The sequence below is a fragment of the Pelobates fuscus genome, chromosome 5 (assembly GCF_036172605.1).
Source record: "Pelobates fuscus isolate aPelFus1 chromosome 5, aPelFus1.pri, whole genome shotgun sequence".
Taxonomy (NCBI): Eukaryota; Metazoa; Chordata; class Amphibia; order Anura; family Pelobatidae; genus Pelobates; species Pelobates fuscus.
The window spans coordinates 136,371,559-136,515,737 of NC_086321.1; the positions used below are offsets into that span (position 1 = coordinate 136,371,559).

General features: G+C 40.6%; 1 protein-coding gene across 2 annotated transcripts; it reads left to right on the forward strand.

Annotated features, from left to right (window-relative positions):
* Window positions 1-3,279: 3,279 nt before the first annotated feature.
* On the forward strand, window positions 3,280-112,015 carry GLT1D1 (glycosyltransferase 1 domain containing 1). 2 transcript variants are annotated; one of them, XM_063454341.1, is made up of 12 exons: window positions 3,280-3,689; window positions 8,095-8,243; window positions 9,829-9,934; window positions 15,862-15,913; window positions 19,324-19,360; window positions 24,353-24,409; window positions 26,023-26,118; window positions 36,215-36,264; window positions 42,582-42,625; window positions 53,290-53,410; window positions 66,580-66,678; window positions 111,798-112,015. In XM_063454341.1, exons 2-12 carry the CDS (start codon window positions 8,189-8,191, stop codon window positions 111,951-111,953), a joined length of 873 nt encoding a protein of 290 aa, XP_063310411.1. In that variant the 5' UTR covers window positions 3,280-3,689; window positions 8,095-8,188; the 3' UTR covers window positions 111,954-112,015. The 2 variants fall into 2 exon arrangements, with proteins under 2 accessions (XP_063310411.1, XP_063310410.1); XM_063454340.1 differs by having other exon boundaries at window positions 3,280-3,553.
* The last annotated feature ends 32,164 nt before the right edge of the window (window positions 112,016-144,179 follow it).

Here is a 144,179-nt window from a genome sequence, read left to right on the forward strand (position 1 = left end):
CATCTGAGGCTCTCTGCAGTACAAGGCTAAATAGGGACCTGAGATGAGGCACACATACATATATATATATATATATATATATATATATATATATATACACATATATTAATTCTACACATATATTTATGTAATATTTTCAAATAATTAGGTATCTTAATTAATTACAATTAGCGGGACCTGCCTGACAACCCATGCCGAAAGTAAAGGGAATTTAATTTGCTAGCACTATATTTAACCCTAAAACTTTTCAAGACACCATAAAACCTGTACATGGGGGGTACTGTTATACTCGGGAGACTTCGCTGAACACAAATCTTAGTGTTTCAAAACAGTAAAATCTATTACAACGATGATATCGCCAGTAAAAGTGAAATTTTTTTGCATTTTTCACGCACAAACAGCACTTACACGGACGATATTATTGCTGCAATACTTTTTACTGTTTTGAAACACAAATATTTGTGTTCAGCTAAGTCTCCCGAGTACAACAGTACCCCTCATGTACAGGTTTTATGGTGTTTTCAAAAGTTACAGTGTCAAATATAAGGCTTGTGTTTCATTGTGTTTCATTTTTTTCACATTAAAATTCGCCTGATTGGTTACATTGCCTTTGAGACCCTATGGTAGCCCAAGGATGAAAATTACCCCTATGATGGCATACCATTTGCAATAGTAGACAACCCAAGGTATTGCAAACGGGGTATGTCCAGTCTTTTTTAGTAGCCACTTAGTCACAAGCACTGGCCAAAATTGGCGTTTTTTTGCATTTTTCACACACAAACAAATACTAACGCTAACTTTGGCCAGTGTTTGTGACCAAATGGCTAATAAAAAAAGACTGGGCATACCCCATTTGCAATACCTTGGGTTGTCTACTATTGCAAATGGTATGCCATTATGGGTGTAAATTTTATTCCTGGGCTACTATACAGTCCCAAAGGCAACGTAACCAATCTGGCGAATTTCAATTTCAAATGTAACGTGCTATATTTCACCCTGTAACTTCCCAAAACACCATAACACCTGTACATAGGGGGTACTGTTTTACACGTGAGACTTTGCTTAATACAAATATGTGTGGTTTATTGCAGTAAAAGCAAACAGTATTATGACATTGACAGTTAAAATGTCACGTAGAACTAAAAAAATAACAACATTTCTTATTTTCTCCCATTTTTGTCATATTAAATTATGCTACATAGCTAAATATTTGATATTAAATGAAAGCCCTGTTTCCCCTGAATAAAATGATATATAATAAGGGGGTGCATTTAATATGAAAGAGGTGAATTACGGTTGGACAGACATATAGCGCAAATGCCAGGTTTTGTTTAAGTTTTGTTTTGTTCACAACGTGTACATTTGGTTCAGTCCTTAAGGGGTTAAGGACCAGGGCTGTTTTAACACTTTTGTGGTGGTTGTGTTTAGCTGTAATTTCCCGCTCTCTCATTTACTGTTCCCATACAAGTTATATATTGGGGTTTTTCAGGACAAGAAGGGCTTTCTTTACATACCATTATTTGTATCATGTCATATCATTTACTTTAAAAAAAAATAAAATGTTAAAAATGTAAAAAAAACATTTTTTTTTTTTTTTTTTTTACTTTTACTTGAAAAATCTTTTACTTATCTACAAAAGCTAAAACACCTAGTGTTTACATGTTTTTTTGCTTTTCTTTTTTTGGAAAGTTATAGGGCTATAAGTACAAATAGGAAATTGCTGTTTCAAAATATATATTTTTAAAATGTATCAATAGCGACATTGTAACACTGTTATCTGTCATAAATCTCTGAATCACACCTCACATGTCCATATTTTTTTAATGAATATGGGGTATGTCCAGTATTTTTTAGTAGCCACTAACACTGGACAAAGTTAGCATTTATATTTGTTTGTGTGTTAAAAATGCAAAAAACAATTATGAACGCTAACTTTAACAAGTGGCTACTAAAAAAGACTGAACATACCCCATTTGCAATACCTTGGGTTGTCTACTTTTGCAAATGGTATGCCATCAAGGGGGTAATTCTCTTTCCTGGGCTACCATACAGTCTCAAAGGCAATGTAACCAATCTGGCGAATTTCAATGTGAAAAAACGGAAAAATGTAACGTGCTATATTTGACCATGTAACTTCCCACAACACCATAAAACCTGTACATAGGGGGTACTATTTTACACGTGAGACATCGCTGAATACAAATATGTGTATTTTATTGCAGTAAAAGCAAACAGTATTATGACATTCACAGTTAGAATGTCACGTAGAACTAAACATTTTTTATTTAAATTCTTATTTCCTTCCATTTTTCAATATTTTATTCATATTAAATTGTTTCATACCTAAATATTCGATGTTAAATGAAAGCTCTGTTTCCCCTGAATAAAATGATATATAATAAGTGTGCACATAACATGAAAGAGGCGAATTACGCCTGAACAGACAGCGCAAATTCGAAGTTTTTGTTTACGTTTTGTTTTGATCACAATGTGTACAATGTGTACATTTGGCTCAGTCGTTAAGGGGTTAAACAATTGTCAGTATTGTGACTAGTGATAGCAGTGTTTATTGCAGTCTACACTACATGCAATATTGCTGTCATGGGTAGAACTAAGAAAAAGGCAGAATTAGTTGGCACAGCCAATCTTAGCACTGTACTAAAGGGAAAAAAAAAATACTATGCATTCTTAGTATTGAAGACATGTTTGGAACAGTATGGTTATCAGACTATAACAGAATAGTGCATAGTATATTTGTTAGATGTAAAATAGTAATTTTAAAACCATGACAGCAGAGCCATACTAAACTGGATTAAAACTAAGGAATACACCTTGTAATCAGGCACTGTGGGAAGCTGTAACAGTACATAAATGCTGTAAACAAGCAGTGATCGCCCTCTATGCCCTAGCAGAGGAGCTAAAAGGAAGCTCTACAGCAGTTGAACTAGAATTCCTATGAATCACACCCAGCCCCTTTGGCTAGCTCTGCTCTATGTGGTCTATGAGGTTTTCTCGAAACAATTTCACCTTGAGCAAACTTAAAAATTGGACATATATATTTTAACGAAGTGTGTACATTTAACAGGAGTTACTAAAGCTGACAGACAGACATAATGATAATCAAATAAGCATGCGGTGATCAGATATGAGGGGAAAAAAACAACAACTTTGAAACTAGAGCTACCAGTAGCCCTACAGGCAGCAGAGAATAGCTGTTGCTAGGAACCAGATAAACAGGCTCTGGTTTCTGAGGGAGCATGTTCAGAGGGTGGGCAATAGTCCGTTCCTGGTAATGAAAGCGTGACAGTCGTGTATGTGGTGTTCACTATCACACAAATTGCATCTCCACCTTCCTGGGTGTGAGTTATGAATAGAATGTTGCGACTGGAGAACCGGATCTGAAGCAAAGAAATAACAACAAGGCAGACGTGGCAGCGATATGCATGCTAGTACTGTATAGAGAGCTTCCTCCTGTGCTGTCAGCTATGAGGATCCTCTTTCTGGCCTGTCTCAGAGCCCACACTGGCAATTCAACCACAGCAGAGAGAATCAAGTAAGCATCAGCCAGGCAGCCATCCCTCCTAATATGTTTGCCAAATGAATTACCGGTAGTGGAGGCAGCATGCCAAGCTACAGCTTGGTCATTGAACATTATATATATATTTAAATAATGTGCAGCCTTTTCCCAGGTTGGTCCAGTATGCTTGTTATTTGCACAATCCTTTTTGTCATGATCTGTGTGAGAATGCATTGCCTGCAACAGTGGTGTGTGTGTGTGTATGTATGTATGTATAAGTGTATTTTGCAATGTGTGACTATTTTATTGTAAAGTTGTCTTCCTGTGCTCCATGTATGTCATCACAAATTCTATGAAATAAATAAAGTTACATTGATTATATTGCCAATCTACACCTGTTTATTGTTGCTTGGCATTGTTCCTCATTTGGATACACATGTTGTAAATACAATTCGTAAATATCATTCATAAAATAATTTTTCCTAAAGAATAAAAGAGTGCTTATGTTGGTAACTGGCGTGTACTAAAGAGTCTCTTTAAGGCAGCAGTGATAGGCAGAGCGTGTCAGCTGTGAATGTCATCCAAATTTAGACGGAAATGAGTTCGCTAACGTGGAAGTGTAACTTCTGCAATAACTAACTTGTTTAATATATTAGAAAAGAGGTGACAGGCCACAGGCACCCAGTGGACCATTGGTTTGTGTCAGACTACTCAAACATGCACATAGTACCCAAATTTTCTACCAGTATTATATACATGTTGTTTTCCCCAACAAGGACATTGCTGACAGACTGACCTATTTTAGTTTGTTTGCATTGCCATACCTTGTTAGTATAAGAGTTAAAGTGTAACTTTACTACCTCATAGGCATGCTGACTGTAAAGTGTTCATTATAAGTGCCCCCCATGTTTGAATAATTTTTAATTTCTAGTAATCTATTTAGCTTGATACATAAGTATTAAAAAAAAGTAAAAAAATACTTGTGGTGGAGCCAAGCTACTGAACTGAACGGTCGCATGCCTGCTGTGCTCTGTGACCAAAGAACTATTTGCCACATTTTTATTGAATCCAGCCCCAAACAAACCAACCCCACCTGGACCCCCAGGCAGCCTGTATTGACATGGGTCGAAAAATTAAAAAACAAAGGAGGGACAAGCCGAAATCAGGCACGAGCATCAGCGATTTATGGTGGCAGGCACATGGTGCATCACTGCTCGAGATGGCCACCAAATGACCAAACCATGGAGCATGGGGACCTCCACTTACCTGCCCAGCGGGAGCCGAACCCGAACCCGGTATCGGCAACCTCCAAACTGTACTCAACACCTGTAACTAAGGCTGACATGCAAGAGCTGCTGGCAGGCCTATGGAGGGATCTCCAAATGGATATGGCAACGTTCCGCAAAGACCTGCAAGGCTTGACTGGCCTTATGGGTACCCTGGGAAGTGACTCCCAGAATGCAAAGGCACAACTCACTCACTTACAAAAAGAGATTCACACAATCCAACGGCAACATACCGCCACTAAACAGCGGTTTGCAGCACTGGAGGACTCCAGGCGTAGCAAAAACCTCAAAATCAGAGGGATAGCAGTAGCGGTCTGCGAAGCAGAACTACAACACTTCATGAGACGGCTACTAACTGCAATGCTATCCTCCAAACAGGCGAAAGCGGTGATGATCGAGGAAATGTTTCAGATCCTGAGACCAACAAAGGCACCTGTCACAGCCCCACGAGACCTGATTCTGCGCTTCCAAACCGGGCAAGATAAGGCAGCAGTACTGGGAGCGCTCAGGGGGAAAACTCCCTACAACTTTGAGAACTCACTTCTCACCTTTTTTGCTGACTTATCAGGGAGCACTCTGGCATGGCGCAAAACTATACAGCCCTTCACATCGCTACTTCATGAACAAGATATTTCCTACAGATGGAAGGGATCCCATACCCTAGTGGTCCTTCAAGGCAGCATCTTCCACACAGTCCAGGATCTTGAAGGGGCAGCGGCCATCTTAAAGACTCTGGGCCTCCTGCAAGACGCTCTCACCAACAGAGGGACAAGGACTACGGCCAGGACGCATACCTGGGACCCGGCTGGCAAAGCCCCATTTGTGCCGTGGAGGCCCTATGCGGATGCCTACAAAGCTGTCACTACTTGAACTCCAGCCATTGGTCTCTTTAGAGAGCCCCATACCAACATTTACACCCTGACCGCATGAGGTTATACCAGTTTCTGTTTTACTTTTTGCTCTATTTTCTGTTCCAATTTTAGGTCTCACTAATACCAGGCCATACTTAAATAATGCGTTACCACTACACCCTCAGTGTAATTCTCAGAATGCAGCTCAGCACTCCTTATTTTTTACTGTTCACCCACAGTTCGCAAATGATATCTTGACTTGCCAGCACCCTAACACAGCTTACACTTGTGTGGGCTATAAGCTATTATTCACCGCACTGATGTGCGGCCATAGCACAATAGTTTAATACCTATATCGGTAGTTGACGTTTCTAAGCCAGTGGTACGACCGCTTGAAAGTAACGATCTACATTTTCTCTCTCGGTCCTTCGGACAGAATTGTGCTACTGAAGCGTTTAATTAGTTTTTTCCATTTAGTCTACACTAATAAGTGCAGCGAAAACTATCTACATTATACAGAATATTGCGCACGTCTACCTTTTTTAACTGTTTCCACATTGCCAAAGTTGATATAGACGTGTTACTCTAGCTTGTTTAAACATAATAATAACATAAAAATGTGCAGTCAGTATATGCTCAGTCGAAATCTATGCTGTTAACCTCTGTGTGCTGCCGTGGCACTTCACTTAAGTCTGTAATCTACCTGCACAGCCAGAAATCTTCATACTATACTGCCTCACGAGTTCCAACATGGCCTATATTTGCCGTTTCTCGTTATCTCTTCACTATTGGCATATCGGGCCTATCTCTTAGGGAGTATTCTTCCTACTTGTTATCAATACATGTGTTCCCACTTCATGCCTCAACCTAAACAATTGCACTAATTTAAAAGTGCCCATGCCGATGTTAGTCTTACCAGTCAGTACAGTGATTATCTTCTTTATGCTTAAAATATTAGATGTATTATCTTGATTCTTACTCCTATTTTAACAAAAATTGTGCTGACCATTGTACGCCATGCTGATGTTCTATATTGTTATTACTCGGCTTTTTATAGTTGTCGTGGCTTTACAATCGTGTTGTTATTACTCGCACATAAAAAAAAAAACACAAGACGTATTCACCAACATTTGAACTCATAAAAACAATACACTATAAAGTATAACCGGTAAAGTGAGTGTGCAAACCTGCTATAGTAGAGCTTGATTGGAAAACACCAATTGCGCATGCTTGAAATGCTAGTGGTGTGCCAACAGGCTTGTTTCTTAGCAGAACACACCGGGACAGAGCTCTACTTGTATTGTGATGCTGTTCTCCATTGTTCTGCTACCATGCTAGAGCAATCCTTAATTTGAAACCATGATCTAACTATATCTACTAAATTCTCCTCTGGTAAAATCATAGATCCTTCTCCGACTCTCCAGCGCTTCTCTAAGCATACTTTTCTTGCGGACATAAGGTGCTAAATAGATTCAATAGTGGCTGTCTAACTGACAACTACTAGTAAACACGGGTTTTGCAAAGTATAAACAGTGCAGTTTTTGCACAAACAGTGCTTTTTATTCATTTGCAAGGTGGCAGGGAAGCATGTCTGCTCCAATGCTGCTTCATTAAGTTGAAGTGATTTTGATGCTCTCTTTAAAGGAAACTATAGGTACTCAGACCACTTAATTTGAATAAAGTGGTCAGGGTGCCATGTGCCTCCCCCATTTTAATCCTGGAGCTGCACAAGGCCAAGTTTTCATTGCAGGGCTAGCTTGATTCTAGTGGTTGTCAATATCACAGCCTCTAGAGGCACTTTCATGAACCTGAGTGTAAAACTCTATTTCAATCAGATGGTCTGACTGATGCAGTGAAGTGTTTTGCCATGGCTGCACAATGGATTCCCAATGCTTTCCTTTTGATGATTTTAACCAAAGACACTGGCACAGCGAGGTAAAAGGTAATTAAAATACTTTTTTTTTTTTTTTTTTTAAATAACCCTGGTAGCGCTGGCCCAGTACCCTAAACAGTGACTAGGGCAGTATAGTGTTCGGAATACATATTTGTATTCCTAGCATTATAGTGTTCCTTTAAGAGAGAGCACATTCACAACACTCTTGCCCTCCCATGTCTAGATTATTATTTCATATTCTTCAGTAGGATGATATTTTATCTTTAAGAGACCCTCTGATGTTATTGTTAGGGTGCAAGGACTTTATGCGTGCAGTCCCTCCCATTTTTTTGTCCAACAGTTTTCAAATAGCTTGACAAAAATGCATTACTCTCCGTGGATGTATATGCTTATTATTTACTTTGCAATATTGGAAAGATATCAGAAACAGCCATACCCTGTCTAGTGAGATTAGTCAAAACCTGATTTAAGTAGAATTTTGCTATGTGGGTTCCACATGTCCGTGCATAAACCCTTTATTGTGTTTTATTTTATATTCTCCTCCAGGGATCATCTTGAAGCAGCTGGACATCAATGTGTGCTGAAAGATGCTACATCAATAGAGAATCCATTTGAAGTAGCAAAGCTAATCTCTAAAGATATGTTTGATGCAGGACTGGTCATTCATCTGTATAAAGCAGGCAGATTTATGCTGGGTAACTTTTTTTTAGTTCAATATGCATGCATATGTTATTGCCTCTCTTACATGCATTGTGAATAATGTCCAAAGTACTATAGTGACTGAACAGAAGGATGTATACAACATGTTAGGGTCAAATCAAACATTTTCTAGCATAAACAGGAAGCAAAAATAAATTATGAACATGTGCACCAAAATGAAGGCAAAGTTTTCTCACTTAAGACAAGAAAAAAAGTGTCCACCACACTCTGGTACTCAGTCATTTGTACGTAGATTCTTTTATCCAAAACACAAGTTCATTTGAGTCCTGTGAATTGAGACAAATCCACAGATCTCAATAACATCACTTGAATTAAGTCTCCCTGTGCCCCCCCCCCCCTTTAAAAAAAAAAAAAAATAATGGTCATTTTAAAAGTTATATGGAAAAGTTGGAACTACTTTTCCATATGTATAGCCTGCAGTTTGCCAAAGGGTGGCGCTTTAGTCAAGCTCCCTGTCCTTTGTCTATTTTGTCATTGGCTTGTACTCCTCTCTTTCCAATGTCGTGACACTTGCATGACTATTGTGTCATCACTTTACTGTGTTGGCACTTGTTGGATACCGAGACTCAACACAGTTCCGCAGATGGCGCTGGAGATTCTTATCCTGGGAAGGGTATAGGCAGAAGCCATCATAGGCACGCTAACATGGTAGTGCAGTGAACAAAGAAATATTGATATAAAGTTAGTAGCACCAGTCCTGGGCCGCTATCTGTCGTTGGGTCGGTGGAGCTGGCGGGAGGCAAAAACAAGCTGTTAAATGAATGCATGCAGCTGTTTTGTGGATAACCAAGTATGCATTCACAGAGCGTATTCTAAGTATGGTTTATTGAAAGTTGGAATGTGGGATTGTGGCACTGTAGATAAACAAATAAAACCTGACTTAGCTGCTACTCCGCTTCTTGTTTTTACAGTAATACAAATATAATGGTAACATTAAAGGAACACTATAGTGTCAGGAATAAAAACATGTATTCCTAACAATACATGATTAGGCCTTCAGTTTCTTTCTCTGTGGAGTTAATAGGTTATTTTACTTGCCTTTTCTCCACCGCTGCAACACTTTCCATGTCTGAGATCCTCAATCTTGAGGATTTCAGCAAATCCAATGCTTTCCTACAGGAAATCATTGGGAGGCCATTGTGCAGCAGAGAGGAGGAGAACTTTGCAGCACTGGACTAGTAGTTAGCACCTCTATTGGCCATCTGAGTGATTGCCACTAGAGGTGTTCCTAGTTAGCAATGGAAACACTGCCTTTTACAGTACGAAGACTGCAGGGACCAGAACCACTATGCCAAGCTGTAGTGATTTTGGTGACTATAGTGTCTCTTTAATAACTTAAAACATGTCAGGTGGAAAAATCCATATAAATAGTTTTCTTTTTCTTACATTTTTTTTATAATTTTTGTTTCACCCTAGTCTAGTGGCATTAGTAAGGGTTGATATACATTGTTGCAGAAACCTTTTATTAAATGGAACATATATGTGGTATGGGGAAGAACCTAGATCATGTTGTGACAAGAATGGAAATGTTTATTAATAATTCTTTAAATTTATTTCCAGGCACCAGAATCCCATTTGGGGCTATATTTGGGGGAACAGATATCAATGAAGATGTTAAAAATGAAGAGAAATTTCGTGTGATGGGAGCTGTGCTTGATGAAGCCAGGTAATAATGTCCTAATCAGCTATTGTGTCTGCATTGCCACATTTCACACACATTTTTCCTTTAACACATGAAGTTGGCGTGATTGGATGGTGACTTGTTAAATGCATATTACTGTGGTAATGCCTTTTTCACAAATAATGTGACACTGACTGCACAGCTTCCTCAAATTCAATGAATCACCTACTGAAGTCAATCAATAATTCTTACTTCCTCTTTTAAACATTTCAAAAAGAAATGAAAACGTGTTTTCTTGTTCAGGATTAGAAGAACAATGTACGTGTATCAGTGTTTGTCTGAAAATATTGTATCGGTATGTCTATTTAAAAAACAAGCTTAAGTATTGATACGGTCATTGTGCTGCATTTAATAGTAATTGTGAAAGAATGGTGGCTTTTATGTTAACAAAAGCATGTAAACCTAGAAGTGAATAGCAAGATATCTCACTGGCTAGGTTGGTTTTGCATTGTTTTTGAACTGTTTGACTTCTTACCTGGGGTCCCAGTACGCCACGTCCTTTTCTAATGCAAGAGAACTGGAATCTTCTAAGCAGGTACTATTGTTGGCTCTCCTGCAATGCATTGCTTAGCTCATTGGCTGAGAGCAATCAGTAGATATTGCTCTCAGCCAGTAAGCTAAACCCTGCATTTCAGGGCTTAGCTCAGTTGAGCTTACAGATGTTGCTGCTTAAGAATGTATGGCTAGCCTGTATTAATAGTGGAGTGGAGGCAGGAAATGGTGGGCTCCAGTCATTCCATGCATACACACTTCTGTAACCCTTTGGTCACATGCTACCATTAATGGTGCTGGCCATTATAACTGCTGAGCAGACTGGCATGCATGGGCATGGGGAGTGTTACTGCTTTTCTGGGTAGGATGTACCCTTTGGTGTCATTGACAAGCCTCCAAAAGAGCAGACCATTTTATTTATTGATGCCATGCATCCTTGCGGAAACATTTCTCCCACTTTTCTTCCTAAAGCACTTTAACTTGCTGAAAAGCATCATGCGTGAAGAGTGTTCCCTCTTTTTTCATTTTAAAACAAAATTGACAATTTTAAATTTAGAAATTTACACTTTTACAAATTAACCTGGTAACTCCCCCTGGCTTCAAGAAGACAACAGGTCCTGTCATTTCCTGGTTTGGTTAGCTCAGTGGAGCTAGACTCTTAGAAGCAGCAACTGCAAACATCACCTACCATATTGAGCTGAATTGCGAAGTCTGTGATGGGACAGTCGCAATAAGTCTGGGCGCGGCTACAAGGTGAGGGCTTGCAAAAGCTGCAGACAATAGAAATGCAGCTTTTGAAAAGGTATTAGATATACAAAATAAAACATTACATAATTAAGAGCATGCGTGTTGTTATTTGTGGTATATCTACAAAACCGTAACTTATTTATTTTGTATTTGCTGGAGTGCTATAGTCACCAGAACAACTGCAGCCTATTGAATTTGTTCTGGTGTGTAGAATCATTCATTACCTTCATGCTTTTTGTTGTAAACACTGTCTTTTCAGAGAAAAGACAGTGTTTACATTACAGTCTAGTGATAACTTCCCTGGCCACTCCTCAGATGTCTGTTAGAGATCCTTCCTGGGTCATGGCTGCCTAAAATGCATCCAAACATTCAGTATCTCCTCCCTCTGCATGCAGACACTGAACTTTCCTCATAGAGATTCATTGATTCAATTAATCTCTGTGAAGAGATGCTGATTGACCAGGGCTGTGTTTGAATCATGCTGGTTCTGCCCCTGATCTACCTCCTTCTCAGTCTCAACAGATCCTATGGGGAAGCATTGTGATTGGATCAGGCTACCAATTCTGATGATGTCAGCAGACTGCCTGTTTTTTTTTTTAGGCAAACCTCATGCAGAGTTACAGCTTCTGGCTTGAATACAGTAAGATGTTGCTATATTTATGGAAGCATGAGGGGACCAGGGGGGCTAGATGGTGGTTTTAACACTATAGGGTCAGGAATACATGTTTGTATTCCTGACCCTATAGGGATCCTTTAAGATCATGGACAGAAGGGATAAATCGAACTTGCTGGAAACCTGTTGTTGAATTACGAGACCGTTTATGCAGCTCTACTCAACTCTGTGCTTAAAATAATAAGTTGTTTTTAATTTCTTTTGTATGTAGAATATGTTTGTGCTGGTGTATTATAATTTTAGGTTTTTCTATTAACACAGAGGTAGCCATTAACAGGACTTGAAAGTGATTGAGGAAACTGTGTATCTTTAAGTTCCTATATATAACAAGCCTGTGTGCTTTGGAAGAGGAATTGAAAGTTCTTTAGTCACATTGAGGGTACCTGCCATTGGGTATTGTGTAAATTTGGATCTTGCATCAGACTTGAGAAAATACATCGGGAAGGTTTCACTAGTAGGCAGTCACTGTTCAAGTGAATATGAAGATTTTTTTTTTTTTTGGAGAGTCCCTATCCAATGCAGTTGTTATACAGATATACAAAATGCTATGTTTTCTAGAGTTTCTGCTAGTCACAGGCAGAGGCGAATAGCAGAAGTTGTCATTGAGAAGGTCATGCCATCTACATTTTTAGTGTCAAGTACTAGCCTTAAATTTATTAAAGGAGCACACCACTACCCAAATACCAAAAAAAAATCACTGTTCAGTAGATATAATAAAAACATGCGTGTATTTAATTTTTTGACATATATCTAAAAACAACTTGCAAAAGCTGCAGTTCTCTTGTCTGCAGCATTTGCAAGCCCTCCCCTTCTAACCCAGCCCAGACTTTCAAAGTAGGTGTTCTGGACAATTGCCTGCCTCTTGAGTTTAGCTAAACAAGCAGTAAATAACAGGATTTGTTGTCTGATTGAAACTGATAACAAAGTCAATTTATAAATGTGCAAAATTCTATTGAAATCTGAAATTTTTGTAAAATAAAGAACTTCAGCAAGCTTGGTTTATGTGTTCGGAGTGTTCCTTTAAGCATTTGGCTTACACTGGAAGGGATAAAGGATAAAGGCGTGTCCACAATTCGCAAATATTTATATATAAACTGGAATACAAATGGTTTACTGATTAGTTGTTAAAGGTTTATTAAATATTTATTTTCCTGAACCATTCTTATCTCAAACTCTACTCACAAACTATACATTATGTGAACTATCAGCTTTAGAAAGTTGATTTTTCACTTACTATCACAGAGATTTCTTTGCTTTAGATCTGAAGTTTGCACACTTTATTTTTTAAATAACAAACCTTGGTTATGTTATACACCTTTTTTTATATATATATGTGCATTTTGTTTATTGAAACTCGTTTACATCATGGGTGTCTAACCAACGGCCCACGGGCCACATGCGGCCCGGGACTTCTAGCAGTGCGGCCCGGTTGCCGTCCGTGCTGCCAGGCAGAGAGTGAGGCAGGGAGCCCATTCAGTGGCGTAGGGGGCTCCAGGAGGAGGAATATGGAGGCTCGCAATGCTGTGCTGTCCACATGCTCCGCCCTCACGGTGTTCTTAGCAGATGCACTCTGACACTCTGTGCGGGTGGTGCTGCGGCGGGAGAGTCTGGAGTCCGGATCAGCAGGGAGCAGCAAGCAGGTGGAGGAGCAGGGTGGTAAGTGCTTGCTAATATTGTTGTGGGTTTTTTTTTTTTGTTTGTTTAAAAGTGTTTGTTTGTTTTGTTTTTTTGTGCAGGGGTCTTGAGAGGGAGCAGATTTTTTTTTGTGAATGGGTTTGTAGGGGGACAGGGGTCGTTGTAGAGGTAAGGGGCAGAGGTCTTTGTAGAAGGCGGGGCAGGAGTTTTTGTGAATTGGGGTGGAGGGGGTTTGTAGCGGGTGGGCGATTTTTGTAGAGGGGGGACTGGGCAGTGGTTTTTGTAGAGGGGGGACTGGGCAGTGTTTTTTGTAGAGGGGGGACTGGGCAGTGGTTTTTGTAGAGGGGGGACTGGGCAGTGGTTTTTGTAGAGGGGGGACTGGGCAGTGTTTTTTGTAGAGGGGGGACTGGGCAGTGTTTTTTGTAGAGGGGGGACTGGGCAGTGGTTTTTGTAGAGGGGGGACTGGGCAGTGGTTTTTGTAGAGGGGGGACTGGGCAGTGGTTTTTGTAGAGGGGGGACTGGGCAGTGGTTTTTGTAGAGGGGGGACTGGGCAGTGGTTTTTGTAGAGGGGGGACTGGGCAGTGGTTTTTGTAGAGGGGGGACTGGGCAGTGGTTTTTGTAGAGGGGGGACTGGGCAGTGGTTTTTGTAAAATGGGGACTGGGCAGTGTTTTTTGTAGAGGGAGGGGGGCAGGGGATTTGTAGAGGGAGGGGGGACTGGTCAGGGTTTTTTTTTTTAGAAGGTGGAGGGGAGGTTGTATAAGTGGGACTAGGCAGTTTTTTTTAGAAGGGGGAATGGGCAGTGGTTTTTGTAGAGGGGCAGGTGTTTTGTGTGTGTGTGTGTGTGTGTGTGTGAAGGGGGGGGGGAGGGGAGTTAAAAGGTGGTTTTTTATTTTTTTATTTTTTATTGCCTGCTGTTGTAGTAGGCAATAAACAAGAAAAATTAGAAAACATTTAAAAAATATATATATTTTAAAATAGTGGGTGTTTTTATTTACAATTGAATTTGGGCAGGGGTGCCAAATGCTCCAGGTACGTCCCTGAGTCCATTACATTCTGTGCTGCTCCTGCACAGCTTCCTCACCGCTCCTGGCAGTGAGCTGTCCGCCTGGGTATGACGTCATCCTGGCATCATTGCTGGGTGCGCAAGGGATCTGTGCATGAAGAGCACAGAGGTCCCAGGCTCCAGCCCAGCAGCAACCACTGGCCACCAAGAAGAGGATCCACTCCAGCGCTCCCAGAGCAAGGTAGGGAGGCTGGGTGGACCTCTTTAGTATTAAATGTGTGTGCATGTGATTTTTGTGTATGTTTTGTCAGTGATTGGCTGTGTGTGGGGGAGTTGGCAGGAATCTGTGGACATGTCTGTGATTGGGTGTGTAAGTTTGTGATTATGTGTGTGTTTTTGTGTTTGTATGTATGTGATTTGTGTGTATACGTGTGGGATTTATGTATATGATTGTGTGTATAGGTCTATGATTGTGTATGGGTATATCTGGGTATGTTTGTGTGGGGGGTTTTCGATTGTGTGTGGGATTTGTGACTGTGTGTACGTATGTGACTGTGTGTATAGGTATGTGATTGTGTGTGTATCTGTGGTTATGTGTGCATACGTATATGCATGTGTATGTGTTTAGTAGATAGCTCCCTAATTTGATATCCTTAAATATGCCAATCCCACACAAGGATAACAAATAAGGGAGTTATCTACTAAACAATTGAAATAACAAAATTAAGAAAAGGACTTTTAAAGATATTACTTATATACATTATCTATAATCTATAATATTTGATTGATGTGTGGCCCAAGACAATTCCTCTGCATTCAATGCGGCCCAAGGAAGTCAAAAGGGTGGACACCCATGGTTTACATCTTCTGGTTGTGCTGTAGGTTTAATGTATTTGCTTGGTTTTAACATTTGCAATTGCTCTTTTTCTTTTTATTATCATGGTTTCATGTTAATTTCTTCATTACTGAAATACCATTTTTTTTATTAACGTGACAGTCACTCAGGCAGCCACTAGAGGCTTTAGACTAACAGATTCAGTTATTGAAACTAAATGACATACAATGTGCTTCTAGAGAAGCACTGGATGTATGTGGACAACGAATGTTAGTTTGAATTTCATAACATGATGTCATTGCAGTACAACTCATTGCTAACTGAGTAGACTCATGTTTGCAAAAAAAAAAATCAACAAGGGCTAGAATGCTAATCCACTTTTTGTTTTTGGTTGTTGGAAAATGTTGTCTAAGACCTTGCCCACACATATAGCTGTTAAGTAAAATGTTTAAAAATATGCTTGGCTTTTGTTAAAATGCTGCCCACAGATTTCTTGTTAAACATTTCAATTAACATTTTCTTACAGGTTTGCTGTGGCATTTACTTACAAGATCAAAGAAATTGCTGCAACGCACTGGGTATGACACTGACAAATTAGCCCTTGTACTAATATACTTGTACTGTATTAACCCTTTCAAAAGTAAGCGATTGTAACATATTGCTTTGGGGAAGCCTTTTGGTAGGCTATTGACCTGGGACATTAAGACACTCTGGAAGTGAGGGGAAACATACGATTGCTTCATTTGGATATTTATAAATGGGAATACATAGAGGTGCATAAATAGTACATGTTATTTTGATATAAATCGCTACACATGACACATTTTCTTGGAATCTTAAAAGCCAGAGCTAATTGTTAGGAAGCAGATAAAATGTTAATATTCTCGACTTTTTTCTTTTTCCTTGCCTGCAATAAAACAAAACTTGTTTATCTTTTTATTTATATGTTTTTCGCAGACCGACCATATATAAATCTGCCTATCTATCTGTTTGTCTCTATGTCTATCTATATATCTTAAACTATTAACTATGATTTTTAAAAACATATCTGTTCAACAGTACTAACCACTTTAAATAGCAGTTTATAATTATAATGTTATAATAAAGCTTTCTGGTAAGTTGACATGATATTTAGGTTAGGGTTAATATTGGATTTTGTGTGAAGCCTAAAACTGTAACAGTCCTAACATCTCCTTCTACCAATTCTATTAATCTCCTTAACCCCTCCCCTCATTTTACATGAAAATATCGATCTACCCTTTAATTTGTTTTTTTTTCCTGCTGGAGGTGAGCAGTTTCTCTTGGTATTTACCACGGCTGTCTCTGAGCGCTGTGATAGCACTCTGTCCTTGGTCCCTCTCTATTTTCTCTTTATACTGCCTCCCTTGGGTCGGTCTTCCTCCACTGGCATCACTCTCCATAGCTGAGGATTCAGGGAGAGCGAACTGAGGGGATGACATGGACATCACGTACAGTGCTCTGTGCAGGTGTCAGACTCCACTATAGCACAAAATTAATATTAGCCAGCCCATAACTCTTTTTTGAGTTAGCAGCAGAGGGATTAATCTCTCTATGTACAGTGTTTCATGGTGAAATTCTACACATACAGACTCCAGACATCATGCACATAGTAGTAGTTATGATGCTTTATGAGTTTCTTTAAGGAACTGTGGTCCACAGATTCCATTGATCTCTATTTTGTAACGTTGACCTTTATTATCGATATCATCTAGATTATTCTCACACTGACAAGAATGCTACTTTGCATTGGCTAAATCAGCTACATGGTGTTGCTGACAAAACTTGTACCCTTTCATTAAGACCTTTCATGTCTAGTCTTATCTGCTAATTTCACTCTGTTGTCATATTTAATTTCCACAATTGTTTTTCTGCAGTCAGACTTTGTGAGTATCAAAGTGTTCATATTGTGGATGCCTGTCTTTATTGTGGTGTTTTGGGTTTTCTATCCATTGAATCCTTTTAAATGTGGCAATGTTAGTGACGTGTAAGTCCACCAGTGTGCCCAAATATTCATCAATCAGACCAAGAGGCAACTTATGTGACTGCCCAGAACCATTAGCTGGTGTATGGGTCATTGGTTCCATCCAATCATGTAGTGGAACTCCAGCCTCTCACATCCTATGTGGTTGACTGTTGGGTCATGCCACACAGATTCAATCTTTCAACAAACTAGCTCAAGGGAGTGACTCCACCTCAGTAATAAGGGGGCTTTTGAGAACCATGGGAGAATGGGTAGAGGGTTGGAGAAATGTTAAAACTTAAACGTGGGGAGGTTAAATACATAGATAAAAACGTGGATTTTGTGACCTGGAAGTCAGGTTTTGATTTAGAAACTATCAGAGGAAAGGACGAGTTAGTGAATATGATAAGGAGTTGGCCAAATTAATACTAAACAGTGTATGAAAAGATAAACATTATTAGCATCATAACATGTCGGCTTGCAAATGCCAGAAGTTTAGAGCAATACAACTGCTAGCATTATTGTCATGAATATTATCACTGAAACTGTGGTGTGATCTTCCTCATGACTTCATAGGTAACAAAACAACAAATGGGAAGAGGTTTATAAGCCAGCACAGAATTAATTAGTTTTTAGGAAGTGATATTTGAAGATTCTGGTTATTATGTTGAATTACATTCATTGTAGGAATATGCAAACCAATGAATGGTAGTAATATTCTCCTTTCAATAATTTACACGTCAGATGGAACACTTAGTTAGGTAGCAGGACACTATAGCGTAAGGAATAAATTCCCAACGCTATAGTGTTCCTTTAATACTAGATAATGGCCCCTGACCACAAACAGCCCAACTCCTAGTGGAGGTATGGCTAAGGCAGAGATTACTCACCCACCTCTAGCCGTACCAAGTTAAATCCATTTAAAATACCATCAAGAAGCACTGTAATATGCAAAGCCCCTGTCTATTCAATCTTGCAATGTAAAACATTGCTGTTCTGTTGGAAGTGCAATGTTTAAATTGCAGGTTTAACAGGCCTCTAGTGACTGTCTTCCTGACAACCACTAGAGGTGCTTCCTCTGCTATAAATTAGGCAAAACTCAGTTTATATATCAAATTGATGCAATATGGTGCTTTGTTACATATTCACACTAGCCTCCTAGTGCTTCCCTATGGGGAATCCGTGGCATGGCTGAGATCATCAACACTGATGATCAGCATGGGCAGAAAGGAAGTAATACTCTTCACACGGCAGATGGAACACCTCGCTATGTAGCAGGACACTATTATGTAAGGAATACATTCCTAACGCTATGGTTTTCCCTTAATACTAGATAAGGGTCCTGACCACAAACAGCCCAACTCCTAGTGGAGGTATGGCTAAGGCAGAGATTATCCACCTACCTCTAGCCATACTAAGTTAAATCCATTTAAAATATCAGCAATAAACACTTAATAGGCTGAATGTGGTGACACTCTTAGCCATTTACAACTGCCCATTACTGCTCGGGCAAATGCTTCCACATTAGCCAAATCAGATTATAGATGGGCTGCTAAGGACTTTGGTTTAGCATACACATAAAAAAAAGACTTTAATGCTGAATGGAAGGATGGTGTCAGGGTTCTCCAGAAAAAATTACCACTTCAATGAGATGCAGCAGTTACAGTGGTTCTTCCAAAGAGTTTTATTTTGCTCTCTTTTAGGCATAAGAATTCCCCTTGCAGGCACTCTGAAATCGGTGCCTAAAACCCTGCTATATAAGGTGGTGTTTTGTTAGCCCAGTTATGACTGAAATGGTTGAGTACACGGATTTAAAAATTGCACCCACATACTTTTGGTGCTGTAATGTATATCCCTATAATACATGACTGTGTACAGTGTGGATAAACATATTTTCAAGTTCACTCTCTTTATACCTCAAAATTAATAAAACACGGAGATGAGGGTTAGATTATATTTTGCTCTTATTCATTATTTGTTTCTGTTCTTTTTCTTTTTTTGTTTTAGCCACATGCAATGCACAAAATACATATCACACCTCAAGGTAAGTTTTTTTTTTTTTTTTTTTTTGTGAATTTATAATGAAAATTTAGTTTGTGATAATATTAAATTATAGAACTGGGAAAGATAAATGTATATTGCGTTTTAATGAATGTTTTGCTGCCTATTTTAGCTGTACTTACTATTCATTAAGTGTTTTATTTTTAATTCAGAAATATTAATAAAATGGGTTTAAAGGGTTATTCCAACCACCATGGGTTATTCCAACCACCAAGGGTTATTCCAACCTTCATGGATTATGTATGTGCAATATTTCTCTTTAAAACAATGCATATACAGAGTCATTTCTAATTGTGTGCCGGGTGCTAGTTGTAACTTGTACCCCAGCACTCGGGACATTGGGAGAACTCTGTTCGTCCCTGGCATGGAGAGCACACATGTGCTCTGAGCTGTCAGTAGGTTCAATCACTCTATGAGAAGCCTACGATGGACAGAGCGAGGCCTCTGTGACATGAGGATGGGGTATAAAATGCAACAGCCGGAACTTTGCCTGGCAGGGAATTCCAGGTAACTAAAAATAACTAAAAACCTTTTCCAGGTTCAGTGTAAACCTTTAATTATGTAAATTGCATTACCTTTATTTTTCAAATACTTTCATTCGTTTTAAGAGCTGGATTTTTTTTCTGACAATCCTACAACCATGAGTCTTGCGCACGTTCTAGAGATACTGCACAAATTTAACCTCATCATATTAGTTTTAGTTATTAATAGTCTCAGTATTTTACAAGTTAGCTTGTAGAATTCTTAGCATGGCAATTCTTAACCCCCCCCGCTTTGAATGGGTTAAATATGTAATTGTTCATTTAACGTAACTGTGTCCTTTGTCCATGGTATCGTATAGTGAATGTTGTCCTTTCTTATTTGGTTCCTCAACTTCTATATGACTTTTCAAAATTTACATACTGTTTAAAGAGACTCCATAAGCACCATAGCCACTACAATTAATTTAATTCTATAAAAGATGTCCCTTGGTTTTCTGTTAAAGGGTTACTCCAAGGTAGGGGGGGAGGTGTCAATGGAACTAGTAGTTGAATACTCTGCCAGTGGGACAGTATACAGGCGGGGCCTGGCGGTGGCACATATGAAGTGTCACCCATTAAAGATAATAAAAATACTAAAATAACAGGTGTAGCCGTGGGATTTAACACTATATAATCAAGCTCAGGAGAGCGCAGGAGGAAATATGTATCTGCAAAAACAAACTATAAAAAAAAGTTGTAGGCAAAAGGTAATAGAGAGTCAAGTCACTGGAGCACTGGTGGAGGTAACCCGCTTTGGGCTTCCGGCACAAACATCGTAATCCTCTCCTGGTCCCAGGAGGTAGATGTCGCTGGCGTTGGGGTATTCTGCCCGGCAGCTTACTCCGTCAGGCCAAGTTGTTGGAGGACATCTGCGATCTCTGAAGTGTCCCCAATCTTCAGTGGACCTGTTTCCCTTGGTACAATCAAAATTCGTGGGGAAAACCCACTTGTACAGTACCTTGTTTGCGGCTAGTGCCAGTGTCAGAGGTCTTAGCGACTGTCTACATTCCAGCGTGGCCCTGGATAAGTCTGGGAAAAGGGTAAGACTTTGGTCCTCGAACCGGAGGGGTGACTCAGTGTGGACTGCCGCCATAAAGGCTGTGCGGTCCGTGCCCAGCTTAAAGCGAAGGATTACCTCTCTGCTTGTTCTCTGTTCTCCTGTGGGAGATCCGGCAACACGGTGCCCACCATCAAGGGTGATAGATTTTGCTTGTTTAGCCTGAAACAGCACGGTGAGCAGTCTCCGGAAAAAGCCGCGTAATTTAATATTTTTTCAGCGCCTCTTCTCTTTTAGAACAGCAATGTGGGCCTGGTTTTGCTTTTGTGACCGCTGTATGGCAGAGAGTTGCTGCTCCAGAGCGTCAATGTGAGTCTCGTGAGCTGCCGTGTGTAGCTCCGTGTCATGGAGTCAGGCTGAGACTCCCGTGATATCCTCACGGAACTGGCCAATGTTGGCGGCGATATTGCGGCGTAGTTCGTCCAACAGGTTCCGCAGACTGTCTTCAGTTACCTGGGGTTTGTTGACTGGTTTTGGAGGTGGGTGAGGGGTTCTACCCTCCAGTCTCTACACTTGGTCTGCTTCCCTTGGTAGGGATTCCTCGCTGGACGTGCGTGGTAGTCCGTTCCGACAGAGGCGCCATGACAGGTCTCTGCGAGGATTATGGCCTCCACAGCAGATCGCCTATGTCTGCTGTCATCTGTGGGCAATCAGGCTTATATTTCTTGCGGCAGCGTCCCATGTCACCAGGTAAGTGTCTGCGGTAGGAAGTGCCGATAAAGCTTGATTTTCCACGTTATTTTTGTGGAAGCCCTCTCGGAGCTCTGGCAACATGCGACCAGGCAGCTTGGATGATAGCTCCGCCCCCAACATCAGTTGTTTTAAGTGTTAAAGGAACAGTCAGGAACACAAACATGTATTCCTGACCCTATAGTGTTATAACCACCATCTGGCCCCCTCATGCCTCCCTAAATATAGTACAATCTTATTTGTATTCAAGTCTGCAGCTGTAGCTCTGCATGCTGTTTGCCTCAGAATAGCAACCTGTCTGCTGACATCATCAGAAGTGGTGGCCTGATCCAATCACAATGCTTCTCCATAGGATTGGCTCAGACTGACAAGGAGGCAAATCAGGGGAAGAGCCAGCACAATTCAAACACAGCCCTGGACAATCAGCATCTCCTCATAGAGATGAATTGAATCAATGAATCTCTATGAGGAAAGTTCAGTGTCTGCATGCAGAGGAAGGAGACACTGAATGTTTGGATGCATTTTAGGCAGCCATGACCCAGGAAGGATCTCTAACAGACATCTGAGGAGTGGCCAGGGAAGTTATCATTAGGCTGTAATGTAAACACTGCATTTTCTCTGAAAAAGACAGTGTTTACAGCAAAAAGCCTGCAGGTAATGATTCTACTCACCAGAACAAGTCACAGTAGAGAAAAGAACAACAACAGGGTAAACCATTTAGTAGATGAGCTCCTTTGAAAAGCGAGTAACCAAATTAAAACGGAGGAGATGCTGATTGGCCAGGGCTGTGTTTGAATCATGCTGGCTCTGCCCCTGACCTTCCTCCTTGTCAGTCTCAGCCAATCCTATGGGGAAGCACCGTGATTGGATCAGGCTACCACTTCTGATGATGTCAGCAGACTGCTTGTTTTTTTATGCAAACAGCATGCAGAGTTGCACCTTCTGGCTTGAATACAATACGATTTTGCTATATTTATGGAGGCATGGGGGGCCCAGGGGGGCTAGATGGTGGTTTTAACACTATAGGGTCAGGCATACATGTTTGTGTTCCTGACCCTATAGTGATCCTTTAAAGTGGAGAATGCAGACCTCTCTAAAACTGTCCAAGTGCCAATAAAAATGATCAATTATGGGCATATATAGACCCATAATTGCATTCACATATACACTAGATAAATCAGTTCTAATAAAACAGTTTGCATGTGATGTCTTTAGTGTTGTATTGCTACCCTAGCTCTTGCCAAGTTTATTCATCCTTCCTCCTATACACAGTAAGGTGTAGATTCAATATAATACTGCTTCTGTATGCCTGATACATAAAATATATATATGCTTAATGTATGTACATATAGGGGTGATTAATATGTATGTGTAATGTATTAAAGGGACACTCCAGGCACCCAGACCACTTCTGCCCATTGGAGTGTCCTGGGTGCCAACTCCCACTACCCTTAACCCTGCAACTGTAAGTATTGCAGTTTTCATAAACTGCAATAATTACCTTGCAGGGTTAACTCCTCCTCTAGTGGCTGTCTACTAGACCGCCACTAGAAGGCACTTCTGGGTTTATAGCACAGATTTTCTGTGCTATAGCATCGCTGGACGTCCTCACGCTATGTGAGGACCTCCAGCATCGCTGAAATCACCATTTGAAAGCATTTTTAATGCTTTCCTATGAGGAGGTCTAATGCGCGTGCACGGCATTGCCTTCAGCAACCTGGAATGGGGGGTGAGAGGGAGAGGGGACCTGCAGTGCCAGGAAAATGGTTTGTTTTCCTGTCACTGGCGAGTCCCTTTAACTGTATATGTCACTTTAATTTTCCCTTTTCATGTCATTTCCTTTGATGCTTTTTGTTTTCTGTTTTTTACTATCTTCCTTTTCATCAGTCTTTATTTCAGTTTATTTTACTCTGGTCTTTCCTTTTCACCAATCTCTCTAAAATTGTATTTTACAAACTCCCATACACATTGCACTTTACTAAGGGATATGCAAACTCCTAGTACACACTGCACATTACAGAGGGCTCTGTAATATCCCAGTATACACTGCACATTACTGGGAGCTATGTATCCCCTAGTACACATTGCACATCCCAGTGGGCACTGTAATATTCCAATATACACTGCAAATTACTAGGTGTTCTGTAATATCCCAATACACACACAAGTCATTTATGTGGGCTCTATAATGTCCCACTACAGTCTGCACCTTACTAATGGTTCTGTATATTCCAGTACACACTGCACATTACTGGAGGCTCTGTAATATTCCAAATACAGCCTGCACATTACTGGGGCTCTGTAATATTCCAAGGACAGTCTGCACATTACAAGGGGCTCTGTAATATTTCAAGGACAGTCTGCACATTACAAGGGGCTCTGCAATATTCCAAATACAGCCTGCCCTTTACTGCGGGCTCTGTAATATTCCATGTACAGCCTGCACATTAGTGGGGGTCCTTTAATATGCCTGCCAACACTGCACATTACTAAGGGCTTTGCAATATCCCAGTACACACCGCATATTAGTGGGGGTTCTGTCATATCCAAGTATGAGGGCACTGTAATGTATCGCTTGCACATAATAACACTGAGACAAATGTCCTCAACATATTAAAGTTAGTTTTGTAAGATAAGCTTGAAAACAAAGAAAGTAAAACTTAAACCCAGAGGACTAATGTTATTTTTGCTTCCTCTGTGTTTTTAGGGATTTTAACAATGCCAAATGTATATTTCAGCTGTGAAACATTTCTACATGATGCAGGTAAATTATTGTTGGATTTTAAAGGTTCGCTTCTATAATTGGTGCTTTTCATGTGAAATGGGTTTACGATTTACTGCAGCTAAGTGTCAGCCAAAGGGTTACTGTAATTTATGTCACTAACTGCTTCAAACTACTTATCACTAGCAAGAACAAAACCATTAACCAAAAGATCAGAAACAGCGGTTTTCCCAGCCTGTCGCACAGACACTCCAGCTGTGCGTAACAAATTGACAAATGCAAAAGAATAGCTTCATCACGTTTGTAAATACATGTCATTATTCTATACCTGTGTCCTAGTTTTAAACTGAGCCCTAGCAGGTTTTTTCATCCTCAATAAATCAGAGTAGATCAATCACACCTGAGCTTTATACATCTTTGAATTCAAATGAGCAACACTTTACTCCCCTAAGTAGTGATTTTATTCCTGGTTCATTTTAACCCTGTCAGCACTAAAACTACATTAAGCGAAAAAAAACATACATGTCACAGAAAGTGATTTGGCTGTCAAAAAATATTGAAGGAGAGGTCACATTATTGTATTTCCTGGTAGTGTTTCAAGAATTGTAATGTGGTATTTCCATATTGCCATGCCCTTGGCAGTAAAATTTCTTAAAATACTGTTCTGCTTGGATGATCCCAGAATAATTTTGACAACAGACAAGACCTACGTGACTCAAAGTTTTCATGTTTATGCAATGCCATTAAAACGTCACCGTATTTGAGCTTTGATTGTGCTGCAAATCCTGATTGCTTTAGAATTTTCATTCTGTTAGAGGTTCTACTACTTCCCCTTTCTCTATTTAATTTTATTAAAATGAAGTGAATAAAATGTGCGTAGAATTGTCTGAGGGTTCTTCACTAAACTGTGAACTTTTGTGAAATGACTATTGAATATCAAATTTTATGCGAAAATAGCCGAGCTAGAAACTATTTTTTTTTTTTTTTTTTTTACTTTTTACAGATAACCTAGATTGTCCTAAAATGTTAAATTAGCTGAACACTTCATGAGATTTTTGAACACCAAATAAATAGTATATCAAATACTAAACATATTGACAAAACAAATAACCAGGATTGATTTTGTTATTTTATTATTTAGGCTTTTTATAGTACAATTTTTTTTTTTATTCAATGCTTTGCATGTAGCAATTTTACTTTATACATCAATAAACTACTAAAAAGTAGATCAGATCAGAACCATATTCCATTTTTCCTCTAGTTCTAGAAATTTTCAATAAAAATACCCACCTGCACACGATAGCATTACCGTTACTTGATAAATAAAAGTACAGGATAGAGTACATGACGTCCGTCTGAAACCCATGCCTCTAATGTCAAGTATCACACTACCATCTGAATTCTTCCGGGCACTATTATAGTATTTATCTGTTCACTGATAAATTAATTCTATCACAAGATTGTATCACAGATGGAATTATCATAAAACAATATTGTAATAATAATAATATAAAAATATGTTCTATGTGGTTAACTACAAAATGATTTAACCCATGTTGGACTGTACACAGTACATCTCATTACAGAAGTTTGCTTAATGAAATTCATTTATATTTTAATTTACTTTTACATATTTCCCTTATTCTTAATGCCAGGAATTCAGCAAAATTTAGGGAATTTGAAAATCTTTGTCCTGATCTGTGGTCTTAGGAGAGTCAAAGATCCGCTTTATCTGGTAGAAGAATTTGCAGGTGAGCATATTTGTATAATTCTTCTGAGCTAAGAATGTCCTCTTTAGTTGTCCTACGTTTAATGTTTTCTTTGCAGAATTGTATAAATATTTAATAAACTCTTTAATATCAATATTCAAATATACCATATTTTTTGTTTTATTTCATTTTGTGGCAGTTGATGTGTAAGAGTCTCCTTATATTTGTACTGCGATTTACAGTATTCTTAAAGCATTTACCCAGATAAGTTTAACGCACAGGAATAGAGTATGTTAAGGTCCCTGCTTAACTGAGCTTACATGTTAGAGGTGACACAAAAGGTATGGTAGAGGCGATACAAAACAATGCTTAGCTGTTTTTTGTTTTTTTTTTGGATGACAGTTGCAGGAGAGGAAGCAAGGTGCGAGGAGGGAAAGCTATTAACCTTTTAATTGATATGCTTTCCTGAAAAAGTGAGTGTTTGATATTTTTTTTGGGAAGGAACAAAGACTGGGTAAAACTTTAATGGAGCAAGGAAGGGAGTTCAATAGGAATGGTATGGTACAGCCCTAGAGAAGTCTTGAAGTTGGGCGTCAGATGTGAGAGTATGAACAGAGGATAGACACAGAGCGATGGGGCATACTTGTGTGCTAGGGAGGGATTTGTAAGCAAGTACCAGAATTTTAAATTGAGCCCTATATCTTATGGGAAGCCAATGTAGGAACTAACAGAGGGGGGAGGCGTGGGAGGTGCAGGTGGACAGGAAGATGAGCCTTGCCACTTGAATGTAATGAAGCAAGTTGCAAACACGAAAGACCAGTGAAAAGCATATTGAAGTAATCAAGTCAAGAGAGGATAGTGGCATGGAACAGGATCTTAGCCGAGTTCGCCATTAAATAGAGGTAGATGCGCGCTTTGTTTTTGAGATGAGAGAGGCCAATTTGGCGTTTGACTGGCCTTGAGGGGTAAAGGAGAGGTTGAAGTTAAAGAGAACACCTAAGCAGCAAGCCTGCAAGGTGGAGTTGATTGTGGTGACATTGACTTGGAGGGAGTAGCAACACTTGAGGGAGGAAAGACAAGAAATTCTATTTTAGACAGGTTACGTTTAAGGAAATAATCAGCCATTTCATTAGAAATAGCAGTGAGGCAATCTGAGACATGAATAAAGAGGGATGACAAGAGATCAGGAGAGGACAGATAGATTTAAATGTCATCTGCATAGGAATTCTATTGGAAGCCAAAGCTGATCGGTTTACCAAGGAAGGCATTGTAGATTGAGAACAGTAGGGGACCATGGACCGAACCTTGAGGAGAACCACAGAGAGGGGTCGCAGAGAAGATGCAGACCCAGAGAAAGAAACATTGAAATAGCTCTGGTTAAGATAGGAGGAGAACCTGGAGAGAGCAGTGTGCAACCATGGAAGATATCTCTCTCTATTCTCTCTCCTTCTATTACCAATACTTCCCCCAACCCCACTCCCTCAGCTGTTTTATGCTCACTCACACCCACTATGCCAGAAAAAGTCTGCTCTGCAACTTCTCTTTGGTCTTCCCACCTCATCACTGGTTCCTTCTCATTTACACTCTGTCTCCTTCTCTTGCTCTGCCCCTCACGAACATCGTTCAATTCATTCACTCAATCTTGTCTTCTCCTTTGGCATATTTCCTTCATCCTTCAAGCATGCAACCGTACCCGATTCTTTAAAAAAAAAAAAAAAAAAAAAAAAGCTCAACCTTGACCCTAACTCTCCATCCAACTTTCACCCTCCTTACTACTACTGTTTGCCTCCAATATCCTTTAAAAAGTTGCGCGTGCACGAGATTGACTGACTTACTTTAATCCGACTCTCTGCTTGACCCACTTCAGTCTGGATTCTGCGCTCACCACTCTGTTGAAATGGGACAAGCATCACAGCCCCATGAGTTGTTAACTGAACATAATACAAAGCAGGAGAAAATCCTTGGGTTACTTCTTTGTATCATGCTTACCACAGTGGGAGTGTTGTGAGCAAATTTAAGCTTGGCATTGTCTCATAGGTGCACTTTTGATGAAAAATAACTCTAAAGAAGCTAATTAGAAGATGTTTACACAATGTTTTGTTAATGCACATTTTTAATCCTGGGATTTCCTAGGTGTGTTTTTTGAGATTTTATGCTATCATAAGTCAACTTATTATTTTGGGTGTTCTTTTACTTTTTAAATAATTTCTTTAACAATGTTTGTTTAATTTGTTTTAAGCAACTATTAATACAAACAGTTTAATCATTGGTGGTGGATTTATTGGTGATGGAAGTATAAAAGACATGATTCATATTTATACTAATAATCAAATCTGCCAAGGGTTCAGTTGGTTTTCAAGCTTTATAGACACTTGTATTTAACCACTGCCAAAAATAGCCAATTGTAAGTAACCATAAATGTTTTTGTTATTTTAGCTGATAAAATAATTTAACTTTCTTCCTTATGGCATCTTTCAGTATTTTATTTTAGATTAAAATGTGGTCGTATAATAAGTTACCTACCGGTATATCATATGCAGGTCATTCTGTATTAGTTATGACATTTAACATTTCGTTTCCATATTGCTGTATAACAACGTTTTACATATGTTCTTTACAAATCCTGCCTCTTTGAATTTCAGTAGAAGTTGTGTCCAGCTCTGTCCAGGTGAGAATTTGGTGACTTCCTGAATCATCAGATTCTGATTTACTAGATTATAAAAATTCTCCTAATTACAAAAGCTTTCAATAGTAAAATGAATCACATTCCATAAACTAATTTTTGTTCCTAGAGTATAGCTTAACTAACACCTACCATAAAAAATCCAAAATTTCCATCCTTTCTGGAAGACCACAATTTATTTCCTTAAGTAAACTTTTAACCAAATAAAAATAAAGACAACCAAAATATAAGAAAAAAATATATAATTCATCTCTTTAAAACCAATATTACATAAATTTTTTTTTGCATGTGTTTGGCTTATTGACTTGCTTACCAATAGCTTTGCTTTCTGACATCTTGCTATTTTCTTTTAATCCTGCAAAATTTCTGAAGGGGTGGGGGTTAAAATATGAGCCTAATATAACTAATCTAACAATACAAACCCACTCCTATCTGCATTCTTACTGTCTGTCACATGGATGATTGCAATTTAGGCATCCAAAAGACTATTATGTTGTCATTGTTTATTTCAATTTTGTTTTCAAATATAAAAGTGTATTTTTCTTAATGCCCTGTTTATGTGCTATATAAATCCACAAGTAGATAAAAACAAGGCTACTGAAAGCTAAGTTTGTTAGACCTCCATTTATCAATAATCTTATGATTTATATAACTTGCCAAAATTTGAATCCACACTTTACAAACTGTGTGTTTATTAAAAAAAATATTGCTATTTACAAATTCTACATTTGTTTTAAATAGAAGACAGAAAAAGGCAACCAGTAACTTAGGCTCTGTTTTATGTATAATTACTTCTCTTTCTTAAAATAAAAAAATAAAAAAGCATTTCATTATATATTGTAAGCAAGCTAAATTATAAATGTACAGTAAACAATTGTCAAAAATAAGTGTTTTTTTGTTTGTTTTTTGTATGTGCTTTTTAGTGAGCTTTAAGAGGACACTGGACTTTAGCTTGCTGAAATGCTTTATGTGTTTGCATTCTATGTTAGTAATAGATTGGATCGCTCTTTATTCCCAGCACGATGGGGTTAATTGGTGGGAGTCACCCCTTGGATGTTATCAACCAGGTGAATGTAATTAACCAGTACAAGGGTTTTAAAAGGTTAGCCTCTGAAGACAGCTGGGAGAGAGGAGGTAGTTAAGCCCGAGACTCTGAGAAAAAGGTACTGTCTGAAACCTGCTTAAAGTGCTGTATTTCATTTTGTTTAAAACTGGGAACCAGATTAGCTGCCCAGTTGGATAGTTAGTAATTGTTTACAGTTGTTTAGTAAGTCTCCAAGTTGGAGTAGGATTTATTTTCTTTTTGTTTTATTTTGTGGGAGCGCATGTCAGGGCCGGTGCAAGGATTTTTGGCTACACAGGCGAAGATGAATTTTGCCGCCCCCCCCCCCCCCCCCCCCCCCCCCCCGAATAAGATGTATCTTTAGCGGTGTCTCATATCCAGCCTTTTGAAATCCCCATGTAGTGTATTGTACCCCCCTTTAGTGTGTCTTACATACCCTTGTATCTAACAACCCCCATGTGTATCTCCTTTCCCCCCCAGCCCCTTTGTGTGTCTTTCTTTCCCACAGCCCTTTTCTGTGGGTCTCTCCCCTCAGCCTGTTTTTTGTGTGTCCCTCTTCCCTTCAGGCTCCTTTGTGTAACTTTTCCCTCCCAAGCCATATAGAGAAAGATATATAGCTACACACACAAACAGGCACATAGTCACAGAAATATGCAGGCACACAATCAAACAAACACAGCCATACAGGCACACAGTCATACAATCAACACATACAGGTACACAGACATACAGTCATACAGACACACACACACACACAGACATGCAGACACTGGCATATAGATAAATAAAGACACATTTATACAAACAGACATGAAGATGCAGGCATACAGAGACATACAGAACAAGGCATACAGATACATACAGGCATGCAGAGACATACTTACACAGGCATGCAGGGACATATATACACAGACAGTCACACAAAGATATACAGAACAAGGCATACAGAGACATATGGATAGGGTCATATAGAGAAATACAGACATACTATCACTTTCATACACAGACAGACATAGTCATACAGAGACATGCAGACAGGTATACAGAGCAGGGGCAGATCCAGAACCTAATCTTGGGGGGGGGGCGGGGGGGGGGGTAATAGGGGCTCTAATTGAGGAGTTAGGGGCTGTAGTAGGGGGACAGGGGCTGTAGTTGAGAGTTAGGGGCTGTAATTGGGGGCTTAGGAAATGTAGTGGGGAATTGGGGCTGTAGTAGGGGGTTAGGGACTGAAGTAGGTTGATGGCTGCAAGTGGGAACAGGGGCTGTAGTGTGGGGGATATGGGCAGCAATTGGGGGAGAGGGGCTGTAGTGGGGGTAAGGACTGTAGTAAGGGAATAGGGGCTGTACTGGAGTTATGGGGTGTAAAAGGGAGTATAGGGGCTGTGGTGGGAGTAAAGGAGCAAAGGGGCAATGTGGTTGGAAACGGGCAGTAGAGGGGGACACAGGGGCAGTATGGTGTGGGCACAGGCTGTAACGAGGGACATTGAGGCAATAAAGTGGTGTCACAGGGACAGTATGGTAGGGGGTAAATGGGAAGTAGAGGGGGGACAGGGGTTGTTGAGGCGGGTAGAGGAAGTAGAGGGGGGAGACAGGGGCAGTAGAGGCGTGTGAAAGGGGGGCAGAGGCAGGGGGCGTAGAGGGAAATAGAGGAGGCACACGGGATAAAGAGGGGGGCACAAAAGCAATAGAGGGGGGCATGGGCAGTATAGTGGGGACAGGAGCTGTAGAGGGGGACATGGGCTGTATAGGGGACGCATGGGCAGAGGCTTTAGAGGGAAAGAGGGGCTGTAGAGGGAAATAGAGGAGCTGTAGAGGGGCAGTATGGTGGGGCAGGGGTTATGGAGGGAAATAGAGGTGCTGTAGAGTGGCACATGGGGCAGTAGAGGAGGACAGGGTCAGTATGGTGGGGGCAGGGGCTATAGAGGTGCTGTAGAGGGGCACATGGGGCAGTATGGTGGGGCAGGGGCTATAGAGGGACGTAGAGGGGATATGGGCAGTATGGTGGGGCAGGGTCTATAGAGGGAAATAGAAGTGCTGGAGAGGGGCACATGGGGCAGTAGAGTGGGGACAGAGGCTATAGAGGGGCTGTTAAGGGGCAGGGGTAGTATGGTGGGGCAGGGGCTATAGAGGGGCTGTTAAGGGGCAGGGGTAGTATGGTGGGGCAGAGGCTGTAGAGGGGGCAGGGGTAGTATGGTGGGGCAGGGGCTATAGAGGGGGCAGGGGCAGTATAGTGGGGCAGGGGCATAGAGGGGCTGTAGAGGGGGCGGGGGCAGGGGCAGTATGGTGGGGCAGGGGCTATAGAGGGACATAGAGGGGCTGTAAAGGGGGCAGTATGGTGGGGGCAGGTGCTATAGAGGGAAATAGAAGTGCTGTAGAGGGGCAAATGGGGCAGTAGAGGGGGCAGGGGCACTATGGTGGGGCAGGGGCTATAGAGGGGCTGTAAAGGGGGCAGGGGTAGTATGGTGGGGCAGTTTGGAGGTGGCAGGGGTAGTATGGTGGGGGCAGGGGTAGTATGGTGGGGGCAGGGGCTATAGAGGTGGCAGGGGCCGTATAGTGGGGGCAGGGGGAGTATGGTGGGGGCAGGGGGAGTATGGTGGGGGCAGGGGGAGTATGGTGGGGGCAGGGGGAGTATGGTGGGGGCAGGGGGAGTATGGTGGGGGCAGGGGGAGTATGGTGGGGGCAAGGGGAGTATGGTGGGGGCAGGGGGAGTATGGTGGGGGCAGGGGGAGTATGGTGGGGGCAGGGGGACTATGGTGGGGGCAGGGGGACTATGGTGGGGGCAGGGGTAGTATAGTGGGGCTGTAAAGGGGGCAGTATGGTGGGGCAGGGGCTATAGAGGGAAATAGAAGTGCTGTAGAGGGGCAAATGGGGCAGTAGAGGGGGCAGGGGCACTATGGTGGGGGAGGGGCTGTAAAGGGGCAGGGGTAGTATGGTGGGGCAGTTTGGAGGGGGCAGGGGCCATAGAGGTGGCAGGGGTAGTATGGTGGGGGCAGGGGCTATAGAGGTGGCAGGGGCTATAGAGGTGGCAGGGGAGTATGGTGGGGGCAGGGGTAGTATGGTGGGGGCAGGGGCTATAGAGGTGGCAGGGGGAGTATAGTGGGGGCAGGGGGAGAATGGTGGGGGCAGGGGTAGTATAATGGGGCAGGGGGAGAATAGTGGGGGCAGGGGGAGAATGGTGGGGGCAGGGGGAGTATGGTGGGGACAGGGGCTATAGAGGTGGCAGGGGGAGTATAGTGGGGGCAGGGGGAGTATAGTGGGGGCAGGGGGAGTATAGTGGGGGCAGGGGGAGTATAGTGGGGGCAGGGGGAGTATGGTGGGGGCAGGGGGAGAATGGTGGGGGCAGGGGGAGAATGGTGGGGGCAGGGGGAGAATGGTGGGGGCAGGGGTAGTATAGTGGGGCAGGGGGAGAATGGTGGGGGCAGGGGTAGTATAGTGGGGCAGGGGGAGTATGGTGGGGGCAGGGGGAGTATAGTGGGGGCAGGGGCTGTAGAAAGGGGCTGAAAAAAAAAGTTTTGATTTAAAAAAAATAAAAATAAAAATGCTTAAAGTTCTTCCCCACCCCCTTCCCCTCCCCCTCCCAGAAGCTTACCTTGGGCCAGGGAGGGAGAACCTTACAACTGGTGGTCGGCTGGGAGGCTGGAGCTGCAGTCAGGACCGCTGGGGAGTCTGGGAGCAGTAGAAGTCCCGCCCCCTTCTGACATCATCAGAGGAGGACGGCTGACTTCACTGCCAGGCTCCTGCTGCGTGCTGGCTGCAGGGAGAGAGGTGAGATTACAAATCCGAGTCTCCAGCCAGAGGCAGGAGATTCGGATTTTTGCGCGCCCCCCCCTCCTCTGGCGCCCTAAGGCGACCGCCTGTGCCGCCTTATGGACGCGCCGGCCCTGTATATTGTGGAAAGTGACAATAAACTGCAGTACTATTTTATCCTGACTGTTGCATTTGAAGTTTATTGTGAAGAGCCTGGCCATCCTGCCACAGTGTGAAGAATGTGTTCTCCTTTTTTTCATTTTTCAAAAAATATAGAACTCAATAGCCACCCCCTGGCTTTCAAGTAGACACTCCCTTTCTTAGTAGGCTCAGTGGAGTTAAGAGCGTTGCTCAGAGCACCTGCCTCGCAAAGACTTCTCATTGAGCTGCATTGGGATTCCAGAAGGATATTGATACATTGGAGAGAGCTCAAAGAAGGGTAACAAACCCTGGTTCATGGACTGCAGGGTAAAACTTATCAGGAAAGTAGAAGAATTGATCATATTGGTAAATGGGTTTCTAAGGCTTCTGTAAGTTGAGATGCCGTCACTCACCCTGAGTACTTTACTGTGTTATTATTACAATGCTGCTTTCATCTGAGTGATTTGTTATATAATGTACATAACAGCACCCTTAATTGATCCAGGACCTGCGCGTCCTGGATCAATTAATATACATATTTACATAGTTACGTAGCTGAAATGAGACGTGTCCATCAAGTTCAGCAACTCTTACATTTGATATTTGCTGATGATCTCCCCCCCCCCCCCAAAAAAAAAGTCCAGTCTTAAGAGCTTCTAATTGTACAACAAATTAGAAAAAAAAAATATTTTTGACCCCAGAATAGCAGTCAGATATCTCCTTGGATGAAGAAGCTATTACCCCACTAATTAAAATGTATATCCTTGTATATTATGCTTTTGCGAGTATTTATCCAATTTTATATTTAAACATCTGTATGGACTCTGAGAAAACCAACTCTTCAGGCAGAGAGTTCCACATATTTATTGTTCTTACTGTAAAAAAACCCTGTCATTTGCCTTGGCTTAAAACTCCTTCCAGTCCAATTGCATCCCCTCTTGTCTTATGTATAGACTTATTTATGATTTAATATATAAAGAAAAACACATTCTGAAGTTGAACAGCTGCGCTATTTTTTAAAGGGTTAAATAGATACATTTTTGTAAATTGAAACTATGAGAGTATGGCGAAATATATATATATATATATATATACAGGTGAACATATTAAGAATACTGTACTTATAGACCAAATATCACCACATCAAGTGCTAGTAGTCTGCTTTCTAATATGTATGAGGGGCAGGTGTTACTACAAAACTATATATTTCAGACTAAAAAGGGAATGGCATCTGGTATGAGACCAAGATTGGATCACCCAGAGAAACATTGAGTAAGTTAATCAAGGATTACAATGTGTCCTGGTTATATTGCATAAAGTAGGACAAAAGTAATTGCATAACATGATGAAGGGACCACCACCAGACATCAGTATTGCACGGCAATTCAGTGGGAAAAATACAAGGTGTGTGCAAAACAAAACATCTGTAACCCTCATACAAAGTGCAAGTTCTGTAATATTTATTAAATTAAAAATACAACAGCGGCCTTCAGTAGTCCTCTCTTGGGTGCATCATCGAATAAGCCCATAGTAACAATCAATATACCAAATCTAAGCCAAAAAGTGAAGCAATAGCAGTAGTTAAAACACTACTCTTGATGTATCATCTATAAAAAAAAATATCAAGGCATAAAAAAAATCAAAAAAAATCCAGGCATAAAAAATGTGGCAGACTAGCAGTACAAAATTCACAAGTATACTGACATGGGGGGATTAAGAGAGAAAAAATGGCATTACTGCATGTCTAAATGAGGCAAATTTTGCGTCTAAACAGATTCTTTATCAACTGCTACGTAACTTGTGTTTTCATGTTGTTGATCTATAGTCTGTTGCACTTGCAAACCTTCTGTACTAAGAATGCTTACCTTCATTGTCATATGTGTGTGTCATCTTCCCCTCCTCTGAGCCTGTCTACAATTTCCATTCTAACAGCAGGCAATCAGAATATGATTTGCCATGGACCTTTGGGATTTAACTGTCAGGATGAGGAAAGGATTCTTAGACACAATGTGTCTAAAAAATGTGTGTAAAAAACAAATTGGTTGAAATTCTCAACTTTGGTATAAATACTACAAGCACTTATGAAAGTACTTAGTTTCTGATCGTTGTTACAAGTCTGCTAAATGGTGGAGGGGGTTAAATGGTGACACCAGTCAGTTTTATTGTAACATGCATTGGTAACACCAAGTTCCCAAAAGCCCTTAACATTTTATTTTGTAAAATGTCTGTGGATGCAGATGTAACTCCACATTTGTAAGTGTCACTGCTCATGTGAGGAAATATGCCTAGAGACTCCATAAAACCACTGCTCTGGGGATGTACAAATGCAAATATATGTGTTTAGTAAATCCCAGAGCTCCAATTAATTTAAGCATGATACATTTAGGCGCATTGTAGTATTAGCAGTAAATAGAGCAGGCACTCTGCCAGTCATTGTTTTTCTTCTGCCTACATATCATTTAGTCTCATTGTTTAAAATAAGTCTAATTTGCATTTCATTCCAGAATGGCATGAAAGGAATCCCAATGTTTGCTTGTTGATTATTGGACCAACGGTGAGTAAGATTTTATTGGAAAAAATATATTGTTCTTTAATATGTTTTCTTATACTGGATGGAGAGTATAAACAAATATGTTGGGAAGTACACCTGTAGTGATGGCTAAAGTATTTTTACTGCACAAATAAACAGATCTTTTCACCACTGCAGCTCAACCCATGACTTACTTGCAGGAGTAAATATTGACATTTTTTGGGAGACATTTGTTCTCAGGCAAAAATAGTGGAATGCATTTACTAAGCACATTAATGGTCAGTTAAAAAAAAAATCTTTTTTTGTTGTGCATAAGTGATACAATTCAGCCAGTACCACCACAACACCAGTAATTGTGACTACCAAATTTTCATAGCAAAAACTGTTGTATGGCATTTCTAGAAACTGCACAATTTTAGGTATTAAAATAACAAGCTAAACTCAAGTTAGGTGAGACAGGTAAAAAATTAAACTAGAGAATCAACATGTCATGGATGCTGCTAGTTTTGGAAGATAGATTTTAAAGTTACATGTTTAATATCAAGTAGGGTTGAAACTAGGACTTGTATGTATAATTACGTTGGGAATAGGCTATGCATTCAGAGCAGCCTTGACCGCTAAAAAATTAGGCCACTAGAGGACAAGTAAACAAGTTATATGGTTTAGTTTTTGAGACTTGTTGTGACCTGTGGACCTAGTGTATGCTTTAAGCAGATATGTCTCATAAAAAATAAGGAAAAAGTAGCATGGTCGTATGTTTGCTGAAACGTAAATTGCGATTCAAATCATAAGCAAATCTACCTGGGCTGGCGAGCGGGCATCTACAGTGCCCAATATCCTCTGAGCACGAGGGGATGGGGTTCTGACTATGCTGTGGAACTATGTTGGTTATACAAATATCAGTGGACATAATGGGACAGTAGTCTTAACAGTGAAAAGGTTCCTCTCAAGTAAGAGGTGTTTGGACAGTCTCTGCCGGTGTCCATTGCAGAACAGGGCACAAAGCAGACAAAATTTGTAACGTCCCACGAACATCCAGCGATGTGATCGGGACTAGTAGGCTGAGCGAGCCCCAGACTTTTCAGGAAGTAGCTGGAGTCTTCGGGCGTGGTAAGTTGGAGGGTGGTGTCTTGTCTCCCTTGGTGGCTAAGAGGATGTGGGAGGATGTGAGTGCCTCCAGTCCAGTGTGGCTTTACACAAGTCCTGCAGGATAGCTAATTGCATCTCCTCAAATTTGAAGGGGCTCTTATCCTTAAGTGCTTCCGCAACCAGCATTTTATAGGTTGTATGAGATGCAGGATAGTTGAGAGTAGGCGCTGGAGGAAGTGTGGGAGTGTGTGCTCTCTGTCTCAGTCATCTATTGATCCAGCTTTCAGGAGGTTTATTATGTCTCACTTAGTGGCTGGAGCCCCCAAGTCACCCAAAGACACAGTGGAGAACGGATTCCCGGCTTCAGGTATGTTGGGGCATCAAGAGGTTCCTCCTGCGAGGATTAGTTGTGGAAGTCTGGTATGGCCGCCATCTTAGCAGTAGATCCCCAATCCTCCTGTTACTGTCTCCCAGGTAGATTTTTAGTTTCTTTGACCTCTTCCCCGTAGGGTAACACGGGTCAAGCATGATCACGTGCAGATCCCTGCTGTGCAGAGGGTATAGTTTGTCGATTTCAACGCTAAGAACATGGAGCATCGCAGGCAAGCGACTGCTCACTGAGATGGTCCGACCACATTAGCAGTAAGGGTGCGAGCAGCGGACAGAAGAAGGTCACCGGCAGAGTTCTTTAAAACTTTATAGGTAAGGGTTAGTATTTTGAATTGACACCTATAGAATACAGGAAGCCGGTGTAAGGATCGACTGAAGGGCGAGGTATGGGGGGAGCGATGGGTAAGAAAGATGAGGTTGGTTGCAGCATTCATTAGATTGTAGCGGGGCAGTTTGGCTTCTGGAGGAGACCAACGAAGTGAGAATTACAGTTATCTAAGCTATAGATTACCAGAGCATGAACACGCTCCTCGGCAGCATCTTGTGTGAGAAAGGGGCGGGGGAAAGTGAAAAATAGAAGGGAGAACATTATTAAGAGAATAGGTGCTGTGCTATTTTGATATGGAGAGCTGCTAAAATGGCAGTGCTGGAAATGTTAGGAAGGAGGTGAGTATTTTGAAAACTGTAAGAAGCCTCATAGGTCAGTGAAAAACAAAAATTTTAGTAATTATAAAACAAAAGATGAGGTTACATTTACAAGTTTACATTTCAACAACTGGTTCATCTTAAATGGACACCCCAGACCCCTAAAACACTTTAGCTTGCTGAAAAGCTGTATGTGTGAAGAGTGTGTACTATTATGTTAATTGTTTTAAAAAGTTTTACTTTTATAAATTAACCTAGTTACACCCCCCCAGGCAGTCGATAAGACAACTGGTCCTTTTACTCCCTGGTCTGGTAAACTCAATGTAGCTAAATTTAAGAGGAAGCAACTGCCAAGAGCACTTGTCTTGCAAAGACTTCTCATTGAGCTGCACTGGGGAGTCTATGATGGACAGTCATAGAAAATCTGGGCGGGGTTAGAAGGGAAGGGCTTGTAAAGCTGCAGACAAGAGAACTGCAGGTTTTGCAAGCTCGTTTTTAGATATAGCTCCAATAAAGATGCATAATTACATTTGTGCAAGTTTTCATTTGGGGTATATCTACTAAACATAGATTTGTATTTATTTTGTATTTAAGCAGTAATGTGTCCCTTTAAAGAGTTACTCCAAGCACCATGACCACTTGATTTGAAGTGGTCATGGTGTGTGGAGTCTATATCTGCAGCATTTTGCTTTGAGATGCAGCGCAGGCAGAGGTGTAAATTCACCACCATCAGCCAGACCGGGACTAAAGTTTCAACCATGGCTAATGTCAATTCTGTGCAACTTTTTTGCATTCATTGACTGAGAGCGGTTAGCCAGTGAATGGCGACGGCCACTGCTTCCAATTTCTGCAGCTCTGTAGAAGGTGGAAGCATGTCACTGGATGACCAAGGATCATTGGAGCCTGCTAGGGACCCAGGTAAGGGGGCAAACCATTGCTGTGGTTGTTATGATGTTTGGAATAACCCTTTAAAGAGACACTATAGGCACCCAGACCACTTCAGCTTATTGAAGTAATCTGGGTACATTGTGTCAGTAACCCTTAGTCCTGCAATGTAAATTATTGCAGTTGTTCAGACAGCCACTAGATACACTTCCTGCTTGCTAGGTGACGCATGGTCGCCTAACTGGCTCTGGACGTCCTCATGCTTTGAATGAGGACAAACAGTGCCCGCTACATCCCCATAGGAAAGCATAACAGCAACGCTTCACTGCGGAGGGCCTAATGCGCTTTTGGCCCTCGCCACACGTGTATTAGCCCTCCACCCCGCCGTTTGATTTTGGAGGAGGTGGATTGCAGACTCTGCGCCACGTGAGATCGGCACTGGAATTGGGAGATATTAACCCTTTCAGATATGGGGGACGGGCTAGAGGGAACTATAGTGTATAGAATACCGTTTTTTATTCCTTACACTATAGAAACCCTTTAATGGCTGCATGTGTACAAGCAGGGCTGTATTTGCAGCGAGGCAAACAAGGCATTTGCCTAGGGCAGCACTTTATGGGGGACGGCAAAAAATGCCGCCCTAAGTGTTTAGGCAAATGCCTTGTTTGTCTCTTATCCTGGGGGGCCAAGAGGTGGCTAGCTAGCCACCTTAGGCCCCCCTAATGCATTCAGATACACATACAGAAGGCGGGCGGCGAGGGTCGCGCAGTCCTCTGCGCTCTTCCTGCTCCCTTGCGTGCCCTTCTTTCGTGCCGGGAGCCGGAATATGACATCACTCTGACCCTGGCGGATCACGAGGGAGCAGTGCTCACTTCCCTCAATCGAGCACCTGCCCGTCTGCCCCAGCAAGGAGCCTGCACAGCTGCAGTCAGGGACAGGATCCACTCCAGCTCTCCCAAAGGTAGGGAGGCTGGGTGGATTTAATTAATATTTTTTTTTTTTTTTTAAATGAGTGAGTGTGAGATAATGTGTGTGTGTGTGTGTAGCTCTCAGTGTCTGTATGTGTGTGTCAAATCAGTGAGGATCTTTGTGTCAGTGAGTGTATGTCAGTGTTTGTCTATCTGAGAGTGTGTGCCTGTCAGTTAGTGGGTGTGTCTGTCATTGAAAGTCTGAGTTGCTTAAACAGCGTGTGTGCCAATGACTGTGTATCTCTCGGTGAGTGTATGTCAGTGCATGTGTCAATGAGGGCATGCGTCTGTCAGTCAAAAAAGTGGCTTTGATACAAAGTGGTGGGGCAAATTTAGATTAGGGGGGTGCTTGAATTTAGTCAGGCCTAGGGCAGCAAAAATCCAGAATACACCACTGTATACAAGTAAATCATGCTCATTTCTATTTGAAGTCACTGCAAATACCAAATAGTAAGCACACATATACTATTACTGTTGACTCTGACTAAACAAAAGTTTTTTGTTTTTTTTGTGGAGAGATTTGAAGGAGATAAAACAAATTCTTTTCTTCCATGTTTAAATTTATAGAAGGATGTAAAACAGTCTTAAAACCCTCTTCATTGTGCTCTCTAGTAAATATAGAGCATGTTATATCACATAAGGATTATGATGTACTATTACAAGCCAACCTGCAATTTATTTTGTCTTTGTTTTGTTATGCTTCTCTGCTTTTGGTTACATTTTTCTTTAAACAAAGAATTTACAAGAAAGATTTAAATATGATTTTCCTGTCTGGTCATTTCACTATGCCGAGTCAAATTTCTCAACATATGTTTTCATTATGAAATATAGAATATCCAATTTTCTCTTTGCATTTCTTTCCACGCCACTACACAAAAAGATTTAAAAGTGAAGTGGCGTGGAAGATAAATGGAAGAAGGTACAGTAGTTTTACTGCTTTGGATCAGTATAATACGCTTACTGACTAAATAATCATTCTAGGCATCTGCTTTGTCTGTTGGGATGTTTTCTTGTATGTTTAAATAAAGTGTATTTCTACAAATGCTTGTTATATATGACACTTTTGTTCCAATGTACCTTATCTTGTTCTTTATCTAAAAAGAGACACTAAAAGTGAGATTTTGTAACCTTGGATAGTACCATCAATTTAAGCAAATATGCCATTTTGTTTATATAATGGTTTGAGGTATTCAGTGGTAGCCAAAAATAGATCCCTAACTGTTGAAATACTACAACTCATTCAATGTTTTGTTGGCATTAAGACTTACAGAGCATCATGACCGTTTTAATTCTACAACTGTTCTATTCGTGTAGTCTAGATCAATTATAGCTGACCTGCACTGCATCTTAACTACACTATCTGTTACGCAAAGACAGTCAATTAGAAGTCATTGATAGGTATACACTGATCAGCCTCAAAATGAAAACCACTTGCCTATTATCATGTCTTTCCCCCTCGTGCTGTCCAAAACAGCTGATGTGTCTTAGCATGGACTCCACAAGACCTCTGAACATGTCATGTGGTATTTGGCACCAAGACATGAGCAACAGATCAATTAAGTTCTGCATGTTGCAAGGTTCCATTATCTGATAACCAAGATTTTCCTTTTGGTTTCTGTGGTATTTGAGGATCTTCTTCCCAAAACATATCCCCATTGTTCCATAGCCACCAAGAGCATCACTCATATTTAATAAAATAGCAACATTTTCGCTCTTCAGAAAGCTAGTGGGTAACAACAGAGTTACCCCTTTGTCTCAGTATCGATACACTTAACTACTCAATTTTGTTCGCTCTCTCTCCACAGCAGTCTCACTATTATTGGAACCCTCAAGTACATTAGCTTGTTGGTGTATCTGATTGGCTGTTTCAACTTGAAGAGACTAAAAGTCTCTTCCGGGGAACAAGGGATTGGTTTGCATCATCATAAGAACTGCAGCATTTCAAAGGTCATTTAAGAAATACACCCAATGAATACGTGAGCCCATCTAATTAGAGCATCTGTTCATATCTCTCTATTTACTACACACAAGTCGCTTAATTCTAGATTCTCATTCACCACTGTCCATGTTCTCTGGTTTTCTTATACATATTTAGATTTTGCATGTATTCAATCCAGCATATTTCATGCTTGGTAATACCCCTATGTTTTTCAATAAAAAGATTTTACACAAGAACTGGGAAATGAAAACAATTAAATGGGTTTGCCATATGCTTTTGCTTTGGATGGATGCCAATATTTATTTTATTAGCTTTTTGTGGGCAGATAAATCTGTACTGGATTGTATCAAGTTAAGTGAATACTGATTTATATTATTATGATTCCTTATAATTCTTTTAAAACAACATATCCTGTATATTTTCAGGTTGATCCAGTGTTTACACAAGAGGTGAAAAAGAAAATAGAACAGTAAGTGATTGATAGCACCATTTTTCCTTCCAAATACAGATTTTCATTTGAAGAATACAGAAGGAATATAGGGGAAATGGAGGAGGAGAATGGGAGAGTTGGGCTTAGAAGAAAAGTTGTGAATTGGGCTAGATCTGGAGTCATTGTGAGATATGTGAGAGGGCCTCCTAAACAGCCCCATATTTTCTGAAAAGCATTGAATGATCAATATTTTTTTCTTTTTATACTTTTTTAAATCCTATGGTTTTGTAATTTTAAAGGAGCACTATAGGGTCAGGAACACAAACATGTATTCCTGACCCTATAGGGTTAAAACCACCATCTAGCCACCCTAGACCCCTCATGCCTCCCTAAAAATATTCACGTCTGGAGCTGCAGGCTTTGTCCCTGTTTCCTGTAGACCTGCCCACTGCCAAATGCTTCCCCATAGAATTGGCTGAGACTGACAAAGAGGCAGATCAGGGGCAGAGACAGCACAATTCAAACACAGCCCTGGCCAATCGGCATCTCCTCATAGAGATGAATTGAATTAATGACTGCATGCAGAGGGAGGAGACACTGAATGTTTGGATGCATTTTAGGCAGCCATGACCCAGGAAAGATCTCTAACAGCCATCTGAGGAGTGGCCAGTGAAGTTATCACTAGGCTGTAATGTAAACACTGCATTTTCTCTGAAAAGACAGTGTTTACAGCAAAAAGCCTGAAGGTAATGATTCGACTCACCAGAACAAATCCAATAAGCTGTAGTTGTTCTGGTGACTATAGTGTCCCTTTAAATTGTAATGAGTGTCATTTTTCTTTTTTTCCCCTTCCTTTTTCCTGTCTCATGCAATTTCCCTCATTACTGATAATCTAAAAATATTTGCACATTTATGTTACCACTGTCAGGGGAGACAGCCATTTTTACTATAACAATGCTTGTTCTATCAGACTTGCTTGGTAAAGTCATATATGAGCATGTGTCTCTTAAAGAGCCTCTGAACCTTTTTAACCTTTACTTCTTTAATAGAAGTCAATATTAAAAACAAAATGAACCCTGGATGAAGATACAGGATCTCAATTCCAGCTACTGCTGGCAGATGAACTTAAACTTTAATATGCTGTGTAGGTATGTCAATGAGTGTGTGAATAGGTGACTGTGAATGTGTGTCTATTTAAAAACAGTAACTATTAAGAAATATATGAATTTACCTTAAAGGAGCAATATAAGCTACATACACACTAGTTCATTGTAGTGTTTTTGGTGCTAGAAGACTGCAGTTGCCACCCCCTGTTTATGGGTCAGTCTTGGGGTTGGCAGGGCATCCACAGCACCAACAAGTCACATGTCTCTCCACATTGTCAGGGCCGTCTTTAATATTGACTGGACCCTGGGCAAAGCATTTGCTTGGGCCCCCTGGACCCTGTCCCCCTCCCCAGGCATGCAATAACGTCCTCCACCCCAACGCAGTGGCGGACCTAAAGTAGAGAGGTGCAAGAATTTGTTTTGGGTCTCCCTATCACACGGGTGATCAAAAGGTAGATCCCTATATGTCGTGCAACTCTTGAAATGCATTGGCAGCTGGGGCTCTACCATTTACCCATGGTTTGCAGGTTTGTATTTAGCACTAAGCAGTTTTTGTGTGTTTAAATGTAAACATGTTTTTGTATGGAATATGTTTGTATGTGGTGTTGGCCTGACTGCAAGCATGTATTTATGTGTAGTGTTGGTTTTTGAATGCAGGGGTGTATTTACATATAATTCAGGTGTGTAATACAGACGTGTGTTTTTACATAGTATTGAAGTTTGAATGCAGGGATGTATTTGTTTGTAGTGTTATTGTGTGAATGCTGAGATATATATACACACTAAAATACATGCAGACACACAGATATGCAGACACATATACACACTGACACACAGATACACAACCGGACACACATGCAAATACAGAGACACACACATAGATACACCAAAACACACAAAGACAACCTACATATATACACACATTAATCACACTAACACGATTAGATATACTGGCACATATAGAGACATACTGACACACAACATGCACACAGACATACTGACACACAATGACAGACATACAGACATACTGGGACATACACACAGACATATTGACAGACACACACACACACACAGTGTATACTGACCCATACACTGACACACACACTGACATACATACTGACACACTCGGATATACTGACTGTGAAGAAACTACCCTGTTTGGTTCGTTAAATTGGTTTTTATTTTAGTACGGTAGATAAAACTACCGAACACCGACCACCCCCCTGGCTCATTATCTACAAAGAAAACCGCAGGATTAAGTGCTCTCCGTGCTCGGATAGCTGAATGCCACGTGTTGGAGAAAACGGCGGCTATCTTGTTTGCATGAAAAGAGGAAGTGGGACTTTGTCGTCGAGTGTCTGGAACTAAAATCGGACATTCAATTTCACGAATGCCTGCTTCTTTTACCACAGCCAGGAGAGCGCTATTCGGTAGTTTTGTTCCCATGAATTAGGGGAACAAACTCTACATATGAGCCAGGGGAACAGTTCGATAATTTGTTTGGTTTTTAATTATTTTAATTAGTCAAATTATGACTTACAGGAAATTCCTGATTTTTAGATATGTTGGTGTGGATTTTGTGTGTTTTAAATGTATATTTGGGGTTTTGTAAAAATATGTTTTTTTGTACCTGGACTGATTGAGTTTAATACAGTGCTGACTCAATTATCTCCTAGACACAGGGGAGGGATTTACCTATTTTGTATGGGAGTGTCCTGGACCTGAGAGCCAATGTAATCGTGTGTATGTTTTTACTGTAGTCTACTCTCAGGTCCAGGGGGGAGTGCACCTTGCATGGGGACCTGCATATAAGGCCAGTTGGCCTGAATAAAATCATTCCTGTTGTACCCTTCATCTTGTTGAGGCTGATGTTTTGGGATGCGTATGCTTACTGTGAGAAATTACTGAATGCTGCATTGCCTTCTGGAGAACGTCTGAATAAACACCCGAACTGCGAGCTATAATCACTCAGCCTCTAGCAGTTCGGAAGAAGCCGGAAGCGAACGGGTATCTGACATACCAACGTTCAAAACACTGACAGACATACTGACACACACACAGACTTTCCTGCTGGTGGCTGAAGGTGTTGGGAGTTGGGGTCTGGCTCTCTCGACCAGCCTCCTCCACTTACTTCCTCCCAGCCAGTTGCCGAAAAGCAAGGGGCCTGGTCGCACTTTTAAAGCGCCTCAGCGTGCGACCAAGCCTCTGCTGAAAAAATACAAATACAGAGTCTGAGCGTGTCACCCAAAAGGAATACCAAGTAACTCAAAAACACCCGTGTGGCAGCCTCTCTTATCCACACTAAAATTAAACAGAAATGTATACATACATAGTGGGTGGAGTATCTTGGTTCAGGGTAAAAGATGATGGTATAAATACAGATGGAATAACTGTAAAGATAAAATGGTAGACAGGCACCTAGTGCAATATCATACAGTATGAAAATAATTTAATATAAAACCTGTATTTCGGTTTCGGAGAGAGCCGGGGAATTATGGCTCAATCTGGACGCCTGTGGGATAATCAAAAGGGATCCCACTCCCTTTAAATGTGCAGACGGTCCTTTGCTGGTTCCAAAGAGAAATGTCCACACCAAATGATAATTGGGGACTAAATTTCTTTTAATAAACAAATACAAAATAAAATCACAAAGTGCATAAGTAAAAGCAAGACTCTAGCCTGCTAGAAACCACTATATAGTGGAAAAGTAGATAAGTCCTCTGTGGGGTAAAAAACAAATGCAAGACGCGTTTCACCTAAGTCCTAGGCTTCCTCAGTTGCTGTTGTTACCTTCTACTGGTGTTCTTTTATGTCCGCTGTATTTGGCAGATTCATCTGTTCCGTATTAAAGCGATGTTTTCATTTCCGGTGGCATAATCCTGACGTACTTCCGGTTCGCGGCTTCTTCATTTAATCACTGTTGGAACGCATATGCGTTCCACTGATGTAAAAAAAACGTTATTGTCCATTTTAGCGAATCATTTATTAGATGTCAGATCGTGTACCCAGGCATAAATAGAGTAGAATAAGAAGATTGGAGATGTCATAAAAGGGCAAAGTATTTATAAAATATCATAAAAGAAAATGCATAATACATAAATATAAGGAAAAATTATTAGTGTGAAAATGGGTAAGAATTAGTCTGTATAGACTAGAATATAGTACTGTAAAAATATAATATATTTAAAGGATATCCTCTACTTATTTACCAGAGCTGCAAAAAGAGTATAGACCTTGCAGGAAATGTATGTAAAAAATATATTTATGTAGAGAAATGTGTGTGTGTGTATGTATATATATATATATATATAAAAAAGCCATACAGTATGTAAAATTCATACCCAGCACCATATATACACTTCATGTTAAAAGAATAAAATGCAACTATGTGTTAAGAAAATGACATATTTCAAAATCCAAATTGAGCCCATTGGGCATAAGAGTATTACAATTAAAAATAAACTTCATTTCCTCTTTCCCTAACTTCTTGATATACCGTATATACTCGAGTATAAGCCGAGTTTTTCAGCACATTTTTTGTGCTGAAAAACCCCAACTCGGCTTATACTCGAGTCAATGTCTGTATTATGGCAATTTACATTGCCATAATACAGACAATGGGGCCATGGGGGCTGCAGAGATCTTACTTACCTCTCTTGCAGCTCCTGTCAGCTCCCTTCTCCTCCGCGGCGGTCCGTTCAGCACCTCGGTCAGCTCCCAGTGTAAGTCTCGCGAGAGCCGCAGGGTCATAGTGCGGCTCTCGCGAGACTTACACTGTGAGCTGAAAGAGGAGCTGCACGGACCGGCGCGGAGGAGAAGGGAGCTGACAGGAGCTGCAAGAGAGGTAAGTTCTTCCCGACAGGCCCCCTTCCCTCCCCCCCCCACTGAACTGCCAATGCCACTGGACCACCAGGGAAGCAGAGCCCCCCTCCCTGCCATGTATCAAGCAGGGAGGGGGGACGAAAAAAAAATAAATATAATCAAAATAATTAAATTAAAAAAAATAATAAAAAACAATACAAAATTATTAAAATAATAAAATTGCCCACCCCCCACCAAGGCTCAGCTACACACACACACACACACTGCACTCATACCAACACTGCACTCATACCAACACTGCACTCATACACACACTGCACTCATACACACACTGCATTCATACACACACTGCTTTCATACACACACTGTACTCATACACACACACTGCACTCATACACACACACTGCACTCATACACACACACTGCATTCATATACACACGCTGCACTCATACACACACTGCATTCATTATATACACACTGTAAATAAATATTCAATTAATATAAATTTTTTAGGATCTAATTTTATTTAGAAATTTACTAGTAGCTACTGCATTTCCCACCCTAGTCTTATACTCGAGTCAATACGGTTTCCCAGTTTTTTGGGGGTAAAATTAGGGGCCTCGGCTTATATTCGGGTCGGCTTATACTCGAGTATATACGGTAATTACCTCCCCTCTTGATTATGGAAGATTTTAAAATGTTGGGAGACAGAATGTGTTTCAAGGCCTTTTTTAATATTGCGAACGTGTTCTGCAATTCTTGTATTTAAAGGCCGTATAGTTGTCCCTATGTAAAGAAGATTGCAGGGACACTTTAGGACATAGATGATTCATTTGGAATGACAGGTGAGGTGGTCTCTTATTTTATATGATTGTCCTATTAATTGCCTATGTCTACTATATATAATCATTTTATTAGAAAACTATCTCTGAAAAAATTATTTTATGGAAAAAACGAATCTCTGATCCCCACACAAGAAAATAACTACATACATTCAGATCTTAAAGAAAAGTCTACCTTCTTCCCCAAACATATGATCTCCGATCAAATGAAGGCTTTTGAAATTGTGGTTATGAAAGAGGTCAATAAGATAAAGAAAACCAATAGCTATCAGCAGAACCTATCCCGAAAGGAACAAAAAATAGTAAGAGATGGGAAAGGACAAGAATATCATTATCAAACCAGCGGATAAGGGGGGAGGTATCGTCATTTTTGACAAAGATAACTATATAAAAGAAGCAGAAAAAATTATCTTGGATTCACTGACATACCAACAACTACCATCTAACCCTATGGGAGAGGTACAGAAAAAATTTGAGGAATACATTTTCAAAAGGAAAAGAACTAGAAATTATTAATGAAAAGGAAGTCAAATATTTATCTATTGCCCACCCTAAAGTACCGGTGTTTTATCACCTACCTAAGGTGCATACAGATCAACATAATCCACCAGGTAGGCCAATAATATGAGGCATTGATTCGGTATCCACCCGGATATCAGAATACATAGATGTTATGCTGCAACCCTTAGTGGTGAAAAACCCATACTACCTCAAGGATACTATCCATATGCTTCAAATATTAGAACAAACCCAATGGCAGGAAGGGTACCTTTTAGTTACATGTGACATTAGTTCATTATATAGCATTATCCCCCACAAGAAAGATCTTTAAGCAGTGAAATATTTTTTGGAGAAATCGTTTTTTAAGAAAGAACAGAGTTCATTTTAGAAGGAATTTCACTGATTTTAACTAACAATTTTTTTTGGTTCCAAGAACAATTCTACCTACAAATCTGCGGCATTGCGATGGGCACCAAGTTCGCCCCCAGCTATGCCAACCTATTTATGGCATACTGGGAAGAACACTTTAGCTCCAGTGGCCATGACTGGAGGGCGAACTTGGTGTCCTATCGCAGATATATAGATGACATATTCTTCATCTGGATAGGAGCCAACTGCGAATTGACCCATTTCCTCAAGTTTCTCAACACCAATGATTGGGGCATCAAATTGACCAGCAACGTGAGCAGCACAAACATCAACTTTTTGGATTAGAATATTTATATACAAGAATCCATGATTTTTACTAGGAATTATTTTAAGCCAGTAGACACAAACAGCTATATCGATCGGACCAGCTGTCATCATACCCCCTGGCTTACAAATGCCCCAAAAGGGCAATTTAAAAGAATAAGGAGGAAATGCAAAGAAGAGGAGGAATACGTGAAACAAGCTGAACACATAATGAACCAGTTCATAGAGAAAGGCTATGATGAAGGAGATTTAAAGAACAGTATGGAAGAAGTCAACTTTTGAAGTACAAACCTAAGAACACCTCTCGAAATTATCACGAAATTCCGTTTATTAGTAAATACAATGGAAGTACAAAAAAAATCCAAAGAGCAATAAATAAACATTGGCATATTTGAAGAGATGATCCCATACTTAGAGATATTTTACCTCCAAAACCTAAGATGATATACAGAGGCACGAATAACTTAAAGAATATTTTAGTTAAGAGCAACTTATAAACAGCGAAACCGAAGCACTTTATCAGCAACCTTATAGGTTTTTATGGCTGTGGAGATTGTTTACCATGCAGAGCCACGAGAAGTAAAAAAACGACATCTGGTAGACATAGGCAATTAATAGGACAACCATATAAAATAAGAGACCACCTCACCTGTCATTCCAAATGAATCATCTACGTCCTAAAGTGTCCCTGCAATCTTCTTTACATAGGGACAACTATACGGCCTTTAAATACCAGAATTGCAGAACACGTTCGCAATATTAAAAAAGGCCTTGAAACACATTCTGTCTCCCAACATTTTAAAATCTTCCATAATCAAGATCCCACAGGCTTATTTTTTTGTACCATAAAATCAGTCCAAAAAGACTGGAGGGGAGGTAATTTATATCAAGAAGTTAGGGAAAGAGGAAATGAAGTTTATTTTTAATTGTAATACTCTTCTGCCCAATGGGCTCAATTTGTATTTTGAAATATGTCATTTTCTTAACACATAGTTGCATTTTATTCTTTTAACATGAAGTGTATATATGGTGCTGGGTATGAATTTTACATACTGTATGGCTTATATATATATATATATATATATATATATATATATATATATATATATATATATATATATATATATATACACACACATTTCTCTACATAAATATATTTTTTACATACATTTCCTGCAAGGTCTATACTCTTTTTGCAGCTCTGGTAAATAAGTAGAGGATATCCTTTAAATATATTATATTTTTACAGTACTATATTCTAGTCTATACAGACTAATTCTTACCCATTTTCACACTAATAATTTTTCCTTATATTTATGTATTATGCATTTTCTTTTATGATATTTTATAAATACTTTGCCCTTTTATGACATCTCCAATCTTCTTATTCTACTCTATTTATGCCTGGGTACACGATCTGACATCTAATAAATGATTCGCTAAAATGGACAATAACGTTTTTTTACATCAGTGGAACGCATATGCGTTCCAACAGTGATTAAATGAAGAAGCCGCGAACCGGAAGTACGTCAGGATTATGCCACCGGAAATGAAAACATCGCTTTAATACGGAACAGATGAATCTGCCAAATACAGCGGACATAAAAGAACACCAGTAGAAGGTAACAACAGCAACTGAGGAAGCCTAGGACTTAGGTGAAACGCGTCTTGCATTTGTTTTTTTACCCCACAGAGGACTTATCTACTTTTCCACTTATACTTTTTTTTCTACTTTTACTTATGCACTTTATTGTGATTTTATTTTGTATTTGTTTATTAAAAGAAATTTAGTCCCCAATAATCATTTGGTGTGGACATTTCTCTTTGGAACCAGCAAAGGACCATCTGCACATTTAAAGGGAGTGGGATCCCTTTTGATTATCCCACAGGCGTCCAGATTGAGCCATAATTCCCCGGCTCTCTCCTTGTGCGTACCGAAATACAGGTTTTATATTATATTATTTCCATACTGTATGATATTGCACTAGGTGCCTGTCTACCATTTTATCTTTTCAGTTATTCCATCTGTATTTATACCATCATCTTTTACCCTGAACCGAGATACTCCACCCACTATGTATGTATACATCTCTGCTGACAAAAGCCCACCATGTGGCCCTTAGTGCATGGGCCACCAGGTGGGCCTCCTTAGTGTGCGGGTTACCGGCCGGCGGGGGGTCAGAAATGGTTGAGGCCAGCGGGGCCCACGGTGCAGCTGCTTTGGGCCCCCCAGGAGTAACTGGGCCCTTGTTAAAGACGGCCCTGCACATTGCTAAAGCGGATGTTCTCTTTTGATTTAGCAAAATTAACTTAATACATATTTGGATGGTATTGAGAGGCTAACAGGAATACGCACCCTTTCAGCACTCCAGATGTTATTGACTGCATCTCTCTTGATGCTTTGCCAGCATTATGACTGAAGAGGATTATGGGATATGTAGTCCATAACATCTGGATGGCTGAAGAGTGCCTACCCATCAGCCGAGGCTTCCTCCATTAGTTTGGCTGTGTCATGGGTGCCTTGCAGTGGGGAGTGTCAGCTCAAAAAAATATTTAACCATTGGGAGCATCCACAGCCTACTTTCTCCATAACTACTAAAATGTAGTTGTTCCAGTGCTTAGAATGTCCCTTTAAAAGTTGAAAATAAAAAAATTATGAGATTACTATGCATGTAATATATACAGCATGCAGAGACATCCCTAGGCTACATAGTGCTCGGGACAGAAATTGTAAAAATATTTTAAATTAAAAAAAATATTTAAAATGTTTTTTGTTTTTTAAATCAAAATTGTAAAAAAAAAAAAATTAACCTTCAAATTGTATTTTATTGCAAAGATAACTAAACCTCTTCTAGTACAAAAAAACCATACAAACCAAAAAAAAACTTAAATTGAATTTCTTGCTTTCAACTATTTTTGTGATGTAGCTATTCTTCCTTATAAAGAAATGATTGATGAATTGTCCAGATAGTAACGGGAGTCTTAAAGAAATAGAAAGAAATAAGAAGTTATGTCTAAGGACATTTATTTCCTGAATGATACTTTCAATCATAAGAAACTTCAAACCGTTTTTTTGTTTTGTTGTTTTGTTTTTTCAGATTTTAGTTTTTGTGAGGCAAAATAAATAAATGATGAACTCTTGTTGGCAGCAATATTATAAATTGCTGTTTATATAATTAGTTGAAACATAGTAGAGATTATTTTCTGTTGAAAAGTTCTAAAATCAGAGCAATCTCCAGAGTATAGAGGATATGGATTTCTGTAAAAACATACTTCTAAATAAATTTGTTTTTGATTTTTAAAGATCTTTGTTTACTTAGATATTTGTCAGTGTACATATGAATCACTTTTAAAAGAAATCCAGGTATATTTCAACCAATTCTTTCTGAAAATTTGAGTGTCCGTATGTTTATGACTTACCAGATATTTTGAAATATATATTTATCCTCACTTCTGCTTTCTGTCTGGGTATACAACTCTGCCACGCCTTGTCATTTATAAAATGATGTATGCCTTCTTAGAAACAATTGGACATGTAAATGAACTTCCGTGTCTGGCTCCAAAGCATGTACATTCTATACAAAAATATCTATTTTAATTTCTGCTAATTTAAGAGTTTGGAGACTAAAAACAGGACTGTGTTATGCTGCACTTGTCAGAATCCATCCCAAAAGGTTTTATAACACTGAACATAATCAACTCTTACAACACACTTTTTTTTTTTTCTTTTTTTTTCAGCAATAATGGGGTTCATCTTATTGAGGAAATTCCTCAAGAAAATCTACAAGCCTTTATCAGTTGCTGTTTTGCAATTGTAAACAGCTCTTTGTCTGAAGGGATGTCAGCAGCCATATTGGAGGTATGAGGTTATATTAATAATTTCATTTTTTAAAAATAATAATTGCTTGGGTGCAACTATCTCCCAACATGCAATTAACAATATCTCTGTATGTGCAGTGTTTCAAGCTTAAGCTTACATATACATACTCCTACCACCATGATCATTTCAAATCACTGACGTGGTCATGGTGGCTTGAGTAACCGTTTAAACGCTTATGTTATTTCTCTAAAAAAATAAATACACGTCAAAATTCACAAGTTCGTTTTTTTTGTTTCTGATCATATGAAAGCAAAGCCATGATAATTGACCTGGACTCCCATATATATTTTAATATGAAGTCAATTAATACAACATATAATTCCCAGTGCACTCACCAACTTCAAAGCTCACAAAATGTAATTTTATTATAATTTATAAAAATTATTTATAAAATTATTATAATAAACACCTGATATATCTGTGTGTGTGTATGTATGTATGTGTGTGTATATATATATATATATATATATATATATATATATATATATATATAAATATAATCTCAAAAATGAGAATCCAGCGCATTCCCTTATCTACTAAACAGCTACTTTGGTGCTGACCAATTTTGTTAGTTTTATTAAAAACACCTAATCTAGGCAAAAAATTATCATAATTTTTTTGCCTGGATTAGGTGTTTTTAATAAAACTAACACAAGTTTTTACTGTACTTATTGGCCCCCAGCAGATTAAAAAAACTGCAATAATTACACTTGCAGGGTTAAGGGTGATGGTAGATGGCACCCAGACCACTCCAATGGGCAGAAGTGACCTGGAGTGTTCCTTTAATCGCTCAATCCGCTGGCGTAAATGGAAAGACTTGCAAGACTACAGACAGGCAGAAAAAAGATACATGCATGTTTTCTTTGGGCCATAATTTTAGAAAAAAAAGAACTAATGATTTGTAATGTACCTATAGCTGTATACTTTGTAAACTATTTGTGTTAAATTCCATACATCACTAATTTTCTAGTACTCAATGTGACGGAATATATTCTGTAATAGTCCGCTCAATTATTGTTAAAGTCAACTCGGCAACACAGAAATTCTCCTTTTGAAAAAATGTTCAATACTGGGCATAGAAAACCTTGTTATCCTGTAGTGTGTTTTTATAAACATCTCTGTAAATTCTGTGAGGCTGGCAATTGTAGTTTATTTCCTATTCAGTGCAAAATTATGCAAAAACCTATTTTATTAAAATAAATTGCAGAATTATAGAATTTGTTTTAAATGTTTTATGTGCTGCATTTACTTACCTGAAATACTTGCTTTTTAAAACGTCTATTTTTTTTCATGGGATTCAATGTCTTTCTTTAATGGCTGTAACAAATATACATATAAAAAAAGGCTTCACTGCACTTATGCTTATTAGCCTGTTACCAGGTCATTCTGTAGGAATTCTTGTTTTCCATTTCAAATACATTTATTTTTTTTGTCTAAAAATATCTGCACTTTTGAGCTGTCACATCTGCAGAAATACATATTTCAATTGTTTAGTTAATGGAGAAAGTGCATTGTTGATGGCTTGTCTTAAGTTTTATTTTCTTCTTCATCATCTAGTGTTTCTGACTAACATTAACTCTTTACAGATTAAGCACACATAAAAAAAATACTGTTTTCAATTTTACAACGTTATTAAAATCACCTATCTTGGCAAACAAATATGGGGATTCAGGTGCACCATATGGGCTTATTGTAATAAGCCCACCAGTATGTACAAGTACCCAAATATCGGTGGGTCCTACACTCATTTTAACATAGGAGATAAACATGCCAACTGCAATGCTCATTGCCTAAACTACTTCAATAGACTCTCCCCAATATATGCTTTCCTAGGTTACCTCTACAGGGGCACCTATAGTGGATCGGTGCGGTACTCACCCCAATAGGAATCTGGTCTGGATTCCAAATCTACACAGAAAAAAGAGGAATTGGGGGCACACCTGGAACATGCATTACTAAGTAGTGGTGGTGCCGTATAGATCAAAATTTACATTAGTTCTTTATCTAGACCTGAAGTGGTGATAAAACTATGTGAATATATTATAAAGCAATCTAGTAGCATATCTTAAGAGTTGCTGTTGTTACTCCAAGCACCGTAACTACTTCACTAATGTGAAATTGTCATAGTGCTTGAAGCCTGCACATGCAGTGTTTCCGTTTGAAATGCTGCACATACAGAAATATAGCACTTTTTTATTGCTGCTGGAAATGTAACTTCACCTCCAACAGTGTAATTATCTAGATAATGTTAAGCCTGTTCACATTGGACGTCTGTCATCAGCATAGCTAAGCCTCCCAAGTCTGTCCTCCGTAACATACCTCACTTCAGCGATTGGAAGTTATTTTTTTTAACATTCTCTTGTGCCAGGAAAACAAACCCGTTTCAATGCTTTCCTATGGGAATTCTGGTAGCGCTGGAGGTCCTCTTGCATAGCGTAAGGACGTCCAGCGTCGTTTAGACAACCAAAAGTTGTCTAAGAAGCCGGGAGTCCCTCTAGTGGCTGTCTGGTAGTCAGCCACTAGAGGAGGACTCAACCCTGCAAGGTAATTGCTGCCGTTTATAAAAACTGCAATCATTACACTTGCAGGGTTAAGGGTGATGGGAGTTGGCACCCAGACCACTTTAACGGGCTGAAGTGGTCTGGGTGCCTTCAGTGTCCCTTTAAGGGGGAATATGCTAGAACGTTTGTAGGTTGGAGTAATACTTTTATATAAATAAGATAGGTTGTTTGTCCTTGTGAAGCATGAGAAGACATCCCCATGTGCATAACATGTCTGACATCAATTTAAACTCTCAGAGAAGCAATTCTGTCAGATTCTGTTAGTTTTGGCTATTTGCATTTTTCAAAATGGTGGGGGGTTTACAACCTTTTAAATATTTTTTTTCAATAGCAAATACTTTCACCTATCTTTTGCAAGGTATAAGAAAAAGGGTGTCAAGCTCCACACTTAGAGAAGATAAATACCACCTGATTATATAATATCTAGAAAAAACAAACTGTACATAGCGTTATACAGTACAGAAAGAGGGGCAAAACAGGGAGGAGGCGGGAAGTGATAGAACTCACAAGACATTGGTAAATTCAAGCTTGTCTCCCCAAAAAAGGGGTAAAATACGTCGGATGGTGCTTCAACTTGCAGCTGTAGGTTATAAAAAGGAGGAGAGCCAATAGTGTAATAAAGTTAAGACAAGATTTTAATGATTAAAAATGCACTTACAAGAAGGCAATATGTTTAGGCATATCTCCAGCCAAGGTGGGCCTGGAACAGCACACTGCAAAGGGTTTGATGGAGCAGGAACAATAGCCAGTAAATTAATAATCCGTCCAAGATCCCTGAGGAAGTCCACGGATTGGACGAAACGCTTTGTATGTTTATTTTGGGACTTTTATTTGGTTCTTTGTTTTATTATTGTTCATTTACTGGCTATTGTTCCTGCTCCATCAAACCCTTTGCAGTGTATTGCTCCGGGTCCACCTTGGGTAGAGATATGCCTGAACATGTTGCCTTCTTGAAAGTGCATTTCTGAATTCATTAACATGTTTATTTTGTATTGTTACATACTCCTCAACTCTAGCTAGAAGCTATATATATATTTTCAGATTATTTTCACAAGCACTTAACTCCCCCTTCTCCTCCCATATTTTTCCCCCATTCTTGCTTACAATCAGTGTTTTTTTTAAATGTATTTATTTATTAGTTTTTGTTTTAGCTCCAATCTCTCCTGGTGGCAGATAGTGTGTGTGTGTGTGTGTGTGTATACAACAAATAGATCTTGGCACTCACCCCTTTAATTTCAGACAAATAAATCTTGCCTAGGTGCTCCCTTAGCGTGATAATATAATCTAATAGAGAGAAGGTGCACTCAAAGGTCTTTTTTTCTCCAAACGATTATTTATTTAAATCACATCAGATTTGTCCCAATCAATGTTTCGACCCACACAAGGGTCTTTTTCAAGATCAAAATATGAGTGTAACAAGTGCAAATATATACAAAATATGAAATAGCAACTTACCAATGTAAAGTGAGGAGCAATCCCACACCCGACCGAACCCGGAAGTGCACAGGAGGGACTCGTGACCAGACGTGATGACGTCTAAAGTGCGTAAGCGTTGCTAAGCAACGTGTATATTAAAAAAAATAGTGTTTCCCCATGCTTTGTCCGCGAAGATAAGGTGCTGTGAACAAGTGCCGAAGTTATAATCACCAATATCATAGTACAAACAATGGAGGATGGATCAAGAACTAATTCATTATTGGTAGTGCCCAGATTCACATGTGATATATGTACATTAATCAAAGGTGGAATATAGAAGCTCTGGAAGTGCAAAACTAAGTGAAAAACGTGGAGTGATAAATATGTGTAGAACAAGTGCAAAATATGTGACTCACTCATTAAAATTCAGAGCTCAAGATTCATATTCAACCATGTCTAACAACACATAAATATATGTATATAATCAATAACTATAATTATAATTAATATTCTTAATTTTTAAGCAACATATTACGAGGCACAAAAAATATAATTACTACTATAAATTGAAACGTATACTATAGTGTAATAGTTATAAGATGCAGCATGTTATAGAACTAAATAATATACCATGTGTGATCTACTTCTACATGGTATAAGTCACAGGAAAATCTCAATTCATCGAATCAATTAAAAAAAAAAATGAAAAAAAATGGTTTAAAGAAATTTATGCTATGCATATAGGATGCAGAATAATATAAATTATTTTTACAATACCTTACTAAAGTACATATTACGAATACTAAACTATAAGAACATAGAATATACAATTTGCTCATTCAAACCTCTGGGTACCACTGTATTCAAACGGTGGATCCAATAGGCTTCTTTTTGGAGCAATAATTTCGACCTTTCACCCCCACGGGATAAAGGGGGGATATGGTCAATAGCAATAAACCGGAGAGTAGGTAGTCTATGTGATAATGCTAAGAAATGCTTAGCAACCGTTTTTTCGGTCTTCTGGTCCCTGAATGCCGTCGTGATGCCAGACCTGTGACCTCTCATGCAGTCCCGTAGAGTTAGATCGGTCTTTCCTACATAGGACAGTCCACAGGGGCATGTAATTAAGTATATTACGTGGTCCGTTGTACAGGTGATATATTGTTTGATCGGGATTCTTTTGCCACTGTGAGTATGGGCGAAGGAACTTCCAGGATTCATATGGCTGCATGTGACACAGCCACTACATTTGTAGCATCCTTTCTTCTTTTGTGTTGTAGGTTTTATGTAACACTGTACAGGGTCACTACGAACCAAAATGTCTCTCAGATTCTTGTTTCTCTTGTAACTGACTATAGGTCTTCTCTGAAATATAGGTGGTAAATGTTTATCTGAGTTTAGGATATCCCAGTGTTTATAGATGGATTTACATGTCTGAGTTGTTCCAGTGTGGAATGTTAAAGGCAAATACAGCCAAGCTGCATCATGCGTTGGATGTATGTATAGTATCCAAGAAGAGAGCACTCTGGAGTCTTATAATTTGAAAAGTAAATGCTGCTATTGTGCAGAATACAAAAAAAATTTTGAAGTTTCAGTCAATGCTGACTTTTTTCAAGACAATTCATATAGTGAATAAACAGTGATTATATACGTAACAAAACAGTTCTCATTGGAGGGTGAAAGATGATGAAAACGAGGTCAGATGACGTCAGAGATGACGTGGTAAGTGAGACTTTGCAGGTGTGCATTAACCCTATCAGGGTCAGGAAAAGTAATAATAATTGAAAATACATAAACTATATAAAAAATATGTACAACAAACCTTAGAAAATATACTATGACATGAGATCCTGCTATATGGTGAAGTTCCTAATTCTACAGTAGACCAACAGTAATATATAGTACATTCTGGACAAGTATAAATATTAGAACAAAACCGATCTCCAACATATATATTGAAGGGTCGCATAAATATATATCTGTCCAACTACAGGACCATTCTATAACTCCGTCTCAAGACTGTATTATGCAACCAAATATCAGAGTATAGGGCTTGCTAAACATTGTATCAAACACTAACATTATATAATCATAGTGTAATTTATCCAAAACAACCTCACAGGCAACACTACTATCTTCTATTTAGGAAGCAGTAGAGTGCATTTTTCTCATTTAGACCATTCAGAGATAATGCTCCCAAGGTGTGGATCCAGTACGCTTCACGTTTAAGTAATGCCAAGTCTCTGTCTCCGCTTCAAGAGGGGGTCTAAATGAGAAAAATAACCAATGAGTCCATTGCCAAGCTAGTATGTTCATCCAGGTTAATCCTATGTCTATTTCAGTGATTTCAGAGCTCCTCATTGTCCCTTTTACCCCCTCACCCATTGTTCACTATAACATTTAAAAAAAAATAAAGAATTGTCTTACCCTTTTCTCCTCTGGCACGTCTCACCTATTGCTCTCCTGCAATGTTATAGGGGAGGCATGGAACACTCACAAATGTGAGAGCCATTAAGATCAGCTCTAAACTGTAGGTTTTTCAGCAGTCTCAGATTGATTCAGTGTGTAGGGCGTCAGATGCCAGGTCTCAAAAATAGTATTTCTCTGTTTAGAAGATCAGGAACCAGTTTGGTGTGTGTGTGTGTGTATCAATTTTTTTTTTTATTTTTTTTTATATTATATAGATTTTATTCTGCCCATTTATTGATGTGAAGCATTGTACTAATTATGTGTAAGTACTGAATCAATGCTTTACTATGAGACTTACGCATCACATGACTGAGTATGTGTGCTTGTATCTTTATATAACACGTGTGCTTGTATCTTTATATATATTATATTTATCTATCAGGTGGTTAATAAATGTCTTCAGAACTCAGAGATGGTATTTTGTTCCCATAATAGATGTTTTGCAGTTATGTAGCTTTTATATTACATGATATTTTTAGATTAAAGTTATTCATAATGTAATTGTTAAGGGGTTATGGTTAGCAGTGGCGGAAATACCACGGTCACAGGGGTCGCATCTGCGACCAGGACCATCAATGCTGGGGGCCCTGCGGCCTGTGGTGCCCGCCGGCTATGTAACACGGCCCGACCCGCACGTTTTAACTGAAGAGGTTCTAACAGCATGGGCATCCCGATGCTATGTTTTTATCAGGGGGCCCGTTCAGCACTCTGCCGCTTTTACAGTTTGACCAGGCCCCCTGAGAATACATCAGAGCTGGGAGGAAGTGACAGCCCAGGTCATTTCCTCCCAGCTTACACAGAGCCCATGCATGAGGAGGAGGGAGTCAGAGTGGGGGAACTCTGACTCCCATCAGGCTGAGCCACTGGGGCCAAGGGAAAGTCGCCCTCCTGCATCTAAAAGGTAGGAAACAGGAGGGTGACTAAAACATTTTGTATGTGTGTGTGTTTGTGTATGTGTGTCTGTATGAATGGATGTATGTGTGTCTGTGTGTGACTCTGTATATGTATGTGTGTGCCTGCATGTGTATCTGCTTGTTTGCATGTGTGGAGGGGGGGGGGGGGGGCAGGGCAATTTTCGCACCAGGGCCCTGTGGTTTCTAGATACGCATCTGATGGTTAGTATTAGGATATTGTAGGGAAAGCATGTTACACTTGCGGCCCACAATGGACATATTTGTGACCCACCTTCCCTGGGGCCACTTTGTGTTGTGGCTGCAACCAGCCGCAAGATAGGAAAGATATATTACCTGTCTGATTCTTGTGTTCCCTCCCACGGCCGATCGCGTGCTCTTGCAGGCTAGCCACTCCCCTCCTGTTCCCCTCCTGCTTGAGCAGAGGAGAGCAGGGCTGGAACTGGAGGCTTATTTTAAAGTACAGGAAGAGGGGCTTGGGTGACTTGCCTGTGTAGTATGTTAAATTGGGGAGGGCAGCGTATTAAATTGGGGGAGGGAGTGGGCAGTGTATTAATTTGAGGGAAGGAAGGGGCCAGTGTTTTAAATTGGAGGGGGGCGTGTATTAATTTGAGGGATGGGGGAGGGGCAGTGTATTAACTTGGGGGAAGGAGAGGGGCAGTTTATTAAATTTGGGGAGGGAGAGAGGCAGTGTATAAGAGTGGTGGGATGGGGGTAGTGTATTAGAGTGGTGGAAGGTGGGGCAGTGTGTTAAATTGGGCAAGGGGGGCAGTGTATTAAATAGGGGGAGGGAGAGCAGTGTATTAAAGAGTGCTGGGAGGAGGGTCAGTGTAGAGAAAGAGGGGGCAATGTATTGGATTTGTGAGCAGTGTATTAGAATGGGCAGTGTATTAGATTGGGGCTGCAAGGAGGCGCTGAACACTCCCCATGGAGATGCTGATTAGCCACACAGCTTTTTGCTACACATGCACACAGTGGCATACACATGACCCATGGGGCCCCGGTGCGAAGATTGATCCGTGGGCCCCCCCCCCCCCCCCCCGCACTTGCGCGGGTCGGGGCCGCAACACATGGCGGCGGGCACCTGGTCGCAGGGGTTGCAGGGCTGCGACCACAGTATGCACACACACTTAAAGGACCACTACAGACACCCAGATCACATCAGCTCAATGAAGTGGTCTGGGTGCCAGGTCCCTCTAGTTTTAACACTGCAGCTGAAAACATAGCAGTTTCAGAGAAACGGCTATGTTTCACTGAGGGTTAATCCAGCCTCTAGTGGCTGTCTCATTGACAGGCGCTAGAGGAGCTTCCGCGATTCTCACTGTGAAAATCATAGTGAGAAGACACTGAACGTCCATAGGAAAGCATTGAGCTCTTGCGCGCATGTGCATTCGGAGCTGAGAGGCGGAGTCCAAGGGAGTCCGGCGCTGGAGAAAGGTAAATGCTGAAGACACACACACTCTCACGAACAGACGCATACACACTAGCTAACAGACAGACAGATTTACTGACAGAGACACACTCAGCGACAGACATACATACACACTCATTTACAAAACATACACTCTCACTGACAAACACACACTCACTAACAGACATCAAACACACTCAGTAACAGACACACTCAGTAACAGACACACTCAGTAACAGACACACTCAGTAACAGACACACTCAGTAACAGACACACTCAGTAACAGACACACTCAGTAACAGACACACTCAGTAACAGACACACTCAGTAACAGACACACTGACACTCACTAGCAGACACACTCAATAACAGACACACTCACTGACACTCACTAGCAGACACACTAACACACCACACACACTAACACACTCACACACACACACACACATGTTTTTTTAAAATTTAATCCCCCCAGCCTCCTTACCTTTTGGAGTGCTGAGGGGATTCCCTGGGGTCCAGTGGTGCTGCTGGGCTCCTGGGCGGCCGATCCTGCGGGTGCGTGAGGGAGCACTCTCCCCTGAGTGCTTTCTCTTCAGCTCCCTCGCACGCCGCGTAGGGATGCCAGCGCCGGAAGATGACGTCATCTTCCGGTTCCGGTATCAGTGCGGTGCGCGAGGGAGCTAAAGAGGAAGCACTCGGGAGAGTGCTCCCTCGCGTGCCCCCGCCTGTCTGCTGGGTTTCAGCAGGGCCAGCCTCGGGGGGGGGGCCTGGGGTGGCCGGCTCCTGGGCCCCCCCAGGAGAAGAGGCTGGCCGGGCGGGTACATACCGGGTCGCAGGGGCGGCCGGGCCCCCTGGTGGGCCGGGCCCGGTCTCTGCCGCGACCCCTGGTACCCCGGTATGTACGCCACTGCATGCACAATAGCCTCCTAATGCTTTCATATGGGAAATAATTGGATTGGCTGAGATCATCAAGTTTGATGAGCTCAGCCAAAGTGAAGAACACACTCATTGGACTTCAAAATCAGCAAGATGTAATTTGTTTTTTACAGCCATGCAACTGCATACATTCACCATTTCAGTCCCATTAAAAATTTTTCTTAATATGTCAAGGTAGTTGGACTGAAACACTGGTAATATGCAAATGCACGTCTCCTTAAAACAAATTCACTTTGTTTACTTTGAAGCCCTACGAGTGTGAGGATGTCCAGTGTCAGTTATACTGTACTTCTCTATATAAACCTATGTTTCTATGAAAACTTAAGTTTTTATTTTTTTGGCCCCCTTAAACTTATACCTTGTTTATTTGGCCAGTGTTAGCCTTTGAGTTTGACATGTTTATATTTAACATTTATAGAAACTAATATGGAGAACAAATATATATAAAACACAGGGCTCGAGTCCTGCAGGAACGTGTGTAGGCACTCAGGAGGCGGCAAAAAATGTTGACCCCCAAATTTCCCCGTATAACCCCCGGCGGGCGCCTGTCTCCTGGTCACACGCGGTGAGGGAGCTGTGTTCTCTCTGCTCTGCTCCCTCGCACGCCATTTGCTGATGCCTGGAGCCGGAATATGATGTCCGACCTCCGCCATGCCAATGTGCCCCCAGTGAGGTCAGTGTAAAAAGACAATTCCATCTCTTCAAATGTATATGGGGAGCAGTCTCTGGTCGCCGCTAGTACTGCGGTTTTGGTCGAGTGGTGCTGGAACATGTGGAGGGGCGGAGTCTAGCAGCTGAGCTGAACGATCGCACAGCAAAAGAGCTCCGGCTTTTTCAGGCCACAAACAGCCTAACTACCACTATTACCCGCATCTTGGGCTCCCCAACGGGATAGTAAGCAGCAAGGAAGACAATGGGACGCAAAACCCAAAAAATAAAGCAGGACAGACCGCGGTCAGGACCAAATATTGTGGATCTCCTGCAGCAGACGCGTGAGACCGCTAGGCCCAAGATGGCCGCCTACCTGGACAACTACTCAGAGATGTCTGACAACTTCTCCTCGGGAGAAGAGGCGGTAGACCTCACCCCTGTGCAAAGGCACCCAGACAGCGGATGCCTCTCCAGTGACTACGGCGGTACTGAAGACACTCCTTGCGGACCTTCAGAAAAACATCCAAGCCGACGTCGCCACGCTCCGCAATGACATACAAGGCCTGACAGGCCGCATTGGAGACTACCACCAGCGCCTGCTCGGACCAACTGACCTCTCTTCAGCAAGTGGTCCAGGAGCTCCAAAGGCAGAACGAGGCACACGAACGCCGCTTCGCGGCCCTGGAGGACGCATGCCCGGCCAACAATGTAAAGATTAGGGGCATCCTGGAAGCCACTCAACAGGTCTGCTAAGACGCCTTCTGACGGCCCTGCTACCGACAAGGCAGGCCAAGGCAGTTGCCCTAGATGGCTTCTTCCGAGCCCCGAAACCGGCCTCGGCGCCAGCCACAGCACCACGAGACCTAATTGTGAGGTTCCAGCACCACTCGACCAACACCGCAGTACTAGCGGCGACCAGAGACTGCTCCACATATACATTTGAAGAGATGGAATTGTCTTTTTACACTGACCTCACTGGGGGCACATTGGCATGGCGGAGGTCGCTTAGACCTCTCACAACGCTGCTACAGAAACGCAGACTGACTTACAAATGGCACCAAACCCGCACCCTGAGGATACTGCAAGGAGAGACTGAGCACACGGTACGAGACCTTCAAGAAGCCAAAGCTTTGTTACCCACACTTGGACTCTCACAGGATGCTCTGACTACTTTGGAGCCCCAGGGAGCGAGCAAGCCACAGAGCAGATGGAACACAGACAGGGTAACACCTTTTGTCCCCCGAAGACCCACAGTGAACATGATCGGGACTGAGCCCACCTGAAGCTCCCTGGCTGCTTCACCGTAACACACCAGAACTTTTTAGCACCAAGTTTACTAGTTTAACAGTTTAAAAGTTGTATTATCTATCACGTTACATGCTGTTCTCTGCAGGGAAAGGTCAATAGACCGCACTACCCCCCCCCCCCCTCCCCGTTATCCCACCCCTTATCCTCCCCCCGCACTAGCCTCACATTGTGTTTAGGCATAACCCAGACACGCTCAGGCGTGTTCACTAGCCGCAATGAATATATCTAGCCCTACTCAGTAAGCCTAGGGGGCACCGCACGGCTAAATACATAGGGCCTCTGTTATGCCGTTTCTATTTTTTTTTTATAATTTAATTAGATTTTCTTTTTTTTTTCTCCCGTCAGACCAGGAATCAGCATATATAGCACACACACATACAAACAGACCTAGGTGAGCAACCTACCCAATGTAAGCTTATAAGCAGATCTCAACTGTTTCATATTAACACTCTCACTAGTTAACCAAAGAAAACAAAACGGGGCAACGCATACTGAGACTAGAATATGTAACAAATACAAATGTGCAGAATACTTTTAATAAGCATGACTTCACAATGCCTAATACCTTGGTCAATAGTCCTGTTAACGCAACACTCGTTTTGATTGCAATTGTTAGAAATGCTGTTATATATTTTCATGGCATGACTTAACCTGCCTAGTGTCCGCATCCCTCGGCCTCTCATGCTACACTGGAGCACCCACCTTAAACGGCCTTAACTTGTAACAAGCACTTCATTAGCGTTATGTTTATCGGTACAACCAACCTAGCTAGGTACCTGTAACACAGCGACATAGACCTCAATGACCTATATCATAACCTTGTACGCTTAGCAGCACTCACACATCTCATGACACACAATTCTCTTGCAAGCATGGAACTAACTCAGCAGGCATCCCCCTCACAAAAAAAGCGCATAATAAACCAGTAAATATCGTTGTCATGAGTAACCAATACTGATCCAAGATCTGTTTATGCATTTATACATAAAAAATGTGCACTGTTTCAATGCCGTAATTGTAAAATTAATGTGATATGTTGAGGCTTACAAACGCTATTGTGGCGAGGTAAGCTGTCTTGTTTCCTTCATGCACATAAAAATAAAGAATTAAAAAAAAAAAAAAAAAAAAATATATATATATATATATATATATATATATATATATATATAACATGTAACTCAGATGCCCCTTGTTGCAGCACACATTGTTTGGTGTAGCATGTTGGCTTTGGGATGTGCTGTGAGCAAAATCCTTTTGCATCTCAACTATGAGATTATCTTTTAATGTATGCATTTGCAGGTGGTTTTCCAGTGCATAATATTAATGAAATTTGTAAACCTTCTGTGAAATTGAAGTGGCCATCCAACTGTTTTGTGACATGCAGGTGCACTTTAAGATTAAAAAAATAATAACAATTGTAGTCTGTGGCACTGTGCTTTGCAATAAACTTTCATTACCCACTCTCCCCCTTTTGTACCACATAGGCTATGGATTTAGAGGTCCCGGTGCTGGCAAGGGATATTCCTGGAAATGCTGCAATAATCAAACATGAAGATAACGGACTTCTCTTTTCTACGCCCCAGGTAATGTGAAAATGAAATTCTGTCTTCTGGAGTGTTACCTCCCAGTGCTCTTGCAGTTGGATGAAAGTGTATTTCTTTCATTTACAGAGATGTTGCATGACTAAAATATTAACCCTAACAACATTGTAACCTTTTCTGTTAGTGCTAGAAGAATAAAATAAATAGTTTATATGTTTATATTGCTGAAAATTACCCATCTGTTTTCTGGATTGTAACGGTATGCACTTTTAGTTATTCACTAAACTAGGAATTTGGTGGCATTGGCCGTGTAATTTAATATTTTACGACAAAATGAATAAGCTGGAAAAATAGTAGAATTGGCTAATAATTCCATTATATTGGTCCAACGCTAACATTCGCTGGGAAATCCCTTAACATTCTCACTTGAAAATAAATATAGTAAACTGACAGACATGTTCAGTTGATTGGAGAACTTTGATTGCCACATAATAGCCCTGTTTTGCAAAGTGATGAAATGCAAGCAGTAACTGCAGAAAAGAAGCAACTGTTCCTCCAGATTTGAATGAGTAATTTTTGGAGCTCTCTTTTTAGAAGATAATTATTTTTTTTTTTTTTATAAGAAACACTATTTAGAGTTGGTATAATTTTAAAGTTGCTGCTTCAACACACTCTAGTTGTGATACCCTTAAACACACATATTATACAAAGAGAAAGATATGATTGAGAGTGGAGCAGTATATTACAAGTGGCAGTTTAAGTGATATACCCCTAATATACACTGCTCAAAAAAATAAAGGAAACACTTAAACAACACAATGTAACTCCAAGTCAATCACACTTAGACAACAGGTGGAAATTATAGGCAATTAGCAAGACACCCCCAATAAAGGAGTGGTTCTGCAGGTGGTGACCACAGACCACTTCTCAGTTCCTATGCTTCTTGGCTGATGTTTTGGTCACTTTTGAATGCTGGCGGTGCTTTCACTCTAGTGGTAGCATGAAACGGAGTCTAGAACCCACACAAGTGGCTCAGGTAGTGCAGCTCATCCAGGATGGCACATCAATGCGAGCTGTAGCAAGAAGGTTTGCTGTGTCTGTCAGCGTAGTGTCCAGAGCATGGAGGCGCTACCAGGAGACAGGCCAGTACATCAGGAGACGTGGAGGAGGCCGTAGGAGGGCAACAACCCAGCAGCAGGACCGCTACCTCCGCCTTTGTGCAAGGAGGAACAGGAGGAGCACTGCCAGAGCCCTGCAAAATGACCTCCAGCAGGCCACAAATGTGCATGTGTCTGGTCAAACGGTCAGAAAAAGACTCTATGAGGGCTTGATGGCCACAGGTGGGGGTTGTGCTTACAGCCCAACACCGTGCAGGACGTTTTGCATTTGCCAGAGAAAACCAAGATTGGCAAATTCGCCACTGGCGCCCTGTGCTCTTCACAGATGAAAGCAGGTTCACACTGAGCACATGTGACAGACATGACAGAGTCTGGAGACGCCGTGGAGAACGTTCTGCTGTCTGAAGCATCCTCCAGCATGACCGGTTTGGCAGTGGGTCAATAATGGTGTGGGGTGGCATTTCTTTGGGGGGCCGCACAGCCCTCCATGTGCTCGCCAGAGGTAGCTTGACTGCCATTAGGTACCAAGGTGAGATCCTCAGACCCCTTGTGAGACCATATGCTGGTGCCGTTGGCTCTGGGTTCCTCCTAATGCAAAATAATGCTAGACCTTATGTGTGTCAGCAGTTCCTGCAAGACGAAGGCAATGATGCTATGGACTGGCCCGCCCGTTCTCCAGACCTGAATCCAATTGAGCACATCTGGGACATCATGTCTCGCTCCATCCACCAACATCACGTTGCATCTCAGACTGGGAGGAGATCACTCAGGAGAACATCCGCCACTTCATCAGGAACATGCACAGGCGTTGTAGGGAGGTCATACAGGCACGTGGAGGCCACACAAACTACTCTGCCTCATTTTGACTTGTTTTAAGGACATTACATTAAAGTTGGATCAGCCTGTAGTGTGTTTTTCCACTTTAATTTTGAGTGTGACTCCAAATCCAGACCTCCATGGGTTGAAAAATTTGATTTCCATTTTTTAATTTTTGTGTGATTTTGTTGTCCGCACATTCAGCTATGTAAAGAACAAAGTATTTCAGAAGAATATTTAATTCCTTCAGATCTAGGATGTTATTTTTGTGTTCCCTTTATTTTTTTGAGTAGTGTGTGTGTATATATATATATACTGTGAAGGGATGAAGGCAATTCATAAATAATACTTGGTATTCAGGAAGTGATCTTCATATAGCAATTCCTCAGTACATATAGGACGAAATACAAAGGAAACACATAATAGTGTAGACTGTATAAGAAATCATTCAATGAAATCAATCAGTGATAAGGGTATTCCCATAAAGTATACCCTAATTATGGGTTCAAGAAATACACTTGTGCAGTAGGTTTAAATATTCTAAATTTGCGTAAAAAGTTTATTCCAATAACGAAAAAATATAAAAAATTTCACACACAGTGTTCTTTAAACAAACTGACTCTTACAAGAATATATGTTGAGTACGGCATGGCATACGCCGCTACTCACTGCCCGATTTTGTCAAAGTGTGGAGCTGAAGACTCTAGCCGCAGTCAATGAGGTACAAGCTGAATTCCTTTTTCCCACGGCTGTGTATCAGCGTGTTGGTTCGTGCTGCGGCTGTCTCCGCCCCCTTTAGTGACGTTGTCTACGCATCTCACAGGATGCCCGGCTTCCTCAGGACGTTTGAAGCTGTGGTGGCCAACTTTTGTGAGGGCTTATAGAGCCCAAAGTCTTTCATTGGATTCTTACTATAGGTTTCTTTTTAAGTCCTCATTTACATATCAAAATAACAGTGTATAGATGGCTAACTTAGCAGCAAAGGGTTGGAGTCCAAAAAACACTAATACATACAGAACGTTAATAAAAACAAAACTTTGCATAATCTACCATTTGGTAATCGCTCATGGATGTGGGGTTAATACAATTTTCAAACAATGAGGCTCCTCTAGAACTAATTTGTTCTTTAATGAGGTGGCTATTTTTTTTTTTTTTTTAACCCCTTAAGGACCAAACTTCTGTAATAAAAGGGAATCATGACATGTCACACATGTCATGTGTCCTTAAGGGGTTAAAGGCTAAAGAAAGAGTACAGTACATATGTTAAGAACTTCAATACTTTAAAACACTTATTCAAAGACATCTTTATAAAAGTTTGTTGTGTCTGCATCAATAGTTATAGAGTGCAAAGAGACTTAACAGAATATAGTGGATTTGTGCTCTTAAAGTGGCAGTGTTGCAAATATTAAAGTGACCGTATTCATGCAATTTCACAGACATGTTTTGTATTAATGGGGTCTGAATTCACAGAGAGGAATATTAATATTAAAATTTAAAAATTAAGATCTGGATCAAAAACAAAAATCCTAGCACTTTATAAAAAATTGAATTAAAAGATTCATTCAATTTATAGACTTAAAACATGTAAGAAGGTGGTGATTAAGAAAACAAGACATTAACAATGGAGATGGGGTAATTTTAGGAAATGGCAGATTTCAAAGTCATTGTTAAGGCCTTCTGGTACCATCGTTTTCAGTTCATATATCCATTTCATTTCTATTTCGCCTATTTTTTGGATGAAATCTCCCCCTCTCCAGTCGCTTTTTACTTTTTGAATTCCTATGAACTGTTCCTCCAGATTTGCTTTGTCCTTGAATCACTCCAATTGTTCTCTAATAAATATGCCCCTGTTAGTGTTTACGTAGACGTTATATACTCTACGGATAAAACGGTTGATTTTAAACAAATTGTCCTACTCTCCTCCCTTCTTGTGATAACCTTTAACCATTTATCCTAAGCATGCTCCTGAATCCCTTTTCATATTATACATAAATTGGTTTTGTCACCTCAAACTTGTTTTTCTCCAATTGTTTACTCTTCTCTTCTTCTTTCAGAATCTGCTCTTTTTTTTTCTTCCTCATTTTTGACCTATTTCTCTTTAAAACATAAGACAAATGCTTGACAAAGGGTGGAGCTTAAGGCAAGTTCTTCTATCTTGACAAAGGAAGTGGAAGTTGACTTGTGCCTTCTCAAGTTTGTCAAGTGTATGAAAAATCCAGAAGACAAAGTAGTCGCAGCTTTGTCTTATGTTTTTAAAAAGAAACCAATCAGAAATTAAGAAAAGAAAAACATATTCTGTAAGTTGATGAGAAAATTAAACAATAGGAGAAAGGTAAGTTTGAGGTGTCAGAGCCACTTTAATGATATATTATTCTGTTTTCTTTTATCAATACTTGGCAGCTCCCCTGTGTTTGGTGGGATCCTACAAGGTTCAAACGGGAATCTTGCTTTCCCTTGTTAAAGTGATGGACAAGACAGTGCAACAAAGCAAACAATCAAGTATAGATTAAAAGAGGGATTGGATCTCACAGGGAAAAATGGCACCCGGCTGTTATTTTAGCAGGGTAACATTCTTGAGCTGTCTTTTTTATAAATCTAGATACATTTTAAATAGTTTATCTGCAGCATATTTTCCTCCAAAACTAGCTCTCATGTGTTGAGAACCATTTTTTTTTTCCAAAAACATTTTATAGACCATTTCTGTTGTTTTAAAAATGTATTTATTTTTTACTCCTCAGGCATCTTTAAATGAAAATGCATTCTTTATAACTAAATTATTTGTTATAGCATTAAATACCGTATTTATCAGCGTATAACACGCACTTTTTTCCCCTAAAAATAGGGGGAAAATCGTGGGTGCGTGTTATACGCCGATATCCCATAGTTACTTACCTGTCCTGAAGCGTGGGCCGGCTTCACAGCTTGCACCGCGATACAGGAACTTTAATTTCATGTTCCGGTTTCCGGCGGGACTGAAAGGAAGTGTGCACAATAGTGTGCACACTTCCTTTCAGTCCCGCCGGAAACCGGAACATGAAATTAAAGTTCCTGTACCGCGGTGCAAGCTGTGAAGCCGGCCCACGCTTCAGGACAGGTAAGTAATTATGGGAGGGGAAGTACACTATGGGAGGGGAGGGGGAAGTACACTATGGGAGGGGAAGTACACTATGGGAGGGGAGGGGGGGGGGGGAAGTACACTATGGGAGGGGAGGGGGGGGGGGAAGTACACTATGGGAGGGGAGGGGGGGGGGGAAGTACACTATGGGAGGGGAGGGGGGGGGGAAGTACACTATGGGAGGGGAGGGGGGGGGGAAGTACACTATGGGAGGGGAGGGGGGGGGGGAAGTACACTATGGGAGGGGAGGGGGGGGGAAGTACACTATGGGAGGGGAGGGGGGGGGGGAAGTACACTATGGGAGGGGAGGGGGGGGGGAAGTACACTATGGGAGGGGAGGGGGGGGGAAGTACACTATGGGAGGGGAGGGGGGGGGAAGTACACTATGGGAGGGGAGGGGGGGGGGGGAAGTACACTATGGGAGGGGAGGGGGGGGGGGAAGTACACTATGGGAGGGGAGGGGGGGGGAAGTACACTATGGGAGGGGAGGAGGGGGGAAGTACACTATGGGAGGGGAGGGGGGGGGAAGTACACTATGGGAGGGGAGGGGGGGGAAGTACACTATGGGAGGGGAGGGGGGGGAAGTACACTATGGGAGGGGAGGGGGGGGAAGTACACTATGGGAGGGGAGGGGGGGAAGTACACTATGGGAGGGGAGGAGGGGGAAGTACACTATGGGAGGGGAGGAGGGGGGGAGTACACTATGGGAGGGGAGGAGGGGGGGAGTACACTATGGGAGGGGAGGGGGGGGAAGTACACTATGGGAGGGGAGGGGGGGGGAAGTACACTATGGGAGGGGAGGGGGGGGGGAAGTACACTATGGGAGGGGAGGGGGGGGGGAAGTACACTATGGGAGGGGAGGGGGGAGAATACTATGGGAGGGGAGGGGGGAGAATACTATGGGAGGGGAGGGGGGAGAATACTATGGGAGGGGAGGGGGGAGAATACTATGGGAGGGGAGGGGGGAGAATACTATGGGAGGGGAGGGGGAGAATACTATGGGAGGGGAAGAACACTATGGGATGAGGGGGGAATACTATGGGATGAGGGGGGGGAATACTATGGGAAGGGGGGAAATTTCCTGGAATTTCTTTCTAAAAATGAGGTGTGTGTTATACGCCGATAAATACGGTATATTTGTGAATTCATGATTCATTGTCAGGACATGTAATCTAAATCAGGAAAAGATTCTAAGACAAGAGCACTTTTTTATAAATTCTTTATTTATTTATTTTCATTTTCTTCCGTTAGGGTGGGGTAGGGGTACATAAAAGAAGTGGGGTCAGGTGGGGAGTTCTTAACATTTACAGTGCGAGTCAGGATTGTTCAAAGTATTTTTCTCATGGTAACCACAGTGAAGAGAAAATTAAAAAACATTTGAGTTGCGTATTCAGGAACTTAACGTGTAGTTACAGCGATGTGTGCAGAAAGTAGAATTGTTTATATTGTAATCTAGAACATAGGTTGTGCATCTCTTATTTCCCGTAGAGATTTAAGTTTTCGTGTGTCTCGTTTGTGTGAGTGCATCTGTCGTCTTGTAATCGTGTGCCTTTCCTGTGCTTTATCATCGCTGTCCTGTTTTATAGGTCATTTGGGCGATTTGAGTGGAGAGGTGGTGGTGTAGGGGGGGCAATGAGTAGGAGCTGGACGTCCTGTGGACGTGGTAGGGAGTCCCTTCAGTGGTCTGTTGAATGTGTTAGTTGGTCATCTGCGGGTGTGTGTGGGGGGGGGGGGGGGGGTAGGGATGAAAATGAGAGGAGCAGGGTGAAGAGGAGGGAAAGGTGTAGGGAAGACAGAGAGGGGGAGTGGGAAGGTGGGGTGGAGGGGGAGGTAGGGCCTGAATAAGTGGGGGGGGGTGTTTTGGGCTAGTGGAAGTTGTTTGTAGGAGAAGAGAATGTTCTTTTAAAACCGGTTAGTCCCTGAGAATGTTGAAAGGATATTGATCTGGTGTCCTGGCCAAATTAAAACTTTGAAATCAAATGCAAAATTCTGTCCATGGCATGCACTGGAATAAAAGCCAGGAAGCCAGCTATATAAATGCCATACATTTTTTAAAGGGTTTAACTTTTTCTAAAGGGAAAATTATGTTCATTAGATGATTTCCTTTGCCTGTCTTCATGATGCTTTACTTTTATGACCTATTTAAGATGTTGGTAAATGTTCAAAATATTATTTTATTTTTAAAATAATTTGTTAAGGAAGACTGTACATTCAGGGGGGACAGACATCCAATTTTGCCCCAGTAAGTATAGTTTCAATTGAAAGTCATATTTGTCAAATTCCTCATGGGGGTGGGGGTGACAAAGCAGCATTTGTACTCTGTAAATGTCTGATATTCATGTCATCTGTTTTATTACTATCATGTAAAAGTTCTGCTGCCTTATGGAAACAGGCTAATTTTTTTAGATCTGTATATGCAAATCATATATTTAATTCTGGACACCATAACTTTAGTTGAAATGACTGTTTGTGGTATGGGAAGAGCATGATGAAGTTAAAGCTTGGCACTGTCCTAAAATGCTAGAAACGGTTTGAAACATTCAAAGTGTTTATCTGAAATTGAGTCATCATAGGTTGGCCAAGTGTCTATTTGAATTTCTGTTATGAGAATATGTAGTTGTTTGTTTCCAGCAGTATCATACGGAGAGGGCACAAAACCTGGGATCTCTTATTTCCAGTTATTCTAAAATTCCTTGCCAAAAGTAAACAGGGAAAGTGATAAGTTGTGAAACCTATTTCTGGACTAAACTAAAGGAAATTGAGTAAGTTAAATCCCACCGTTCATCTTTGAGATTAAAATACTGCCTTGAAGAATGGACCAAACAAGAGGCTATAGGCAAGTCCAGAAAACTCTTAAGACTTGTAGATCAAAGCTGTCAACGTGAATACTGAAAGGCTAGGTGTGGACTATTAATGATTTCAAGATAAACTACTAAAGACGTGTAAAGCTTCTCTGCAACCAATATCCATAAATATGCAGAGCTTCTCTATATATATTCATGCTTTGCAGTTGGGTTCTTGTTTAGCTGCAGGGCAAAGCTTGCACGTCACAGTGCCAATATAAACCAACATACAGATATCTATTAAATGTAAATCCATGTACTCAACGCTCTACAGAATGCAACTAGACCAAACATGTTGCGTGCAAAGGGAACTGCACTTGCCATTTATTTTTCTACTTCAAATGGTTCTGACTTCCAAAAGCACCTAAGTTTTGTCTTTTGTCAAAACCTGTGTGCTTCCTAAATGCTTTGACCATGTGATCTTTTAATAACTTAATTGTATATAACTGGGGTAGGCAACCTTTGGCACCCCAGATGTTGTGGACTATATCTCCCAAATGCTCTTACACCCATAATCCCGGTAAAGGATTATGGGAGATTTAGTCCAAAACATCTAGTGTGCCGAATGGTTGCTTAACCCTGGTATATAAAATACCATGCTAAAAAGTAAAACACAAGGCTTATGTGTCATGTACAGCAAGACATATTAAGGGTTTATTTTCAGTGGTCTAAAGTCTTGTGTTATACTCAAACATTTGAAACCAATTTGTCTATTCTCAACATTTTAATTTGGTAATTCCCACAAGATTTGCACTACAATTCTGCAACTGTTTAGTTAGCTGTTAAAATTCTGGAATCCCAGTATGCGTTTTCAAATCTGCTTTTTCTCAAATTAGACAAAAGATCCCCTTATTTTTTTTTTTTAATACATTTATGTTGATGTAGACTTGTCACTCTAACAGTACCCTAACACCCCAAAAAATCAGTTCCTACAATGCGGTCAGAGATTATAGTACATGTCATGCTGTCATAGGACAGTAATGACTTTTTTTTCTTTTACACATATACTTTTTTTCTATTTTGTAAATACAGTTTCCATGTACCTACATAAACCTCAGAATAAATATCAGCTATATATGGTGAAAGGTTATTTGTTATATGCAAAATAAAACATATAGTAGATGCCTCTCTTTAAGTTTTATTTAAACTGGAGAGAAACAAAGAAAGCAAAAGCAAAATTATTGTGAACTTGTAAATGATCAATTTACTTGTAACTCACAGTAAACAAAACTTTTGTGTGCTACTCTAGTGCCCTCATCTGGTTATAATATGAAATACTCAGGATCTTTGGATGCATTACATTCAATACAATAATTTATTAACAAATAACCACTTATTAGCCTTTTATGGATTGGGATTCTGTAAAACACTGATAACATTGTCTACAAGATTTGAAAGGCTTGCATGTATGTTAATAAAGGCAATTTCCTAGGAGAAATGTGTTATTTATATACAGCTTTCTCCTATCAATGCTCTGTAGCAGATGGCTATCTTTTTGGTATATCAAAACAGCATTCAATGCTCAGATTGACGGGATGTGATTGTTTACACCTTAATGCACAATTAATCACACAGGCGTTAATCACTTGTAATCGGACTTTAATAATCCTTTTTACATCAATTTCAGGTTCAAATAATATCTTAACACCTATTTTCTAATCTGAAATAGAATGTGTACTCCATACAAGCATTTTGGGTGAAAAAACATCTTTTGGGGGTTAATCAATGCCACGGCTGATGCTCCAATAACTGCCAGGCCTCTTATATACACAGACTGACCACATTATTACGTTTACACATCATTAACACAAATAAACAAACTGTATTGTGTGCCTGCCTGCAGCCCTTTATATAAAGCATGCATAAATAATCAAGCAGTTGTGTTGCTGTTACAGAGAAGGTAACAGAATAATGCTATACTTCGGGCTAAAATACAAAAATCAGTTTGGCTAGATAAATAGATCTTGTGATTGTGCTGTGCTCTTGTTTGAAACATATGTGCTGCTGTGAGCATACGGAAGTAAGCTGCCGATATCTGTGCTTTAGCTATTTAGTACAGAAAACTGCCACTTACTATAAATTTTTTTTTTTTTTCTTATTTTGAATTACATAATGATGGAAGTGTTAGATGGGGTACTGCTTAATGTTTACCTAGTTATATTGAGAGTCAGCAATGTTTTATTTTAGTTGTAATAGCTTGTTTTCTTTTAATTTGCTGGAGATATTGGTATGGCTATGGTTGATTACATGATTAAAACATAAACAAGGATAAAGGATAGTTAAGTCATAATTATTTTATTTATATAGCGCCAACAAATTCCGTAGCACTTTACAATTGGTGGACTAACAAACATGTAATTGTAACTAGACAAGTTTGATACACAGAAACAGAGGGGTTGAGGGCCCTGCTCAATGAGCTTACATTATAGAAGGCGTGGGGTAACGTAGTTAAGGGAAGTAGACTGGTAGAATAGTATTCAATGAAGACTTAGTGTGATGTTTTTTGGAGCCAATAACAGTTTATTAATATGCTTTTGTGAAAAAGAGTGAAAGGAACACTATAGGGTCAGGAACACAAACATGTATCACTGACCCTATAGTGTTTAGCCCATCATTTAAGTGGCTTGCCCCCCCCCCCCTCCTCAGCCCCCCCTATAAAAGTTTAAAACTTACCTTATTTTCAGCTCTGCGCGGGTCTGCCTGTGCTGGCTCCGCCCCCTTTGCGACATCATCAGAATGGGAAAAGCATTGGATTGATTAAAATTGGCACAGGGTGGGGCCAAATGCTGTTTTGTCCAATCAGGACCTCCTCCTAGAGATGCATTGAATAAAAAAATACAGCATCTCCATGCAGAGCGTGGGGATGCTGAGCATCAGGGCTGCTTTTTCGGAAGCACTGACCCAGGAAGCACCTCCAGTGGCCATATAAGGAGTGACCACTTGGAGCTGTCCCTAGAGGCAATGTAAACACTGCCTTTTTACTGAAAGGGCAGTGTTTGCATGAAAAAGCCTGATGGGAACTATTATACTCACCTGAACAACTACATTAAGCTGTAGTTGTTCTGGTGACTATAGTGTCCCTTTAATGATTTTTTTGAAACATAGAATGTGACTGCAGATAAGAACCATTCGGCCCATCTAGTCTGCCCAAATTTCTAAATACTTTCATTAGTCCCTGGCCTTATCTTATAGCTAGGATAGCCTTATGCCTATCCCACGCATGCTTAAACTCCTTTAATGTGTTAACCTCTACCACTTCAGCTGGAAGTTTATTCCATGCATTCACTACCCTCTCAATAAAGTAGTACTTCCTGATATTATTTTTAAACCTTTGCCCCTCTAATTTAAGACACTGTCCTCTTGTTGTGGTGGCTTTTCTTCTTTTAAATATAGTCTCCTCCTTGACTGTGTTGATTCCCTTTATGTATTTAAATGTTTCTATCATATAGCCCCGTCTCATCTTTCCTCCAAGCTATACATGTTAAGATATTTTAACTTTTCAATGTAAGTTTTTTCCTGCAATCCATGAATCAGTTTAGTAGCCCTTCTCTGAACTCTCTCTAAAGTATCAATATCCTTCTGGAGATATAGTGTTTAGCATTCTGCTAGCATTTCCTGCTGCTCTATTACATTGTCTTCCTACCTTTACGTCATCTGAAATAATTACCCCTAAATCCCTTTCCTCAAATGTTGAGGTTAGGACTCCATCAAATATTCTGTACTCTGCCCTTGGGTTTTTACGTCCAAGATGCATTATCTTGCACTTATCCACATTAAATGTCAGTTGCCACAACTCTGACCATTTTTCTAGTTTACCTAAATCCTTTGCCATTTGTCTTATCCCTCCTGGAACATCAACCCTGTTACATATATTGGTATCATCAGCACAAAGACATACCTTACCATCAAGACTTTCTGCAATATCACTAAAAAAAATATTAAAGAGAATGGGTCCAAGTACAGATCCGGAGGTACCCCACTGGTGACAAGACCTTGCTTCGAATATACTCTGTTGGCAACAACCCTCTGTTGCCTGTCACTCAGCCACTGCCTTACCCATTCAACAATATTGGAATCCAAACTTAAAGATTGCAGTTTATTGATAAGCCTTCTATGTGCAACAGTGTCAAGAGCCTTACTGAAATCTAGGTAAGCAATGTCTACTGCACCATCCTAATCTATTATTTTAGTTACACAATCAAAAAATACATAGGATTAATTTGGCATGATCTCCCTGAAGTAAACTCATGTTGTCACTGATCTTAAAATCCATGTGATTTTAGATGTTCAACAAGCCTATCCTTTAACATGGTTTCCATCACTTTCCCCACTACTGAAGTAAGGCTTACTGGCCTATAGTTGCCTGACTTGAAGGAGTGGAGACTGGGTGAGCATCGAACGCAAAAGGGAAGGGAGTTCCACAGGAACAGTGCAGCCCTAGAAAAGTCTTGAAGGCGAGCATCAGAGGTGGGAGTACGAACCTAGGATAGACGCAGGTCTTCGGCAGAGCGTAGGGGCCTAGATGGGACATACTTGTGTATTAGGGAGGAAAGATAGGTGGGAGTAGTATTATGTAGACATTTGAACGCATAATAAACAAATGGCAAACAACCTATACTGTTGACAAAGAAAATATACTTCTGGCTACAGATTTGTTTTCCAGAAGATATGTTAAAACCACAAAAAAACAGTGCAGACTTTAGTTTTATAGTCAGTGAATGTATATGGATGTATCTCAAGGACAATTTTACTTTAAACACAAAACATACGGCTTACAGATAGCGATGACTCATTTCATGGTGCTGCTTAGGTCCAAAAACAGTATACTCTCATACCATCCCACCCACCAAAACCCATTATTTTAAAGCCCTTCCCATTTGACCCCCACCAAACTTCTTACAGCATGAAAGTATCTCTTTTGACCCCATAGTCCAAGTTCACTTCCACACTCTTCAATTTGCTGTGTCCTTTAAATCCTAGATTTACTTTTAACATGATGCAAACTCACGATTTTAATAATTTATTAATGACACAGAGGCGAGTATTATGCTGCACTGTTCCTTTTATTTCTCTCAGCAGCAAAGAAGAAAATAATATTTTAAAATCAGTATAACAACAAGTGTATAACATAAGAGGTGTAAACTCCTAGCAACAGGAACAGCCAATCAACATCCATTTCCACAGCAGAATAGGTGGTATCCAGTAAATCACTTCCTCTTTCTTGCGATCCCAAAGAACATGAAGAACAAAATAATCCAATGAAAAATTCCAAGAACAGTAAATAAGAAGTAAAAAATTGTGTGGGACCCAACAAAATTGGCTTTAAATTCAAGCTGGAAGAGATAGAATAATATGGTATTTTGCAAGCAGAAACTAGATGTATACACGATAACTTTCCTGCATTATAATTATCAGTTATAACATATGGGCATGTCCATCATTATCATACAGCGTATCCCCTCCTGGCGGTCACCCGGTGATCGCCTCTCAGGGCAGTTCTTCCGGACAATATTGCAAAGCAGCCGTGCTCTATTAGAGCGTGTCTGCTGCTTCAGTTAGCTCAGTGGAACTAATGGAAGTAGGAAGTGAATCTCCCCAGCTGTTTGATTGACAGTTGAGGAGGCATTCTTTTTTTGAATTCAAAAAGTGCTTATTTTTACAATGAAATTGGTACTTTTATAAAAGGGGATTTTATAGGGACTCTCTGTAGGTTATAGCAATTCAGCAAGCTAAAGTGCTCTAAGGGCGTGGAGTACTCCTTTAAGAGCCTCAAAGATAACCATATTTCCATTAGAAAAAGTTTAATATAATTAGAATTTTGATTCAGGCCCCATCTCACCTGTTTATTTCTTGGTTTTTCCTTTTCAGTCTGTTTATTTGCTGTGTTTTGTATTCCCAATGTGTAGTTCTGAAGGCTTGTTAATGCTCCATAAATAACACTTTTTACTTGTATTAAAGGTCTTATATATCAGCATTTAGTGTCTTTGTAATATGTTGTCAAGCTGTTGGGGACTGATACAAATGGTATGACAGTGTTTAGAGTGATTGATCCATTGATCATCCTTGTGTATTCGAAAATGGCCTGTAGCATGAGATGCACCACCATCTGTTACAGTTTAGAAAGCATAATATTAATAATGCCTTAGCACCTATTTCCTCGCTAGATACTACTAAGAAAAGCATATTTGCATTGTTTCCACAATGTATTACTCAACTATATGCACATTGTTTTACCTCTTTCTAATCTTTTATTTTCTGTGGCTTTCATCTTTTAACCACTTTGCTGCTTATTTCTTTTCATTGAAAAAAATAATGTATGTTAGTACTGTAGCCTACCACAATTCTTTTCTTTTTCGTTTAGTCACTTGCTTTATATGAGGATGGGTACGAGTACATGGGGGAGAACGTTTTTGTTTGATTTCTGGCAGTGCATTTGCATAAAACTACAATAATGCATCTGGCAGCTTGGAGACCTCTGAGCCTAGTTTCTGCTGAATCCAGGTCCTTTTCATTGACCGTGTACATAATTAATTTGTGAATTAATATCCTATCTGTATAGATCAGTGCCCACCTCAGATCTGCTTTACTTAGAGTGGCCCTCTAACTTACTCTGCCCCCCCCCCCCCCCCTTCCCTTATAGAGTGCTGTAATGCATTCCCCTGGTCAGCATGCTTTTTTTTTTTTTTTTAAATCTACAGATTTATTTACAAAGCTATAAATAAGGACAGGTAGGGACTACTGCAATTTGGCAAATGGTGGAGCTTTAGTCAAGCTCTACATAATTTATTATTTTTTTTGTCATTGGCTGTCATGTGCTTCATTCTTTTTTGCTGTACTGCTGTGGAACTGCAAAGCACATATCAACGCATGAGCCATACCATTAAATCCAGCTTTTTAATAACACTTCTTGTGCTTCCAAAACAGCTTTGATGCATTAAGTCATGGACTCCACAACATAGAAACATGTCACATAGAATGTGACGGCAGATAAGAACCATTCGGCCCATCTAGTCTGCCCAATTTTCTAAATACTTTCATTAGTCCCTGGCCTTATCTTATAGTTAGGATAGCCTTATGCCTATCCCACGCATGCGTAAACTCCTTTACTGTGTTAACCTCTACCACTTCAGCTGGAAGTCTATTCCATGCATCCACTACCCTTTCAATAAAGTAATACTTCCTGATATTATTTTTAAACCTTTGCCCCTCTAATTTAAGACTGTCCTCTTGTTGTGGTAGTTTTTCTTCTTTTAAATATAGTCTCCTCCTTTACTGTGTTGATTCCCTTTATGTATGTAAATGTTTCTATCATATCCCCCCTGTCTCGTCTTTCCACCAAGCTATACATGTTAAGATCCTTTAACCTTTCCTGGTAAGTTTTATCCTGCAATCCATGAACAAGTTTAGTAGCCCTTCTCTGAACTCTCTCTAAAGTATCAATATCCTTCTGGATATACGGTGTCCAGTACTGCGTACAATACTCCAAATGAGGTCCCACCAGTGTTCTGTACAATGGCATGAGCACTTCCCTCTTTCTACTGCTAATACCTCTTCCTATACAACCATTCTGCTAGCATTTCCTGCTGCGCTATTACATTGTCTGCCTATCTTTAAGTCATCAGAAATAATCACCCCAAATCCTTTTCCCACAAGACTTCTGAATGTGTCCTGTGGTATTTGGCAGCAAGACACTTGCATCAGATCACTTAAGTGAGGTGGCGCCTTCATGGATCGAATTTGTTGCTCCAGTACATCCCACAGATGCTCAATCAGATTGAGATCTGAAAAATTTGAAGTACAAGGCAACACCTTGAACTCTATGTTACATAGTTACTGTAACGGATCACCTGGCACCCTGACTGGGTACCTCCGCCAAAGGACCACCTCCTAGCTGGACCAGGGGACAAACCGCAGCATCCCTTGCCCTCAGTCGCCGTAGCTTGACTTGGGTCCTGGAACCGCCACCTCCCTCCTGGTGCCAAAGGGGAAATTAGCTCTGACACCTCCAGGCACTGGACGACACTCAGTCCAGGGAACTCTGGAACCAAATGGGGAATTGTCTCTAGTCCTTCCAAGAAACATTCCAAGTTGTTAATAGGTGTTAACAAGCTCCAGGGTGGTCTCTGTTCGTGCGGTTGTTAGGTAAACGAACCATATAGTCCCAATTGCACGAACAGAGCCTGTTTAAAGTATATTAACCAGTTCTGTTGTAGGGGCCATAGTCACAGGGTAAAAGGCTGGCAAGTAGTCCCCTCCAAGAACTCGTGGCAAACTCACTTGAAAAGGGGAGTTTGTCACAGTTACATAGCTGAAAAGAGACTTGCATCCATCAAGTTCAGCCTTCTTCACATTTGTTTTTTGCTGTTGATTCAAAAGAAGGCAAAAAAAAAAACCGTTTAAAGCACTTACAATTTTGCAACAAACTAGGAAAAAAAATCCTTCTTGGCCCCAGAATGGCAGTCAGATTTATCCCTGGATCAAGCAGCTATTACCCTGAAAAACGATATCCTTGAATATTCTGTTTTTGCAAGTATGCATCTTGTTGCTGTTTGAACATCTGTATGGACTCTGATAAAACCACTTCTTCAGGCAGAGAATTCCACATCCTTATTGTTCTTACAGTAAAAAAAAAACCTTTCCTTTGCCTTAGACAAAATCTTCTTTCTTCCAGTCTAAACGCATGACCTCGTGTCCTATGTAAAGTTTGTGAATAGATTTCCACACAACACAATGGTTTGTATTGGCCCCGAATATATTTGTATAATGTTATCGTATCCCCTCTCACGTGACATTTTTCGAAACTAAAGTTTAAATTTGTTAACCTTTCTTCATAGCTGATATATTCCATTCCTTTTATTAATTTTGTAGCCCGCCTCTGCACTTTTTCTAGTGCCATAATATCCTTCTTTATAAATCACTGGTAAGACCACATATTGAATATGCTGTGCAATTTTGGGCACCTGTTCAAAAGAAGCAAAATTATATTCTCATCCCTAGAATGAATGCCCCTTTTCATGCATGACAATACCTTACTGGCCTTAGCCACTGCTGATTGACATTGCACATTGTTGCATAGTTTGTTGTCTTTAACAATTCCCAAGTCCTTTTCGTATGTTATCCCTAATTCACTTCCATTAAGGGTATACGTTGCTTGTGCATTCTTTACGCCGAAGTGCATAACTTTTTTACAACATTAAATTTTATCTGCCATTTGAGTGCCCAGTCTATCTAAATCCCTCTGCATCAAAGTAATATCTTGCTCACATTGTATTACTTTACAGAGTTTTGTGTACTTTCAATGCTTTTTTCAAGATCATTTATAAACATGTTAAATAGAAGGGGTCTCAGAACAGAACCCTGAGGGACACCACTTGCCACCTCTGTCCAGCTTGAAAATTTACTATTAATGATGAATATTTGTAATCTAATTTTAAGCCAATGTTCTACCCAAGAACAAGCATTTTTATCTAGACTGATTTCCTTGAGTTTGAACACTAATATGTTGTGTGGAACTGTATCAAATGCCTTGGCAAAATCCAAATAGATCACATCCACTGCAACACCCTGATCTATACTTCTACTTACTTCTTCGTAGAACGCAATCAAGTTAGTTTGACATGACCTGTGCTTCATAAAACCATGCTGATTTTTGCTGATAAACATGTTCTTCTCAAGGAATTCTTGAATAATATCCCTTAATAACCTTTCAAATATTTTCCCAGCCACAAAAGATCTATAATTTCCAGGTGAGGATTTTGAACTCACAGATCTATAATTTCCAGGTGAGGATTTTGAACTCTTTTTGAATATAGGAACCACATCTGCCTTCCTCCAATCCTCTGGACCACTTCCTGAAAGAAAAGAATCTTGAAAGATTAAAAACAGAGGTTCATTTATTTCTACACTTAGTTCCTTAAGTACTCATGGATGAATACCGTTGGGCTCTGGAGCTTTGTTTATATACACTTTCTTTAGTTGCTGCAGCACCTTTTTTGAGTTAACCAAGACAAGTTAACTTCTCTACTTAGCCACATTGGTTTCAATGTGTTTCTTTTATATTTGTTACCCAATAGTACATACTGAGAAATGTACCTTTCTAATATTTGTTGGAAGATGTTCCATTTATCCTCAGTCTTTTCACTAAAGAGTTTATGCCAGTCAAGATATTGTAAAGCTTCCCTTAACTTATGGAAATTGGCCTTTTTAAAAGTATATGTTTTAGTATACCCCATGTGCTTTTTTTTTTTTTTTACTTTATTTCAAAGGACACTATATTGTGATTACTATTTCCCAAGTGCTCATCTACTTGAATGTTGGTCAAAAGATCAATGTTGTTTGTTAAATCCAGGTCCAGACAAGGGTCCTTTCTAGTTGGTGCTTGTACAAGTTGTGACACGAAGGTGTCATTTAACAAGTTCAAAAATCTAATTCCCTTTGCGATCTACTAGTCCCCCTGTCCCAATTTATGTCTGGGTAATTAAAATCTCCAATAATTAAAGTGTTACCCAGATTTGCAACTTTCTCAATTTGCTCAAACAGCTGTTGTTCCTCGTCAATATTAACATTAGGTGGTTTATAACATATCCCAACCAATAGCTGATTCCTCCTTCCTGCACCAAGACTTCAGCCACACATTGACCTCTCTAATCTCCCGCTGCCTTTCCACTGTAGCGCCTGGCACAGGTAATATCTCAGACAATACCACTTTGGAGGTCCATTTCTTAAGTTTGATACCTAATTGCCTGAAATCATTCTTTAGGACCTTCCATCTTCCTCTTACTTTTTCATTGGTACCAACATGGACCATGACCGCTGGATCATCCCCAGCCCCTCCAAATAATCCATCCACTCTGTCAGCAACATGCCGGACCCAAGCACCCGGGAAACAGCAAACTGTCCGGTTGAGACGATCAGAGCGGCAGCTTGCCTTATCTACTCTAAGTCTAGCCTTCCTTTCATTTTAATCCCCACCCGTACTAGAGGGCCTGTTCCCTTTGGCTGTTAGAAGTAACGGCTTTCTCTAATACAGCTACTCCTGAGCTGATGCTCCCAACATCTTCACTCAAACGGAAAAAAATCTGCTAGGTTGCACTAAATCAGGACTAGCTAGCCCTTTCCTCTTCCCTCCTCCCCTGCTTCCTAGCCTCACTGTCACCCAGCTACGTGCCTGCTCCCCATCTATCTTATCTCCTCCCTCTCCACTACCTGTCCCTACTAAACTCTGCTCAGTGAGCAGCAGACTCCTCTCAAGATTGTCCATCTCCCTCTCGAGATCTCCAATCTGAGCTTCCAGAAAAGTCACTCGTACACAACCGTCGCACAGATATGGACCCTGGATGGGTACATCCAGGCATGCATACATGCATTTCCCCAGATACAGAACAGTAAAACAATTACCTTGTTTGTTTTAACTCCTGGTTTTCTATTGGTTTGTCATTTCCATGGTTTGTCATTTTACTCAAACCATACCTAACAGTCTTGTTGACAGTCTTGGCAAGGTTCCTTATCCTGCTGAAAGAGGCCAGTGCCACCAGTGAACACCAGTGCCATGAAGAGGTGTATGTGGTCTGCAACAATCTCTAGATATGTGGTACCAGAGGCGGCTCTCTAATTAGGCGGTTTAGGCGGCCGCCTAAGGCCTCGCGCTGGCTGGGGCCTCGCGGCCGCCTAAACCGCCTGTTGGCAGAGTGTGTCAGGTCCTCGGTCACTGACCGAGGACCTGACACCAGGAGGGGGCCCGGCGGCTTGCCGGGAAGGCCGCCTGGTGCGAGGCCCCTCCTGGCTGCCCGGCCACCATCGCAGACACTGGTCTGCAGCTCCGCAGTGTGCAGAGCTGCAGACCATGTGACTCGCGAGAATTGGCCAATCAGAGCGTTGCCGCGGGTTACCACAGCAACGCTCTGAAATCTCGCGAGACTACACGGTCTTTAGCTCTGCGGAGTTGCAGACCGGAAGCAGTGGCCACCGGACCACCAGGGAGCCCACTGGACCACCAGGGAAATCAAGGTAGGCTCACCATAACCCCCCACCACCCTCAGCCTCACCACCAGTCCCCCTCAGCCTTACCCCCACCCCCCTCAGCCTCACCCCCCCACCACCCTCAGCCTCACCTCCCACCATCCTCATCCTCACTACCCCTAGCCCCCACCACCCTCAGCCTCACCATCACCCCCACCACCCTCAGCCTCACCACCACCCTCACCAACACCCCCCTCAGCCTCACCACCCCTAGCCCCCACCACCCCCACCACCCTCAGCATCACCCCCCTCAGTCTCACCCCCACCCCACACCACCCTCAGCCTCACCCCCCACCACCCTCAGCCTCACCCCCCACCACCTTCACCATCACCCCCCACCACCCTCAGCCTCACCACCACCCTCAGCCTCACCACCACCCCCACCACCCTCAGCATCACCCCCCTCAGTCTCACCCCCCACACCACCCTCAGCCCCACCCCACACCCTCAGCCCCACCCCCCACCCTCAGCCTCACCCCCACCACCCTCAGCCTCACCCCCCACCACCCTCACCATCACCCCCCACCCTCAGCCTCACCACCCCCACCACCCTCAGCCTCACCATCACCCCCCACCACCCTCAGCCTCACCCCCCTCAGTCTCACCCCCAGCCACCCTCAGCCTCACCCCCCACCCCCTTCACCCCCACCCCTCTCAGCCTCACCCCCACCACCCTCAGCCTCACCACCCCCACCACCCTCAGCATCACCCCCCACCACCTTCAGCATCACCACCCTCAGCATCACCCCCCACCACCCTCAGCCTCACCCCCCACCACCCTCAGCCTCACCCCCCACCACCCTCAGCCTCACCCCCCCACCACCCTCAGCCTCACCCCCCCACCACCCTTAGCCTCACCCCCCCACCACCCTCAGCATCACCCCCCCACCACCCTCAGCATCATCCCCCACCACCCTCAGCCTCACCAACCCCCACCAGCCTCACCCCCACCACCTTCAGCATCACCCCCTCACCACCCTCAGCATCACTACCCCTAGCCCCCACCACCCTCAGCCTCACCCCCCCACCACCCTCAGCCTCACCACCCTCACCACCACCCTCACCATCACCCCCACCACCCTCAGCCTCACCCCCACCACCCTCACCATCACCCCCTCACCATCACCACCCTCAGCATCACTACCCCTAGCCCCCACCACCCTCAGCCTCACCACCCTCACATCACCCCCACCACCCTCAGCCTCACCACCCCCCACCACCCTCAGCCTCACCACCCCCACCACCCTCAGCCTCACCACCCCCATCACCCCCCACCACCCTCAGCATCACCTTCCCCCACCACCCTCAGCATCACCACCCTCAGCATCACCACCCTCACCATCACCCCCACCACCCTCAGCCTCACCCCCACCACCTTCAGCATCACCACCCTCAGCATCACCCCTCACATCCACCACCCTCAGCATCACCCCTCACATCCACCACCCTCAGCATCATCCCCCACCATCCTCAGCATCACACCCCTCACCACCCTCAGCATCACACCCCTCACCACCCTCAGCCTCACCTCCCCCACCACCCTCCGCCTCACCTCCCCCACCACCCTCCGCCTCACCTCCCCCACCACCCTCCGCCTCACCTCCCCCACCACCCTCAGCCTCACCACCCCCACTACCCTCAGCCTCACCACCCTCAGCCTCACCACCCCCACCACCCTCAGCCTCACCACCCCCACCACCCTCAGCATCACCCCCCACCACCCTCAGCATCACCCTCCCACCACCCTCAGCCTCACCCCCTCTCACTCTCACATTATCCCCCCTCTCACTCTCACATTACTCCCCTCTCACTCTCACATTACCATCAACCCCCCGCTCCCTCTCACCATCAACCCCCCGCTCCCTCTCACCATCAACCCCCCGCTCCCTCTCACCATCAACCCCCCGCTCCCTCTCACCATCACCCCCCCTCTCCCTCTCACCATCACCCCCCCTCTCCCTCTCACCATCACCCCCCTCTCCCTCTCACCATCACCCTCTCCCTCTCACCATCATCCCCCCCCCTCTCCCTCTCACCATCACCCCCCCTCTCCCTCTCACCATCACCCCCCTCTCCCTCTCACCCCCCCTCTCCCTCTCACCCCCCCTCTCCCTCTCACCCCCCTCTCCCTCTCACCCCCCTCTCCCTCTCACCCCCCTCTCACCATCACCCCCCTCTCACCATCACCCCCCCTCTCACCATCACCCCCCTCTCACCATCACCCCCCTCTCACCATCACCCCCCCTCTCACCATCACCCCCCTCTCACCATCACCCCCCTCTCACCATCACCCCCCTCTCACCATCACCCCCCTCTCACCATCACCCCCCCTCTCACCATCACCCCCCCTCTCACCATCACCCCCCCTCTCACCATCACCCCCCCTCTCACCATCACCCCCCCTCACCATCACCCCCCCCCCTCACCATCACCCCCCCCTCACCATCACCCCCCCCTCACCATCACCCCCCCCCCCCTCACCATCACCCCCCCTCTCACCATCACCCCCCGTCTCACCATCACCCCCCGTCTCACCATCACCCCCCCTCTCACCATCACCCCCCCAACCATCACCCCCCCTCTCACCATCACCCCCCTCTCACCATCACCCGCCTCTCCCCCCCCATACACACAACACACTTCAAGCAGCTACCCCAGACAAAAACGCAAACATGTTCAGAGACATACATTCTCACACACACAAGGATACTCTCTGTCAGACACACTCTCAGGCACATACACAGGTAGACAGTGCATCAATGTGTATATGTGACACTTTTTTTTGTTAGTGGGGCCTCATGTTTGCGTTTCGCCTAAGGCCTCATAAAGTCTAGAGCCGCTTCTGTGTGGTACATGTCAAAGTAACATCCATATGAATGCCAGGACCCAAAGTTCCCAATAGAACATTGCCCCAACTATAACACTACCTCTGCCGAAATACCTTCTTCCCATAGTGAATCCTGCTGCTATTTCGTCTGCAGGTAAATTACACACACACGGCTATCCACCAGTTCTAAAAAAAAAAAACTTTTATTCACCAGACCTTCTTCCATTGCTCCATCGTCCAGTTCTTACGCTCATGTCCCCTGTGAAGGCACTTTCAGCAGTGGACAGGGTTCATCATGGGTACTCTGACCTGTCTGCAGCTATGCAGCCCGATACACATAACAATTGAATGCACTGTGTGTTCTTACACTTTTCTATCATTGCCAGCATTAAGTTTATCAGCCATTTGAACTATTGTGGATCTTCTGTGTGATAAGACCAGAAGGGTTAAAGTACTAAGTACCAAGAGCACTCCACAAGACTTTCTGTTTTGGAGATGTTCTGATCTAGTTGTCTAGCCATCACTATTTGGCCCTTGTCAAAGTCACTCTGCTTGCACATTTATCCTGCTTTCAATACTGGAATTTCAAGGACTGACTTCACTTGCTGCCTAATTTTTCCCACCTTTTGACATTTGCTAATTTAATGATATAATCAACTGTCAATGGTTTTTACTTTGTGGCTCATCAGTGTATATAGCACATTGCTGTATACTTAATTGTCATGTAAGATACTTAATGCTCTTACTAACACCAACAAACACCACTCAAGGCTTTTGCACCTTATTACTGTAGTAACAAGGTTGCTGTTTTCTAATATTTGTATGAGTGTTTACTCAAGAATATCTATTGTGAATTGTATACAGATATGTTATATAATAGATATGCTGTTTTGGGGTAATATGATCTATCTAGGCACTGTAATATTTTATATTTTATTGAAACGATTGCTTCACAAAGCATTCACTTTGTTGCTAGTTTATTAAATATATATTGAAGAGATTTTGAAGTGCTCCACTATTTTACTATTATTGTAACTTTATCAACATTTATTTTAGTAAGCAATATCTGTTATTCCAAACATCACAGTAACTTTACAGCATTCAGCTCTGTGAAGTACTTAGATTTTACTGCACATTACAGTAACTTTACTGCCCTTCAGCTCTGTGAGCCACATTGCTGTCAAAATTACTCTTGTAAGTTCCATGAGCCACTTCTGTTATACATTGTATTACTGTGTAATTTAATTGCAATGCACGTCCATGAGCGATTCATGTTGTGTGGCACGTTACTGTAAACTTTATTTACATCCAACGCAGGAGCCACTTGTTATGCAACATATTATTACTTTGAGCCTTATTGCCGTTTAGCTCAGAAAGATCTGTGGGCCCTTTTGCAACATAATTGTATGTGCACTTGCTGTGTCCTGTAAACCTCCGGTTTCCTGCAGCAGAATGTCGTGAGCCTCATCTCTGTACATATATAGTCGTAGTTGCATACATGTAACTAGTTTGTGTGAGCATTATGCTGCATATTGCTTTTTGTTCTGGGACAACCCTATGTTTGAATTATCTTGCACTTATCCACATTAAATGTCAGTTGCCACAGCTCTGACCATTTTTCTAATTTACCTTAATTATTTGTCATTTGGCTTATCCCTCCTGGAACATCAACCCTGTTGCAAATTTTAGTACCATTAGCAAAAAGACATACCTTACAATCAAGACCTTCTGCAATGTCACTAATAAAAATATTAAGAGAATATAAGAGAATGGGTCCAAGTACAGATCCCTGAGGTACCCCACTGGTGACTAGACCTTACTTTGTTGCCTGTCATTCAGCTACTGCCTTACCCATTCAACAATATTGGAACCCAAACTTAAAGATTGTAGTTTATTGATAAGCCTTCTATGTGCAACAGTGTCAAGAGCCTTAATGAAATCTAGGTAAGCAATGTCTACTGCACCACCTTAATCTATTATTTAAGTTACCCAATCAAAAAATTAAATAAGACGTAAACCCATGTGATTTCTGATCTTGGAATCCATTATATTTTAGACGTTCAACAATCCTATCCTTTTCCATCACTTTCCCCACTACTGAAGTAAAGCTTACTGGCCTATAGTTGCCAGACTCCTCCCTACCACCTTTCTTGTGAATGGGCACAGCATTTTCTAATTTCCAGTTTTCTGAGACTACTCCCGTTAGCAATGATTGGTTAAATAAATATGTAATTGGTTTTGCTAGTACACCACTAAGTTCTTTTAATAACTTTGGGTGTATCCCATCAGGCCCTATCAACTTATTTGTCTTTACTTTTGACAGTTGAAATAAAACCTCTTCCTCTGTAAACTCACATGTAACAAATGACTCATTTGTCCTTTTTCCTAACTGTCCCTTTCCTTCATATTCAGCTGTAAATACTAAACAAAAATATTAATTGAGGCAGTCAGCTAGACCTTTATCCTCTTCTACATACCGTCATTATTTTGTTTTTAACAAATCCTTGTTTTACTTTTATTTTCTCATTTATGTATCTAAAAAAAAATTTGTATCCCATTTTTTTTAATGTGCTATTCTCTCTGTGTGTGCTTTGGAGGCTCTAATAACTTGCTTTGCCTCTTTCTGCCTAATCTTACAGATCTGCCTGTCTTTCTCACATTTTTATAATTACTTAATGCTAACTTTTTGTTTTTTATTATTTTGGCCACTTCTGCGGAGTACCACAGTGGTTTCTCATTTTTTCTGCTTTTACTGACAAGCCTAATGGAATTTTCTGTTGCCTTCAGCAGTGCAACTTTTAAATAATCCCATTTCTCCTGGACTTCATTTAAACTGCTCCAGTCTGATGGGGACTCCTTTACACATAATCTGATTTTTAAAAAGTCTGTTTTTCTAAAATCGAAAACTTTTGTTTTTGTGTGGTGTGACTGAGTCACTTTTCTTATATAAACCACACTGACTGGTGATCACTAGATCCTGAACTTTCACCTACAGAAATATATCTGATACTAAATCTCCATTTGTTAACACTAAATCTAGTATGCCCTCCTTACGAGTTGGCTCCTCAACGACTTGTTTTAGAGACAAGTTTAGAATATGTGCGTTTAGAATATGTGTGCTCCTGGCACAAGCAGCTATTTTGGTTTTCCAGTTTACATCAGGTAGATTAAAGTCACCCATGATGATAACTTCCCCCTTCAATATCATTTTAGCTATTTCCTCAACTAGTAGTTTATATAACTCTTCTATTTGTCTAGGGGGCCTGTTAATCACACTTACAGAAGTTCACTGGCGGATCCAGGGTGCGGGCTGGGCAATTGCCCGCGCTCCCCACCCCCAGCTCTCCCCTGCCGGCTAATGCAGGTCTGGCACTGTCAAAGTACCAGTCCTGTAATGTGCTTTAAAGGACCGGAGGGCAGATCCGAGATCTCCCTCCCCGGGCTGCAGGCACCGTGCTGGCAACCGGCAGGGAGGGAGAGAGGACCCGGGAGCTCAACCTGCAGCTCCTCCGGGTCCTTCTCTCGCGAGTACGGAGCATTGCTGCGGTTACCACCGGATCTCACCCCTTCAGCAACCGGGGATTGGGAGGTGGGAGGGATTGTTTTCTTGGCACTGGAGAGTTCCTTTAAGGTTTTAATTGTTTGTCATTAATTTTGCTTTGATGTTGGTTATAGTGTATATTATTTGGACACAGTTTTAGATAGTTGGTAACCCATTGTTTAATTAATAAAACTGGTGGCGATCATTAAAACATAAACTGAAGCAAGATAGCAAAATAAAAAATAACATTATCTGCTACATTCTTAGAACTTTGTACTGGTAGAAGCCAAAATGAGCCCTTACTATAGCAGTGTGTTCAGCTTGTTCCAATACAGCTTGTTCCAAAGAGGAATATAATTGCTAATAACCCTTTATAATGATGAAATTTTCATGTAGAACTGTTTTACATCATACTTTTATTTTTTTTCTTCTAATGTTGATTTAAAAGCGTGGAGTTTTGTTTGTGTTTTTGTTTCTTGAAATTGTAAATACTAATAGGCAAGGCAGCTTCTCACTTCGCTTATGAAGGGGTATCCTTTGGCATCTAAACGTGCAACAGACCATGCCATGTTGGGTGTTTTTTGTCGTATTTATTTTGGGACATGTACTTTATCTCTAAACACAGTTAGTTGTCACTAAAAACTATGTTTGTGAGGACTGTTGATTTGACCTGAGCCAATAGGTGGGATAGTTTTATTTCAACTAGGGTACCTTTATTTTTACCCTTTGAATACAGTTGACCCACCCTGCTGTACATTAAATCAGCTAAAATGTTACTGAGATTATGTATTTTTTTGGTTCACATTTTCATACAAGTATCATTCTGTTGTTTACCGTATATACTCGAGTATTTTTTGTGCTGAAAAACCCCAACTTGACTTATACTCGAGTCAATGTCTGTATTATGGCAATTTACATTGCCATAATACAGACAATGGGGGTGTGTAGGAGGGGGGCTGGCAGGAAGCTCTTACTTACCTCTCCTGAAGCTCCTGTCAGCTCCCTCCTCCTCCGCGCCGGTCCGGTCAGCTCCTCTGTCAGCTCCCAGTGTAAGTCTCGCGAGAGCCGTGGGGTCATAGTGCGGTTCTCGCGAGACTTACACTGGGACTTGCAGAGGTAGCTGACCGGACCGGCGCGGAGGAGAAGGGAGCTGACAGGAGCTGCAGGAGAGGTAAGTAACAGCTCTCTGCCAGCCCCCCTCCACTGAACTGCCAATGCCACTGGACCACCAGGGAGTGAGAGCCCACCTCCCTGCTATGTATCAAGCAGGGAGGGGGACGAAAAAAATCAAAATAATAATAATAAAATAATATTAAAAATAATAATACAAAATAATAATATAACAAAAAATAAATAATATAACAAAAAAATTAAAAAAAATAATAATAAAAATGCCCACCCCCACCAAGGCTCTGCAACACATACACAAACACACACTGCATTCATACACACACACACTGCACTCATACACACACACTGCACTCATACACACACACTGCACTCATACACACACACACTGCATTCATACACACACACTGCACTCATACACACACACTGCATTCATACACACACACACTGCATTCATTATATACACACACTGTGTAAATAAATATTCAATTAATATAATTTTTTTAGGATCTAATTTTATTTAGAAATTTACCAGTAGCTGCTGCATTTCCCACCCTAGTCTTATACTCGAGTCAATAACTTTTCACGTTTTTTGGGGGGTAAAATTAGGGGCCTCGGCTTATATTCGGGTCGGCTTATACTCGAGTATATACGGTAATTGTATTGGTGGTTACACCACTCAGTCTGTATTACTCTTTGGGCCCAGTCATTGCTTGCATACTTGCTATATATGTTTGATTATATTGATACTTTAATATGACCATGATGATACCTGTTTTGTGTATTCTTGTACAATAAAGCGTTTTTGCATTTTTAGTTGGTTGTGCTCCTCTTTTCAGTATTACAGAGATCCTAGTTGACATGGTAATATAGGCTGCTTTGCAATAGTGTATAATTGCAGTGGTGTATTCTTGTTTTATGCTGCCTGAAGCATGTCTAAACTCGGGCATCACTCAAATTTAAATTTGCCCCACCCCTTCCTGTCATGGCCACACCTCTTCCTGTTTAAGACCCACACGCACTTTTGATAACTCCCCACATCTATCAGGGGAGGCACCTTTCAGGCGATTTTATGCTTCATATTCCCAGAGTGCAATGTTAAAGCCTGTCACTTTAAAATACTGTGGCGATATTACACTGTGTTGTTAATATTGTTTTTCAGATTGTTCAGCTGTACCCCTTTTTTCATCATACACATGTATACAATCTACTAAGAAGCTGAAAGAACAAAATCACGAAAAGCCCTTTTCATCATTTTGGTCTTTCAAACATCATTATTAATACTAAGTAAAGAAATATTATAAGTAATGGAGATTACATCCTCCTTACTTCTCCTACCCACCGTGCCACTAGTAGGGGCATGTCTACTAAACACCTGTCATGTCTTAATGTGATAAGAAAAGACCAGCTGTCCAATCGCTAATCCAGTTAAAGGGACCTGGCATAGAACCCTCATGCCTCAATGGGGAACCTAATAAATTAACTGGGACATGACCTGCGAGTGGGGACTTCTAAAATAAACAGAGGGGACCTATGTCCCCCTCCAGGGGCTATTAAAAAAACAGGGGGGACATAATTTCCCATCAGCCCCCACCCATTGATGATGGGTGGTGGCCCTAAATAATATGGGGTGTGGGCCTCTTGTCCCCACCCAGCTCTCACCCATTTTCCCAAAGAAACAATAATAAAATCTTCTAGCAATGTCTCAGAGGGCAGCACTTTTTCATGTCCTGCACAACAGCATAAAAACCTGTTTCAAAAATATATTCTACTAAACAGCACCCTGATCTGGTATCCTAAATTAGACAATTCCATTAAGGGTACCATTTTCTTGAATGTGCCTTTTCAGTTGCCTAGTAGAATCACTCACTTTAATTTTAAGTACCTAATTTGGTACTATTACTTATGGCAATCCCACGGAGGAATACCAATTTAGGGAGCGATCTACTAAACAGCTGAAGAGCAAAAGTAAGAAAAAAAGCCCTTTTCTTAATGTTACTGTTTCAATTGCGTAATAGATAAGTTCTAATATGCTATCCCTGTGAAAACAAATGGATCTGACATTTTTCAGCTCAATTTATTCAGAAAACTTTAGTTCTGAACTTCTAGATTCTGAAATTTGGACTAATTTTGGATGAAATTCAGTTTGATAATTAATCCGGGTCTATTTTACACTACTTTTTTTTACCCCTATAAACAGCTGAATATAATATGTCTAAGTTACTTTCCCTTTTATTTGGTATGTTGGCCACACAGCATAAAGAATCCATTATTTTCTCTTGTCAGTACACTAGAAAGCTGTATACTTTCAAGCATCAGGAGACAAAAAAGCAGGTTGGAAAGGCATGCACCATTAAAATGACTGTGCAACTTTGCAGCTAGCCTACTGGAATTGCACATGCTGGACCCCTCAGAGGAGCTTTTGCTATGGTGTGATTTATTTAAAGAAAATGTGTAGTACTAGTGTTAAAATTTCATGTACATGTGAAATATTAGCTTTCTGAGCATTTGTAAGTAAAATAAATTTTTCAATATTTTTTTACTTTCTAACCTTTTATCAATGAGGGACATTCCTTGTTGTGTGATAAAGCTTCTTTCCCCACATTCCCTTGATCCATTATTAGCTCTTTTGTTCTGTAAATGCTTTCTAATGTATCCCAGACACCTCATTAGCAATAAGCACAAAGCCAATTGAGTAAAGATAAAGCAGTGTACAGAACTATCTGTCCTTCATTCACAAAGCTAGTCAGGTTTACAATATAATCATCTAGTCATGACTTAACTACTGTGCACGTTTCTTATGTGCTTTCTTGTATCTATCAAATAATGTCCTCAGAAATTTGGCCTTGTTTATAACATTCAGTATTGGTTGTCATAGCTATTAAAGAATAACTTTTACCTTTAACATCATGGCTTTGTCATTGCCCATTGCAATGCCATATTTTTTATAGAGTATGACATAACAGCAAAAGGCAATCTTTGATTATGTAAGTATTTTATAATGTTAAATTGGTATATTGTTTTTACAATGTATTGTGTGTATTTTTTTTTACACCAGGGGCTCGTAGGGACAAGGTAAGTGATACTACAGTATAATCCCGAGCTTGGCTCGGGGTTACCACTTTTGGTACTGAAAATTATATATTTTTTTTTCCTGAACAATATAATTGCCATTTACAGGGCAATGTTTACCATTGGACAAAAAAAACAAAAAACACACACGTCTAAGTGCTATCAGACAAACAGACACTAAAGCCACTTCCTCCTCGCATTCTTCAACTTTTTGGTAAACAGTACCTATACCATTTGCATATCACATTGAGCTCACCCATAAGGGCAGTCCAGATCTGATATGCCTGGAAGTTTTCTCTGCAGAAGAGACACCGCAAACCTAGACAAGTATTCATTAATCCTCAGAGTGCGGTATAGGTGGTACACCTTTGTGCATATTGATGATGGGGTGCCTAGTTTAGTTCCTACTCCTAACATGGATTGATCTGTTCACAGATAGGAATAGATAATCTCTGTTTCAAGTACCTTCCTTAAGCTATATGTCTCAAAGCATGGTTTATGCATTCTATCCAGTATCCATATGTTTGCCTTCTTCCTTAAGTTTAGGTATAAGCAATGTAAATTAGTTCCATCTGTTTAACTTGAGGTGCCTGTAAACCTGCATTAATGTATCCAGCTCAGTTCCATCTCAGTTTAATGGAACACTCAAAATCCCTCTTTGTCACTTTGCAAAAGTGCTGATTTCAATAAAAATATGCACTTTTATAAAGAGATGAGGTTGCAACCTCGCACTTAGAGGGTGCTCTTTCTTATTGTTTTCCTACTCTATATACAAGGCATGCAATATGGCTAATAATTCAGTGCTTCTCTAGTGTTAGCAGTGCAGTGGGATTCATGTCGTCCGACTCCTGGAACATGTTAATATGTTATGGGCAGTGCTTTACCTAGGAGGATAGATCCAGGGCAGGGAGAGTGATGTTTGCACTTCCTGCAGGAGCAGAACTCCGTGATCCCTACCTCGCAGTTTGGCGCTCCATAGTGAGTCATGGCATAGCCGCCATGATTCCCAGCATGCACGTCTGACTCACTCAGTGCTAGGGCCACAAAAGAGTGATTAATGAGGTCTGTACCTACTACAGGTGCAAACCTCACACTCCCACACTAGACCACCTGGGATCAAAGAGCCCTGCTAGATTACGAGGAATCAATATGAGGATATGGTGAGGTGAAAGTAGAGAAGTAGTCCAGGGGAAATAGCTGATAAGTGCATGGTGTGATCAGTGAATAAGTCTATATTTCCCCTAGATTTCAAGAGGAGCATATGACATTTAACCCCAGGGGGAGTATGTGTGGTATGCAAGATAAAATAATGTTTAGAGATGGGCCCCTGGGGTGGAGCATTTGGAGAATAGGGTGGGCCGGTGCTTCACTCCTCAGTTTACAAGCAACTGGGAGACATAAGGTCCAGGCCAGGAATGCAGACTGTCTCCAACCCATTGCTCAGCTGCAGCAGTGGGAATAAACCCATTCCTGCTAGGCAGGTAAGGGAGATTTTTGGTTTCTCCTTTGGAGGTTGGAAACAGCAGGCTGGCTTGTGCACTGTAGTGCAGAAAGTTTACAGTCAAAGTAACTGAGCACTGGAGTGCAGAAAATATTGCAATCAAGGTGACCACACGGGAGTACAGAAAGTATAGCAGTCAAGGTGACCGCACTGGAGTACAGAAAGTATAGCAGTCAAGGTGACCGCACTGGAGTACAGAAAGTATAGCAGTCAAGGTGACCGCACTGGAGTACAGAAAGTATAGCAGTCAAGGTGACTGCACTGGAGAACAGAAAGTATAGCAGTCAAGGAGTACAGAAAGTATAGCAGTCAAGGAGTACAGAAAGTATAGCAGTCAAGGAGTACAGAAAGTATAGCAGTCAAGGGGACTGTACTGGAGTACAGAAAGTATAGCAGTCAAGGTGACTGAGCACTGGAGTGCAGAAGTTGTCAGTCAAGGTGACTGAGCACAGGAGTGCAGAAAAGAGACAGAAAATAAGGTTGGTAGAACCTGTGTTTTGTTAAGTTTAACCCTTGATAGATAGGGATCTAAAAGTCAGTAAGAGCTAAGACGAGCTAGGTTTTCATTTGCAGGTAATTCAGTTATATTATTGTTTCTTTTGTATTGCTGCTGTCTCTTGAGTGGATTTCTCAATAAATTGCCTGGATTAATGTTAAAACCAAAAGACTGTGCATGTTTTATACCCTAGAGGGCCGTGCTAATTGCAATACAGGATCACAATGGATAGAAATAGATATAGAGTGTGTGTATGTTTAACAATATTTATTTAAAATGTGTGTGTCTGTATACAAACACTATATATAGAGATATCTCTATATACATAGGGTTTGCATACAAACTTTTGGCTTAGGATGGTTGCTGTAGAAGGGAGGCGGGCAAAGACAGCGAGCTGAGCGGTCAGTCAGCTCGCGACCGCGCAGTACAGCGCTCAGTTCATTCATAGAGCAACATTACATACAGCGAGCATACACCGCACACACTACTTGCATCATACACAGCCTGCACACACATTACACCCAGCCAATACATGCCACATCCTCGCCTCACACTATAGGAGTGATCAGAGGGTGAGACACCAAACTACACATATAGGCACATTAAATCTAAATGGCACAATGGGAAAAATAGCCAGTTGTGACTACAACGGTGTTGAAGAATTTTTTTCAGATCAGCTACTTTATGCTAGCTTTTTTTTCATTTGGATTTAATTTGGGAAAAGAGTTCAATGTATAACCCTGTCAATGTCCAGGTCTTACTGTATTTGGCAGCGATGCCTCATTCTGCTTACTGTATTTGGCAGCGATGCCTCATGCTGCTTATGGTAATTCGCAGCGATGCCTCATTCTGCTTAAAGTATATGGCCCACACTAGGCCATATCGACTTTTATCATATGCATTTTAGTTAGTCACCCTGCAATTTAATGTTTCACTCTACATGTTAAAGTTTTCTTTGTCTGTCCTGGGTATTCATGCACTTATGTGGCTAGGTGTTGCAACTCACTATCTAAATTTGTCAGGCCCAAACTTGGGCCTATACATGTGGTAATGGAAATAAAATATAAATTTGCATATACATTCGCTGTACACATAAATGTAAAATTCCTTATTTTCTGTAAAGGGGAATATCTTCTAAATATCTTAAATCTTCTTACTAAATAACCTCAATTTCATAAAACTATCGTATGCATTTCAGTAAGTCACCCTACATTTTAATGTTTGTCTGCCCTCTGGGTATTCAGATACTCATTGGGCCAACATTGTTCGGTAATTCACTTTGTTTTAGACAGCTTGCATGCATTTAATTATGCAATTTTCATAATTAGCATAATTAGGGGTATAATCTAAAACAGCTAGCTAAATCTGCAGTTCTCTTGTCTGATGCTTTTGCATTCCCTCACTTTCTAACACCACCCAGACTTTCTTTGTACGGTATACATGCATTAGGAACATTCAGTCATGTTCAGTTTAAGCAATGAAGTTTTATATCTGATGTTAATATTACTGAGATATTCTAGCATTATTCTAGCATTTCCTGTCACTTTCAACCCTAATTTTCTATGCCAGCTGCGTATGCAGAAGTATTTATCATCCGCCTAAGCATTCCAGGTGTAGGTCTTTTTATGTCTGTCTTATATCTCCTGTCTTTTCCAATGAATTATGTACGGCCACCACAGCCTCTAGCCTGTTCAGCCACTGTGGCATTCTAGAGGCCTCTGTTCCCCATTTTGATTCTGTCTTCCAGTAGCTTGTTTTATTGGGCTCAGTGCATATGTGTTTATATACAGTTTCTGTTCTTTTCACCTTTTCATAAACTAGATGATTATTCGTAACTATCGGTTCTCTACCATCTCATCACCAACAGGTCTTAACTACATACACAAACTCCACAACCATTCTCCGATTCACATCCTACCTCACCCGCATTAATCCCAACACAGCCTGCATAGCCACACTGAAACTTGGGATACGCATATTTCCTACTCCAGGCATCACTATACCTTTACAACGTGTGTTCATATGCCTTGTAATGGGCAACCTGCCACAGGCTAATTTTGCAGCTTGTTTGGGCATTTGGGAGATTTGTAATGATCTCAGTTTATCAATTAACAATCATGACCATTCTATGAATCAATTAACAATCATGACCATTCTATGAATCAATTAAGAGTGGGTATATAAACCCGGCTCTTAGACAGCAGACATTGTCTTGAAAAAGTCCTCCAGCTAGGACGAAACGCGTAGACGTGCTGTCTGCTACCTCACCACACCGCCGACGGATTTGAACTTCCCAGCCGATTCGTCCTTTACGACCCGCCATTGATTTTCGGCAAGCGACCTGGCGAGAACGGCCTTTTTCCTGCAGCCCTCACGGTTTGGAGTTTATGTGCTCCCAGTTTCTCACCCGATGGTCGGACGGATAGGGTAAGTTGCTGAAGTGATATCCCCATAGTTTTCCATATCTGGATGTGATTTTTCACCTTTGGGGCCATCCCTATCGCTTCCCTCTTAGTCTTGACCAGGGTGTTTGGCTGGTGTTTGAGCTCCCTCTCCGTAAGACGGCTTGGTCGTCTGGGCACTATCCGTTTATCCACTTATATATTTTTTTCACGGACTGGACTGGAGCCTACTGCTTGAACTTTTTTGAGTTCACATATAGTTTTTATGCTAATGTGCACATCTCGGATTTTTTACATCAGTCCTTTGTCGACAAGAATATGAATAAGGGGCCCCTTACTATTCATCACGATTACATCTGATACTGGACATTTTGAGATGTTGTTTCATTTTTTATGATTAGTTTATTATACAATAAATGATATTTTGTTATACTCTTATATATATGTGTAGAGTATTCTGATTCAGATAAGACTCACCCAGTACATTCAATTGTGGTTTATGGTGGTTATTGTGGTGATCTCGGCGAGATTGGTCATTTTTAAGTTTATTGATATTTTCATCTTGATTTTTATGTAGATCTGCATAATTAATTGGAGCGCTCACATACCAGTTATATCTTTTCGGTTTCATTTAATAAGTCGCTCCCTTGTATGTGACGCAGCCCTACTGTTATTTCATCCCATTGGGTATATTTATTTCTCACTGTCAGTCCATATTACATTTACATTTTGTTTTCTGTGTTCTGAGCGCCGTTTTGGTCTGACATTGAGTATACCGATTAGCCTTTCCATCCCCTGTTTAGATTTTAATAGTTTATTTCTACTCAGTTACGATTATGCCCCTCCTTAGCCTTACAGAAAGGAATAGCAGAAGGTTAAATTTATTAATAGAAAAAGATAAAGATGAGAACTTTTCCTCCCACATATCAGAACCTTCCCTAAAATCCCTCTTTTTCGAGTTAGAGAAACAACTAAAAACTGAGATGAGGGATTGGTGGGATCATGCATTGTTAGAAAAATATCTTGATCACAAACTGATCCCAAGAGGCCTGAGGTTTGACAAGAAACCTTTTTTTACGGACCATTCTGAATTGGAAAATGAATGGTTGGTAGCCTTAGATAACTGCTCTATGATACTCATGAGAATTCTGGTTAGGTATAGAGAATACAGATTGAAAAAGACTGAAAAGGAGATCGAAATAATTCATTCAAAGATCAATACCACTGACCAACCCGACTCAATAACAGAGTTGGATACTACTATGAACAATAGGATTATTAGATTTGAGAAAGACCTGGTCACCAAAAAGAACACCAAATACACAAGGGACCTAAAGGACTATGCAAGTGGCTGCATCAGAAATTGGCAAAGAAAGACCTTGAGATCGAAAAGGGACACAACTACTCCTTTTCCGAGGAAGGATTCTAGAAGTCAATACCCTGACCATTTCCAGCCAACTAAAGGAAAAAGGAGTACCAACTATGCTAATCGCTCCTATGGATCCAAGAGGACTCCCCAATGGAGCCCGAAGACCTATGCTGAAGCTGTCCAATCCAAACCATACAATTCCTTCAATCAGAACCACCGTACCAGAAATAATCACTATCAGAAAGAGAAAGGTACTCATTATACCGCCAATACACCTCATCGTGACCGATGGAGGAGACAGGACAACCCCAACTTTATCCCCTTATTGGAGACCACAGACCGAGGTTCCATGGAGGGGTCAGGTCCTCGGACCAAGCATGAGGAACTAGGAGCGCGTCCCAAACCTCCCAGAGTTCTCCACCGGGATAATCCAGTTGAGGCTCATTTTTTAGAAGAGAGCCCTGTGGATCGACCCAAAACGTTCCCACTTTTTTCCAAAATAGGGAGCAAGAAAAGGGATGCACCCACAGGGGAACGAGAGGAAAGGGAAACAAACCCCAACAAGATGAGATGCCTCCCATAACTGGAATTTTCAACCTATCCACCCATGTACTGACCGCACCTGAGATCTCCTTACTCAACAAGGGTCTGAGTTTTGCTCCGTTTAGGAATCCGGATATCCTAGATCTATTTCGAGATCTTAACCAATTTATTAGAAAATTAACCTTAACCAGGTCATTTAATATCAAGGATGCCAATAGCGTTCACACGGCTTCGTTCTTTCTAAATGATCCACAAGATAAAATCATTCTGAAGAACCTGATGAGCCTACTAAATGATCAAACTGAAGCCCTTGGGGAAGTTGATGCCCTGGAGGTGTTGGAGGCTAGTGTATCTACAGGACTTAAAACTCGTTCTACATACTATCCTCTAGCCGACAAAGGAGGGTTCATTCCTATCTTCTATGAATTGGTTATGAAGGATTTTAAACACCTGGTCCTGGATCTTGAGAAGCAACAGAAAGATCGTAAATTGGAACACAATCTTACTAATCTCGAAATGTCAGCCCTAAAGGGCCTTAAAAAGGATAATAACATCATCATAAAGGGAGCAGACAAGGGAGGAGGGATTGTCCTTCTCAATAGAGAGGACTACTTGGGTGAAGCCAATCGAATTCTTGGAGACCAAGAATACTATCAAGTTCTTACCTTCAACCCCTCAACCCGCTTTACCAAAGAATTACGGATTTGGGTAAATAAGATGTTTGACATGAAGGTTATTGACAAAATGGAGAAAGGTTTCCTCCTCTCTGGTGAAGGCAATATCCCCATTTTTTATTTTCTCCCCAAGATTCATAAATCTCTCACCAACCCGCCGGGGAGACCCATCATTTCATCTATTGGTTCTCTGACTGCACCACTCTCAAAATGGGTAGACACTCACCTTCAAAAAATTATGATTCACCTCCCCTCCTACATTAAAGATACAGGACACGTGTTGTCTCTGATGCAGGAGGTTGTGTGGCAGGAGAACTTCTGCTGGCTAACGATTGACGTGGCGGCCTTATACTCCAACATTGACCACCAGTTAGGTTTGAAAGCGGTCAAACATTTCCTTTTGGAAGACCCCCTTCTTCCACGATTTCAAGTGGAAGCCATTGTTGAAAGTATATCCTTCATTTTAACCCACAACTATTTTAGTTTCAATGGGCAATTTTATTTACAGAAGAAAGGGACAGCAATGGGGGCGAGCTTTGCCCCAGCATACGCCAACATCTTTATGGGTTTATGGGAGCATTCCAACATCTACCATAACCCTATCTGGAAGAGGCACCTGAAATTCTACAAACGCTTCATTGATGACATCCTGATCATTTGGGAAGGTGATCTAAAGGAAGCTGAGGAGTTCGTTCAAAGTCTCAATAACAACGAGTGGGGGCTCTCCTTCACGAGCAACAAAAATAGATCTACTATTGAATTTCTGGATTTAATCCTGAGTGGGAAACCTGGTTATGTCCACACCAGAACATATAAAAAACAGGTGGATGTCAATGGTTTTTTACACTCCACGAGTGGTCATCATCCTACGTGGATTAATAATATCCCGTTTAGCCAGTTCACCAGGCTCCGACGCAATTGTTCCTTTTTGGAGAATTTTGAAGAGGAGTCGTTGGACCTTTGCCAGCGATTTCTGGATAAGAATTATGACCCTAGCATCATTGGTCGGGCGTACCAGAAGGCTAGAGGGCTCAATAGAGATTCCCTTATCAACCAGCGTAAAATTGGAATGGACGGAAAGAACTCTATAATTATCCCTGGGTTTGCAGCTGATATACTGATTTCATCACCTTCCCCCTCAGTCAAACATAGGGAGATTCTATCTCTATTGGAGAATCATCCGATAATAAGGAGACCTAAACCGAGGATAGACTTTCACATCAGTACTAGAGAGGTGGGTCAGAATAAAGGTCCCATCTTCTCGACAACGTACAATAGGGCGTACAACCAGATCATTCATATCCTAAAAAATCATTGGTCTATTCTGCGGTTGGATCCATGGCTTCGTTTCAGTATCCCTGAAGTACCCAGAGTAACATTCCGTAAAAATAGGAATCTAAAGAACCTATTGGCCCCTTCCAAGTTTCCGACTGCAAAAACTAATCAAACATCGATATTATGTGAAGCAGGAAATTTCAAATGTGGTGCCACCCGATGCTTAACCTGCCAACACATATGTCACGGAAAAAAGAATTTTCCCCCTTCCTCTAAAGATGAGAACTTCCATACAACCACTAGAATCTCGTGCAATACCTCATTTGTGGTATATCTGTTGATATGTACTTGTGACTTGCTATATGTAGGTCAGACTTCGAGACCATTAAAAGCCAGGTTCAGGGAACACAGACGAGCCATCAGCAACCGTGATAAAAAATCTCCAGTAGCCAGACACTTCCAAATGGCCCATGACAGTAACCCTTCACAGCTTTTAGTAATGGGCATCGAGCATATTGCAGAGAATATACCCAATAGAAAATTAGCCTTAATTACAGCAGAAACTAAATGGATCTTTAGACTCAACACACTTACTCCTAATGGGTTAAATGAAGAAGTGGAATGTAACATTTAAAATTTGGAAGACATACTTATTTGTCCCTGTGAGTGAAAGATCTTTCACTGTCTCTATATGTGGGAGAGGATGAATCGGGAACCACATATATATTACGATTCACCTTAGACCCCATGGTCTCTTTAACACTTATATGAATCCTATATGAGTGTTCAGCATTTTTTTCCAATGTTCTTTTTCTTAATTATACATATAAATATATATACAAAAATATAGTGCTCAACATTTATTTTAATGTTCTTGTTCCTAATCTAATATATATAAATAACAGATTTTTATAAAACAATTGAACTATATTATCATTATTATTATTTTTAAAAAAAAAGGCTCACAAATCAAGATTGATTAATTATCTCTGTTAAACTTGAGATTGAAATACTTTATTAGTAAAAATAAAAGTAAAAATAAAAATATATTTTTAATCTTTATTTTATGTCTATATATATATAATTTTTCGATGTTAATAATATGAGATTGTCCTAATAAGGATATATGTTTTCGTTTATTATATTTTGTGTTTTTCTATCCACTTGCAGCATATTTTATTTTAGATCTGTAATGATCTCAGTTTATCAATTAACAATTATGACCATTTACTTTAGATCTGTAATGATCTCAGTTTATCAATTAACAATCATGACCATTCTATGAATCAATTAACAATCATGACCATTCTATGAATCAATTAAGAGTGGGTATATAAACCCGGCTCTTAGACAGCAGACATTGTCTTGAAAAAGTCCTCCAGCTAGGACGAAACGCGTAGACGTGCTGTCTGCTACCTCACCACACCGCCGACGGATTTGAACTTCCCAGCCGATTCGTCCTTTACGACCCGCCATTGATTTTCGGCAAGCGACCTGGCGAGAACGGCCTTTTTCCTGCAGCCCTCACGGTTTGGAGTTTATGTGCTCCCAGTTTCTCACCCGATGGTCGGACGGATAGGGTAAGTTGCTGAAGTGATATCCCCATAGTTTTCCATATCTGGATGTGATTTTTCACCTTTGGGGCCATCCCTATCGCTTCCCTCTTAGTCTTGACCAGGGTGTTTGGCTGGTGTTTGAGCTCCCTCTCCGTAAGACGGCTTGGTCGTCTGGGCACTATCCGTTTATCCACTTATATATTTTTTTTCACGGACTGGACTGGAGCCTACTGCTTGAACTTTTTTGAGTTCACATATAGTTTTTATGCTAATGTGCACATCTCGGATTTTTTACATCAGTCCTTTGTCGACAAGAATATGAATAAGGGGCCCCTTACTATTCATCACGATTACATCTGATACTGGACATTTTGAGATGTTGTTTCATTTTTTATGATTAGTTTATTATACAATAAATGATATTTTGTTATACTCTTATATATATGTGTAGAGTATTCTGATTCAGATAAGACTCACCCAGTACATTCAATTGTGGTTTATGGTGGTTATTGTGGTGATCTCGGCGAGATTGGTCATTTTTAAGTTTATTGATATTTTCATCTTGATTTTTATGTAGATCTGCATAATTAATTGGAGCGCTCACATACCAGTTATATCTTTTCGGTTTCATTTAATAAGTCGCTCCCTTGTATGTGACGCAGCCCTACTGTTATTTCATCCCATTGGGTATATTTATTTCTCACTGTCAGTCCATATTACATTTACATTTTGTTTGGGCATTTCATTGAAAACATTTATAGAGTTTAGATTAAGAATATAATGTCTTGTTTTAGGTTCTGGGTAGTACATTTATAGGCACCTAGTATACGGATATTATTATTTTACAGTTATGTAGCGGTAATATTTCCCTTATTCTTATTATCATAATGCCACAAACAGTTATTAACCTTTGATGTGGCATATTAGATGAGTTACGATAGACGACACGCCTTGGGCCACACTGTCTATATTTACATATGCATTTCTGCAACAGTCTACAGTTTTGCTTACAAACATATTTTATGTGTCATTTCTAATCATATTTTGAGATTTCCCTAAATATGATTGCATGGTTTAACACTACAGTTCCTGTCTGTGGATATTTGGTCCTGTGGCTATCCAGGACGCCATGGGTCCTGTACATGGGGGGGTACGGTGGTACTCACGAGGTCTTGCTAACATTAATTTCCTTATCTTATCAAATCATATTTTTTTTACAGGTTATCAATTCGGAACATCATTTGCTCTTCAGACATCGCATCCATTTGTCAGTTACGGTTCTTTCTGTAGCTTATAGACCTCTGCCTCCTTTAGGGTATACTGCAGATTTCAGTTATAGGTTACAACCATACCATACCATACAGAACTACACGAACTCAAGCTACTTGGCAACTAGCAGAGCCTCACCTGTCACCAACCTAGTGAATTGCTTTGCCACTTGGCACTAGCTAGCCAGCCAGTAAAACTATTCTGATCCAAGCTAATTATTAATATATTGCAGTATGTCTCAGATCCCTGTAAGAAGGTGATGGATGACATGTTAAATAAATATATATATATATATATATATATATATATATATATATGTCCAACCTCTGGCACTCAACCTCCAATGTTCACAACCAGTAACTTGACCCGGGTGCTTCCCTGAAGGGTCGAAACGTTGATGTGGAGGTGATTTGTTGAAATATATTTTTTGGAAAATCCAAGTGAGTGCTCCTGTCTCCTTTTTTGTCTATATATATATATATATATATATATATATATATATATATATATATATATATATATATATATTATGTGTGTGTGTGTATTTATTTGGGCTACTCTCTGCTGTAGCTACTGTAACAATGTGTAAGATTACACATTCACAGACTGAAGTATCTCTTCTAACTGCTTGTAATTGAAGCTCTGCAAAATTTGTTATATGGAAGATTAAGTCATTAGAGCATTTACATGTATTTGAGGTACAGCACAATTATATTTAGAAGGATTAAACAGTTTTTGAGGCAATTATAACATTTTCAACATATCTGCCTTAACAGAATTATGTTGAAAGTGGAAACTGGAAAGCATATAAATAAAACCATTAAATGTTCCCTACTCCCACCCCTCATGTAGTTTAGTAGGTTTAGGCATTTGTAAAGGATAAATGTTAAACAGCCTAGATAACAAAGTTGCAAGTCACGTTGAAATTATATTATTTATAGAACCTTTAAAAGCATTTGAGCAATCATTATGCTCTACTGGTGCATTTAAAGATGACAGGATTTCTTTAACACGATCTCAATTTAAATGTGATATTGTTTTGTATTCTATTGATGTGTGAACATGTTGAACAGGCTACCAACTCTAATTTTGACACAGCAGCAATGTTGCCTTTGACACCTCACCTGAATTAATTGCCTGCAATTTGTCATTAAATTGTGCACACTGTTGCTATGTGAACTTCCACTTTAAATTGTCCCAAACAATGCAGGTTATTTAAAGTAATCGGCTTTTTTTCATCCATGTGGCAGCAATAGTTGCCCACATGCTTTACTCTTTAATTTATTTATTCTCTGTAATGATTTTATATGAAGCGCTTCACCCATCATGGAGACTCAAAGTGTTATCTCCTCATAATCATATACTGTTTTAGTTTTTTATAAAGGTGATTTAATATAAAAATTCACAAACCATTACAAATACTGTGTTAGGATGTAGAGAAGAATCTAAACAAGAAAGAGGAGAGGAAAAAAGTGAAATAGGAAGATAAGAGAAAGACAAGGGGAGATTGAACAGAGACTTGGGGCGTATAATGTGATTTAAGAAAAATACTAATTATCATTTATATAGTGCCGACATAGGCTGAACTTGATGGACGCAAGTCTCTTTTCAGCTATCTAACTATCTAACTATGACATATTCCACAGTACTTTGCAATAAAAAAAATGGGGATATTTGACAAGTTATTTAGATATGGAATATATCAGACAAGAGACGAAGAAGGCCTTATAATGTATGAAGTATAAATTTTTCAGTATATAACAAGCATTGAGGCTGTTAAAGGATCACTGTGACAAACAGAACCTAGTCACGGGTGCTTGGAGGCATGTTCCATAGAACCGTACGCTAGCTCCCTGGCGGCCGTTCGCATGGACCAAAACCGCGAATAGACTTCAGGGGGACTTAGCCACAAATGCTCTGGAACTATTTTCAGCATGAAGACTTTGTGGTTCCCGGTCGGTCCCCCAGCGGCACTTAGCCGCAATTCTGTGGAACTATTTTCGGTATGAAGCCTCGTCTCGTGTGTGGAGGGGGCAGCTATATTCACTCTGGGGATTGCTATACTCATTACCCTCCCCTGGGTTCTAATCACTAGCTCTTATAAGAGCTGTTCCTGCTACACTCTCTGGAGTAGGAGAGGTTCACCCACTGGAAGCTGGACTCTGGTCTTAGGTCCAGGGTGGGTGCAGGATGGCGACTCCCACCCTGGACCTAAGACAGCTAAGGGGCAACGGAGCTGGTGGTGTCTGGTGGAGTGCTTGGAGTCCTTGGTGAGCACTAGGAGCATTGATTGACGGAGGCACACGGCCGGAGTGCCCGGCGGTCCTTCACAATCACTATAGATCAGGAACACAAATATGTGTTCCTGACCCTATAGTGCTAAAAAAAAACACACCATCTAGCCCCCCGGCTCCCCTTTGCCCCCTAAATATAGTACAATGTTACTTGTATTCAAGTCTGCAACTGCTGCCTCTGCGCCTGAACTGAATGCTGTCTGCTGATGTCTTCAGAAGTGATTCTGTAAGCCAATCACAATTCTTTCCCATAGGATTACCTGAGACTGTCAAGGAGGCAGATCAGCAGCAGAGCCAGCATAGGTCAAACACCGCCCTGGCCAGCACCTCCACATAGAGATGTATTGAACCAGTGGAGCTCTTTGAGGAAGGTTCAGTGTCTGCATGCGGAGGGTGGAGACACTGAATGCCAGCACTGCCCCAGGAAGCACCTCTAGTAGCCATCTGACGAGTGACCAGTGGAGTTATCCCTATGCTGGAATGTAAACACTGCATTTTCTTTGAAAAGACAGTGTTTACTGCAAAAAGTATGAAGGGAATGATGCTACTCACCTGAAAAAATACAATAAGCTGTAGTTGGTCTGGTGACTGTAGTGTCCCTTTAAGTAGAGCATACAATACACAAAAAGAGACAGATGCGACGGTGGACAAACTGGAGCAGTTGATCGATCAATCTTAGATGCTAGATTGATCAAATTGATCAGAATTGTGGTGTGGTTCCTTTGACTACATAGTATATGAAGTTTAGTGACTCTACTCTGTGAATTATTTAATAAAAATAAACAACAAACATAATGCACATGGAATTAATTATATATGTGAAAACTCAAGATTATTTTGATGCCAGCTGTTTTGCTGGATGTTCCATAAAGGCCTGTTTATGTTCTTTTGTTACTACTGTGTAAGGTGCAGCATCAAGTATGTTGACATTTTTTCATGATGAAGCACTCCTTACATATAGATTTGGAGCATTTCTCAACTGAGCTGTCACAGCAACATCCAATCTTAAAAGTATTCGTGTTTACAAAAACAATGTAATGGTTAACACACACATTTTACAGCTTCTAAGATGTGCCATATTTTTTCTGGGCACATTTTTTTACAAAATTAGTTCTAAAATTCAGTTTTTGTTCAGTTTAGGCAGTTGAGCTATTAGACAAGTCCTATTTAATCAATACATAGCTGAGATTGATTGGTGAAAGGATACAGTGAGCTGTCCATGTTTTATAGCATAATTGCACATAAATCATCCACATAGAGTGCCTTTATTCCTCTTTTTACTGATATATGTTCTTCTTTTTCAGGAGTTTGTCCAGTTGTCCAAAAGACTGATGAACGAACCGGATTTGAAAAGAAGAATTATATCTAATGCTAAAGAGTATATACAGACTCACCATTCTTGGGAGATAGAAAGGGAGAAATATCAACGTCTTGTGCTATGTCTGAATAAGGCCTGTTGACCGAAGCTGCTTAGAGAACATTTTGCAACGGAGTCCACCAGATTCGCCAACAGATTTCTGTTATGTTATTAAAACATTTAATGGATGCAGTTTATCTTGGCATTCTTATGATATTTATAAAATTATCTCTCTTCTGTATTTGTTACATTATTTTTAAAGCAAAGGTGCTTAGATGTTTAGGTAATATGAGCATCTCAAGAAAGGTATTGATTTTTTTTTTTAAGATGCCGTATTACTTATATACATTTATAGAAATATTGGTAATTTTCTTCAAGAACCCGTTTGGTTGTAGAGGTAGTTTTAGAATGTACAGCTTGTAGTGTCTCATAGTGTTTTAAATATATGTTTTCTGCTGGTGTATAATTCTAAGTTAGCATTTTTTATTTGGTTTCTGCTGGTGTCAAATTTTAAATTTTCATTTTAAATTTTATTTAGTTTTTTATTTTTTTCCAGTAAGGGTAATGATTTTAAACAGTGTGATATTCATTTTAAATGTGTTTATTTAATTTATTAAACATCCTATTTTTAAATGCTGCAAATCTTTGTACAACTGCAATCTTTCCTGTAATCAGACCCTTGAGAACAAATGTTAAATCATGTTTTATTTTAAAAAAACAAAACATATTTTTCCTCTTTCTTGACGTATTAATTACATGTAAAGGTACACAGAGTGCATAAACATTTTGAACGTTTGTTATCCACATTGCGCTAGTGCAGGTGAGAAGTACTTCTGCTTACAACCACAGAGTCAGTAGACTAAATTCTCTTGTTCTACCACTGTTAAACAGATTTTTTTGATTATTTGTTCTTTTGTATCAAATTATAATCATATTATAAAAAAGTGCTTATGATCAGCTACCTCCTCTTTGAGTGCCATGAAATACATATGTGCAATGACTGTGCCACCTACCTGATTGTCTGTTTGTCTGTCTATTTATCCCACATCATTCGAATATTACATACTTATCCAGCATTGTTGATTATATTATTATACCTTGATGATCTCTATTTGAATCTTTTTTTTTTTTTTTTTTTTTTATCTTTGATTGGAAAAATTAGAGTTATTCCAAGCATCATAACTACAACAGCCTGTACAGGTTATGATGTGAGGAGTACTCTGACCCTATTTCCAGGTAATGGGCAAAAATGTTTATCCAAAGGTTTGCTCTCTTTCCTGTGTCCACCTGGGCGCATCCACGGGTTAAACTCTGTATGTGCAGTATTTCATAACAGAACACTACACATACAGACTCCAGTCACCATAACTACTTCAACTTACTTAAGTGGTCATGGTGCCTGGAGTAAACCTTTAAGTAGTAAGACATAATAAAAAAATGTAATTTTAGCCCATCGACATCCAGAGCATTACACATTAATTTATTAAAAATTCTGGCCATTCCAAATTGACATATAACAATGACTGACTCGAGACATGATTTTATGTATCATATTTCTAGTTTTTTAAGATTAACATTCATAAATTTGTATTAAACTTTTAAGACAAATATTGTTCTCATAACTATATTTTGTTTTCCATTATGGTATATCAGTTCATTTATGGCATTTGGCTTCGAGAGGCAATTTTGTCCTTTTGCAATTCGTCTGACATCAATACACTAAACAGTGTATTGTTGGGGTTACAATGGTTATAGTTTTAAAGGAAGCAAGGGTTATGGTTAGTCCATTTTGGGGGATTGACAAATGGCATCTCTAGAAAGCAAGCAGAGAGACGTGTAAATTAGGGCATGTCTGTTGTGTGACCCTATAAACCTCTACAAAACCTTGTAAAGGGATGCATATGAGTTGTTGCTGTAATGAGGATGCAGCAGAATTTAATTATGGGGTCATTAACATAATAGGAAATAGAAGATCTATAGAATTCTGTAGAATTGTGCGGGTGCCATGTCACTAGGGGCACCAAATGACACACATAGTGGCTAGTCTGCATTTGCTGCTGCTGTGTGGTGGTCGCTGAGGCTGGTCACAGAGAATTTCAGTGGTAGTGCAGTGTAACATCTGCATGAGAAGGAGAATACTCACTATTTTGTTCTCCTTTTTGTGCAGGCCTGTGACGCAGTGGCAGAGCTTCAAAAGCCATCCATATGTAAGGGAAGGGAGGCAGAGCTAGATGGGTTCTGGGGCAGAGGGGGCAGAACAAAATGCAGCCTGAACCTACTGCCTGGTTACTGCGACACTCTGAGGGTGAAGCTGGAAGAAGTCCCTGCTTCCCCAACAAATAGACACCAGGGATCAGAGTGCCTCCACTTCCTCCCCCCCTTAGCCCGTAATGGAAAGAGGTAACTACTTGTGTGTGTATGTGTATGTGTATGACTGACTGTCTGTACCTGTGTGTGTGTGAGACTGTCTTCCTGTAAATGTGCGTGGTTTTCTGCCTATGTTTGTGTGTGACATTGCCTGTGTCTGTGTGTGTATGACTGACTGCCTGTACCTGTGTGTGTGACTGTCTGCTTGTAATTTTGTATGTGTGATGGTTAGGGATGTGCATGGGCAAAAAATTTATTTCGGAAATTCGGGTAAGTAAAAAAAAAAAATTGTCTACTTCGGCAATTCAGACCAATGGCGTTCGGTTCGGCACTTACAAACTTCAGCAATTCGGACATTCGTAAGTGTGAATGTCTCAATTGCATGAAACGAATTGCACATATCTAGACAGTGGTTGACAATTCTGGGCAACCCTAACCACTTATTGGCTTATTAGCTTATTGGTCAAGATTCCTGTAATCATTAACGTAATTTTACACGCCTCTCTTGTTTTGTCACTTTTCAGAAATCCAAAGCACTTCGGAACTTCAGCAATTCGGAACTTTGGTTCGGCACTACCGAACTTTGGCACTTCGGACATTCGTAAGCATCCGAAATTCATTCAAATGTACATTTGGAACTAAACGAATTGCACATGTCTAGTGATGGTCTGCCTGTAACTAAGTGTCTGGTACTGTATTTGACAGTGTATGTGTTTAACAGTGTGCATCTAACTGTGAAGCTGTGTGCATGTGACTGCAAAAATACACATCTGCTTTCATCTGGGCCTACATACCTTTTTAAAAATAAATCTGAATTAGAACGGCACTCTCGTACAGAACTTAACTTTCCCCAATCACCTTTTCTTCCTCTCTCAGGATCTGTTATTCATTTTTTTCCTATCTGATGTAGTTTTCTTTAAAACCTAAGACAAAGTAGACTAACTAAAAGGAAAGAACAATGAGGGATGTGGAAAAGGAGTATATGCTTCAAGATTATCTGCCTCAGAAAGACTACTAGGACCTAAATATTTGCTAAATATATCCCAAGAGTAAAAAAAAAACTTAACTTTTACTAATCTAGAAAAAAACTAAAATATATACAAGCAAAAAAATTATGTACATAACCAATTACATAATGTAAAAAAAATCTCCTTGATGTTGCTGCAATGTGATTTACACTGCCTGTGTAATAGAATAGTAAACAAAGTAGTGATGAAAAGAAACAGAGCAGTGATAAGGTGAAAGTTTCACTTCATTAATTAGCAAGAGTAGCAACAGGGTAGTATACACGGTACAAACTGGAGCTCACAGTCTGGCCTAACACTCTGACAGCAAACCAGTGATCTAGGTAAACTAAAACATATGGTGCTACACCTATACGAGGAAAGGGGGAAAGTTCCTATATTGAACGCTTGTGCCTTCAAGGTCTATACCCTTCCCCTCCTCAAATAACAAAGTGGGCAGTAGTCTTAGAAGGTACCTTTAATCTTTAAGCATTTACTCCTTTCCACACCCACTTTCCTTCTAGTTAGTTCACTATTTAGGGGTTATGTCCCATTTTAAGGGTGTTGGTATACTTGGCTCCAATCCCTATTGAATTGTTGATAAGACAAAGTATGGACTATTTTGTCTTATGTATTTTTCTTATGCTTTACCATCTTTGACCCCAGGAGGAGCTTAAAGGACCACTATAGTGCCAGGAAAAAAAAATTGTTTTCCTGGCACTATAGTATTAATAGGTCCCCCCCACCCTCACGGCCCCCATCCCGCCGGGCTGAAGTGGGAGGAAGGGGTTAAAATCTTACCTTTCTCCAGCACCAGGCTCCCTCAGCGCTGGGGACTCTCCTCCTCCTTCCGACGTCAGTGGGTGCATGCGCGGCAAAGCCGCGCGCATTCAGTCAGTCCATAGGAAAGCATTCTCAATGCTTTCCTATGGACGCTGGCGTCTTCTCACTGTGATTTTTCACAGTCGGAAGCGCCTCCAGCGGCTGTCAGTGAGACAGCCACTAGCGGCTGGATTAACCCATATGTAAACGTAGAAGTTTATCTGAAACTGCTATGTTTACAGCAGGCAGGGTTAAACCTAGATGGACCTGGCACCCAGACCACTTCATTGAGCTGAAGTGGTCTGGGTGCCTATAGTGGTCTCCATGTCCTGTGGTCAAATAAATGTTCCCACAATACTCACCTTCCTCCATGATCACGCGTTGCTTCATTTAAACGTCCTTGTGACGAAGTGCCCTTCGCCACTTGGGCCTGGAGAGGACTGCTTGCCAGCCTCTTGCCATGTGATTATGGTCCCTGGGAGATTGGGCCCTTTAAAAACAGTATTCGGCCCTAACAGAGTGCATGTCACTCATTCTGGCCCTTTAAATACAGTGGGGCCATTCGGTACTTGCCCTGTGTGAGCAGTAATACCCCCAGATAGCTATGCCATGGAGCCTATTCATATAATGAAAGACTATGGGAAAGACTTTAGCTCCATGGCGATTAAACTGTATTCGTGTGGTCTGGGTGCCATTCAGCTAATAATGTGCACCCAGACCTGAGCTATCTGGGGATATGTAACATGTCTGTGTTTGGTGTAATAAAAGTGACTTTATATATTTTAAAACATAATCCTGTATTTAGGTCCCCACGTGTGTAATGGAGTTTTGTCTTTGACCTGGGGGATAATTGGATTACTTCTCCAATTATCTCCAGGGCAGAAGGGAGGAAGCCAGGATGCATTGTGGGGATGTTTTACTTTTACTGTTTGAGCCAGATTAAAATACTGCCAGCCAGGGGGAACAAAATATACTTTTACTAACTTTTGAACCCCTGGTCTGATTCATGTTGTTCCCCTGAATGGATTGATTGTGGATATGTATTTTTATGTGAATGTGATGTATGGTTTTAAAGTTACAGAGTATGTGTGGAAACTGTATTTTTACTGGATGTAATAATTATGTTAACTGCTTATCTGAGGTGAGGGGATGTGTGGGTTGTACTGTTACTTGATTGGTTATTTTATGCCTCCCCCGGGTGTGTCCTGTATGTGCACAACCGTAATAAAAACCAGGCTGGGTGTGCCAGCACCTCAGACCACTGCTTGACCCTCAACACGGAGCCTTGTCTCGTTCTTGGGGGGGATTCACTGTATGCTGTTGGAGATCGATTGCTAGGAGTGTAAGCTGATGTCTGCTTTTCCTGTTCGTCTGCTAGCAGCTATTCGTGAGGTTCCAGTTTGGAGTGCTATTTTGTATCCAGTTCGGGAGTATGGTGTTCTGCAGTAGCTGTGCCTGTCTCTCAGAAAGGGGCATATCGCCTAAACGGATTTTAACCCCTTGTCTGATGAAACGGTCCGTTACAGTCCTGTCATATAGACAGGACTCAGGTGAAAGTACCGAATTTCGTCCTAACAGAATGAGTACAGTTTCTCCATTTGTGGTAGGACAAAATTTGTACATTTTGTTCGGTTCGAAACTTCATTTGAAAGAATGAAATTACGTTCCGATTTGTGCCGTGGCTGCATTGCATTGCAGGGTGTAGGAAGGCTGTATAAGTTGGCGTGGTGCCCTTGTTGGGGTGCCCTTGTTTGCATTTGGATTTGGTTTTTTTTCACTGTTTTTTTTTTTTTTTTGCACTCAAGGTTTTTTATTTATTTTATAAGTGCGATGGGAATTATGTCATTTTATTTGGCCTTTTTTGGGGCAGTAAAAAGAAGACATATTATGGTAAGTATGATTTAAAAAATAGATATTTACAGGTATTGAGCTTATTCCTCCCCCCTCACTATTTTTAGGGTGAGAGGTGTAGGTAGGGTTTTATTTTATTGGGACAGGGGTTGTGACTAGGGGCTTGAGTAGCTCTAGTCACAACAGGTCCCCTCTCTTGTCACTGTGGGCCCCAACCCGCCACTCATGGAAGGGGGCCAAGGGGGAGTCAATAGGTGCCCCCCCTTCTGCTACTTAGGACAATAAGTCATCCCTTTTGTTACTTCGAGTCCCCATCTGCCATTTATGGGTGGTGGCCAGAGGGGGACACTTGGTCCACCGTTTAGTTTAGCACGGGGCACATTAATTCATTAAATAGGTACCCTATTTTTTTTGGAGTAGGAGGGAAGTCTTTTATTTTTCCTAACCGTGAGCAGCCATGCCCCTACTCGCAGCATAGCAATGTTAAATTACCTTATTTACTAATACTAAGTAAATTTTACTTAGTATTAGTAAAGTTGTCTAAAAGACAAATTTTGGTCTTTCAGCCTTTTTGTAGACTGTTACCTAATTCCCATGGTATTAGAGTGCCATCTACTAAGCGGCTGCAAGATGCAGTTGAGGCACAAATCGGACCGGAATTTCATTAATTCGAATGAAATTTTGAACCGAACAATATGCTACTGTTTGAGCTACTATTGGTCAAATTGCTAAAAAACTTAATGCTGACGAGAAATGTGTATAGAAAGGTGTCAGAGCACACAGTGCTTCAAATTCTGCTTTGCATGAGACTGCGTAGCAGCAGACTGGTTGAGTGCCCATGATAAACCCTGTCTTCTGCCGAAAGCACCTTGATTGGGGACATAAGCCTCAGAACTGGACCATAGAGCAATAGAAGAAGGAAGAAGGTTGCCTGGCCTGATGAATTATGTTTTCTTTCAGATAAGGTGTATGGCCAGGTGCATGTGTGCCGTTTACCTGGGGAAGAGATGGTAGGATGCACTATGGGAAGAAGGCAGGCTGGTGGAGGTAGGGCTATGCGCTGAGCAATGTTCTGCTTTGAAACCTTGGAATTCATGTGGATTTTACTTTAACACATACTACCGACCTAGAGATTGCTGCAGATCACGCACATCCCTTCATGGCAATAGTGTTCCCTTATGCCAGTGGTTTTTTTTCAGCAGGATAGTGTACCCTGCCAAATTCCATATATTGTTCATAAATGGTTTTAGGAACATGTCAAATAGTTCAAGGTGTTGACTTGTCCTCCAAATTCTCCAGAGCTCAATTGTGAAGTCTATGCGTCAAGGTATCAGAGCAGTTTTGGCAGTACAAGGGGGACCTACATGATATTAGGAAACTGTTTAAATGTTGTGGCTATTCAGTGTATATTAAAATGGAATGAATACACAGCAAATGTTAAAAAACAGTGTCTTAACAAATACAGAATCTCACAAAAACCTTGATCACAAAAGGGTTTATAGTTTTAAAAATCATAACCTTTTTTGCTGGTGTCAAAAGCCGCATGTATAATAAAGAAACACCCAAAAAAAGATTAATGCTTGAATTCAAATGCACTTTATATAACATATAATATTTCAAGAAATATAAAAATGTAAATACAGTCGCAGAACAAATCTATTTTTAATTGTATTGTTCCAGATGTCTTTCCAGTCCCTGACCCTAATTTGCATTCCTTATACATTTTATTCCTATTAAAGTTTACTAGTTTTTCAAGAATACACACAAAATATATTAACTTTATAGCTATCAAATGATTGAACAAATTGACAACAAGAAATTTCCAGATGTACTTTAATGTGATGAAAACTTAAAGTAGAATCCCGTTTTGTCTTCAAATATTTTGTCCCTCTCAGCAGGTTTCCTCTGAAATACGTGTCTTCTTGCAGCTTCCTGTTATTACAGAAAAAATCTTAACAGGCAAACTATTATTTTGCCTTACTGTATATAGATTTTATATTAAAAGGCACACTAAGGCAAATTACAATATAAAAAATATCAGTTTGCCTGTTATTTCATTACCCCTTTGTGTCACTATACCCCACTCCCTCTAGCACGTAAGCTCATTGAGCAGGGCCCTCAACCCCTCTGTTCCTGTGTGTCCATTTGTCTGGTTACCATTATGTGTCTGTTAGTAGACATGTGCAATTCGTTTCGGTCCGAATGTGAATTCTGACGAATTTCGGGCAATTCTGACATTCGGTTACTTCTGAATGTCCGAATAGATGAATTGCCGAATTGTTGAAGTTCCGAAATTACCGAATTTCCGAAGTGTCAAAGTGCTGAAGTTCCGAAGCACAGTATTGCCTAAGAACTAATATACTTACCCAGTGGAAGAATGAAGAATGTTACAATGTATACAATTTTAAATAAAAAGTATGCAAACATAGCCAGGATTCAGCATGTTTATTAAAAATGCGCGACGCGCGAGTGTGGGCTTTTAAACTAAAGGGAGGACCTTTTGCCCCCACCCCTGAGCGGCGGTGGGGGCCCTAAGGTAAAATAATGGGGGGTACACCTATTGTCCTCCACCCCCGGCCCCCACCCCTGAGCGGCGGGTGGGGGCCCTAAATCAGAATAAGGGAGGGACCTAATGTCCTCCCCCCTGGCCCCCACCCCTGAGTGGCGGGTGGGGGCCCAAAGTAAAATGATGGGGGGGAACCTATTGTCCTCCCCCTGGCCCCCACCCTTGAGCGGTGGATGGGAGCCCTAAATACTAATAAGGAGGGGTGACCTAATGTCCTCCCCCCTGGCCCCTACTCACTCAGGGGTGGGGGCCAGGTGGAGGACATTAGGTCCCCCCCCTTATTCTAATTTAGGGCCCCCACCCACCGCTCAGGGGTGGGGCCCAGGGGGGAGGACATCAAGTCCCCCCCCTTATTATAATTTAGGGCCCCCACCCACCGCTCAGGGGTGGGAGCCAGGAGGGAGGACAATAGGTCCCCCCCTTATTCTGATTTAGGGCCCCCACCCGCCGCTCAGGGTTAGGGGCCGGGGGGAGGACAATAGGTCCCCCCCATCATTTTTTTTTTTTAAACAGTGAGCAGCCACTGCAAGAGAAGTCCCTAAATGCTGAAGTTCCGAAATTCCGAAGTGTCAAAGTGGCGAATTTCAGAATGCCGAACCGAACCGAAAGCTTTCCCCATGCACATGCCTATCTGTTAGTCCACCCATTGTACAGCGCTTCGGAATTTGCTGGTTCTATATAAATAATAATATTATGCAGGTGATGCATGACAGTAATTTTTTGCATTTGCATTGTGGAGAGTTGTAATGTGTTTGATATCACCACTATATTTTTGGTACCTAGTTATATATTTTTTTCTTATAATGACTGCTGCGGTTGCAACCAGCCACTATTATCAAGTTTGGTGGTCAGCTACACTCGGCAGCAGCCTCCGTAAGTGTCCATGTTTTGCCAGAATGTCATCCCCCCCTTCAGATGCCATCAGAATTATTGAGCCACAGTGCAAAATGGCTAGCTGTACCCTCTCATATGCACAGTGTTTATATCTTGTGTTACCAGGCATAGCATTTGGTTACTAAAAATTATTTTTAAAAAAGGACCAATGAAACTGCTATGCCATATAGTTGATTGTTAATAGAGTCAGAGGTTCTGTGTTTGTCTAAGGAGGGATTTTAATCCAGTTTGGAAGCCTTTTTTTCTGCTCCACAGCTGCTCTGTTAGTATATAGAATTTTGGTATAACTCTTTTGTCACTAAAAAATGAAAAGCTAGGTTTTAGTAACCCAACCTAAATATTTTTAGAATCTATGTGTGTTTATAGGATCACCATCAGGGGGTGATGATGATCTTGGAGACTCGGGCCCCACAGTCTCTATGTGCACAGCCTGTTACTGCAGAGGGGGCCCAGCCTAGCTTTCTACACTCTCCAGCAGCTCCTCACTCTCTAAATCTTACGAGATTTAGAGAGTGAGGAGCTGCTGGAGAGTGTAGACAATCTAGGCTGGGCCCCCTCTGCAGTAACAAAAAACCAGGGGCCCGCACAATGCCACTGAACCACCAGGGAATTTAATTTCAAAGGCAGCAAGCGCTACAGCCACTGATGATTGCCTTCATGACGCTGCACCCTGGAAGGGTAAGTGCTGCCTAACCATGTTGATGGCTAATGATAGACACTTGGGTATGGGCATAGAGCATAATGATTTCTGGATAGATAAGGGAGTAAGCCCCTCTATAGAAGCCATAGTATACACTCTCTCTCTCTTTCTCTCCTCTTTGGGAATATCAGTTATTATTATTATTTATTTTTTTTAAATCATAAAACTCATTAGGCCAAACGTTGTACAACATTGTAAAAAAAATGTCAATAAATAAACTGCCTTATTTTTAAAATCTATTCAAATAAATGTAAAAATCCTCCAAACGGCTTTTTTGGGTGATTTCCCACAGAATGCATACATCATCCACTATACAAACACACACCACACTGCCTTTACTATACACACACACACACTGCATTCACTATACACACAGCATCCACTACACAAACACACAGAGGGAAATCAATATACACACACACATCATCCACTACACAAACAAACACTGCATTCACTATACACACAACATCCACTACACAAACACACACTCTGCCTTTACTATACACACACACTGCATTCACTATACACAGTATCCACTACACAAACACACACTGCATTCACTATACACACAGCATCCACTACACATACACACAGCATCCACTACACAAACACACCCTCTGCATCCACTACACAAATTCTGCATCTAATACACACAAACACTGCTGTCGTTACACAAAAATAATCTGCCTCCATTACATACACAACATGTTTCCACACACATCACATTCACTACACACACACAGACACACACTCTGCATCCACTACACACATTCTACAACCACTATATACATACCGCATTCAGTATACACACACATACTACATCCTTGTGGGAGGACTCAGGATGTGCTCTGTGGGTGGACTTGAGAGTGGGCCCCTGGGGGCCCAGAACTTAAGCTGTGTTAGGGGCCCCAATATTTCTGATGGTAGCCCTGTTTGTTTAACAAGTAGAACTTACTGTACATTACCATTTAATCACAAAATATGTAAAAGAAAATGTTATGTTTGTCTTTTAATACATGCACATTAATTTTACTACTGGCAGAAATGCAGTAGGCTAACCTAGAATATTATTGTTTCTCTGTTTTGCAGCAGCTTTGTTATTTTAACTTACAGATTTGTAGCACTTGCATTCATCTGAATTTGCTTAGATCAAGGTTGTTTAAGGATATTTTTTATTTGGATTACACATAAAAAAATAGATTATACTAATGCTGCATCATTTAATATCATTACAGGTGAAAACGAGGGAAACGAAGACATAAAGTTAATGTAATGGAATTGTAATTTTTTTTCAAGTAGCAGATGTTCCTATTTTCATGGGCAGTCTCAATTAATGTCTTGTTAAATGTCATTATATGTAGTTCTGGGTTAAATGTAAATAGGCATTTTTCATATAGAACCTACATATATGGTATGACTGTACAATGGGTAAAAAAAAAAAAAAAAGAGAGGGGTATAGGGCACTGTTCAAAGAAGCTAGCAATCTAGATTAATTTTGATATAAGAGCACAAGAGTAATAGAAACAAATGTTTACATTTGAAGTGTGTATCTAAAGAAACATGTATAAGAAAGAATTATCTGAAGGGTGTAAAAACTGAAGATTGAAGATATCAAATTTTGGCTTTGTAACGATTGGTTATATGAGAAGAAACCAGCATAGGCTTATGGAAGGTAATATATTACCCAGGATGCTTATAAGCTTTGCAGAACAGAAATGTTTTTGGAAATATCTTAAAGGACAGGAGATTCAAGGGAATTTTGATAAGATGGCTGAGTACTCTGAAAGAATAGAGTAGCCTTCAAGAAATGTTATAGCTGAGACATAGTGAGGCAGATGTGAGCAAAGGACGAGGAAATCGAGGTGAAGAATTAACAAAAGGCCCACAGGTGTAATTAGTACATCTTGAGATACCTTGTCTAACTCTCACTTGCAGTACCAGAGAAAAGGTGACTTGTCATAGATACAGGTAAATAAAGGGTTAAAAAGCCTTTTTGTCTTAGTTAAGTCTTTCCACGTCTGCAAGGGTTAAATGCAAGAATTCTATCCCCTGGCTGCTATCTTGCAAGCACACATACACCCTTTTTTCTCTCACAAGATAACCCTGCATAGTTTTGAGAAGACGTTCTAGACATGCGCAGTAGAATAACTGTAATACGTAAAGCTATATGAAAAATTGTACTTTTTGCACTGAACATCTATGATTGGTTGATTTTGTCTTCTGTTCTATACACCCCTATTAAAACTGTGTTGTTTTATATATATACGCTGTGCCTGCACTAAAAAAAGCACTATTTTTCTGGAACTTCAAAATGACTGGTCTGCATTAATTGTACATGTATGTTCTCTGCAGTGAACATAAAAATGATTAAGGAAAGCAGGAAAGCAGGATGTGTTAACAGCAGTCCATGGCAGCGTAAGGGTTACAGACCCTGTAGATTTTGCAGCCTGACACTATTAATTTATAATGCAATTATAATTTAGGATGGGATTGTCCACACTATTTCCTAAACCTAAAGAATAACTGTTCAGAGAATTCCAGACATCTTTACATACAGATTTATTTTTTAATCTCACAAAAAGTTTCACATGGCATAGACTCACCTTTGGGCTTGTTCTCCTTTAAAATGAGAAATAAATTAAAATTAAAAAAATAAATAATTTAAATTCAAGTAGAACATTTCTGTAAGCAAACATCTCATGTATATTTTAGTGAAAATGCCATTACTAAAAACGAGTAGCTATTATTCATGTATGTAATTACTGCCTTTTTGCTTTCTTAGATATATCCACTTACATCTTCACAAACAAGAATATAGGACGAACATTTATGTTTACAGCTGCAGCTGGCATTTACCACGAAAGGCAGCTGGAGAAACGTCTACATTTTATAAATGGGGGAAAAAAGTGTCCAGATTAGGAAAATACATCATACTAACACTTTTACTATACAATATGAAAGTGCCAACTTATCTTCTAGGAATAATAGCCAGCAGAAATACTTTATAGTTGTTCAGTAAACCAGGCATTTTTTTTCCCTTTGTTTATATCTTTAAGAAAATTATTATATTTCTGTTAAACTTAAAAGCTGTATTTGTTCTTTTTTTTTAATTTTCAAAATGGATCTGGATGAAACTACTGAATCATACCCAAACTCTCAATGTCACTCTCAAACTTTGACAGCTGTTTCCCATTTTCAGCTCCCTTTTATCCCCTGCACTTTTAAACTTATTCACTAACTAAAATGTTTGACTTATCAAACAATGAAACTCTTAACTTCAAAGCTTTCTCGTGTGCTGCAGCATAAGAGGCATTAGACTCCCTTTATTCCATAAACCCTACATCATCTTCCACCTAACCCTGCTCTATATAATCTGTGTTTACCTCCTACCCCCCTCACCCTCTCCCTGCAATCTTTAGATATCTCTATTTATTTTAGCATCTGATCCATTTATTTTCACCTCTGTACCTCTTAATGACTGAAAAGAATTGTATATAATTGATTGACCTTTCTGTTGACTCTCTTGAACATATCTGTTCTGTTTTCAATCCGGAAAGCAAATGTATCTTATAAGATACTTCTACATACTGCAATGTATTAGTGAATTATCTAAACATTTAAGCACACTGTGTGCCTATCCATTATTGTTTATTGCAGATTTTGAAACAACACCACATACGCTATTGCAGATTACAGATATCACTGTCTAAACCATATTTAAAATGCACTTCATCTTATCTTGATGGTCTGGATCATTAGCCACAATTCACTGGGTATTAGTTATACTATTCATGCTAACATCAAGCCTACCGAATAACTCCTCGATGGTAATTCTTCCCTTCTATTAGTGGAACCCTAATACAGTTATTCAGCTTTTTACCACCCCACGTTTTACCAAAATGTCCATCTTTTTCCACTCATGCAACACAATTTTTCAGATTTTTTTTCAACAGCCTCTCTGCTCCAGTTGTTTTGTTCCACCATCAGCCAAAATTAACTTTTCTAAAAGCGAAAGTCATTATCTCCCCACCTTCAATTTGCTATCCTGAACCAAAATTCTATAATACTCATTAATATTATTACTATTCCTTTAACTAACTAAGCACTCTGGGTCATATTTGATTGTTACATTTTGGCCAAAGTCTTGTTTCTCTTTCATATCACAAAAATCACAATTATCTTATTCCGAGCCTGCAGCAATCTTCTTGTGTCTTTAAAAGGTATACACTGTTTTGAAATAAAACAAACAAGCATATTGTTTACTTATAAGTAAATGCAAGATGGACATGGTCCTCTATTCTTTTTGTATTGGCTTATCTATACTGTACTCTCTTTTTCCCCCTGATTGAACAGTGCTGCTGAATACATTGGCACTTATAAATACTAATAATGCTAATCTGTTAATTAGCTGATTCTAACACAACGCACAATTTTCATCATATATTTAAAACAAGACCAATCATTTTGTATTCCAATCATAAACGAGCTGGAACAGTTTTGTTTATGGTAAAGACAATTTGAATCAGTATTTACACTATATAGATGTGAGATACAGTATATCCTAAGGCAATAAACAAAGAATCTTACTGTAAAAAAAAAAATTCCCCAAACAAAACAAAAGAAAATATGTGAGAAAAGAACTAAACAACAAAAATTAATTAACATTTATCCCATTAAGGATGCATGACAGAATTATTCTGGCATGGATGTCCTTCCCTTAAGGACCTATGACAAAATGATTCAGTCATGTGATATTTTACCAGTTGGGACTGTTTCTAATGAATCCTGTTCCGTCAGCTGGGCCCCCATTGTTGACTGATGAGTTGTATGCAGTGTTCAAAGTGTGCGCTACATACAACCCTTTAAATTGGGATTTAAATCCACTGCTCCTACAACTTGTAGTGAGCAGGATTAAAGCCTTTATCACAGCAGGATGACCCAGTTACCAATCAATACCTGGGGTTCTCCTCTGTTAGCTGGGACCATATTTAGTGACCCTAGACTGACAGATTAACTGTATGCAGTGAGCGCTTTATTAAAGGGACACTATAGTCACCTGAACAACTTTAGCTTAATGAAGCAGTTTTGGTGTATAGAACATGCCTCTGCAGCCTCACTGCTCAATCCTCTGCCATTTAGGAGTTAAATCCCTATGTTTATTAACCCTAGTCACACCTCCCTGCATGTGACTTGCACAGCCTTCCATAAACACTTCCTGTAAAGAGAGCCCTATTTAGGCTTTCTTTATTGCAAGTTCTGTTTCATTAAGATTTTCTTATCCCCTGCTATGTTAATAGCTTGCTAGACCCTGCAAGAGCCTCATGTATGTGATTAAAGTTCAATTTAGAGATTGAGATACAATTATTTAAGGTAAATTGCATCTGTTTGAAAGTGAAACCAGTTTTTTTTTCATGCAGGCTCTGTCAATCATAACCAGGAGAGGTGTGGCTAGGGCTGCATAAACAGAAACAAAGTGATTTAACTCCTAAATGACAGTGAATTGAGCAGTAAAATTGCAGGGGAATTGATCTATACACTAAAACTGCTTTATTTAGCTAAAGTAATTTAGGTGACTATAGTGTTCCTTTAAGCTATTTAAATGGGCATTTAAATGCATATAGTTGCGACTTTGTGTAAGCATGATAAAATCCCTTCAAATTACAGGGAGACCCAGGTATCACCTGATACCTGGGGCACCCCTCTGTTAGCTGGGGCCATATTTAGTGGCCTCTGACTGACCAATGAGCTATATGCAGCCCTATAATCCATTTAAATCACCGTGGCTGAGCAATTATGCTCTGTAAAAACAGAGTCCCCCACACAATTTGACTACAATATTTAGCAGAGTTTGGCATTTAACCCCTTCCTGACCGCGGACGTATCATGTACGTCCGACAAAAAAAAAAGGTCCCTAAGGACACCGGATGTATCTGATACGTCCACGGCTAATTTGAGCACTTGAAGCGATCACAATCGCTTCCAGCCGCTCTGATGGTATTGCAGCAATGCCTCGCTGTCGAGGCATCATGCAATACCTCTCCACACTCTCCATACTCTCCAGGCTTCCGATGCTCTGCCTGTGCTGAGTGTCTTGAGGGGTCGAGGCACTCAGTAAAGAATTGAGAAAATAATTAATAATAAATGTAAATGTTTTTTAAAAATATATAAAAAATAAATGTATTAACCCCCCTCAACCCCCTTCCCAGCCATGTGGCTCCCAAGATGGCACTGCCTTTCTAAAGGCAGTGCATCATGGGACTTCTGTGGTGTCCCTAGGCTGCCTCATCATAGAGGCAGGTTAGGGACATCCAATCAGACCTTGCCCCTATAACAATGTTATTCTAACTATGCTCCCCATTTGTCTGATCAGGTCAATATTAGTAAATATTGACTCTGATCAGTGTGGATCTCTCTCTCTTCACTTGTGTTTTAGGTAGAGAGATTTAGGTAGTTTTAGGTAGGTATTTGTAACATTGTGAGACCCAAAGGCTCTTTTCAGAGCCATTAACCCCTATCTTGCCAGTGATCACTTTAATCACTGGCTCTTGCACAGCAGCACTTTTTTCCTGTTTTTTTAGGGGCTACATTTTTTTTGTGACAGATCACTAAGTAAAGTGATTGTGATCATGTCACAGAGATCACAGAGGTTGTATAGCGCTGAGGAGGAGTATGCCATCCTTGCGTTAGAGTCTTACGCGTCTATGTCAGACTACGACCCTGATTTTGACCCTGCCAGGTGTCTGCTGCTAGTGATATATCTAGTTATGATGTATCATCTGTGGCTGCTAGTCCCCCTGCCAGAAGGAGACATGCTGCTCCAGCTGGCAGTACTGCTGAGGAGTGGGTAGCGCCTCATCGCCAGAGGCCAGATATCCCACCCTTTACTGCAACTCCTGGCATCAATGTGGATGTCGCAGGATTTAGCCCTCAGCGGTTTATGGAGGTGTTTCTGGGTGATGATGTTTGGGGAACATTGTTGCCCAAACTAATTTATATGCCACTCAGTTCCGTGCTTCTAAGTCTGGCCTTTTTTGGCAAAGCAGCAATTTTAAAAATTCTGGGCATTGACTATATTGATGGGCATCATAAAGAAGCCCTCCTTCAGCTCCTACTGGAGCAGTAGCCCCATCTGCTCTACCCCCATTTACTCCCAATGTATGTCGAGGAAGAGGTATGAAATGATTCTACATTTCATACACTTCAGCGACAACATCCTGTGCCCCCCTAGGAAGCATCCCCAGTTTGACATGCTGTATAAAATCTGCCCCCTGATTACCCACTTCGCTGCTAGGTTTGCAGAGGCTTATACACCTGGAAGGAATATATGCGTGGATGAATCCCTGATGAAGTATAAGGGAAGGCTGGCATTCAAGCAGTATATTCCTTCCAAGGGCTCCAGGTATGGTGTAAAGGTGTATAAGCTCTGTGATAGCGAGGGTATAGTCAGGCCTTCCGGGTGTACGAGGGAAAGGATACCCACCTTGACCCTCCAGGTTGCTCAGAACATATGGGAACCAGTGGCACAATTATCTGGGACCTGATATTCCCCCTGATAAACAAAGGGTACCACTTGTATACAGATCATTTTTATACAAGTTTCCCTTTGTTCAAACTACTGTATTGTTTTGATACAGTAGCTTGCGATACAATAAAAAAGAACCGCACAGATTTCCCAGGACAACTTGCACACACCCGGCTACGAAGGGGAAAACCTCAGCTCTGCGCCAAGAGGAGCTGTTGGCAGTTAAGTACAGAAACAAGAAGGATGTGTACCTTCTTACCCCCGTCCACGCTGAGAGGACTTTGGAGGTCTCTGTACGTAGCATTGCTGAGAGCACAAGGAAGCCAGTGTTTATCAAGGCCTATAAACTGTATATGGGTGGGGTTGATCTGGAAGATCAGCTGCTGCAGCCCTACCTAATTATACAGAAGACAAGTGCCTGGTACAAAAAGGTTGCAATCTACTTAATGCAGATTGCAACTTACAACGCTTTTTTATTGTGCACAAAAGCAAACCGCGGAATGCAACTGACTTTTTTTACAGTTTCAGCTCCAGATCATTTTGGGGATTTTGTACCGTGATGCACCAGCTCCCTGGGTGATGATGGGAGAGAGAAGAGTTGGGGCTACACATTTAATTTTTAAAATCCACCCTACTGCGGCAAAGCAGAATCCCCCAAAAAGATGCAAAGTCTGTTTTAAGAGGGGGAAGAGAAAGGATACCGTATATTACTGTCCTGATTGCCCTGGACAGCCTGGACTTTGCATTGGGGATTGTGTCAAAAAATACCACACATTGGTCCATTTGGTTTTTTTTACATTTGCCATTCAATTGTATTTTTTTTTTTTTTTTTTTACGTTTACCCTATGTATGGGGGCATGGGTGTACTCAGGAGGCCTTGCAGAAAACAACCTGGAGTGTTTTCTTGCAATAACCAACAGGCTCCCCTAAATCACACATGTGTGTGTAAAAGTGAAAATGTAAAAATTACCACCACACATTTTCTCCAATTTTTTGACTAAAACGATTGCTTCCACGGCATTAAAACACTCCATATACAATATCGTGGGGTGTCAACTTTTCAAATATATGCAAGTTCATGGCAAGAAAATACATTGGGATATCTAAAAAGACACCAAAAAAGAAGACAGGCAAGGAAGATATGAAAATTCTGAAAAACACATGTCAGATGTTTGGCATTGCACCCCCAAACAGCCTAACAAACCTATGCATAGGGTGTATCACTGTACTCGGGAGATGTTGCTGAACACATATTGGGGTGTTCCTTGGCAGTAACACATAACAGGAGCTGAGAATCTATGCCTAAAGTGCAATGTGAGAGAAAAATAACACACAAAAAAAAACGACCCAAAAGTTTGACAAAGACTGGTGGTAAAATTGGTGCATGGAAAATGTTAAAGTACCACCATTTAAATTACCCTAGGGTGTCTACTTTAAAAAAATATATGGTTTGATGGGAGTAAATTACATTGGCTGGCTTCAAAAATGTCTCAAATAGGACATGGGTGCATGATGACCAGCTGTGAAAATTCCAAGATGGAAAACTAGAATGCGCACCCTCCAAATAAGGTATTTTAGCCCCCAAAGAACCCTACACACCTGGACATGGATGGTATCACTCTACTCAGGAGATGTTGCTGAACACATATTTGTGTGTTCTTTGGCAGTAACCCTTAAGGTTCTCAGTACATGTATTTTTTGATTGCTATGTGTGTCAAAAAAATCACCAATTATTATTATTTATTTTTTTTCGCACAGATTGGTGGTAAAATGGTTGCATGGAAAGAGTCACAATATCCGAAGTTTAATTCCTTAGGTTGTCTTCTTTTAAAATATATATGCATGTGAATGAATATTCAAGGATTCCTGACAGATATCAGTGTTACAATGTAACTTGCGTTAATTTCTAAAAAAAAAATGGTTTGGAAATAGCAAAGTGCTACTTGTACTTATTGCCCTATAACTTGCAAAAAAAAAAAAGCTAAGAACATGTTAACATCAGTTCAAATTTAGAATCTATATAGCATGGGTGTTTTTTTGGCGGTTGTAGAGCCGCAACAGATTTTGGGGGTCAAAGTTCGATAAAGTGTGCTGTTTTATATATTTTCATCATATTTTATAATTTTTTATAGTAAGTTATATGCTATGATGAAAATAATGGCATATTTGGAAAGACCATTTAATGACAAGAAAAACTGCATATAATAACGAGTAAGATAAAAATTACAGCTAAAAATAAACACTGCAGAAATGTAAAAAGAGCCCTGGTCCTTAACGGTAAGAAAATTGAAAAATGGTCTGGTCACTAAGGGGCTAAATAGATATGTAAAAAGTGTCAAAATACCCTAGGTATAGCGCCTGTGATATCTACTTTATATAAATATATACTTTTGTGTTGCAATTTTATTTTCTGTGATGACTATTAAAGACACACATTCAAAATTCTATAATCGTTCCACATTGAAATTGTATTTTGTAACCAGTAACTACCAAAATTAAATTGAAATTCTAGACATATGATGTACACTGTAAATCAGAACTAATTCATTTATTTCAAATAATTTTTATTAAGCCGCAATAATTATGTACACAGTTATTTTTTGCCAAAAGTGTGATATCGTTTTTTTCATTTTTTTGTATTTTGTTTTTTTAAATAAATGATACATTTTATTTGTATATTTCACATAAAATAAAGTAATTTTTGTCTTTTTAAAAAAAATGTATTAATTGTAATAAATGAGGAAGATGGAACTTGTGGATCAACACACACATAGTAAAAATGCCAAAAATGTGTTCTGAAGTACAAAACAAGTAAACTGAAGCTGTGTCCTTAAGGGGTGAAATACTTGATTATTTTTTTCTTACAACTTTTTTTTTTTTTTAAATAAACAAAAAAAATAAAGCACCCATCATCGAACAGTAAAATTATAACAGATCAATATCAATAGAAGAATATCAATTTGTCAAAAGTGAAAAATTAAATAACACAAAGTTCTAACTGCAATAAAAATTATTTCACAATATACATTTATTTTAATAGCATACATTTAAAATAATAATGTGGCAGAACTGAGTATGATCCTGCTTGAAGATTTAAAATCTTGAAATCTGTTATTTCCATGCCATAAAAATGGAGGACAAATGTCAGTTTCTCATATTTACATCATGTCTGTTTAGAAGTAAAAGGAACTTGCAATAGTTTTATGCCATTGATTTGAAATAGCTAGTAGCAAAATAAAAATGTCACTACTGTGGTACAGATCAGTATCAATGCTCAGAGATAGCAGGCTTAAGGTGTTATTTCTTCAACTTGCTTTGAATTTATGCATATGGCGACTTTGAAATGTTTTCACATTAATTACCATAATAGGCTGAAGGCAGCCATCTTTGTATTGCTCAGTTCCGGCGATGGTTAGTTTGTTCTAGTGTACTTCTTTTTTTGCTACCTTAGAATATGCTATTACCTCATAGTCAACACACATCCATGACAAAGAAGTACATTTAATCAGCTTCAAAACTATTAATATTCATATTTTACTTTTTGCTTTCACTTTTCTGAGTATTTTGAATTCCCTAAGTTTGTGCTATTTTGAGATAACTCTTGTCAGTGTTTGCCAAACAGTTTTTGTTCAATGTGTGACTGGGTTAATTAGCATATGTTTTGTGCAGATGCTTAAGGCAATTATACCTTTGTGTGGGATTTTTTTCCAACATTCACATTGGTTGGTGTTTAAGTGTGTTTTTTCTTATCTTTTGTATTTTCTTATCTGCATATTTTACGGTTCTCAATATTTTCTCAAGATTCTTAACCATTGATGGTAGACCTTAGTATATGAGTTTATTCATAGTGTTATACATATGGAGATCTTCAGCAGAGATACTGATATGACTTATTCAGAGTCCATGCAGATAGCTCAGCCTCCCTACTCCTCAAAATGGTCTCCAGTGTCGTGTTGCATGCTTCAAGGCAGTATATTGTCTATAAGGGGACTGCCAACTACAAAATGAGAACGCAGGGGTGCAATAAATATTCATGTTTAGGCTCACTTTATGCCTAAGTGACATACATTGTACCTGGGAGATCTGTCCCTCTTTAAATCTTTTGTGGACTGCCTGCTTCCAGGACTAATAGTACTCTTGGCACCAGCGTATTTATCCATGGCACCTTGTAAAACTGCAGACAAATCTTAGACAGTTAGCAGTTTTCTGGTGATGTTGTGCTTCTATTTGCATACAAAATTATAGTGAGTGCTCAACTTGTATGGGTAATTTGGTGAACTATGTGGTTAGAAAAGTGCTGAATGCTTTATGGGAAAACCTGTTCCCCCATCAGATCCAAAATCATAGTGGAAAATAAACCCAAAGCATACCAGAGTAGATTGCAAATAAAAAATATATTTATGCAGTGAATTGATAAATTCATACAAAGAAAGAGCAATAAATAGTACAGGCATGTAAACAATTGATAGCATACCCATAACCACATCAAGTATAGTAGAAAGTGCTTAAAATTGCAACCCGTATTTTGGCTTTTTGCTATAATACCTTACCCCATGTCTTTAAAGGGACTCTCCAGTGCCAAGAAAACAAATCCTGCAGTGCCCCCCTCGCTCCCACCCCATGTTGCTAAAGGGGTTAAAACCCCTTCAGTGACTTACCTGAATCCAGCGACAATGTCCCTCAGTCAGGCTCACATCAGCCGGCGGGGGAGACCTAACGCGCATGCACGGTAGTGGCCCACGTGCATTAGGCCTCCCCATAGGAAAGCATTATTCAATGCTTTCCTATGAGGATTCCGGCAAAGCTGGAGGTCCTGATGCATAGCATGAGGCCGTCCAGCATCGTTTAAAACACTTGTGTTTTAAGAACCTGGAAGTACATCTGGTGGCTGTCTGATAGAGTTATAAAAACTGCAATAATTACACTTGCAGCGTTAAGGGTGATGGGAGTTGGCACCCAGACCACTCCAATGGGCAGAAGTGGTCTGGGTGCCTGGAGTGTCCCTTTAATTATCTGACTGTCTCCCGGAACAAACCTATATTCTTATTATGATTATTATTTTGTCTAAAATGACAACTTATTGTCATCATACATTGCTATGACCCTGTTTTGTTTCTGCCTGTTCCTGCTCCTTGGAATAGATGATACCACATTTGTCAGAATTATATAGAAATTAACAGGCCAGGCTCCTGGAAGTGGGTTCACGGTGGAACGAGATGGGAACTTGATAGGTTTGTACATAGTCTTCTTTAGGTAACCGAGCTCTGCGGGTACTTTGAGCCAGTTTGGGAGTTTCCTTCTTAGAAGCCAAGCACTGTGAGTCCATTGCGGACATAAATCGAACCTGTCAGGCAGTATGACATAGGGTTCTGGATAAGCAGGTTCCAGGGCTGGGTGTACTGTGCCTTTAAGAAATAAAATTTCTCGCTGCAGCTCCGAAATAATCTGGGCCAAGCTGGACACTTGCTGGGACAGGGGTGAGCACATCTCTGCGGACTCCAATGGTCAGTTCCTTATGTCAGGGCTTACCTGAATGGAAGTCTGTAGCGCAGAAACATGTGCTCACCCTTGCAAGTAAACACAGGCCAAGGTGGTCAGGTAAGAATTCACCTGGCCTATGAGTCGGTGCACGGGGGCTGTGCAGGATGATGCTCCAAGTCGCAGTGCAGATACGGACATAAACAGGCGAATCGACGTTGGTATGCCAAAGGTCAGTGGGTGCCAGAAATCAGGATAAACCAGTAGAGAGCCGAGGTCAGAGGATGCCAGAAGTCAGGGTACACGAAATAACAAGCCAAGGTCAGGAATCAACAAGAGAACACGAAACAGCAATACTTGAACCAGAGTCAAGGAACTGACCCTGCTTTCTGGGAGAGGCAGTGTTTTATACTTGGCTAATGAGACCATCATCTTCAGGTGTACCAAGAGTGACAGGAGTAATTATAATGCATGTCCAGCTCCCAGTGCTGGATACAAGACAGAGCTAAATACTGGCATTACTAAAGCTGAATGGTGTCTAGAGGTAACATAGCCCCAGGACTGCAAAGTACCCAGGTTCAAATCTGTTACTGGGCACTCCTGGGGCAACCTCGTTTGGCACTCCAGAAGTTACGATGGGAACTGTGACAGTCATTTTACACAGCGTGGGGAAGTTCTTTGGAATTGTACAGCGCTTCGGAATTTGCTCGTGCTATATAAATCATAAGAGGGGGGACCCTTTTTTATTTATTTTTTTAACAGTGAGCAGCCACAGGCTGCTCACTGTTTAATAGACATGACCCTACTCGCGATATAGCGAGTAGGGGCAAAATGTACTAATACTAAGTAATTTTGACTTAGTATTAGTAAATTTGGCTTAAAGACCAATTTAGGTATTTCAGCCTTTTGGTAGATAACTCCCTAATACCGTGGGAATTAGGGAGTTATCTACTAAGTCCCAAAATGCCGAAGTGCTGAAGTTGCCGAAGGTTCAAAGCGCCGAATTGCCAAATTTCGGAATGCTGAACCGGACCGAAAATTTTCCCCATGCACATGCCTAATAGAAATAGACTTGATTGTGATACATTTCTCTCTACCTCTGACACATGAAATGCTTTTGGACTGTGTCTTGTGTACACATCTAGCTTCTCCTTGATGTACAAGCTTGTATTTCCACAAACTCTTTAGGAGTCTCTCTCACTTTAGACATCCTTGGATTGTGGTAATTGTGGTAATGGCTCCTTGACTGTTGAATCGGGGTAATCAATGTTCTGGCTGCTACCCTGTTAATAATCCTCAGACAAGCAAACCATGGGAGAACCTGGTTAAATATTTTGTTACCGTTGATATTTTGTTATAACCACTCTCATTAATGCAGAGTCAATTTGAGGGTGAGGTACAAAAAGAGCCTTCCTCTAATGTACAGACAAATTAACCCTGGCAAGGTTGTTCTCATGTTCATGCCTTTGTGTGTCTGTGGCACAAAGGTAGGTGTCTCATGTGCTCCACCAGAAAAGTTCCTCAGCTTCAATGCCCCTGCAACTTTTTTTCTTTTGGTTTTCCTATCCTTATACCCCATGTATAATAATGATTAAACTCCCTCCCTTGTCAGTTGTCTTAATTTATATTTATTCATTTTTCTTTACTTCCTTGTGCCAGATCTCTATAACTGTGTGCAGCCATATTGTTCTACTCTGCCCCTTGACGTTACTGTTTGACCTGCTGTAGTATTGACTTTACTAATGGATTGTGGGTAAATTTGATTGGTATCTAAAACAGAACCTTGCTTTATGCTAAACCCATGGTCAACTTTTGTCAAATTTACTTTTATACATTAGGAAATGTAGTCCCATTTTCCTTATGTATTTTATGAAATCTAGAGCTCTTGAAAAAAAAAAAATAATAATAATTCAGACTCAGTGAGCTATATAGAAGCAGATTAGATGAATTTTATTTTGGTGACAGATCCTATGTAACTATTTTTTTATGTCTACAAACATCATACAGTCTCTGCATGCTAATATCAATGTTGCATATATGTCACTGCAGTTTGTGCCATAGTTTTCGTGTACTGGTCAATATAATGATAAAATAATTGCATATTCTTGAGTGTGCTAAATTATCCTCTCATATAGTATAAGAGTAGAGTTTTGTAGTGGATGGTGGATGTAATATCTGCAAATCATGAGAATGCCTAAGTGCTGTGTGATGCTGAGAAATTTGCAACGGAACTAGCGACTCAAGTGAATCTGGATGATTTATTGATCTGATAGTAGAACAAAGCAAAAAGTCATTCATCTTAGATGCAAACTGGATAAGGAAAGTTCCATGTAGAAGATCTGCTTTCTGGAATTACGTCAATGTTCATTTCAAACAATAGAATCATTGGGTATCACTCATGCATAATGTTGCACTGCTGTACCCCCAATGCAAAGCATCCCTTGCATAAATGATGCCCATGAATATAAATAGTGCAATAATAAGAATGCACCGTTAAGAAGTTTGAGTCTTCATAGACCACTGAAGCTAGCTTTAGCTTGCTGAAAAGCTTTATGTGTGAAAAGTATGTCCTATTTTGGAAAAAGTGCAGATTTCAATAGAAATTGACACTTTCATAAATTATACTGGTTACACCCTCTGACTTTTCAGGCAGACAACTGGTTCTGTTACATCCTGGTTGGGTTAGCTTATTTGCACTGAATTAAAGAGGCAGCAATTGACAAAAAGCACCTGGCTTGCAAACACTTCTCATTGAGCTGCATTGGGAAGTCTGTGATTGGACAGACACAGAAAGTCTGGGCGTTGTTAGAAAAGAAGGGCTTGCAAAGACTGCAGACAAGAGATCTGCAGTTTTTGCAAGCTGTTTGTATGTATATATTGGTGCGGTGTAAGTGACGGAGACCTACACCTATAAGTGGTTACCAAACGTTGTCTCATTCAGTGGTACAATGTGGGGTACATGTCAAATAAAATACAGAGAGATACAATATAGTGCAGATGGTATTTAAAATGGCAATGCAATAATTGTACTCTTCTACCATAAAAAGCACACAAGCCTAAGAACGGAGCCAGTGTTTTCTATATACAGGCTCCCTGAAATGTGAGTGTACAATTCATCACGATATTAGTACAATTATTGCATTGCCACTTAAAATACCATCTACACTATATTGTATCTCTCTGTATTTTATTTGACATGTACCCCACATTGTACCATTGAATGAGACAACGTTTGGTAAGCTATATATGTGTTTGAGCGCTCCACTTATAGGTCTAGGTCTCCGTCACTTACACCGCACCAATATCTACAAATTTGTTTAGTGGAATAGAGGATATTTCCACACAAGTGTATAGAGCTGCCTGTAAACCACTTCTATTTTTTGAGCACTTTTGTTATACACATTCCTCCGTAAAAAGAGGTAACCTTTGATTGGTATTCACAGTGTTTGTATGTATAATTTCAATGAAAACATGCATAATTAACCCCTTCCCGACCGGTGACGTAAATTTTCCGTCAACCTTGTCCTTCAGTTAAGGAATGCTGACGGAAAATTTCCGTCATTTACTAAAGTTAACCCCAGATCGCCGCAATCGCGGGGTTAACGGTGCTCCGGTCTGCCTCTGTATTAGAGGCAGACCGGGAGCACCCGATCCGGCTGCCCCAGCACCGGTGCTCGCTCTGACAGCATGTCAGAGCGAGCACATGTGCTCCACATACTCACCTCCGCCTCCCTGCACTTCCGGGTTCTGTGTGAAGTGCAGGGAGACTGATCTTCAATGATCCTGCCCCCTAGTGTAAAAAAAAAAAATTAAGTTAAATCCCACCCCCCCTTTCCCCTGTTTTAATAAAATTAACCCCTTCCCTGCCAATTGATCACTGACTGCAGTGATCAATTGGCAGGGTATACATTTTAATGTCATCTGATTTTTTTTTTTACCCCCTGAGGGTTAATTATTTTTTTTTAACCCTCAGGGGTTAAATTTATTGTATTAATTAATTTAAATATTTAAAAATTATATATTTAGCTAGCTGGGATGGGTGGAAGTTAGTGGGGAATTGGGGAATTTGGTGTTAGGCTAACTAGGGGTTAACGTATTTTTTTTTTAAATAAGCTTTAAAAAGGTAAAAAAAATGTTTTTTGTAACTGTTTTAGTAACGTTTAAGTAAAAAAAAAATACCACCCCCCTTTACCCAGTCTAAATAAAAATTAACCCCTTCCCTGCCAGTTGATCACTGCCTACAGTGATCAACATACAGATCGCAGTATTATACTGTGATCTAATTTTTTTTAACCCCTGAGGATTAACTTTTATTTATTTTTTTAACCCTCAGGGGTTCAATTTATTTAATTAATTCATTTAAATATTTTATAATTATATATTTTGCTAGCTGGGGTGGGTGGGAGTTATGGGAAAATTGGGAATTTACTGTTAGTGCTGCTTACTGCTAGTTAGGGGTTAACGGTAAAAGAAAAGTTTAGAAAAAAATGAAAAAAGTGTAAAAAAAGTTAAGAAAATGTAAAACATTTAATAAGAAAAAAAAAGTTTAAAAACAGGTTTTACAAAGTAAAAAAAGTTTTACAAAGTAAAAAAAGATTTACAAAGTAAAAAAAATACATTAAAAAAATGCTCATTACCACTACACTTGGTACAAGCTAGCGGAAAAATTATCCCACGCTAAGGTTCAAAATATGCCTTTTGAATTACCCTGGGATGTCTTCTTTAAGAAATGGTATGCCTTTATGGAGTAATTGAATTATATAGCCTTGTAAAATACTCTAAAATGGGACATGGACATAGCGTAAAAATGCAAAGTTTGAAAAAAAACTGGAATGGCTGTGTCTCAAATGTGCCCCTTGAATGTCCACATATACCTGGCAAAGGTACATACGGGGATATTGCTGTACTCAGCCGATATAGCTGAGCAACATATTAAGTATTATACAGTCGTAGTACACATACGGTTTTCAAAATATACTGCGCAAACTCACTTTGTGTGTCAAAAAGGCAGAAAAAATGCGTATTACCACTACACTTGGTACAAGCTAGCGGAAAAATGATCCCACGCTAAGGTTCAAAATATGCCTTTTGAATTGCCCTGGGATGTCTTCTTTAAGAAATGGTTTGCCTTTATAGTGTAGTTGTAATATGTAGCCTGCTCAAGTGCTCCAGAGTGGGACACGGACGCATCAAAACCCTCCATGAAAATTCACACTTAAAAAACGTAACTTGTTATGTCTCTTTTACAGCAGTGTAACTTCACAAAATAGTGTCTAGGTCATACATTGGGCATATTGTTTTACTCAGAAGGCTTAGCTGAGCATAATTTGGGGGGTTTGAACTTAGTGGCACATATGAAATGTACAAAATGCCCAGCAAAAATGTAATCCATATGTAAAAAAATTATATTTTACCACATACTTTGGCATATATTGGTGAAAAAATGGGGGCATGTTAAAGCACAATATGCACCATATGAGATACCCTGAGGTGTCTACTTTTACAAATGGTAGGCCTTTGTGAGGTTTTTTTGAACAGTCAAACTGCTATAATACCCCAAATTGAAGCATAGGCCCATTAAATCCGCCTCTCAAAATTCTACTGTAAATGTTGAAACGGACAGGTCTCCTATATGGCACTGTAGCTTCACGAAATAGTGCCAAAGACATACAATGGGGGTACCGTTGTACTCAGCAGAAGTAACTGAACACATAATAAAACCTTGTACAGGAATAGCACACACCAACTTTACAAAATACACATGAGAAGTTCTTTGTTATAAGTTTGTGCGGCAAAAACCCCAAAATACTAAATTTTACTCCAATATTTAGCAGAGATTGGCGGTGAAATGGCTACTTAGAAAGTGTCAAAACAACCTTAGGACAATAGCCTGTGATGTCTACTTTATATAAATATATACTTTTGTGTGGCAATTTTGTTTTCTTTTATGGCTATTACGCTTACAAGACAAACATAACAAATTCTAAAATCGCTCCATATTAGAAGTTTATTTTACTCCTTGTGCTTTGTGACCTGTAACTACCAAAAAAAAACTGAAAATCCCAGACACATTATATATTCTGTAAATCAGAACAACTAAATGAATTTATTTTTAATTACTTTCTTTAACCTGCACTAATTAGGCACACATTATTATTGCAAAAACTGTACAAAAAACACTATTTTTTTCTTTTTGCATTTTTCTGTATTTTTTTTAATAATAAATAAGCATTTATATATATATATATATATATATATATATATATATATATATAATTACATCAAATTACAGCCCTTTCTGTCCTCTAAAAAACAGTATATAAGATGCGTCGGTGCAATAAACGAGAGAGATGCAAATTGAAGTTGAACGCATACAGCAAGAAAATGCAAAAATTGCTTGTGTCATTAAGCGTAAGACAAGCTTCTGAAGCTGTGTCCTTAAGGGGTTAAATGCATGGATGTTTTCATTTGGGATATACCTACTAAGCAGTAATTTATACTTATTTTTAGTGATTTACCGAACTGTCCGCCGGCGAACAGTTCCCGGCGAAATTAGCGTGTTCGCGTTCGCCGCGGCGGGCGGACACATGCGCAGTTCGATCCGCCCCCTATTCGTCATCATTGGGCAAACTTTGACCCTGTGCCTCTCGGTCAGCAGACACATTCCAGCCAATCAGCAGCACTCCCTCCCTTCCACACCCTCCAACCTCCCTCCCAGCATCCATTTTCGATTCATTCGGAAGATGCATGCTTAGTGAGAGGAGGGAAAGTTTAGCTGCTGCTGATTAGATAGGGAAATTGATAGCTAGGCTAGGGTATTCAGTGTCCACTACAATCCTGAAGGACTCATCTGATCTCTGCTGTAAGGACAGCACCCCAAAAAGCCCTTTTTAGGGCTATAACATCAGGCTGCTTTTTTTTTTTTTTCCTGTGTAATGTAATTACAGGTGCCTGCCTGCCAGCTTCTGTGTCAGGTTGGATGCCTTGCCCATTTGCACAGTCAGTGCCACCACTCATATCTGTTTTAACAATTGGTTAAGCTTTAGATTTTAAATAAATCATTTTTTTCACTGTAATAGAAGAGCAGTTGCCTGCCTGCCAGCTTCTGTGTCAGGTTGGATGCCTTGCCCATTTGCACAGTCAGTGCCACCACTCATATCTGTTTTAACAATAGCTTAAGCTTTAGATTTTAAAGAAATCATTTTTTTTCACTGTAATAGAAGATCAGTTAGTTGTCTGCAAGCGTCTGGGTGTCAGGCCTACTTCAGCGTGTGCTCTGCAGACGTGTGCCAGCGTGCTTTGACAGTTGCCAATCATATCTGGTGTCTCTTTAGCGTGCTTTTACAAAGAAAAAAGGTTTCCATTGAAAGCTAATAGCAGACAGTCAGTGTCCTGCAAGCGGCTCTGTCAGGCCTTCCTTCAGCGTGTGCCCTGCACAACCCTGCCAGCGTACTTTGACAGTTGCCACTCATATCTGGTGTCTCTATAGCGTGCTTTTACAACCAAAATTTTGTTTCCACTGTAATAGAAGAGCAGTTGCCTGCCTGCCAGCTTCTGTGTGAGGTTCACATTGGATACTGTGTCTACTTGCCCAGTGCCACCACTCATATCTGTTTTAACAATTGGTTAAGCTTTACATTTAAAATAAATATTTTTTTTTCACTGTAATAGAAGAGCAGTTGCCTGCCTGCCAGCTTCTGTGTGAGGTTCACATTGGATACTGTGCCTACTTGCCCAGTGCCACCACTCATATCTGTTTTAACAATTGGTTAAGCTTTACATTTAAAATAAAAAATTTTTTTTCACTGTAATAGAAGAGCAGTTGCCTGCCTGCCAGCTTCTGTGTGAGGTTCACATTGGATACTGTGCCCACTTGCCCAGTGCAACCACTCATATCTGTTTTAACAATTGGTTAAGCTTTAGATTTTAAATAAATCATTTTTTTCACTGTAATAGAAGAGCAGTTGCCTGCCTGCCAGCTTCTGTGTCAGGTTGGATGCCTTGCCCATTTGCACAGTCAGTGCCACCACTCATATCTGTTTTAACAATAGCTTAAGCTTTAGATTTTAAAGAAATCATTTTTTTTCACTGTAATAGAAGATCAGTTAGTTGTCTGCAAGCGTCTGGGTGTCAGGCCTACTTCAGCGTGTGCTCTGCAGACCTGTGCCAGCGTGCTTTGACAGTTGCCAATCATATCTGGTGTCTCTATAGCGTGCTTTTACAACCAAAATTTTGTTTCCACTGTAATAGAAGAGCAGTTGCCTGCCTGCCAGCTTCTGTGTGAGGTTCACATTGGATACTGTGTCTACTTGCCCAGTGCCACCACTCATATCTGTTTTAACAATTGGTTAAGCTTTACATTTAAAATAAATATTTTTTTTTCACTGTAATAGAAGAGCAGTTGCCTGCCTGCCAGCTTCTGTGTGAGGTTCACATTGGATACTGTGCCTACTTGCCCAGTGCCACCACTCATATCTGTTTTAACAATTGGTTAAGCTTTACATTTAAAATAAAAAAAATTTTTTCACTGTAATAGAAGAGCAGTTGCCTGCCTGCCAGCTTCTGTGTGAGGTTCACATTGGATACTGTGCCCACTTGCCCAGTGCCACCACTCATATCTGTTTTAACAATTGGTTAAGCTTTAGATTTTAAATAAATCATTTTTTTCACTGTAATAGAAGAGCAGTTGCCTGCCTGCCAGCTTCTGTGTCAGGTTGGATGCCTTGCCCATTTGCACAGTCAGTGCCACCACTCATATCTGTTTTAACAATAGCTTAAGCTTTAGATTTTAAAGAAATCATTTTTTTTCACTGTAATAGAAGATCAGTTAGTTGTCTGCAAGCGTCTGGGTGTCAGGCCTACTTCAGCGTGTGCTCTGCAGACCTGTGCCAGCGTGCTTTGACAGTTGCCAATCATATCTGGTGTCTCTTTAGCGTGCTTTTACAAAGAAAAAAGGTTTCCAGTGTAAGCTAATACCAGACAGTCAGTGTCCTTCAAGCGGCTCTGTCAGGCCTTCCTTCAGCGTGTGCCCTGCACAACCCTGCCAGCGTACTTTGACAGTTGCCACTCATATCTGGTGTCTCTATAGCGTGCTTTTACAACCAAAATTTTGTTTCCACTGTAAT

Coding starts and splice junctions, on each gene's coding strand:
- GLT1D1 (XM_063454340.1), top strand. CDS start 3,444: ATGCTAGTACTGTATAGAGAGCTTCCTCCTGTGCTGTCAGCTATGAGG. Junction 15,914..19,323: donor AAATTGCTGCAACGCACTGG/GTATGACACTGA, acceptor TTTTTGTTTTAG/CCACATGCAATGCACAAAAT. Junction 19,361..24,352: donor AATACATATCACACCTCAAG/GTAAGTTTTTTT, acceptor CTGTGTTTTTAG/GGATTTTAACAATGCCAAAT.